At 45.1% G+C, this 144,179-nt stretch overlaps 1 protein-coding gene and 1 pseudogene across 1 annotated transcript; both read right to left on the reverse strand.

Moving 5' to 3' along the window:
- Nucleotides 1-10,856: 10,856 nt before the first annotated feature.
- LOC148773527 (A-type potassium channel modulatory protein DPP6-like) lies at nt 10,857-93,258 on the reverse strand (annotated as a pseudogene).
- Nucleotides 93,259-126,858: 33,600 nt separating this feature from the next.
- Nucleotides 126,859-128,123, reverse strand: LOC129564081 (uncharacterized). Its single transcript, XM_055437689.2, has 3 exons — nt 127,783-128,123; nt 127,331-127,456; nt 126,859-127,133 (listed from the first exon to the last, which is right to left on the reverse strand). The coding sequence occupies exons 1-3, from the start codon at nt 128,121-128,123 to the stop codon at nt 126,995-126,997; spliced, it is 606 nt and encodes a 201-aa protein (XP_055293664.1). The 3' UTR covers nt 126,859-126,994.
- Nucleotides 128,124-144,179: the final 16,056 nt, after the last annotated feature.

A 144,179-nucleotide genomic window follows, 5' to 3' on the forward strand; every position in this document is an offset into this window, starting at 1 on the left:
AAGATGGGGTTCCAAGCAGACCTACACCAAGACAGAGGGTCATAAAAATGTCAAAAGTGAAAGAGGTATCTAAAGGAAACAAGAGGAACACAAAGGATTCATTACAAGAGAACCCCCACAAGGCTGCCAGCGAATTCCTCTCCAGAAATATTGCAAGTTAGAAGGGAGTGGCAAGATAAATTTAAAGTCCTTAAAGGGAAAACCCTGCAGCCTAGGATACTCTACTCAGGAGGACTATCATCTAGAAGAAAAAGAGGGGAAATTTCTCAGACATGATGCCACCAGGTGAGAACTCAAGGTCAGAAAGGTGTCTGATATGCCACTGGGGAAGAATAGAGGGCAATTACTAATATCTCCAGAAAAATGAAGACTGGGCCAAAGCAGAAATGACGCTCTGTTGATGATGTGTCTGGTGGTGAAAATAAAGTCTGATGCTGTAGGAACAATACTGCATAGGATTCTGGAATGTTAGATCCATGAATCAAGGAAAATTGGAAGTGGTCAAGCAGGAGATGGCAACATTGAACATTGACATCTTAGGAATCAATGAACTAAATTGGACTGGAATGGGTGAAATTTAATTCAGATGACCATTATATCTACTACTGTGGGCAAGAATTCCTTAGCAGAAATGGAGTAGCCCTCAAAGTCAACAAAAGAGTCTGAAGTGCAGTATTTAGATGCAATCTCAAAAACAACAGAGTGATCTCTGTTTGTTTCCAAGGAAAACCACTCAGTATCACAGTAATCCAAGTCTACACCCTGACCACTAATCCCAAATAAGCTGAAGTTGAATGATTCTGTGAAGACCTACAAGACCTTCTAAAACTAACACCCTAAAAAGATGTCATTTTCATCTTAGGGGACTGGAATGCAAAAGTAGGAAGTTAAGAGATACATGGAGTAACAGGCAAGTTTGGCCTTGGAGTACAGAATGAAGCAGTGTTAGAGCTAACAGAGTTTTGCCATGAGAACACACTAGTCATAGCAAATATGCTCTTCGCACAACACAAGAGACGCCTTTACATGGACATCACCAGATGGTCAATATCAAAATAAGATTGATAATATTCTTTACAGCTGAAAATGGAGAAGCTCCATACAGTCAGCAAAAACAACAGTGGCTCATTTCATGAATACCTTATTGCCAAATTCAGACTTCAGTTGAAGAAAGTAGGGGAAAACGACTAGACCATTCTGGTATGACCTGCATCAAATCCCTTATGATTATACAGTGGAACTGACACATGATTCAGGTGATTAGATCTGATAGAGAGAGTGCCTGAAGAACTATGGATGGAGGTTTGTGTTGTACAGAAGGTGGTGATCAAAGTGATCCCCAAGGAAAAGGAACATGAAAAGGTAAAATGGTTGTCTGGAGAAGCCTTACAAATAGCTGAGAAAAGAGAAGCAAAAGGCAAAGGAGAAAAGGAAAGATATACCCATCCGAATGCTGAGAAAAGAGAAGCAAAAGGCAAAGGAGAAAAGGAAAGATATACCCGTCCGAATGCAGAGTTCCAAAGAATAGCAAAGAGAGATAAGAAAGCCTTCCTCAGTGATCAATGCAAAGAAATAGAGGAAAACAACAGAATGGAGAAGACTAGAGATCTCTTCAAGAAAATTAGAGATACCAAGGGAATATTTCATGCAAAGACGGGCACAGTAAAGGAAAGAAACAGTATGGACCTAAGAGAAGCAGAAGATATTAAGAAGTGGCAAGAATACACAGAAGAACTATACAAAAAAAGATCTTCATGGCCCACATAACCACAATGGTGTGATCACTCACCTAGAGCCAGACATCCTGGAATGGGAAGTCAAGTGGACCTTAGGAAGTATTAGTATGAACAAAGCTAGTGGAGGTGATGGAATTGCAGCTGAGCTATTTGCAATCCTCAGAGATGTTGTTGTGAAAGTGCTGCACTCAATATGCCAATAATTTTGGAAAACTCAGCAGTGGCCAGAGGACTGGAAAAGGTCAGTTTTCATTCCAACACCAAAGAAAGGCAATACCAAAGAATACTTAAACTACCACAGAATTGCACTCACCTCACACGCTATTTAAGTAATGCTCAAAATTCTCCAAGCCAGGCTTCAACAATACGTGAACCATGAACTTCCAGATGTTCAGTCTGGATTTAGAAAAGGTAGAGGAACCCAAGATTAAATTGCCAACATCTACTGGATCATAGAAAAAGCAAGAGAGTTCCAGAAAAACATCTGCTGCTGCTGCTTTATTAACTATGCCAAAGCCTTTGACTGTGTGGATTACAACAAACTGTGGAAAATTCTTAAAGAGATGGGCATAGCATACCACCTTACCTTCCTCCTGAGAAATCTGTATGCAGGTCAAGAATCAGTAGTTAGAACCAAACATGGAACAGTGGACTGGTTCCAAATTGGGAAAGGAGTACACCAAGGCTGTATATCATCATCCTGTTTATTTAAAGTATATACAGTGTACATCAAGCGAAATGCTGAGCTGGATGAAGCACAAGCTAGAATCAAGATTACTGGGAGAAATATCAATAACTTCAGATATCCAGATGACACCACCTTTATGGCAGAAAGTGCAAGGGAACTTAAGAGCCTCTCTCTTGGAGAAAGTGAAAGAGAAGAGTGAAAAAGCTGTCTTAAAACTCAGCCTTTAAAAAACTAAGATCACAGCATCTAGTCCCATCACTTCATGGCAAATAAATGGGGAAAAGATGGAGACAATGAGAGACTTTATTTATTTATTTTTTCACTTGTGAAACATTTATTTTTTATTTTTTTAAATTTTTAAATTTTAATTGGAGGGTAATTACTTTACAATATTGTATTGATTTTGCCATACATTGACATGAAGACTTTATTTTTTTAGGCTCCAAAATCACTGCAGTGGTGACTGCAGCCATGAAATTAAAAGACGCTTGCTCCTTGGAAGAAAAGCTATGAGCAACCTAGACAGCATATTGAAATGCAGACGTTACTTTGCCGACAATTGTCTGTCTAGTCAAAGCTATGGTTTTTCCAGTAGTCATGTATGGATGTGAGAGTTGGAGTATAAAGAAAGATGAGCACTGAAGTATTGATGCTTTTGAACTGTGGTGTTGGAGAAGACTCTTGAGAGTCCCTTGGACTGCAAGGAGATCCAACCAATCCATCCTAAAGGAAATCAGTCCTGAATATTCATTTTAAGTCCTGAGGCTGAAGCTCTAACACTTAGGCCACCTGATGCGAAGAAGTGACTCATTGGAAAAGACCCTGATTCTGGGAAAGATAAAAGGCAGGAAGAGAAGTGGATGACAGATAACGAAATGGTTGGGTTGCATCACCAACTTGATGGACATGGGTTTGACCATGCTCTGGGAGTAGGTGGTGGACAAGGAAGCCTGATGTGCTGCAGTCCATGGGGTTTCAAACAGTTGGACACGACTGAGTGACTGAACTGATCTGACAAGTGAAGTGTGTATGTGTGTTCATTTGCTCAGTCGTGTCCAACTCTCTAAGACCCCATGGACTACAACCCACCATGCTCCTCTGTTCATGGGAATTCCCAGGCAAGAATACTGGAGTGAGGTGCCATTTCCTACTCCAGGGCATCTTTCTGATCCAGGAGTCATACCCAAGTCTCTTGTCCCTCTTGCATTGACAGGCGGATTCTTTACCACTGAACCACCTGAGAAGCCACCATCATCCTGATACCAAAATCAAAGACACTACAAAGAAAATTATAGGCCAATATCTTTGATGAATATGTTTCTGTTGTTTGATTCATCTTTGACGAATATAGATGCAAAAATTCTCAACAAATTAACAAACCAAATCCAACAAGTCATAAACAGGATCATACAGAAAGACCAAGTCAGATAAATCCCAGGATTGCATGGATGGTTCAACATATGCAAAGCGAATGTCATATAACACATCAACAAAAGAAAAGACAAAAATCAAGATCACATGATTCTCTCAGTAGATTCAAAAAATGCCATTGCAAAAATTCAGCATCCATTCATGATTTTTTTTTTAAAGTTACAAAAGTGAGTATAGAGGGACTGTATCTCAACATAATAAAAAACTATTTATGGCAAATCCACAACTAGTATAACACTCAACAGTGTAAAGCTGAAAGTCTTCCCCCTAAAATCTGAAACAAAGATAGAATTCTCGCCACTTCTATTCAACATATTGTTGCAAGTCCTAGCCACAATAATAAGACAATAAATAAGGGTATCTAAATTGGAGGGAAGTGCTAAAACTGTCATGATATGCAGAGGACATGATGCTATATACAGAAAACCCTAAAGACTCCACACAAAAACTACTAGAACAGAGAAATGAATTCAGTAAGGTAGTAGGATACAAGATTAACATACAGAAATTGGTTGCATTACTTACACTATAAATGAAATATCATAAAGGGAATGTTTAAGAAAAAGCAACTCCATTTTAAAATTGCATCCATCACCCAAAATAAAATACTTAGGAATAAACCTGACAAAGGAAGTGAAAGAATTATACACTGAGAACTATAAAATATTAATAAAGTATCCCTTTGTTGTTCACCTCAAACTATTACCAACATTGTTAATTGGCTATATCCCAATACAAAATAAAAGGACTAAAAAATATTGATAAAGGAAACTGAAAATGGCTGAAAGAAAGTGGAAAGATATCCCATGCTCTTGGATTGAAAGAACGAATGTTAAAATGGCCATACTACTCAAAGCAAGCTATAGGTTTAATGCAATCTGTAGCAAATTATACATGTCATTTTTCACAGCCGGAATAATCCAAAAATATATAGAGAAATACAAAGACCCAGAACTGCCAAAACAACCTTGAAGAAAAAGAACAAAGCTGGAGACCAAACCCTCCCAGACTTCAGATAATACTACAAAGCTACAGTATTCAAAACAGCTTGGTATTGGCACAAAAACAGACATATGAATCAATGGAACAGAACAAAGACCCCAGAAATAAACCCACACACCTACAATCTACAAAAAATTAAAATGAGAAGAAAACACTTTCTTTAGCAAGTGGTATTGGGAAAGCTGGACAGCTTCATGTAAATCAATGAAGTTAAAACAAACCCTCTCACTGAACACAAAGTCAGTCCCAAAATGCCTTAAAGACTTAAAACACATGACACCATAAAACTCTTGGAAGAGAACACTGGCAAAACAGTCTCTGACGTCAATCATACCAATGTTTTCAGGTCAGTCTCCCAAGACAGTAGAATAAAAACAAAAATAAATGGGACCTGTTCAAATTTGTGCACTGTTGGTAGAAATGTAAGGGAGGTTCAAGAGGGAGGGAATATGTGTATACCTGTGGCTGATTTCATGTTAATGTGTGGCAGAAACCAACACAATATTGTAAAGTAATTATCCTCCAATTTAAAAAATAAAATAAAAAATGGCACAACCACTGTAGAAAACATTATAATACTTCCTCAAAAATGTTTTAACTAGAATTACCATATGATCCAGCAATTCTACTGGATATATACCCCAAAGACCTGGAAGCAAGGTCTCCGTGAGACATGTATGCATCCTTGTCTGTAGAGGCATTATTCACAATAAATAAAAATTGGAAGCAAAGCAAGTGTACACCCACTGATAGACAAACAAAAGTGGTCCATAGATATACTAGAATATGAATCAGCCTTAAAAAGGAAGGAAATTCTGACACCTGCTGCACTGTGAGCGAACCTCCAGAATGTAAGGCTAGGTGAAATGCTCTGGTCACAGGAGGGCAAATGCTGTAAGACCCTGCTCATGTGAGGGGCCTGGAGTGGTCAGTTCGACAGAGGCAGAAACTTTACGGTGAGGCCAGAGGCTGGGAAGGACGAAGGGAAACCAGTGTTTAATGGGGGCAGAGTTTGGGACTATAGAAAGTTCTGGAGATGGGTGGTGGAGACCACCCGACAGCCTGAAAGGACCTAATGCCATGTAAGCATACACTTAAAAGTAGTTAATGTGGGAAGCTGTATGTGTGTTTCATGACTTTAAAAAAAAGAGATAAAGGAGACAGTGTTAGTTAAGCCAGCAAGCAGGGAAGAGCAGTTTTGGAAGAAAGATTCTATAATGAGTTCCTTCTTCCTCAAGATGGTCACTGAATGCTCTTAAACCAAGTTTTCAAAACCTCAGATTCACACACAGAATTAAATTATAACCAAGTCCGTCTAGTCAAAGTTGTGGGTTTTCCAGTAGTCATGTATGGATGTGAGAGTTGGACCATAAAGAAAACTGAGCACTGAAGAATGGATGCTTTTGAGCTGTGTTGTTGGAGAAGACTCTTGAGAGTCCCTTGGACTGCAAGGAAATCCAACCAGTCCATCCTAAAAGAGATCAGTCCTGGGTGTTCATTAGAAGGACTGATGCTGAAGCTGAAACTCCAATACTTTGGCCACTTGATGGGAAGAGCTGACTCATTTGAAAAGATCCTGATGCTGGGAAAGATTGAAGGCAGGAGGAGAAGGGGATGACAGAGGATGAGATGGTTAAATGGCATCACCGACTCAATGGACATGAGTTTAAGTAAACTCTGGGAGTTGGTGAAGGACAGGGAAACTTGGCATGGTGTGGTTCATGGATGAACAAACACAATCATGGCACACCTCACTCCCTCTTGCCAGATACTGTGGCCAGAGCCAGCCTCCCCTTTCAGACTGAGCTGGCCGTGCAGTCGGTCAAGCCCACTGACAAGACAAAAAGCATTGCCATGCAGCACTTGGAGCGGTCCTGAGGGTGGCATCTTTACCCTTTTCCCAGATGGTGATGCATCATCTGAAAAAAATCATGCGTGATGGATAGAACCAAGTGCAGTAGAACCAAGTGCAACTGACAGTCAAAGCTTGTGGACATGAAACTCAAACCCCCAAACACCAAAGAGTGACATGGACCTGTCTTCTCTGCAGACGAGGATGTCAGGGATCCCCACTCCCCAATGGGAGCAAGACTGGGAGACATTGGAACTGACGTTCAGGCTGTCAACAAGCTCCAGAGGTGATGACGGTCTTTGGTGCATTTCTAACTAGCAGACAGCAGTTTGGACAGGCTTCGGGCATGCAGGTGAAATATGATGAGTACTTGGTGGAGGGCAGGGGGCAGTGGTGAGATGACTGGTCACAGTCCTGTCTTTATATACAATGAAGTGAAATGCACACGGGTGCTGGCTGTGCATCTGACCAGAGGACGCCTCACAAGGATGGGCTGGAACGTCAAAGAGGCTGCTTGTGTGCAGGGGGTGAGGGGGGGACATGGCCACTCCCCTGGGGGAGGGGGGAGCAATGCTGGCGAGGGCCCCCGCTTTCCTCCAGGGTTCTTATCACTTGAGCACACGTGACAGACCTGGAGGTGGAGTCAACACTTTGTCTTTTCATGTTTTTTAACCAAATGTCATCTGAAAAGACAACCTATCCAGGAGGAAAAAGATGGACTTCAGGACATGTGGAAATGGACAGTGAGAATCTGAGCCAGATCTTACGCACTTGGTGGGAGATCGGTTTTATTTACAGCCTTTCAGTGAACAGTGCCCGATGTCATTTGCAGTATTTTGAAATGTCCCCACAAAATCTAGAGACAACCTTGAGGAGAGAGCCATTACTTCTGATATGTTTTTTTCTTTTTAAATCCAAACAATTGCAAAGCCTACATACTGACTGAACAAAACAAAGCCAAACACACACACACACACACACACACACACACACACACACACACAGAGCAAAACTACCCCATGACCAGAGACAGTGTCAGGTAAAAACCATAGAGAAATACAAATTAATTCCATAAAGTTAACCATTAGCATTAGCTACAGTGACACTTTGTACAGCCCCTTAAAATGCGGAATCTCCTAATTACAGAAAGAGGCATGCCAATCTAGGGACAGGTACTGAGAAAATAATTGTGTTCTGGTTGGTCCATGGGGTGGTGACATCACACGGGGGTGATGCTCCTGAGTGGGTGCCTGACTCAGTGGGAGACCGGGTCTCATGCTGCTGCTTGCCAGCTCCAGTTCCAGGGCCAGCTTCTGCACTGCCATCCAGGCTCCACTTTGTTCCTTGGGGAGAGTTGTGGGGAGGCCCCGGTCATGCTGGGGTGGGGAGGAGGCAGTGGTTCCAGGCTCCGAGGAAGCCCTTCATGAACAGTGGCACACCTCCATCTGACAAGGACATTGTTTCTGGAGCAGAAATGTCTTCAGACTTGAGACACACATGTGATGAAAGTGGTGCCCCCGCCCCCACCTCAGCCTCTGCGGGAGAGGACACGGGGTGCCTGGGGCATCATGCCTTGTCCTAGGAGGAGCCAGGTGGTGCGTCGTTGAGCTTGTGGCTCAGTCCTCCTCCTCCTCTTTCACTGTGACTGCGGGGAGCTTGTCCTGGATCCTGAAGCATTCCACGAAGAAGCCGGGGATGGAATGGTACAGGCGCTGCTGGAGGGCAGCACTGCTGAAGTAGTGGCTCTCATGTGGGTAGATCTGCAAGGGGGTCATAAGGACTTAGCCACGTGGCCGCTGCTCCCTGTGTGGATGGGTGCCCGTGAGACGCGGAGCCCCCCCCCTCCCCGACCTGTGTGGCCACACTCTTAGCTCCGATGGCATTGGGCACCCTTAGAGCATCAGGGAAGAAATCAAACAACACTTTGTTTAGTAGATTGTGAATATGGCTCTGCTTGTTTGAATTCACAACACCAATCCAGCCTTGGGGACCACAGAGGCAGCAGCCAGGCCTGCATGGGTCACGACTCCCAGGGAACTGTGAGGAACCACATCTCTGCAACCCCCATGAGTGCAGAAAGCTCCTGGCTCACAGTGTGCCAAGTGCAGAGGCTTTCCCAGACCTCAGTATCCAGAGGTGTCAAATGGATATGATCATCATTGTCAAATCTAACTCATTAAGCTTAGGATTTAAACGACATAGTATAATTCCTCTGAAAGGCCCAGAACAAGGCCTGGGACACAAAACACTGTGTTCAGTCATGTCCAACGCTTTGTGACACCATGGACCATAGCCCATCAGGCTCCTCCATCCATGGGATTTCCCAGACAAGAATACTGGAGTGGGTTTCCATTTGCTTCCCCAGAGGACCTTCCTGACCCAGGGATGTGACCGGGGTCTCCGACATGGCAGGCAGATTCTTTACCACTGCACCATCAAGGAAGCCCTGGGACACCAGGGGAGTGAAAAGATGGCAGCTGATCATCCTGTCCCCAAGTATGATGACTCTGGGTACCCCAGGCACCACTTTACTTCCACACGAAGGGCCTGGCCCCAGAAGAGATTCAAAGCCAAGTCTCACTGGCCCCAAAGCCTGCAGTCTTGCCAGGATACCAAGCTGCCTTTTGCATATGAACCCTGTCCTTCTCTTGTGTCTTTGGAGGGTGACACCCACCTTTGTCTCAGTATTTAGGAAGGTGGTCCCTGAGCGAGTACCTGTACCTTAAACCTCAAACAGCTCAGAGGGGTACAGAGTGGAAAGCATGTCTCCCCCTTGCCAGGTCCTGAGCCCTGGAGACCACAACTGGCCTTGTCACTATTACAGGCTTGAGCATCTCAGCCGCTCTGTGCCTGTAGCAGTATCCAGGGAGCCTGGCTGGGCCCCACCTGTATCTGGGATCTGGTCCACACGGCACTCAGATCTGCCACTGGACCTATTGGGGCTGTGATGTGTCATACGATGCACTTGGCCTTGTACTGTGACCTGAACACTCTCAATGGAGCTCAGATGACATGTGAACTAGGCAGGACTCTGTCCTGAAGGGAAGTGCTCCCTTGGGAGGCAGAGCAGGGTGGGGGCAGTGGTGTTCTGAAGGGGCTTGAATGTAGCCCCAGAGCAGAATCAAGCTGCCATTTGTTGTTTTTGTTCAGTTGCTCAGTCGTATCTGGCTCTGCGACCCCATGGACTGCAGGATGCTGGGTTTCCCTGCCCTTCACTATCTTCAGAGTTTGCTCAAACTATCACCCACTGAATCAGTGATACCATCCAATTGTCTCATCCTCTGTCACCCCCTTAAGCCCTGCTCATCCCAGCCGATGTGGCCCTGACCGCCTCTGAGGACCGGGTCCAGCAGCATGTCCCTGAAGAGTGGGAGGACCAGGCACTGTGGCTTTCCTCCGTGGGGAGGGGTGTCTCCAGGCACCAGCACTGTACCTGTAAGCTGTAATTAGCCTTTCCCTTAATGAGCTGTGTGATGAGTTCTGCCGTGTGCTGGAAATGGATTTTTTTCTGTTAAAAAGAAAGAGGACAGTGTCTGTCAGAGCCTATGACAGCATGGAGGGCAAGCTTTCCCCGTGACCCCCATGGTCAGGTGCTCACCGACCATGGTCACGTGGATGACCAGGAACTGTTGCCCTTCCAGCGCAGACACCCAGTGTGCCACCTTGGCCATCTGCACATGGGGACACCAGAAGCCTCAAGCCCGGAGCAGTGACCACAGAGCCAGGTCTGTGCAGGCGTGGAGGAGGGAGGAGTGGACTCTCGGGACCCTCAGCCTCAAACACCCCCAGGCTGACAGAGACACCACATGGGGCCCCCGCCAGCTAACCCTGGGATGCAAGAAGAAGGGTGGCGCTGGGGATGGCATGGAGGGAGCCCCCTTCCCTCTGCTTCCATGATTCCCACGCTGTAAGCAGAATCGCTAGTCAGAGTTCAGCTCCTGGTCTCATGTCGGGGAGGGTGGTTCAGGGACAGGGGTGGGTCGACCCCTTTCAGAATAAGCAGCTTGGAAATCCCACCCCCACCCCCGACTCCCGACCCAAGCTCTGTCTGCCAGGTGTCACTGGTGGCCACACCTCCCTGAGGGGTATCAGACTGAGCGACAGGTGAAGGGGCCCTTGGTGGGGTGGGGGGAAGGCATGTGTCCGCCTAGTCAGGACCCTCACCATAGAGCTTGAAATCTCTGATGGAGGAGAGTGCAGAGCTGCAGCTGAAGACTGGAGCCTGGCTATTGCCCTTGGCTGGGAGGATGTAGGTGCTCAGGTACCCGCCATAGTCCTGGGAGAGGGTGGAGACAGACAGAGGGGCTCGGGCAAGGGTCAGCGACTGAGCCTGGAAGACAGCAAGGATTCAGCAGCACTGCCATATGGATCTTTCTTTAAAAAGATTAACATTAAACATCTTCAAGGGACATAAAAAGATGGAAAGCAAACACCTCTCCAACTAAACGTGTTGTGAGGCAAGTACCCATCTGGGGCCTCGTGTTCACGTGACATGAAGGCGGAATATGATGGTCACCATGGAGTGTGACTGTGGACTAGAGAACCCTGTGTGAGTGTGGGCGACTGTCAAGTCTTTTCAGTCCAGCATCTCCAATGCAGCATTGCTTGCTGCCTTCCCTGTCTACAGACAGAGTCATCTCATTTTCTCTGATTTTTTCTTTTTTGGTTCTACCAGGTCTTAACTGTGACATGCAGGATCTAGTGCCCTGACAAAGGATCAAACCCAGGCCCCCTGCATTGGGAGTGCAGAGTCTTAGCCACTGGGCCACCAGGGAAATCCCTGTTTCCTGCAATTTTGAGGGAGGACCCATGAGGAATCAACATCAAGGGACTTGGGCACTGGTTGCCACGATGGTCTGTTCAGGGGCCTACATGGGACAGATGTCCACATATGTCCTGTATGTGGTCAGTCCTTCATTTCCTGTGTTGCCCTCCCTCTGGGGTTGAGATGAAATACCACAATGTGAGCCTCCTGGAGAGAGTAAGCATGACACTGGACCTGCTGTGGGTGCTGTTTGGCCCAGATATCTTTCTGTTTCTCAAAAGACCCAGAGGGAAGGGGGAACAGATGGGATGTTTTGATGAGCAAAGGTGGGCAGATGTTAAAGGTGTGGATGTGTGTGCAGGGGTTGTGTGTTCTGGGGCGGGAGGGTGGTGTGGTATCTGTGCCAAACTCACTGTAGAATTAATGGTTTTTGATCAGTAAGTTTAAGTGTGTTATAACAATGCTCCTTCAGTAAAACAGGACTATCTTTCTGTTAATGACATAAGAGTCTTTCTGGTTTCTTGAAAATAATATTCATGGTCAATGACATCACCAAATCTTACAGGTTATTCTGAAGATTTTTTTTTTAATTTTGACTGATAACATCAGATGCTGGTGAGCACGTGTAGCGCTGGAACTCTGGAGGGAACCTACTTGCTGCTGGTGGGAATGCCAAGTGTTAAAAACACTGTGGAAGACAGCTTGGTGGTTTCTTTCAAAACAGCATTCCCTTATCATATGGTCATACATTCTTTGGTATTTAACAAGCTGAACACTTAGATGTCCACAAAAACCTGCACATGGATGATTACAGCCATCTTATTCATCACTGTCACAGCAACTTGGAATCCATCAAGATGCCCTTCAGTAGGTGAGTGGATAAAGCATGGTGCATTCAGACAGTGATTCTTTGGTACTAGAAAGAAATGAGTTATGAAGCTACAAAGAGACATGGAGGAACATTGAATGTGTATTACCAAGTGAGAGAAGCCAATCTGACAATGGCCCACACTGTATGGTTCCAGTGCTATGACGTGCTAGAGAAAGCGAGCTGCTGTCTAGTCAACTCAGTTGTGTCTGACTGTTTGTGACCCCCATGGGCTGCAGCACACCAGGCTTCCCTCTCCTTCCCAGAGCTTGCTCAAACTCATGTCCATTGAGTCTGTGATGCCATCCAAACATCTCATCCTCTGTCATCTCCTTCTTCTGCCTCAATCTTTCCCAATATCAGGGTCTTTTCCAATGAGTCAGCTCTTCCCATCAGGTGGCCAAAGTACTGGAGTTTCAGCTTCAACATTAGTCCTTCCAATGAATACTCAGGACTGATTTTCTTTAGGATGGACTGGTTGGATCTCCTTGCAGTCCAAGGGACTCTCAAGAGTCTTCTCCAACACCACAGTTCAAAAGCATCAGTTCTTCAGCACTCAATCTTCTTTATGGTCCAACTCTCACATCCATTCAATAACAACTAGAAAAGCCGTAGCTTTGACTATACAGACCTTTGTTGGCAAAATGATGTCTCTGATTTTTAATACACTGCAGAAGGAAATGGCAACCCACTCCAGTATTCTTGCCTGGGAAATCCCATGGACAGAGAAGCCTGGTGGGCTGCAGTCCATGGGGCCGCAAAGCACTGGACACGACTGTGTTACTGAGTGAAATACAGAGTACAGCTTTATCACAGTTTCTCTTCCAAGGAGCAGGTGTTGGGGAAGGGAGAGACATGAGCAGATGGAGCACAGAGACACTTAGGGTAGTGAGGCTGCCATGTGCGGCCCTATAGTCATGGGCACATGTCATCGTATGTGTGTCTGAACCTATAGAAGGTGCAACCAAGGGAGTGAACCTTGATGTGAACTACAGGTTCTGGGTGATAATGGTCCATCAGTGCAGTTTCACCAAGTGTAAAATGAAAGGTACCAAATGGTGGTGGTGATGATGGTGATGGTGATGGTGGAGGAGGCTGTACAGCTTGGGAGGAAACCTCTCAAATTTGCTGTGGACCTAAAACTGTTTTACACAAAGTCTTTTGAAAAAAAATGTGGAACACATTTTTCCTAGAGAACCTCAGGCCTTCTAGGATCTCAGAAAGAGTGTTCTAGTCCCCAGCACCATGCTGTCCTTGGGGCTACTTCTTGGGTCATCACCTCTGAGCCCAGTGCTGCCCGGGAACCACACACAACTGAGACTCAACACCAACCTGTGGAGGGTCCCAGAATGCTTACTGTGTGTCCCACCCCCACCTCCACCAGGAGGTGGACTTTAGTTGCTCCAAGACATGTGATATCTTAGTCACCCTGAGCTCGTCTGCAGGGCCTGTTCTCTAGGAGGGAAGGCGGTTCTATGTCTGTCCGTCTGTGCTCCTGCCATGAGACCAAGAGCCCATAGTCCAGGCAGCCTAACAAGGGCAGGAAAGGGGCCATGGCGATAGGAGGTGGTCCTCCATGGACCCAAGGCCCAGTCACAGGCCCCACACTGAACTCCAGCCCATGGACTTGGGCCACCCGTAGAAACTTCTTACTGCCTTTCCTTCCAGATAGTGTGAGAAGCTCACTAGGTTGTTCAGATGAAGGCCCCCTCCTGGGCTGAACATCCAAACTCTTTTTAAAGAAGAACCACTCACACGTGGCAGGACCAGAGACGCTCCTTGCACATCAGGGTTCAGCTGGGTGATGGGGGGGACGGAGGCCCGAGCAGGGGGTGCGAACATGAGCCGGCAGCTTACCTTCCCAAACATGGCCACGCACGTCTTGTCAATGTACAACTCCTTCAGCATCGCCCTACAAGGCCAGGCAGAGAGGGAGGAGTCAGTGCAACCTCAGCTGGGCCGTGTAACCTGGGAGCTGGAGCTGGGCTTTCCTGCCCATTTCAAAGATGAAAGCCCCCACTTAGAGGAAATACTGAGACTCTACTCTGTTCGCTGCGTTTACACAGTGCATCAGATGCCCATGTGAAGAACTCGAAGCTCCCTTGTGTCATCATGGGGTGGCCAGGTGTGCAGAGCTCGCAGGTTGAGAACAAGGAAATCACAGCAGCACAGGCCATGCTGGAGACTCGTGGGCCCGGCTGGGTCCCGTCTCTACTACGGTCACCCCTTGCTTGGACCACATGAGCCTCAGACTCAGGGACGGAGCTCTGAGTTCCACAGGGGAAAGGCGCTCTGGGGTGGCTCGGCTTTGAGTCAGGGCACTGGGGCCTCCACCTGAGTGCCCTCTGTCCCCAGTTCCTGGGAGGGTCCCTATCATGGGCCTGTCGGGGGCAGCATAGCTTTGCCTTGAGCCTCCCGGCAGGGCTCTGCCTTGGACCTGCCCAGCTCGGCTCCCGGGGGTTGCTGCCTGGGTCTTGCCTCGTCCCTACCCATATCTCACTGTTGTCCCCCAGGGCCCCTCATTCCCCACGAAGTGGCTGGAATCGTTCTGGTTTCTGGACCCTCATTCAGCAGCAGGAGTCCTGCCAGGGGTCTATCTGTTGCTTCTGTCCATTTGCCGCCACTGCGAATCCTCTCTCCCCTGGTTCCCATCACGCCTTTCCGGGTATCACCAGGTGGTTATTTTCTTGTGTCTGCAGGTTGGAGCTGCTCTGTCACTTCTGACTGCCCTTCTCAATCTGGGGGACTGTAAAACTCCTAAGCCTGAGCCCCAAGAGTGCATGGTCCTTCTCCAGTCAGCTCTCCAAGGATCCAAAGCCCCGGACCCGGCCAGCCCTTCATGGTTAGAGCAGCATTTCTACAGTGATGTTGGAAGTCCATGGACCCCCTGGTTCCTAGGGGTGGGCGGGAGAGTCCAAAGTGGAGCAGCAGCTGCTCTGACTTCTTGCCATGATACAAATTCAGGTGACTTCTGTGCCCTTGGTACAGTCAGCCCTATGCATTCATGGGTTTCACATGCACAGATTCAACCGAATATTTATTGAAAATAAATCAGTTCTTCGGCGATCAGCTTTCTTCACAGCATCCATGTATGGATGCTCTCACATCCATACATGACCACGGGAAAAACCATAGCCTTGCCTAGACGGACCTTGGTTGGCAAAGTAATGTCTCTGCTTTTTAATATGCTATCTAGGCTGGTCATAACTTTCCTTCCAAGGAGTAAGCGTCTTTTAATTTCATGGCTGCAATCAGCATCTGCAGTGATTTTGGAGCCCAAAAAAATAAAGTCTGACACTCTTTCCCCATCTATTTCCCATGAAGTGATGGGACCAGATGTCATGATCTTCGTTTTCTGAATGTTGAGCTTCAAGCCAACCTTTTCACTCTCCTCTTTCACTTTCATCAAGAGGCCTTTGTGTTCCTCTTCACTTTCTGCCATAAGGGTGGTGTCACCTGCATATCTGAGGTTATTGATATTTCTCCCGGCAATCTTTATTCCAGCTTGTGATTCTTCCAGCCCAGCGTTCCTCATGATGTACTCTGCATATAAGTTAAATAAGCAGGGTAACAATATACAACCTTGACGTACTCCTTTTCCTATTTGGAACCAGTCTGCTGTTCCATGTCCAGTTCTGACTGTTGCTTCCTGACCTGCATACAGGTTTCTCAAGAGGCAGGTCAGGTGGTCTGGGATTCCCATCTCTTTCAGAATGTTCCACAGTTTATTGTGATCCACACAGTCAAAGGCTTTGGCATAGTCAATAAATCAGAAATAGATGTTTTTCTGGAACTCTCTTGCTTTTTCCATGATCCAGTGGATGTTGGCAATTTGATCTCTGGCTCCTCTGTCTTTTCTAAAATCTGCTTGAACATCTGGAAGTTCACGATTCACATATTGCTGAGGCCTAGCTTGGAGAATTTTGAGCATGACTTTACTAGTGTGTGAGATGATTGCAATTGTGCGGTAGTTTGAGCATTCTTTGGCATTCCCTTTCTTTGGGATTGGAATGAAGACTGACCTTTTCCAGTCTTGTGGCCATTGCTGAGATTTCCAAATTTGCTGGCATATTGAGTGCAGCACTTTCACAGCATCATCTTTCAGGATTCGAAATAGCTCAATTGGAATTCCATCACCTCCACTAGCTTTGTTCGTCGTGATGCTCTCTAAGGCCCACTTGACTTCACATTCCAAGATGTCTGGTTCCAGGTGAGTGATCACACCATCGTGAATAACTTCGTCGTGAAGATCTTTTTTGTACAGTTCTTCTGTGTATTCTTGCCACCTCGTCTTTATATCTTCTGCTTCTGTTAGGTCCATACCATTTCTGTCCTTTATCGAGCCCATCTTTGCATGCAATTTTCTTGAAAAGATCTCTTATTTTTCCTATTCTGTTGTTTTCCTCTATTTCTCTGCATGATCAATGAGGAAGGCTTTCTTATCTCTCCTTGCTATTCTTTGGAACTCTGCATTCAGATGCTTATATCTTTCCTTTTCTCCTTTGCTTTTCGCTTCTCTTCTTTTCACAGCTATTTGTAAGGCCTCTTCAGACAGCCATTTTGCTTTCTTGCATTTCTTTTCCATGGGGATGGTCTTGGTCCCTGTCTCCTGTACAATGTAACGAACCTCCATCCAGAGTTCATCAGGCACTCTATCTATCAGATCTAGAGAAAGGCTCAAAAATAGGAGATAAAAGGATGTTAAGAATAAACCCAGAAGCAACAAAATCAGCACAATAAAAGCTCCAGAAAGAAACAACAGAGAAAGGAGAAATCAGTGAAAATTTTCCAAGAATGAAGAATAATTAGTCACCGGGCTGAAAAGTCCCACACCAAGAGCTGATGTCTCAGCATGCCAAGAGAGAAGAGGTCCTTCTCCTGGAAGGGAGTAATAGGGGTCTCTGAGGATCAGCAAACAGGAAGATCAGCAAACATTTCTCCCTAGCAGCACCTAATGGTGGATGATCCCAGGGCCTTCTTAGTAGAGATTATGTAGATTTGACATCTAGATAAACAATGAACTCAAATATGGGAATGGAATAAAGACATTTTGTGATGTTTTCTAGATTCACAAAGGGCAAATTAAATAAAAATGGGGATATATATCTGTCATTCTTTGGCACGAAATCCAGGGTGGGGGCTTTGCACCCACATAGGGAAGTTGTGACAGGGCAACAAGGGTGACCCTACAGACACCTGGTCCAGGTGGAGCAGGAGAAAGGGGACTGCAGCTTGAGGGAAGAACGCTGGAATCGACAGGTTATTAGCAGGTGTGATGAATTGATGCTTTCAGCTGTTGTGCTGGAGAAGACCCTAGAGGTTGCCTTGGACTTCAAGGAGATCCAACCAGTCCATACTAAAGGAAATCAACCCTGAATATTCACTGGAAGGACGGATGCTGAAGCTCCAACACTTTGGTCACCTGATGCAAAGGCCTGACTCATTGGAAAAGACCCTGATGTTGGGAAAGATTGAAGGCAGGAGGAGAAGGGGATGACAGAGAATGAGATGGTTGGATGGCATCACTTACTCGATGGACATGAGTTTGAGCCATCTCCAGGAGATGGTGAAAGTATCCAAGTGAAAGACAAAGCTATACTCCAGGAAAATTAAATGATGTAGCAGAAAGTAGGGCACGAGACCCCACAGGGGTCTGCAGTCAGCACCATTTACACAGTGATCCTGCACCTCTGATGGCTGATCTAACCAGGCAGCTGATGTAACACTATTGGGAGAACGATGGTCCTCACCTGTGACAACCGGAAGTCAAGTGATAAGAAATCGTGACGTGATGACAGCCGTGTTCAGAAAGGTGGAAGCAAATGCCTGATGAAGGCGGTGAGTGGGTAGAGGGTGGCTGCCTCTGCAAAGCAGGGCTGGTGGGAGGGTCGGGTGAAGGGCAAGGGAACTGGTATGGTTGATTTATGCATTTTTATGGGTTGAATTCTGCAAAATATGTTGGATTTCTAACCTCCTAAGCCTCAGTGTGGGACCACACCTGTCAATAGGGCACACTACATATGTAATGAGTAAGTTATAATGAGGTCACACTAGAGTGACTGGTGTCCTTGTAAGAGGAGAGAGACACGGAGACCTGGGGAGGACACAGCCCGTGAAGACACAGGATCGCGGGGATGTACCTACAAACTGAAGATTGCCAGCATCCAGGGGAACAGGAAGAGCAGGCAGGACCCTCCCCACCAGGTGTTAGAGGGAATGCAGCCCTGCCCACACCTGATCCTGGTTTCTAGCCCTAGGAGACACAACAATTAACACCTCTGCTTGTTTAAAACATGGTGCAGGTGCCATAGGACAGCGTGGCAGACTTCAGGTCTCACACACACACACACACAGCCTAAGTCGACCTTCAAAGCACAGTGGCCACACCCACACAATGGAACCACTGAAGACATCTCTCCAAGTTTCTGAATTCTCTCCTCATGACTCAAATCCCTGATATGCTGACGGGGCTTGAGGAACATCTGGTGAAAGGGCCCACCTGGTCCTAGCAGGGTTCTGCTGCACAGCTGGATGTCCAGATCACAGGTGCTGGGACCATGTCTGCAGAGACCATGGTGTCCACCCCAAGGGGCCTTGGTGCTGGAGTCTTGGCTCCATTTCAGTTCATAAACTATCTCGGATTTTTGTTTGCAGCCCTGTGTGCACATCCACAGGCAGCCTCTGATCTCTGGAAACCCTGCAGCGACTTTACCTAGAGGGTTACTTCCTGAGCTGAAACCATGTGTCATGGTCATGATCCTTACCTGTAAAGTGCTTGGGAGTCTTCTGATGAAAACAGTGTTTTCCAGTCTCAAATATTTTTATGATTTTTGTTGCTACGTGTACTCAGTTGCTCAGTTGTGTCCAACTCTTTGTGACCCCATGGACTGTAGCCTGCCAGGCTCCTCTGACCATGGGATTCTCCAGGCAAGAATACTGGAGTGGGCTGTCATTTCCTTCTCCAGCAGATGTTCCCCACCCAGGAATCGAACCTGTGTCTCTTGCTTCTTCTGCATTGGCAGGTGGAGACTTTATCACTGCACCACGACTACATCCACTAATTACCAGGCAGTTCCATGTGTTGGCCATTTCGGGGGGGAGCAGTGGAGCTTCCAGATGGAGGAGCGTGGTTTGGGCTGCAGGAGCATGTTTCATCTCCGGGATGCTCTCAGGTGCAGCACAGGGCAGGGAGTCCTTCTCAAAGGAGCAGGTGCAGCACTCAGCTCCACCCCAAGGTCTGCAGAGGCCCCGTGTGAGGAGGGAGAGACTCCGGCCTCCAGAGGCACGTCTCAGGGTGGTGGGCTGACACCCTGGAGTGGCAGTCCTCACGCCTTCCAGACTTCCCTGTGTCCACACCATCTCAGGCTGTCCCCACCAGTGGCTGGGGTGAGGCCCCCACTGGATCCTATCAGCCAGGAAGAGACGCTTGGAGCCCAGATGCCCCTGGAAGCCAAGTCCTCCCTCCGTTTGTCCTTCCCCATGTCAGACCCCCATGGCTGGAGGGCTGCCCCACTGTGCTCCAGCCAACATCCTGCACAAACATGCCTTCTGCACGTCTGAGCATGCCCAGGCACTGCTTCCTGGGGACCCATGCTGACGCAGGTGTCATGGGCCACAGAGCTGCTCCCAGCACTTTTGGAGCTGGGGAATCTCACAGCTAGAGACTTGACAAGGCAAGAACAAGGGATTGGTGGGAGAGATTTGTCGCTGTTTGTCCTGCCCTGCGTGTGTGTGGGGGTGTCAGTAGAACATCGTGAGGGATGCAGGATGCATGGCCCAGCCCACATTCCTGATGTGTCCATGTCTGCCTCCCTGTCCCTCACCATCTCCCAGAGTTTGCTCAAGTTCATGTCCATTGAATCGGTGATACTATCTAATCATCTCATCCTTTGTCACCACCTTCTCCTTTTGCCCTCAATATTTCCCAGCATCAGGGTCTTTTCCAATGAGTCGGCTTTTTGCATCACGTAGCCAGAGTATTGTAGCTTCAGCTTCAGAATCAGTCCTTCCAATGAATATTCAGGACTGACCTCCTTTAGGATGGACTGGTTGGATCTCCTTGCAGTCCAAGGGACTCTCAAGAGACTTCTCCAACACCATAGTTCCAAAGCATCAATTTTTCAGCCCTCAGTCTTCTTTATAGTCTAAGTCTCACATCTGTACACGACTACTGGAAAGACCATTTGACTTTTCTCAGCAAAATGATGTCTTTGCTTTTTCATATGCCGTCTGGGTTTGTCATAGCTTTCGATTATTCCTCTCTCCTTAAAGCTCCCTGTTTGAATGTTTCCTGCCATGACTCTCACCTGTAAAACTCGCTACACTGCTACCAGGATCTTGGTTCTGAAGATAAAGGTGACTTTGCCATCTCCTGGGTGAAAACCCTCTGTGGGGATGCTGCTGCTTGGAGAGCAGGCGGCAGCTCGGAAGACAGAAGGTGCCCAGTCCAGCCCGCCCACCTCTCCCTGCATCCCTGGCCTACACGCCCCGTGGTGCTTATGGTGGGGTAGGGGCCTGAACTGGCCACACCCCTGCATCACCTTGACCCTCGCTCACAGTATTTTCTGTGTGGAACATGTACCTCTCATTTCCTGCAGACACGTCCTTATTCATCCTTTGTGGTGAGGTCCTGGCCAGAGGCCATCTCCTTGCAGGAGCCCCTCCAGGCAAGGCTTTGCTCCCCCCTAGTGCCCGGAGCACCTGTTCACATGCCCAGCTCCTCCTCCAGGGAAGGCAAGACCGCTGGGAACCAGGACAGATGAGGGGGTGGAGGAGGTTGGGAGAGCCCCCAGGGGTGGGGGACCCTTGGGAGTGAGTGTGGGGAGCTGGCCTCATGGTTCCTTAAACTGAAAAACTGGGCTATCTCTTTCTAATGAGAATACAGACCCAGATCCTAAGAGAGCTGAGAAAGTCTCCCACAGCTCCAGGCACGTGGGGAGCAGCTTCCCGAGGTCCACCTGGTTTGTGTGGCTTGAACTCCTGACCCCCGAAGCCTCGGTGGCTTAAGAGTTGGCCATTTTTCCTATTTTACTACTATTTTCCTGGAACCGGTTCTGCTCTGTTTTTGAACGGATGGCCGATCAATCCCTTATTTCTGGAAACACTGTGGGTGTGAAACAGCCATCCTTCCTCTGTCTCTGCTTGGGGGGGGGCAGGCTAGCCATGCCAGCCAGCGGGGTTCCTTAAGGATATTGCGTCCTCTGCTAGGGCCTCTGGGATTTGGAGGGGGTGTCAGACCAGGGAAGGTGAAAACAGGAGGCAGTGGCAGGTGGGGAAGGACAGGAAGAAGGGGACTCAGAGGAGGGAGGCTCTGCTATCACCCTGTCACCCTCCCTCCCCCCGAACCCAGCCTGGGCCCTCACACTTCTCCCCAGGAGGCACTGAAGCACTGGTGCTGACCGGGCACCACCTGCTCCTCCTCTCCCCTGTTGGCCAAGCTGTCACTTGCCCTTCCTTCCTCTGCCCAGCTCTTTGGGTCTCGGGAGTCGGGGGGGGGGGGGCTGCTGCCCCACTGCTCTCATGGGTGATGGTTCTGGACTCCTGGGGAGGCTCCTCCCTTCCCTTCTGAAAGCTTCTGTAAGTGGATCAATGTACTGAAGGCAGGTCCTCGGGCAGCCATCCTGTGAGCATGAGGAGCAGAGGCTCAGCAGTGCTCAGTGCTTGGCAGAGATGAGAGCTGGAGGGAGCCAGGCCTCAGGCAGACGTCTCTTCACAACTGGGTCTCCAACCAACGGGCCTGATGCCTGAAAACCGTCTGGACTCCAGAGTCAATACACTGCTGTGTCCGTAGAGCATGTTTGACATTATGTGTGTTTGTGTGTGCTGTTGACTTTCAGGCAAAAGCGTGATGAAGTATGGGCTTTCCCAGACTCTCGGGTCCTCAGCTGTCTCTCCTGCCCCTATTTTCTGCCTGTAGCACATGTAGGTCCAGCTGCGTGGCCTGTCTCTCTCTATTCACCAGCTCACAACTCCCTTGAAGAGAGGGTGCCATTCACTCACTCACTCACTCATGGTTTCATCCACTTAATACTTACTGACTACACATCACATATATGTATACATCACATGTATGCACACATCACGTGCCATCAATATTTCTGAAAACAAGAGAGAAAATGTTTTTAAAAGTTAGAAAAGTGAAATCTTTTAAACTTCCAGAGCACAGTCGTGATGACACATGGGCTGAGGTGTCACGCTGTCTTACGGCTCTTCAGTCAGCAAACATTGATCCACCTGGGCACTATATCACACCCTCCCAATGCCCAGGGTCCAGCACCATGCACCCTGATCACAAGGAAGGTGACAGCCGTGCCCACGCCCTTCCTGTCCCTGCAGCACCTGAGTCCATGAGCCTCACGCCTCTCCCAGGTGAAGTCTGCCGCTTGTTCAGTAAACTAGGAAGACCTCCTCAGCCGATGCACCTGCAGGCCAGTGAGAGGCACAGGTCCCTGACTGCTCTCATTCTGGGATGATGATAACATCCAATCAACACCTTTGAGCCTCGGCCCCTTCCGGGCCCAGAGGCTCTACCTGTCCTGCTGCCTCCATGAACAGGATGTGGCAGAGCTACAAAACATGCGGAGGGGCTTCTGACCTGCCTGCTGCACTCAGTGAGGTCCTTTCTCAGGAAGAAGGTGACCGGCTATGTGGGTCACTTTCTCCCCCCCCCCTCACCCCCTCCTGGCCCTCCCCTATGACCAGCGGCCAAGGTCCATGACCACAGCACTGGGAAACCACAAAGACCCACAGCACAGTCTAGGCACCTTGTTGCAATTGACAAAGCAGACAGGCCACCAGCCGTGTGATGACTAGGACCCTGGCATTTGGGAGCATATTGCTAGCAGGAATTCACTGTGGAATCAGCAGCCTTCTGGGGGTACCAGCAGAGCGCAGGCAGAACGTGTGCACTGACAGGAAACAGGATCACGATGCAGCTGGCTAGAGATGCGACCTCCCCACCCCATTCCAATGCACCACTGGGGTTCCTCACCGCACGGCCTCTATCTGGTCCTCCTCCAGGGAGCCCAGCCTCAGTCTCACCTTGTGCAGCAGCTTGGTGCCCTGGAAGCTGTTGCCGCAGCTGTCTCACTTGATCACCACAGCCCCATGGCTGCTCACCATTACTGTCTCCCAGGTCACCTCAAACTGCTTGGCCACGCTCTGGCTCCCGAGGGTGTCATTCCTGGAAAAGACAGGCCAGGCCTTACCACACGGCCAGGGGGCAAGGGGTGGGAGTGTGGCGACTGGTCCAGCAGACACGGGAGCCTGGGGATGCTCTCCTGGGGTGGGGCCTGCCCCCATGCCTGGCTCCACATGTCCACACTCCCCAGTCGACCCCCAGCATGAAGGCGCTGAAGGGCCTGTTCTTGGGGAGAGACACTGAACATCCGCCCCCTTCCCCTCTTGCTTGGCTTCCCACTACAGCCCACCTCTCCAGTCCTTCCTGGGTGGGTTCCCAGGCTGCCCCCTTGGTCCCCATCACGTGGGTGACCTCGCTGTGGTGCTTCTTCCAGTGGCCCCTGGTTTGAGGGAATTAGGGGACTTCCTGGGTGGCTCTGACAGTAAAGAATCTGCCTGCAATGCAGGAGACTTCGATTCGATCCCTGGGTTGAGAAGATCCCCTGGAGAAGGAAATGGCAACCCACTCCAGTATTCTTGCCTGGGAAATCCCAGGGATGGAGGAGCCTGGAGTGCTGCAGTCCATGGGTTCGCAAAGAGTCGGATATGACTGAGCGACAAACACTTCCACTTCCTCCTTTCTGGTTGTGGCTCACCTGGGTGGCCCTTCTGTTTGCATCTCTGTGAAAGCGAGGCAGCCTAGCCGCCCACTGCCTCCCAAGGGAGTGTGACCTGAGTTCTTGGCTGGGTGGGGGCGGGTTCTGTTGCTCTCGTGTCATCCCTGTTTCCTGTCTGGGGACACCATTGTACGAGTTCAACTCAGTGATGGCAGTGTTCTCACTGAGGACTTGGCCAGTGCTGCTGACGGCCTTGCACACAGGGATGCGCTGGGGAGGATTCGCTAGCACTCCAGGCTGTGGGGAGTCTGCTAAGTCATGTTCCTTTTGGGAGGGACAGGACAAGTGAGAGAGACAGCCAGTGCCAGGCCCAATGCCCTCAAGTGCAACAGACATAAGGTCCTTTCTGAGGCTAGAAGGTTGTGAGTTGGTCCTACCCCAAAGAGCAGACAGCTACCAGGCCACTGCCATCCTGGCCTTCTTCCAGAACAGGAGTGCACGTGAGGGGTGTGTGTGTGTTTGTGTGTGTGTGTAAGTGGTATGTCTGTGTGTGCATGTGATCTGTATGTATGTGCTATGTGTCCTGATGTGTGTATGTGAACATGTGGGTGTGTATGTGCTACTGTGTGTTATGTCTATTTGTGCCGTGTGTTTGTGTGTCTGTGTATTTGTGTATGTCCATATATATGTGTCGGAGAATGCAATGGCAAGCCACTCCAGTACTCTTGCCTGGAAAATCCCATGGATGGAGGAGCCTGGTAGGTTGTAGTCTGTGGGGCCGCTAAGGGTCAGACACAACTGAGCGACTTCACTTTCACTTTTCACTTTCACGCATTGGAGAAGGAAATGGCAACCCACTCCAGTGTTCTTGCCTGGGGAATCGCAGGGACGGCGGAGCCTGGTTGGCTGCCGTCTATGGGGTTGCACAGAGTCAGACACGACTGAAGCGACTTAGCAGCAGCAGCAGCAGCATATATATGTGTGTGTGTCTGTGTATATGTTTATGTGTGTGTCTGTGTATATGTGTGTGTGTGTCTGTATTTATGTATATGTGTGTCTGGTTGCTGGTGAAGTGTCCAGTGAGGAGAGTGTGTTAGTGACAAGCTGGGCAGTACCATGTGTCTAGCTGGGCGTTTTCAGGGTGCAGTCTTGTCACTGAGGGCCTGGCTGGGTGCCAGGGGTGATTCACAGAGCTGGTCAGGCTCTGGGAGCCTTACTGGGTGGTGACTTCACTGGGGACCCTGGGGCAGCCCCAGTGCAGGCCCTCCCCTGGCCCTTTCTTCCCAGAGTCTCCCTCGCCCCATGGCGATTTGCACACCGGGGCAGGAGCCTGAGTCAGGATGCAACACCATCAGAGGTGCTTGCAGGTTCTGAAAAGGGATTCTCAAAATCTGAACCAGAGGCTTGCCAATTAGCAGGAGGCAGATCTGAAATCGTCCTGTGGGTGAACACTTGGTGTTCAAGGCTGCCTAGTGGTGCATGAGGGGCTATTGGCCCCTGCGAGCCCCCTGCCAGGCCAACTTCTTTTTCTGGGGTCCCTGGGCCCTGCCCAGTGAAGTCAAACTCCCAGTCAGCTTTCCCACTGTCCTTGGGCCAATGAGTGGCCATGGTAGCTGGACCCATCGGTTGTGACTCAGCATGTGCATTCAGTGTTGTGAGTCCGCTGAGGTTGACCAGGCCCTGCTTTCCTTTAACATCTTGGGCTCACCAGTAGTTACAGACAGGGGGCTAAAATTGCTTTCTGATTTTAGTTTGCTATAGACTTGGGCTCCATTTCCCACCTTCTTGAGAGTTTGGTCCTTTCCCCTGGGATACTTATACAATCAGGAACAAGGGGTAGTGGATGGTGTTGGTGAAGGTTGCTGGCTTGAGGATCTGAATGGGCAGGTCTAGGCAGAAACAGAACACAGGGCTGCATGTTGGGGGCCAGGAAGTGTGGCCAGGAAGGAAGGGGCAGGATGGGCCCCCAAGGGTCTGGGAGACAGGCCCTTGGAGGGGCAAGGCCAGTCCTCCACAGAGAGGGTGACTCCAGCCCCCTCTGGACTCAAACAAAGCACCCAGTCAGTCTCCTTGAGGCTGAGTTTCTTCAACTGAGGGCTTCCCTCTAGCTCAGATGGTAAAAAAAAAAAAAAAAAACTGCTTGCAATGCAGGAGATCTGGGTTTCATCCCTTGGTGGGGAAGACTCCCTGGAGAAGAGAATGGATAGCCACTCCAGTCTTCTTGTCTGGAGAATCCCATGGACAGAGGAGCCTGGTGGGCTATAATCTGTGGGGTCGCAAAGAGTCAGACACAACAGAGCTACAAACACTTTTCTCCATCTGAGGCTTAAATGAAATCTTGTGCAGAGGAACATGTGGACAGACAGAAATGCCTGGACCACTGTGAACTAAGCGCTTGCTAACAGCAGAATTCCAGGCAGGGGGAAATAAGCCCCAGGGGGAGTGTGCTGCTCCCTGTCACGAGGCACTGCTGCAACATACAGGTAAGCGGGGACGGATACTGGGGAGTTGTGGGGATGCAGAAAGGCAGACACTCTGCAGAGAGGCAGGGGCAGGGCCCAGAGGGAGAGGCCAGAGTTGGGTGGCCCTGGGTGCCCATGGAGCCAGCGGGAGGGAGCTGGTGCGGCCACTGTCCCTGCAGCCAAGGTCCTCTGGACGTGGTCCCTAGTCATCAGGATGCTGTCGGGGAGAGAGAGGGGCATGTCCCTCACCACTGTCTCTGTTTTTCCCCCAAATGAACCTTCCTGCCCCAGTTAGAAATTGTTCATTGACGTTAACTACAGCCCAGATCACAGTTAAACTGGAATGAGTGTCTTTCCCTGCACAGTCATGATACCAAGAGATGCACCTTAGGCTGGAGGGTTGGCTCAGCAGCAGGCTCTGACCGGGGTCTCATTACTGATTCTGACTGAATGTTAATGGATTGCAAATTAGATCAATTGCCCAGGGACCCAGGGACTTTATCACTGAAATATCCATAAAACGTGGTCTGGGCTGCTTTCTGCCACTGATAAGCCCACGGGCAGGCTTTGGCCACCAGTGGCCAAATACATTTGGAAAGCGTTCCTGGAGGTGGGCAGCTTCCCTGAGGACAGCCTTACCTTCCAGTAGTATTCAATGACAAACAAAAACAGGCAGGCAGGGTTACATTGCTCAAGTTTGCTTGCACCCCCAAGTGGTGATGTGTGGACACAGGCCTGCACATACTGTACCCTCTCTCCTCTTATCTTCATCCCTAAACATCTGCAAGTAGAAACCTCACCCTGGAAGAAACCTCGTGTGGCCAGTGGAGGGGGCGGGGAGTCAGCTCTTCGTTTCTCAAGCCCCTTCTCTGTATTTTTGGAGGAGGGGATGGCATGCACCACTCAGGGCACTGGGGTGTGGGAAACGTTCCTGCGAGATCCCACAAGTCCGCATGAGTGGAGGAGGAGAAGGAGGGCCTGGGCTAGGAGTTGAGGAGGGATCTTGACAAGGAGTGAGATCTGGCCTTCAGGTTACAGACTTAGAGAAAACTTGCTGAGAGGAGGGATGGGCCAGAGCAGGAGGCTGGCCGGCCTCAGAGGGCATGACCTGTGAACTCCTGTGGGCCTCTGAAAGGGCCCCAGTTGGACTGGAAGCTCTGCCATCATAATAAGCATTCTGTTCTCATTCTGCTTGGGCCCTACGCATGACAAGACGGGGCCTGCCTGAGGTCTGCATGGAGAGATAAAGGCAGCGGTGTGGGGCAGAACTGTGGAGGTCACCTGCCTGCTTATTCATCCACCCTTCTACCCACCTTGTCTGAATCTCTCCATCCCTCCATCCATCCATCAATCTAAAGTTGTCTTGTTTGCTTGCCTTGGTTCTTCCTTACAAAAGGAAGGCAGGAAAATGAATACCCAGTTAATGAGAGTACTCTTGTGAACTTAGGCCTGTCTTGAGTGACAGGTGCTACATGACAGTTTGGACCGGTCATGGACGCCCTTTCTGGGGGCAGCCTAGACTTCCCCCGCTTCCTAGAGCTATGGAGGCTCCACTATGAGCTGTCACTTTCTTTTTTTATTTTTATTTTCATTGGAGGCTAATTATTTTACAATATTATATTGGTTGGTTTTGCCACACATTGACATGAATCCGCCACGGGTGTACATGAGTTCCCCCTCCTGAACCCCCCTCCCACCTCCCTCCTCCTCTTATCCTCCATCTGGGTCATCCGGGCATAACAGCCCCGAGCATCCTGTAACATGCAACAACCCTGAACTGGGGATTCGTTTCACATATGATAATATACATGTTTCAATGCCATTCTCCCAAACCATCCCACCCTCACCCTCTGCCACAGAGTCCCAAAGACTGTTCTATACATCTGTGTCTCTTTTGCTGTCTCGTATACAGGGTTAACATTTGCATCTTTCTAAATTCCATATATATGCATATGTATATGGTATTGGTGTTTTTCTTTCTGGCTTCACTCTGTATAATAGGCTCTATTTTCATCCACCTCATTAGAACTGGTTCAAATGCATTCTTTTTAGTGGCTGAGTAATACTCCATTGTGTATATGTACCAAGGCTTTCTTATCCATTCATCTGCAGATGGACATCTAGGTTGCTTCCATGTCCTGGCTATTATAAACGGTGCTTCAATGAACATTGGAGTACATCTGTCTCTTTCAATTCCGGTTTCCTCGGTGTGTATGCCCAAGAGTGCGATTGCTGGATCATATGGCAGTTCTATTTCCAGATTTTTGAGGAATCTCCACACTGTTCTCCATAGTGGCTGTACTAGTTTGCATTCCCACCAACAGTGTAAGAGGGTTCCCTTCTCGCCACACCCTCTCCAGCATTTATTGCTTCTAGACTTTTGGATAGCAGCCATTCTGACTGGTGTGAAATGGTATCTCATTGTGGTTTTGATTTGCATTTCTCTGATTATGAGGGATGTTGAGCATTTTTTCATGTGTCTGTTAGCCATCTGTATGTCTTCTTTGGAGAAATGTCTGTTTAGTTCTTTGGCCCATTTTTGGATTGGGTCGTTTATTTTTCTGGAATTGAGCTGTAGGAGCTGCTTGTATATTTTGGAGATTAATCCTTTATCAGTTGCTTCATTTGCTATTATTTTCTCCCATTCTGAAGGCTGTCTTTTCACCTTGCATATAGTTTCCTTTGCTGTGCAGAAGCTTTTGATTTTAATTAGGTCCCATTTGTTTATTTTTGCTTTTATTTCCAATATTCTGGGAGGTGGGTCTTGGAGGATCCTGCTGTGATTTATGTGAGAGTGTTTTGCCTACGTTCTCCTCTAGGAGTTTTATAGTTTCTGGTCTTACATTTAGCTCTCTAATCCATTTTGAGTTTATTTTGGTGTATGGTGTTAGGAAGTGTTCTAGTTTCATTCTTTTGCAAGTGGCTAACCAGTTTTCCCAGCATCACTTATTAAAGAGACTGTATTTTCTCCATTTTATATTCTTGCCTCCTTTGTCAAAGATAAGGTGTCCATAGGTGCATGGATTTATCTCTGGGCTTTCTAATTTGTTCCATTGATCTATATTTCTGTCTTTATGCTGGTACCATACTGTCTTGATGACTGTGGCTTTGTAGTAGAGCCTGAAGTCCGGCAGGTTAATTCCCCCAGTTCCATTCTTCTTCCTCAAGATTGCTTTGGCTCTTCGAGGTTTTTTGTATTTCCATACAAATTGTGAGATTATTTGTTCTAGTTCTGTGAAAAATATTATTGGTAGCTTGATAGGGATTGCATTGACGGAATAAATTACTTTGGGCAGTATACTCATTTTTACAATATTTATTCTTCCAATCCATGAACATGGTATATTTCTCCATCTATTAGTGTCCTCTTTGATTACTTTCACTGGTATTTTATAGTTTTCTATGTACAAGTCTTTTGTTTCCTTAAGTAGATATATTCCTAAGTATTTAATTCTTTTCGTTGCAACAGTGAATGGAATAGTTTCCTTAATTTCTCTTTCTATTTTCTCATTATTAGTGCATAGGAATGCAAGGGATCTCTGTGTGTTGATTTTATATCCTGAAACTTTATTGTATTCATTGATTAACTCTAGTAGTTCTCTGGTAGAGTCTTTAGGGTTTTCTGTGTAGAGAATCATGACATCAGCGAATGGTGAATGTATTACTTCTTTTCCAATTTGTATTTTTTTATGTCTTTTTCTACTCTGATTGCTGTGGCCAAAACTTCCAGAACTATGTTGAATAGTAGTGGTGAGAGTGGGCACCCTTGTCTTGTTCCTGACTTTAGGGGAAATGCTTTCAGTTTTTCACCATTGAGGATAATGTTTGCTGTGGGTTTGTCATACATAGCTTTTATTATGTTGAGATATGTCCCTTCTATTCCCACTTTCTGGAGGGTTTTTATCATAAATGGATGTTGAATTTTGTCGAAGGCTTTCTCTGCATCTATTGAGATAATCATATGATTTTTATTTTTCAGTTTGTTAATGTGCTGTGGCTCAGATCATGAACTCCTTATTGCCAAACTCAGACTTAAATTGAAGAAAGTAGGGAAAACCACTAGACCATTCAGATATGACCTAAATCAAATTCCTTATGATTATACAGTGGAAGTTAGAAATAGATTTAAGGGACTAGATCTGTTACATAGAGTGCCTGATGAACTCTGGACGGAGGTTCATGACATTGTACAGGAGACAGGGACCAAGACCATCCCCATGGGAAAGAAATGCAAGAAAGCAAAATGGCTGTCTGAGGAGGCCTTACAAATAGCTGTGAAAAGAAGAGAAGCAAAAAGCAAAGGAGAAAAGGAAAGATGTAAGCATCTGAATGCAGAGTTCCAAAGAATAGCAAGGAGAGATAAGAAAGCCTTCCTCAGTGATCATGCAAAGAAATAGAGGAAAACAACAGAATAGGAAAAACAAGAGATCTCTTCAAGAAAATTAGAGATTCCCAGGGAACATTGCATGCAAAATGGGCTCGATAAAGGACAGAAATGGTATGGACCTAACAGAAGCAGAAGATATTAAGAAGAGGTGGCAAAATACACAGAAGAACTGTACAAAAAAGATCTTCAAGACCAGGATAGTCATGATAATGTGATCACTGACCTAGAGCCAGACATCTTGGAATGTGAAGTCAAGTGGGCCTTAGAAATCATCACTATGAACAAAGCTAGTGGAGGAGATGGAATTCCAGTTGAGCTATTTCAAATCTTGAAAGATGATGCTGTGAAAGTGCTGCCCTCAATATGCCAGCAAATTTGGAAAACTCAGCAGTGGCCACAGGACTGGAAGAGGTCAGTCTTCATTCCAACCCCAAAGAAAGGCAATGACAAAGAATGCTCAAACTACCGCACAATTGCACTCATCTCCCACGCTAGTAAAGTCATGCTCAAAATTCTCCAAGCCAGGCTTCAGCAATATGTGAACTGTGAACTCCCAGATGTTCAAGCAGGTTTTAGACAAGGCAGAGGCACCAGAGATCAAATTGCCAACATCCACTGGATCATGGAAAAAGCAAGAGAGTTTCAGAAAAACATCTATTTCTGCTTCATTGACTATGCCAAAGCCTTTGACTGTGTGGATCACAATAAACTGTGGAAAATCCTGAAAGAGATGGGAATCCCAGACCACCTGACCTGCCTCTTGAGAAACCTGTATGCAGGTCAGGAAGCAACAGTCAGAACTGGACATGGAACAACAGGCTGGTTCCAAATAGGAAAAGGAGTAAATCAAGGCTGTATATTGTCACCTTGCTTATTTAAATTATATGCAGAGTACATCATGAGGAACGCTGGGCTGGAAGAAGCACAAGCTGGAATCAAGATTGCTGGGAGAAATATCAATAACCTCAGATATGCAGATGACACTACCCTTATGGCAGAAAGTGAAGAGGAACTCAAAAGTCTCTTGATGAAAGTGAAAGAGGAGAGTGAAAAGGTTGGCTTGAAGCTCAACATTCAGAAAACAAAGATCATGGCATCTGGTCCCATCACTTCATGGGAAATAGATGGAAAAACAGTGGAAACAGTGTCAGACTTTATTTTTTTGGGCTCCAAAATCACTGCAGATGCTGATTGCAGCCATGAAATTAAAAGACGCTTACTCCTTGTAAGGAAAGTTATGACCAACCTTGATAGTATATTAAAGAGCAGAGACGTTACTTTGCCAACCAAGGTCCGTCTAGTCAAGGCAATGGTTTTTCCCGTGGTCATGTATGGATGTGAGAGTTGGACTGTGAAGAAGGCTGATCGCCAAAGAATTGATGCTTTTGAACTGTGGTGCTGGAGAAGACTCTTGAGAGTCCCTTGGACTGCAAGGAGATCCAACCAGTCCATTCTAAAGGAGATCAATCCTTGGTGTTCATTGAAGGACTGATGCTAAAGCTAAAACTGAAATACTTTGGCCACCTCATGCGACGAGTTGACTCACTGGAAAAGACTCTGATGCTGGGAAAGTTTGGGGGTGGGAGGAGAAGGGGACGACCGAGAATGAGATGGCTGGATGGCATCACTGATTCTGTGGACATGAGTTTGAGTGTACTCCGGGAGTTGATGATGGACAGGGAGGCCTCGCATGCTGTGATTCATGGGGTCGCGGAGAGTCGGACACGATTGAGTGACTGAACTGAACGGAATGTGGTGTATTACGTTGATTGATTTGCGGATATTGAAGAATCCTTGCATTCCTGGGATAAAGCCCACTTGGTCATGATGTATGATCTTCTTAATGTGTTGTTGGATTCTGATTGCTAGAATTTTGTTCAGGATTTTTGCATCTATGTTCATCAGTGCTATTGGCCTGTAGTTTTCTTTTTTTGTGGGATCTTTACCAGGTTTTGGGGTTAGGGTGATGGTGGCCTCATGGAATGAGTTTGGAAGTTTCCCTTCCTCAGCAATTTTCTGGAAAAGGTTGAGTAGAATAGGTGTTAGCTCTTCTCTAAATTTTTGGTAGAATTCAGCTGTGAAACCATCTGGACCTGGGCTTTTGTTTGCTGGAAGATTTCTGATTACAGCCTCTAGTACCGGCCTTGTGATGGGTATGTTCAGATTTTCTATTTCTTCCTGGTTCAGTTTTGGAAAGTTGTACTTTTCTAGGAATTTGTCCATTTCTTCCAGGTTATTCATTTTATTTCCTTATATTTGCTGATAGTATTCTCTAATAAGCCTTTTTATTTCTGTGTTGTCGGTTTTGATCTCTCCATTTTCATTTTTAATTTTACTGATTTGGTTTTTCTCCCTTTGTTTCTTGATGAGTCTGGCTAGTGGTTTGTCAATTTTATTTACCTTCTCAAAGAACCAGATTTTGGCTTTGTTGATTTTTGCTATGGTCTCTTTTGTTTCTTTTGCATTTATCTCTGCCCTCATTTTTACGATTTCTTTCCTTCTACTAACCTTGGGGTTCTTCATTTCTTCCTTTTCTCGTTTCTTTAGATGTGGAGTTAGGTTATTTAGTTGACTTTTTTCTTGTTTCTTGAGGTGTGCCTGTATTGCTATGAACTTCCCCCTTAGCACTGGTTTTACAGTGTCCCAGAGGTTTTGGGTTGTTGTGCTTTCATTTTCGTTCATTTATATGCATATTTGATTTCTTCTATGATTTGTTCATTATTCAGCAGCGTGTTGTTCACCTTCCATATGTTGGCATTTTTAATGGTTTTTCTCCCATAATTGAGATCTAATCTTACTGCATTGTGGTCAGAAAAGATGCTTGGAATGATTTCAATTTTTTTGAATTTACCAAGGCTAGATTTATGGCCCAGGATGTGATCTATTCTGGAAAATGTTCCGTGTGTGCTTGAGGAAAAGGTGAAATTCATTGTTTTGTGGTGAAATGTTCTATAGAGATCTATTAGGTATAACTGGTCTATTGTATCATTTAAAGTTTTGTTTCCTTGTTAATTTTCTCTGTAGTTGATCTATCCATAGTTGTAAGTGGCGTATTAAAATCTCCCACTATTATTGCATTGTTGTTAATTTCTCATTTCATAATTGTTAGTAATTGTCTTACATATTGCGGTGTTCCTATGTTGGGTGCATAAATATTTAGAATTGTTATATCTTCTTCTTGGATGATCCTTTGATTATTATGTTGTTTCCCTCTGTCTCTTTTCACAGCCTTTGTTTTAAAATCTATTTTATCTGATATGAGTGTTGCTATTCCTGCTTTCTTTTGGTCTCTATTTGCATGGAATATCTTTTTCCACCCTTTACTTTCAGTCTGTATGTGTCCCTCGTTTTGAGGTGGGTCTCTTGTAGACAACATATATGGCGTTCTTGTTTTTGTATCCATTCAGCCAGCCTTTGTCTTTTGGTTGGGGCATTCAACCCATTTACGTTTAAGGTAATTATTGATAAGTATGAAATTAAAAGATGCTTACTCCTTGGAAGGAAATTTATTACCAACCTAGATAGCATATTAAAAAGCAGAGAGATTACTTTGCCAACCACGTTCCGCCTAGTCAAGGCTATGGTTTTTCCCGTGGTCATGTATGGATGTGAATGTTGGACTGTGAAGAAAGATGATCGCCAAAGAATTGATGCTTTTGAACCATGGTGCTGGAGAAGACTCTTGAGAGTCCCTTGGAGTGCAAGGAGATCCAACCAGTCCATTCTAAAGGAGATCAATCCTGGGTGTTCATTGGAAGGACTGATGCTAAAGCTGAAACTCCAATACTTTGACCACCTCATGCGATGAGTTGACTCACTGGAAAAAACTCTGATGCTTGGAGGGATTGCGGGCAGGAGGAGAAGCGGACGACAGAGAATGAATTGGCTGGATGGCATCACCAACTCGATGGACATGAGTTTGAGTGAACTCCGGGAGTTGATGATGGACAGGGAGGCCTGGCGTGCTGTGATTCTTTGGGTCGCAAAAAGTCAGACACCACTGAGGGACTGAACTGAACTGATGATCCCGTTGCCATTTCTTTATTGCTCTGGGTTCGAGTTTATACACCCTTTCTGTGTTTCCTGTCTAGAGAAGATCCTTTAGCATTTGTTGGAGAGCTGATTTGGTGATGCTGAATTCTCTCAGCTTTTGCTTGTCTGTAAAGCTTTGGATTTCTCCTTCATATTTGAATGAGATCCTTGCTGGGTACAGTAATCTGGGCTGTAGGTTATTTTCTTTCATCACTTTAAGTATGCCCTGCCATTCCCTCCTGGACTGAAGAGTTTCTGTTGAAAGATCAGCTGTTATCCTTATGGGGATCCCCTTGTGTTTTATTTGCTGCTTTTCCCTTGCTGCTTTTAAGATTTGTTCTTTGTGTTTGATCTTTGTTAATTTGATTAATATGTGTCTTGGGGTATTTCGCCTTGGGTTTATCCTGTTGGGGACTCTCTGTGTTTCTTGGACTTGGGTGATTATTTCTTTCCCCATTTTAGGGAAGTTTTCAACTATTATCTCCTCAAGTATTCTCTCATGGTCTTTCTTTTTGTCTTCTTCTTCTGGGACTCCTATGATACGAATGTTGGAGCGTTTAACATTGTCCCAGAGGTCTCTAATATTGTTCTCATTTCTTTTAATCTGTTTTTCTTTTTTCCTCTCTGTTTCATTTATTTCTACAATTCTATCTTCTAGCTCGCTTATCCTGTCTTCTGCCTCTGTTATTCTACTGCTTGTTCTCTCCAGAGTATTTCTGATTTCATCTATTGCATTATTCATTGTATATTGCCTCGTTTTTATTTCGTCTAAGTCCTTATTAAACCTTTCTTCCATCTTCTCAATCCTTTTCTCCAGGTTATTTATCTGTAACTCCATTTTGTCTTCCAGATTTTGAATCATTTTCACCATCAAAATTCGAAATTCTTCATCAGGTAGATTCCCTATATCTTCCTCTTTTGTTTGTGTTGGTGGGCATTTATCTTTTTCCTTTACTTGCTGGGTATTTCTCTGCCTCTTCATCTTGCTTAAATTGCTTTGCTTGGGGTGGCCTTTCCCTCTTCTGGTCATTTGTGGAGTTCTCTTTATTATGTAGTTTCCTCACTGTGTGTGGGGTTGGACGGATGACTTGTCAAGGTTCCCTGGTTAGAGAAGCTTGTGTCGGTGTTCTGGTGGGTGGAGCTGGATTTCTTTTCTCTGGAGTGCAATGAAGTGTCCAGTATTGAGTTATGAGATGTCAGTGGGTTTGGAGTGACTTTGGGCAGCCTGTATATTGTAGCTCAGGGCTATTTTCCTGTTTTGTGGAGAATTTTCGTGGTATGTCTTGCTCTGGATCTTGTTGACCCTTGGGTGGTGCTTGGTTTTATTGTAGGTATGGAGGCATCTAATGAGCTCCTATCGATTAATGTTCCCTGGAGTCAGGAGTTCTCTGGTGTTCTCAGGACTCGAGCTTAAGCCTCTTGCCTCTGGTTTGTGCTCTTATTCTTGGAGTAGTCTCTAGACTTCTCTGTCATTTCCAAGGTGGTTCCCTCTGTTTTAGCTTCTGTTTGCTGGTCTCTTCAGTGTCTAATTTCCCCCCTGATACTAGGGGGCGGGTGGACACTTTTTAAGGGTCAGTTGTTCAGTCCTGTTCTGGGAATGGAGGAACGCTGCAGACAAATATCTCTGGTGTCTGTGAGGAGTGCTCGCAGCGTCTCAGCCACACTGGGTTTGCCCCCGCTCACAGCGCGTGTGTTGTCCCAGTCTACACTGCACAGGCTCTAGGTTGCTCTGCTGGGAACTGTCTGAGGCCGGCGCTGGGTTGTATGCACTTCCTAGGTCTGAGCAGCTCATGTTTAGTTTCTCGGGTACTCCACAAAGGTGCAGACTTTGTTGGGCCTGCGTTTTGTGCCTTCGCTGGTCCGAGCAGCTCAGTTGACCAGGTGTTTGGCGAGTGCAGTTGCTGCAACTTATCGCCTCCCCAGTCCCTGCCACTCGGTTTTCTGGGTGTACAACCAGCGCACCTTCTCAGGCAGATATCGACCGGCCTGAGCCCAAGAAGTCTTGATTAGCAACAAGCCTGCCTACAGTTTGTTTCAGATGCCTTTCTGGGGCCGTGGTTGCCCCCTCCTGCTCTGGCTGACCTCCCTACCTGTCTTGGAGGGGAATGGGGGATGGGCCAACAACAACCGGCTCACTCTGCTCAGCCCTTTCTTCTGTGAGCGGGGCTGGCAGAGTCTTAGGTTAGAGCTTTCCGCCTTTTTGTGGGGAAGCTATCCCAGTCTGCTTTGCTATCCCCTGCTGGTTCTCTCAGATTGTTCTCGCGGCATTCAAGCCCAGTCCTCTCTCTAAGCAGTTCAGCTGGCTCCTCTCTGCCCAGCCCCCGCTTGCTAATGGTGTATGCAAGTGTCTGTGCTGCTTCTCCGCTGGGAGTTACCGTTTGGCGGGTAATCTGTGGGTTTTCTGTGGTTTTTAATTATTTCGTTCTTTTTCCTCCCGGTTATGTGGCCCTCTGTGGTTCCAAGGCCCATCACAGCCTCGTCAGTGAGAGTGTTTCCTGGTGTTTGGAATCTTCTCTCTTTTTAAAGCCTCCCTTCCAAGGACGGAGCTCCGTCCTTACCTCTTTTGCCTCTCTTTTTATCTTTTATGTTTTTTCCTACCTCCTTTCGAAGACAATGGGCTGATTTTCTGGTTGCCTGATGTCCTATGCCAGCATTCAGAAGTTGTCTTGTGGAGTTTACTCCGCATTCAAATGTTCTTTTGATGGATTTGTGGGGGAAAGAGTGGTCTCGCCATCCTATTCCTCCGCCATCTTGTTCCTCCCCTCTGTCACTTTCTTTTTGGAAAACAGCTCAGCAGGGCGGGGGTGGGACCTGAGGCAGACAGGACCTGCATACAGCCTTCAGGGAAGTGGGGGCAGGTTTCAGGTCCATCCCATGTGGCTGCCCGCATCTCTTCCCCTCCTCCTTTTAGAGCCTCGACTCCTGGGGTCTCAGGAGCCTCACATTTGGCCTGGACTCCCTCCCTTCTTGCTGCTTGCTTTCTGTTCTGTGGTTCCTCACGCCCTGACGACAGCATCTGTGGGTGACCCTGCTCCCCCGTCCCCTCTTTCTGACTGATGGCCCCTCTCCTGCTCAGGACTGGACATGCCTCCTGGACACGCAAAGCTGCCTGTGCTTCCAGGGCTGAGTGCATCCTGCCGGGATCCGCAAGCATTTCAGTGACGTCAAGGGAAATCTAGACCTGGAGTGGGGTGGCCCTAGCCCCGTGCGCAGAGATGTGCCTGCCAGGTGTGACCACAGCCTCCACTCACACTCCTCCTGGGTTGGTTTCTTTTCCATCAGACTCCAGCAGAGTGAGCACCCATGGGGCCAGAGCAAGAACCTGTGCCCACTGTCCTGGGGAGAGGTCACTGCTGCAGCTCACTCTCTCCTCCCTGGTACTCTCCCCCTCGCATTTCTCCCCTCCACACCTCTCTATCCCACACCTCTCCCCCCTGAACCTCTACCCCCTGTATCTCTCCCCCCCGTATCTCCCCCTCCCTGCACCTCTCCCCGCCTGTACCTCTCCCTCCCTATACCTCTCCCTCCCTGTATCTCTCTCTCCCTGTACCTCTCCACTCTGGCAACTCTAGCAAAAATTAGGAAGCTTCCAGTACTGTGCAACTTGGTGTGCCCAATGACAGGACACAGGTGAAGGAGATGGAGAGTGAAGGCCCCCATGTGGGGACAACCCTGAGGCTGGAACCACCCATCAGCCTCCTCACTCCACCATGAACCCTCCATGGATGGATGCCTGCTTCTTTTCTGCCCACCGAAAGCGACTCCAGGAGCCCCTTCAAAGTGTGTCTTCCTGGGAACCTCCACGGGAACCCAGTCCCCTTTCTTGCTTCCCCTGAAGCCCGTGGGCCGTGCCTTCCTGCTCTGAAGGACTTGGCTTCATGGGATGTGCAATCTGGGACAGGGGCTGGATTTGGATCCATGGGCACAGCTTTTGTTCCTGCCCTCAGACTCTCAGGCCGGAAGGTAGCCAGGTCCCATCAGACAGGGATGTTTAATGAGACTCCAGGGCTCACGGGCCCCAGTGATGAGCCGCTGCCCCATTGAAGGGAAACGGAAGATGATGAAGAGCTCCCAGACACCATCTGGGAAGACAAGCTCTGGCAACCCTCCCTCTGCCACCCCAGGGTCTGCATTCAGGCATCACTCTTTCCCATCCATCCCTGGCGACCTTCTGAGATGAAGTCTGTTCACTGACCTTAGAGATAGGCAGATGGTACCTGGATGGGTGAGTCAAAGATGACTTCGAAGTTTGCAGTCTAAATGACCTGAAACCAGTCCACACACTAAGGGTGTCATCCCCAACGGCAGGACAGTGTGGAGGTACACAGTGCTGGGGGGACTAGAGGTTCCCCAGGGCAGACTCCCAGTGGGCGGTGGGGCCCCGGTCTAGGTGAACAGGGGACCGTGTGCAGAGGTATGAAGCTGCCATGATCTTGCTTCCCACCTGGAGCTCGAGTCCCATCCAGTCAGTGCCCAGGGGCTCTCAGGGGTGCTTGCCTCAGAATAAGCACTCATGGAAGCTCATTGAAGGACTGAACAGACAGTTCAGAGGGAGATACGCATAGGCAAAGAAAGGGCTCTGATGGTCTTAGGCTTCCCTGATCACCAACCCATTGCTGTGGGTCTCCAGCTGCAAGAACGCCCCTCAGCCCATGAATGACATGGAGAGGTGAGATGATGAAGTAGTAAGGGCATCGATGGCACAGAAAGGGAACGTCCAGGGGGAGGTTCTGCCCTGGATGGTGTCAAGGCCCTGCCTCCCACCAAGGAGAGAATTTCCATCTGGGATCATGTCTCAACTGTCTGCTTCCGGGGGACAGAAGTTACTATTCCTGTTTATTTCTGTCTGGCACAAAGCGAGTGTCTTGCCTGTGAATACAGTTGACTTCCTCTTGGTCCCTCTGGCTGGTGAGGGGGCAGTTGGGGTCCACTTTGGGGGTGACTGGCCCCTCCCTGCCCCACAGCCAGCACAGCAATTGCGGTAGATCAGACCCTGGTTTCCCCAAAGCACCCACTGCAGTTATCAGTCTCGATTTTCCTGTACTCCACTTTAGGCATGTTTGTGTAGCTTACGGCTTTCTGTACATGCTCGTTTGTCTCTAGATAAAACATTTCTGAAAGACAGAGAATGACGCATTCAGATTCTGTCACCACTCACAGATGCCCTGAGGTTTCACGTGCCTCCTGACTCCTATGTCAGAGGACAGGATCACACTTCCACAGCGGGAGCCAAGAGCCACAGACATTAGATCCCAAGCTCAGGTCACAGGACAGGGGTGAGTCTAGGTCAGACCAGAGGATCTGGGCAGGCAGCGGATTACTCTATGGTACCTGGCACCCCTGCCCCCAACACTCACTCTCCACAGCATTTCTCACACAGGAATCGTTTCGGGGGTGTGACTGGTCTCAAGGCTGCTCGTTTCTGAGGAATTGACATCATGTCTGTCAAAGCAAGTGGTTTAAAAACAGAATGGCTACAATAACACACTGGAACATAGGACAGGAGCTGGAGGTGACCTTTGCCACTTTGTTCAAGAAAGGTGGATGGGCTTGGCTTTCTTGCCTTAGCCATAGGTGGCCTGGCCTTGGAGACTTCATTCTAGGTGGCTGTGTGGCCATGTGAGTCCAAGTGCAGGGGGATGGCCTGTCTCCCTCCAGGTCAGAGAGATGGCCGCACCCTTACCTGCACCTCAGGGGCTGGCTCTGAGATCCGTATGTTGTGCCAGCTCACAAAGGCCTTGGCAGTGACCCTGTGCCCGCAAAATCCCCCTTCTTCCATCTCCTACAGAACTGGCCCTCCCCCCGACTTCTCCAACTGACACATGACTTCTTTCCTCCTCTCTCCCCCCAACCCTACCTGGGGACAACTCATGGTTCATTCAAAAGGAAGTTTTATCTCCAAGGGGCTCGACCTTTGGGTAGATAAGTCACTTGGAAATGGGTGTGAACATTTTAAAGAAGAACCTAATCTCACAAGCGTGCTTTCTGATAACTGCTTTTAAGAAAAACGGGCCCTGCAGGGGTGTCTGCTCCACACAGGGCAGGCAGGTGAGCCAGCACTTAGGACCCCAGCACTGAGTGTTCTATCTGTGGAGCCACAGGGACCACCCTGAGTAGGACCCCCACACTTCCTCAAGGGCAGAGGTGCCCAAAAGTTCCCAGGGTTGGTGACAAGCCAGGAAACAAGACAGAAGGTGCTTCATGAGTTTGCTGAGCACATATTAAGATACTGAGCTTTGCTGACAAGGTGAGGGGAGAAATGGTGAAATGAACTCTCAAATACATAGAGCTTTAAAAATTATGGAGTTGGACCCCACCACCTGGCAGGCAAGAATTTGAGAAAGGAAAGATGTGTCCTCAAGGTCTGTGTTGACACATGGAGGTCCAAACAGTGTGTGTGTGCATGCTTATTCCTTCAGTCATATCCGACTCTTTGTGACCCCATGGGTTATAGCCCGCCAGGTTTCTGTGTCCATGGGATTCTCCAGGCAAGAATACTGGAGAGGGTTGCCATTTCCTCCTCCAGAGGGTCTTCTGGACTCAGGCATCAAACCCACATCTCTTATGTCTCCTTCACTGGCGGGTGGGTTCTTTACAACTAGCACCACCTGTGAAGCCTGGAGGTCATGGCAGACCTGACCTCAGCTCGGAGACCTGGAGACCAAGCCTGGAGGTGGCATCCTCTCCACCTTGCAGTCTTGCAGGCACGTGAGGGAGGGGAACCCCGACCTCAGTGTGACAAGATCGCCCCACAGTCCTAACAAAGCAGAGAGCAGTCGTTTTCCCTGAGTCCAACCCAACCAAGCCTGGGTTTTGGCCTAAGTCTTTCTTCCTTCTCACATGTGGAAAGGACCGAGTGGTCACCCTGGGGGTTTCCAAAGCCCAGTGGGGCTCTGAGGGTCCTGGTGTTCAGACCTCTTGGTAAGAGTCGAAGCAATCAAGGCCTATTAAACCCTGTTTCTCATACCAAGCTAAGAAAAACAAAACAAAAGCATATTTTAATCCAACTGATTTAAAAGTTGACAGTGCTTGAAGGGCTAATGAACACCCAAGTTCCTATTTAGTTAAATTTGGAAATTGAGGAAATTCACAGCTGTTTTTGGTCAGTCGCTCATTTGTGTCTGACTCTTTGCAACCCCATGGATTATAGCATGTCAGGCTTCTCTGTCCTCCCAGAGTATGTTCAAACTCATGTCCATTGAGTCGGTGATGCCATCCAACCATCTCATCCTCTGCCTCCCCCTTTCCCTCCTGTCCTCAGGTTTTCCCCAGCATCAGGGTGTTTTCCAATGGATCAGCTCTTTGCATTAGGTGGCCTAAATATTACAGCTTCAGCATCAGTCCTTCAAATGAATATTCAGGACTGATTTCCTTTAGGATGGACTGGTTGGACCTCCTTGCTGTCCAAGGGACTCTCAAGAGTCTTCTCCAACACCACAGTTCAAAAACACCAATACTTCAGCGCTCATCTTTCTGTATGATCTAACTCTCACATCCATACATGACTAGTGGAAAAACCATAGCTTTGACTGTATGAACCTTTGTTGGCAAAGCGATGTCTCTGATTTTTAATATGCTTTCTAGGTTTGTCACAGTTTTTCTTGCAAGGAACAATCATCTGATTTCACTGATGCCACCCAAACCCAAGTTTATGGTAGGAGCCAGAACATGGACCTCACAGGGTCTTCTAGAAGCCTCAGCCTTCAAGCCGGTGATCTGGACCTCTGGGTCTGCTTAAGAGAAGCCTGGGAGGAGGTAGCTAAGGGGCTCGGGGGTGGGAGTGTGGGTCAGACCGGAGGGATGGAGATGAATGAAGACAGGAGATTAGCGGGAACACAGAAGGTGTGTCCTTGGGGACAAGAGAATGGATGGACCCTTCACTGTCAGAGAATCAGGTCCGAGTTCCCACTTTTGGGGGCTGGATGGAGCTCCCGGGCCGGGGGGTGCAACCTGAATGAGCAGACATCACCAGGCAGGAGACGTGGAGCAGCCGCTCAAGTCTAGTTGTCACCTTCTCTCGACACATCTGCATGGGGATTTGATACTGCAGACACTGGTTTGGTTTCCTTGCAGTCCAAGGGACTCTCAAGAGTCTTCTCCAACACCACAGTTCAAAAGCATCAGTTCTTCAGCACCCAGCTTTCTTTATAGTCTAACTCTCACATCCACACATGACTACTGGAAAAGCCATAGTCTTGACTAGATGGACCTTTGCTGGCAAAGTAATGTCTCTGCTTTTCAATATGCTGTCTAGGTTGGTCATAACTTTCCTTCCAAGGAGTAAGTGTCTTTTAATTTCATAGCTGCAGTCACCATCTGCAGTGACTTTGGAGCTCCCAAATATAAAGTCAGCCACTGTTTCCACTGTTTCCCCATCTATTTGCCATGAAGTGATGGGACCGGATGCCATGATCTTAGTTTTCTGAATGTTGAGCTTTAAGGCAACTCTTTCACTTTCATCAAGAGGCTCTTTAGTTCTTCTTCACTTTCTGCCATAAGGATGGTGTCATCTGCATATCTGAGATTACTGATATTTCTCCTGGCAATCTTGATTCTAGCTTGTGCTTCTTCCAGCTCAGCATATAAGTTAAATAAGCAGGGTGAGAATATACAGCCTTGACATACTCCCCTTCCTCTTTGGAATCAGTCTTAAATTTAGTTAAATATTAGATTTCTCATTTAATGATTGTCCACACAACTGGATTTATCAGGAGAGGGCTGGCTGTCCCACTGGGGAGTTTAGTTAAGCCATTTTATTTGTGCCTATAATTGCATTCAAATAGGGCCGGGGCTCAGAGGAGGAAATAAGAAAAGATGGGCTTGTTCCCTGAGGAGTCTCTTTTGTCACGGGGGCTGTGGGGACCTACAGTCAGAAGCAGACAAATGGCCATTCCTTAATTAAATGTGAGCCCCTCTAATATTTGAGGGAATTAGCTATTATCAGATATGAACATGGTGAGCCTGAAGGGAGCCAGGTGACTCATGATGGTTGCCTACCAGCTGGGTCCCTGTGTGCAGGCGTTGTGTGGCCATGGCTGTTCCGGGACCCAGTTGGGTCAGGTCATTGGTGGAATCACCACTTGGCTTCATTTGGAGGCTTGAGGGACCAGCATCAAATGATAGCCAGTGAGCCTCTGGCCTGGAGAAGAGAAGAGCTGCCCACCCCATCTCAGGTTTCTGCTGGCAGCAGGAGGGCAAGGCAGGCACAGAGGTCACTTGGTCAGAGCAGTGCTCCCCCACTGCTGGGGTCTGGCCACCTGCCTGGATTTCCAGGCCTCTTGTAGTCCGGTCCTTTCCTGGCATATTTCAGGCAGCTGCCCCCATAGCGTCAGTGACCGAGGCATCCCAGAGGTGGCTCTCCCACCCAGGGATGTGTGGATCAAGCCCAATGAGGCACAGATGCAATCCTAAAGGTGGTCACACGGTTTGGGGGTCATTGTTCTGTTTGCTGTGTCTCTTTATCTCCAGTCGGATTATAAACAACTTGGAGGCAGAGTGATGGAGTGTGTTTACAGTATTGGCATCACGCAGGCAGGCGGCAGGGTTCAGTGAGGGGTCATGTGTGGCCCCACCCAGTCAACTCCATTCTCACTCAAGAAGCAGAAGCGGTGGGCACAGAGCCTCAGATCAGCCACCCTCCAGAGTCCTGGGGACAACTTTGGGCTCAATGGGGCCAAGCGCATTTGTGCCGATTCCTCCAGACATCTCCCTGTTGGTCGTCCGGGCTTCGCACATGCCTGACAGCACAGCTGATGCCCCTGTGTGGTCACTCGGAGGAAGATGGGGAGAGTGGGGTGGCCACCAGGCAGAGGACTGCGTGAGCAAGTTGGCTGGAACCAGAAAATTCTGGCTGGGACAGTCTCAAACAAGAGCTGCTGTGACCCCAGCAGCCATGCGAGCTGGTTTTGCTTCTTTGTAAAAACCCAACTGAAGGGAGCAGGAGGGAGAGACATTGTCCAGGAGTTCTGGGGGAAGAGTCACGCCTGCAGCCCAGTAACTCAGGTCCAGGAGCAGCGGTCAAGACGCTGTAGGTGCCATCAGGTGCAGACCACGCTGTACCTGCCTGCAGGTTCTCGGGAACTGGGCTGGGCAGTGTTGGGGGGACAGGGCAGCTGGCTGTCCTCTGCACCTAGATCACACCCTCTTCCCGAGCTCACACCCCTCACACTCAATTTAAAGCATCTATTTACATAGCTGTGTCGGCTCCGCTGCCCCAGTGCCTGTGTGGCCTGAACACCCAGCAACTGACAAGTGCACTCTGACCCCAATCACAATTATGCTCTTCAAGAAACAGCTTCTAAATAATTCAGAGTCACATCTGTGACACTGAACGCTCTGTTTGAAAAGAAGATTTTGGAGAGGGAGGAAGACGGCAGAGGAATAGGACGGGGAGACCATTTTCTCCCCCACAAATTCATCAAAAGAACATTTGAACGCTGAGTAAATTTCAAAAAACAACTTCTGAATGCTGGCAGAGGATATCAGGCACCCAGAAAAGCAGCCCATTGTCTTTGAAAAGAGGTAGGAAATAATATAAAAGATAAAAAGAGAGGCAAAAGAGGTAGGGACAGAGATCTGTCCTGGGAAGGGAGGTTTAAAAAAGAGAGAAGCTTCTAAACACCAGGAAACACCCTCACTGGCTAGTCTGTGGCAAGCCTTGGAACCTCAGAGGGCAACATAACTGGGAGGAAAAACAAATAAATAGTTAAAACACACAGATTATGTGCCCAAAGGTAACTCCCAGCAGAGAAGCAATGCCGACTCCCGTATCCCCCACTAGCAAGCAGAGGCTGGTCAGGGAGCCCCGGGCTGCATTGCTTAGAGGAAGGACCAGGCCTGAATGCCCCGAGAGCAATCTGAGGGAACTAACTTGAGATAACAAAGCAGACTGTGGGATAGCTACCCTGCAAAAAGGCGAAAAGCCCTAACCTAATAAACCGCCAGACCCACTCACCAAACAAAAGGCTAATGAGAGCTAGCTGACTACGGATGGCCCATTCACGATCCCCCACTGGAGACAGGCAGGGGAGGGCTGCCAGAGCCGGGTGGGGGCAATCGCAGCCCCAGAGAGGCATCCGATACCAAACTGCAAGTAGGCTTCATTGCTAACCAAGATTTCTTGGGTTTCTGGCCAATCGACATCCACCTGAGAAGGTGCACCGGTTGTACACCCAGAAAACCGAGAGGCAGGGATTGGGGAGGCAATAAGTTGCAGCGACAATTGCCAAACACCTGTTCACCTGAGCTGCTCGGACTGGGGAAGGGCACAAAACGCAGGCCCAACCAAGTCTTCGCCTTTGTGGAGTACCCTAGTACCTGAACCTGAGCAGCTTAGACCTAGGATGTGCACACAACTCATTGCCAGCCTCAGACAGTTCCTGGCAGAGCAACCTAGAACCTAAGCAGTATAAACAGGGAAAACATACACGCTGTGAGTGGGGGAAAACCCAGTGTGCCCGAGACAGTGTGAGCACTCCTCACAGACGCCAGTGTTATTTGTTTGCAGCGTTCCTCCCTCCCCACAGAACTACTGAACAAGTGAGCCTAAAAAAGTTTCCACCACCGCCCTCTTGTGTCAGGGCAGAAATTAGACACTGAAGAGACCAGCAAACTGAAGAAGCTAAAACAGAGGGAACCGCCTTGGAAGTGACAGATGGAGAAGTCTTGAGGCTACTGCAAGAATAAGACTGAAAACCAGAGGCAGAGGCTTAAGTCCAAATCCTGAGAACACCAGAAAACTCCTGACTCCAGAGAACATTAATCGATAGGAGCTCATCAAATGCCTCCATGCATACACTGAAAGCAAGCAACACCCAAGGGTCAACAAGTTCCAGAGCAAGACATGCCACGAAAATTATCCAACAACACAGGAACATAGCCCTGAGCTTCAATATATAGGCTGCCCAAAGTCACTCCAAACCCATTGACATCTCATAACTCATTACTGGACACTTCATTGCACTCCAGAGAGAAGAAATGCAGCTCCACCCACCAGAACATTGACACAAGCTTCCCTAACCAGAAAACCTTGACAAGCCACCCGTCCAGACCCACACACACCAAGGAAATTCCACAATAAAGATAACTCCACAAACTGCCAGAAGACGGAAAGGCCACCCCAAACACAGCAGTATAAGAAAGATGAAGAGGCAGAGAAATACCCAGCAAGTAAAGGAATAGGATAAATGCCCACCAACCCAAACAAAAGAGGAAGAGACAGGGAACCTACCTGATAAAGAATTCCAAATAATGATAGTGAAAATGATCCAAAATCTTGAAAACAAATTGGAGTTACAGATAAATAACCTGGAGACAAGGATCGAGAAGATGCAAGAAAGGTTTAACAAGGATCTAGAATAAATAAAAGAGTCAATATACAATGAATAATGCAATAGATGAGATCAAAATCACTCTGGAGGGAACCAACAGTATAATAACGGAGGCAGAAGATAGAATAAGTGAGCTAGAAGATAGAATGGTAGAAATAAATGAAACAGAAAGGAAAAAAGAAAAACGAATTAAAAGAAACGAGGAAATTTTCAGAGACCTCTGTGACAATGTTAAACGCCCCAACAATCGAATCATAGGAGTCCCAGAAGAAGAAGACAAAAAGAAAGACCATGAGAAAATACTTGAGGAGATAAAAGTTGAAAAATTCCCTAAAATGGGGTAGGAAATAATGACCCAAATCCAAGAAACACAGAGAGTCCCAAACAAGATAAACCCAAGGCAAAAAAAAAAAAAAAAAAACCAAGACACATATTAATCAAATTAACAAAGATCAAACACAAAGAACAGATATTAAAAGCAGCAAGCGAAAAACAACAAATAACACACAAGGAGATTCACATTAGGATAACAGCTGGTTTATCAATAGAATCTCTTCAGGCCAGGAGGGAATAGCAGGGCATACTTAAAGTGATGAAAGAAAATAACCTATAGCCCAGATTACTATACCCAGCCAGGACCTCATTCAAATATGAAGGAGAAATCAGAAGCTTTACAGACAAGCAAAAGCTGAGAGAATTCAGCATCATCGAACCTGCTCTCCAACAAATGCTAAAGCATCTTCTCTAGACAGGAAACACAGAAAGGATGTATAAACTCGAACCCAAAACAATAAAGAAAATGGCAATGGGATCATACTTATCAATAATTACCTTAAATGAATATGGGTTGAATTCCCAAACCAAAAGACAAACTGAATAAATGAATACAAAAACAAGACCCCTATACATGTTGTCTACAAAGGACCCACCTCAAAACGAGGGACACATACAGACTGAAAGTGAAGGGTTGGAAAAAGATATTCCATGCAAATAGAGACCAAAAGAAAGAAGGAATAGCAATACTCATATCAGAAAAAATAGACATTAAAACAAAGGCTGTGAAAAGAAACAAAGAAGGACACTGCATAATGATCAAAAGGATCAATCCAAGAAGAAGATATAACAATTCTAAATACTTATGCACCCAACATCGGAGCACCACACTATGTAAGACAAATGCTAACAAGTGTGAAAGGGGAAATTAACAACAACACAAGAATAGTGGGAGACTTTATATTTTTTTTTGGTAATTATTTTTTATTGGAGGCAAATTATTTTACAATATTATATTGGTTGGTTTTGCCACACATTGACATGAATTCGCCCCGGGTTTACGTAAGTTCCCCCTCCTGAACCCCCCTCCCACCTCCCTCCTCCCTTTATCCTCCCTCTGGGTCATCCCCGCATGCCAGCCCCGAGCATCCTATAACATGCATTGACCCTGAACTAGTGATTCATTTCACATATGACAACATATGTGTTTCAATGCCATTCTCCCAAATCATCCCACCCTCACCCTCTCCCATAGAGTCCCAAAGACTGTTCTATACATCTGTGTCTCTTTTGCTGTCTCGTATACAGGGTTATCATTTGCATCTTTCTAAATTCCATATATATGCGTTAGTATACTGTATTGGTGTTTTTCTTTCTGGCTTACTTCACTCTGTATAATAGGCTCCAGTTTCATCCACCTCATTAGAACTGATTCAAATGTATTATTTTTAATGGCTGAATAATACTCCATTGTGTATATGTACCAAAGCTTTCTTATCCATTCGTCTGCAGATGGACATCTAGGTTGCTTCCATGTCCTGGCTATTATAAACAGTGCTGCAATGAACATTGGAGTACATGTGTATCTTTCAATTCTGGTTTCCTCGGTGTGTATGCCCAGGAGTGCGATTGCGGGATCATATGGCAGTTCTATTTCCAGTTTTTTGAGGAATCTCCACACTGTTCTCCATAGTGGCTGTACTAGTTTGCATTCCCACCAACAGTGTAAGAGGGTTCCTTTCTCTCCACATCCTCTCCAGCATTTATTGCATGTAGACTTTTGGATAGCAGCCATTCTGACTGGTGTGAAATGGTATCTCATTGTGGTTTTGATTTGCATCTCTCTGATTATGAGGGATGTTGAGCATTTTTTCATGTGTTTGTTAGCCATCTTTATATCTTCTTTGAAGAAATGTCTGTTTAGTTCTTTGGCCCATTTTTTGATTGGGTCATTTATTTTTCTGGAATTGAGCTGCAGGAGCTGCTTGTATATTTTGGAGATTAATCCTTTATCCGTTGCTTCATTTGCTATTATTTTCTCCCATTCTGAAGGCTGTCTTTTCACCTTACTTATAGTTTCCTTTGCTGTGCAGAAGCTTTTGATTTTAATTAGGTCCCATTCGTTTATTTTTGCTTTTATTTCCAATATTCTGGGAGGTGGGTCACGGAGGATCCTGCTGTGATTTATGTCAGAGAGTGTTTTGCCTACGTTCTCCTCTAGGAGTTTTATAGTTTCTGTTCTTACATTTAGCTCTCTAATCCATTTTGAGTTTAATTTTGTGTATGGTGTTAGGAAGTGTTCTAGTTTCATTCTTTTACAGGTGGCTGACCAGTTTTCCCAGCACCACTTGTTAAAGAGACTGTCTTTTCTCCATTTTATATTCTTGCCTCCTTTGTCAAAGATGAGGTGTCCATAGTTGCGTGGATTTATCTCTGGGCTTTCTATTTTGTTCCATTGATCTATATTTCTGTCTTTATGCCAGTACCATACTGTCTTGATGAATGTGGCTTTGTAGTAGAGCCTGAAGTCCGGCAGGTTAATTCCCCCAGTTCCATTTTTCTTCCTCAAGATTGCTTTGGCTATTCGAGGTTTTTTGTATTTCCATATAAATTGTGAGATTATTTGTTCTAGTTCTGTGAAGAATATCGTTGGTAGCTTGATAGGGATTGCATTGAATGTATAAATTACTTTGGGTAGTATACTCATTTTTACAATATTTATTCTTCCAATCCATGAACATGGTATATTTCTCCATCTATTAGTGTCCTTTTTGATTGCTTTCAGTAGTGTTTTATAGTTTTCTATGTACAAGTCTTTTGTTTCCTTAGGTAGATATATTCCTAAGTATTTAATTCTTTTCGTTGCAACAGTGAATGGAATAGTTTCCTTAATTTCTATTTCTGTTTTCTCATTATTAGTGTATAGGAATGCAAGGGATCTCTGTGTGTTGATTTTATATCCTGCAACATTACTGTAATCATTGATTAGCTCTAGTAGTTTTCTGATAGAGTCTCTAGGGTTTTCTGTGTAGAGGATCATGTCATCCGCAAACAGTGAAAGTTTTACTTCTTCTTTTCCAATTTGTATTCCTTTTATGTCTTTTTCAGCTCTGATTGCTGTGGCCAAAACTTCCAGAACTATGTTGAATAGTAGTGGTGAGAGTGGGCACCCTTGTCTTGTTCCTGACTTTAGGGGAAATGCTTTCAGTTTTTCACCATTGAGGATAATGTTTGCTGTGGGTTTGTCATATATAGCTTTTATTATGTTGAGGTATGTCCCTTCTATTCCCACTTTCTGGAGGGCTTTTATCATAAATGGATGTTGAATTTTGTCGAAGGCTTTCTCTGCATCTATTGAGATAATCATATGATTTTTATTTTTCAGTTTGTTAATGTGGTGTATTATGTTGATTGATTTGCGGATATTGAAGAATCCTTGCATTCCTGGGATAAAGCCCACTTGGTCATGATGTATGATCTTCTTAATATGTTGTTGGATTCTAATTGCTAGAATTTTGTTAAGGATTTTTGCATCTATGTTCATCAGTGATATTGGCCTATAGTTTTCTTTTTTTGTGGGTTCTTTACCAGGTTTTGGGATTAGGGTGATGGTGGCCTCATAGAATGAGTTTGGAAGTTTCCCTTCCTCAGCAATTTTCTGGAAGAGTTTGAGTAGAATAGGTGTTAGCTCTTCTCTAAATTTTTGGTAGAATTCGGCTGTGAAGCCGTCTGGACCTGGGCTTTTGTTTGCTGGAAGATTCTTGATTATAGCCTCTAGTTCCGTGCTTGTGATGGGTCTGTTCAGATTTTCTATTTCTTCCTGGTTCAGTTTTGGAAAGTTGTACTTTTCTAGGAATTTGTCCATTTCTTCCAGGTTATTCATTTTATTGCCATATAATTGCTGGTAGTATTCTCTAATAATCCTTTGTATTTCTGTGTTGTCAGTTGTGATCTCTCCATTTTCATTTCTAATTTTATTGATTTGGTTCTTCTCCCTTTGTTTCTTGATAAGTCTGGCTAGTGGTTTGTCAATTTTATTTACCTTCTCAAAGAACCAGCTTTTGGCTTTGTTGATTTTTGCTATGGTCTCTTTTGTTTCTTTTGCATTTATCTCTGCCCTAATTTTTACGATTTCTTTCCTTCTACTGACCCTGGGGTTCTTCATTTCTTCCTTTTCTAGTTGCTTTAGATGTAGAGTTAGGTTATTTAGTTGACTTTTTTCTTGTTTCTTGATGTGTGCCTGTATTGCTATGAACTTCCCCCTTAGTACTGCTTTTACAGTGTCCCAGAGGTTTTGGGTTGTTGTGTTTTCATTTTCACTCATTTCTATGCATATTTTGATTTCTCTTTTGATTTCTTCTATGATTTGTTCATTATTCAGCAGCGTGTTGTTCAGCCTCCATATGTTGGCATTTTTTAATAGTTTTTCTCCCGTAATTGATATCTAATCTTACTGCATTGTGGTCAGAAAAGATGCACGGAATGATTTCAACTTTTTTGAATTTACCAAGGCTAGATTTATGGCCCAGGATGTGATCTATCCTGGAAAAGCTTCCGTGTGTGCTTGAGAAAAAGGTGAAATTCATTGTTTTGTGGTGAAATGTCCTGTAGATATCTATTAGGTCTAACTGGTCTATTGTATCATTTAAAGTTTGTGTTTCCTTGTTAATTTTCTGTTTAGTTGATCTATCCATAGATGTAAGTGGGGTATTAAAATCTCCCACTATTATAGCATTATTGTTAATTTCCCCTTTCATACTTGTTAGTAATTGTCTTACATATTGCGGTGCTCCTATGTTGGGTGCATAAATATTTATAATTGTTATATCTTCATCTTGGATTGATCCTTTGATCATTATGTAGTTTCCTTCTTTGTCTCTTTTCACAGCCTTTGTTTTAAAGTCTATTTTACCTGATATGAGTATTGCTACTCCTTCTTTCTTTTGGTCTCTTTTTGCATGGAATATCTTTTTCCAGCCCTTCACTTTCAGTCTGTATGTGTCCCTCGTTTTGAGGTGGGTCTCTTGTAGACAACATATATGGGGTTCTTGTTTTTGTATCCATTCAGCCAGCCTTTGTCTTTTGGTGGGGGCATTCAACCCATTTACGTTTAAGGTAGTTATTGATAAGTACGATCCCGTAGCCATTTTCTTTATTGCTTTGGGTTCGAGTTTATACACCCTTTCTGTGTTTCCTGTCTAGAAAAGATCCTTTAGCATTTGTTAGAGAGCTGGTTTGGTGATGCTGAATTCTCTCAGCTTTTGCTTGTCTGTAAAGCTTTGGATTTCTCCTTCATATTTGAATGAGATCCTTGATGGGTACAGTAGTCTGGGCTGTAGGTTATTTTCTTTCATCACTTTAAGTATGTCTTGCCATTCCCTCCTGGCTTGAAGAGTTTCTGTTGAAAGATCGGCTGTTATCCTTATGGGAATCCCCTTGTGTGTTATTTGGTGTTTTTCCCTTGCTGCTTTTAAGATTTGTTCTTTGTGTTTGATCTTTGTTAATTTGATTAATATGTGTCTTGGAGTATTTTGCCTTGGGTTTATCCTGTTGGGGACTCTCTGGGTTTCTTGGACTTGGGTGATTATTTCTTTCCTTATTTTAGGGAAGTTTTCAACTATTATCTCCTCAAGTATTCTCTCATGGTCTTTCTTTTTGTCTTCTTCTTCTGGGACTCCTATGATTCGAATGTTGGAGCGTTTAACATTTTCCCAGAGGTCTCTAATATTGTCCTCATTTCTTTTAATTCATTTTTCTTTTTCCGTCTCTGTTTCATTTATTTCTACAATTCTATCTTCTAGCTCGCTTATCCTGTCTTCTGCCTCTGTTATTCTACTGTTTGTTCCCTCCAGAGTATTTCTGATCTCATCTATTGCATTATTCATTGTATATTGACTCTTTTTTATTTCCTCTAAGTCCTTCTTAAACCTTTCTTCCATCTTCTCAATCCTTTTCTCCAGGTTATTTATCTGTAACTCCATTTTGCTTTCAAGATTTTGAATCATTTTCACCACCAAAATTCGAAATTCTTTATCAGGTAGATTCCCTATATCTTCCTCTTTTGTTTGTGTTGGTGGGCATTTATCTTGTTCCTTTACTTGCTGGGTATTTCTCTGCCTCTTCATCTTGCTTATAATGCTTTGCTTGGGGTGGCCTTTCCGTCTTCTGGCCGTTTGTGGAGATCTCTTTATTATGTAGTTTCCTCTCTGTGTGTGGGGTTGGACAGGTGACTTGTCAAGGTTCCCTGCTTATGGAAGCTTGTGTCGGTGTTCTGGTGGGTGGAGCTGGATTTCTTCTCTCTGGAGTGCAATGAAGTGTCCAGTAATGAGTTATGAGATGTCACTGGGTTTGGAGTGACTTTGGGCAGCCTATATATTGAAGCTCAGGGCTAGTTTCCTGTGTTACTGGAGAATTTTCGTGGTATGTCTTGCTCTGAAACTTGTTGACCGTTGGGTGGTGCTTGGTTTTAGTGTAGGTATGGAGATGTTTGATGAGCTCCTATCGATTAATGTTCCCTGGAGTCAGGAGTTTTCTGGTGTTCTCGGGATTCGGCCTTAAGCCTCTTGCCTCTGGTTTTTGGTCTTATTCTTGGAGTAGCCTCTAGACGTCTCTATCTGTCATTTCCAAGGTGGTTCCCTCTGTTTAGCTTCTGTTTTCTGGTCTCTTCAGTGTCTAATTTCCACCCTGATACTAGGGGGTGGGTGGACACTTTTTAAGGCTCAGTTGTTCAGTCCTGTTCTGGGAAGGGAGGAACGCTGCAGTCGAATATCTCTGGCGTCTGTGGGGAGTGCTCACAGCGTCTCGGCCACACTGGGTTTGCCCCCACTCACAGCACGTATGTTGTCCCAGTCTATACTGCAAGGTTGCTCTGCTGGGAACTGTCTGAGGCCGGCGCCGGGTTGTATGCACTTCCCAGGTCTGAGCGGCTCAAGTTCAGGTTCTCAGGTACTCCACAAAGGCACAGACTTGGTTGGGCCTGCGTTTTGTGCCTTCCCTGGTCCGAGCAGCTCAGGGGACCAGGTGTTTGGCGAGCGCGGTCTCTGTGACTTATCGCCTCCCCAGTCCCCGCCACTCAGTTTTCTGGGTGTACAACCGGCACACCTTCTCAGGGGGAGATCGACCAGCCCGAGCCCAAGAAGTCCTGAATAGCAACAAGCCTGTCTGCAGTTTGTATCAGATGCCTTTCTGGGGCCGCAGTTGCCCGCTCCGGCTCTGGCTGCGCTCCCTGCCTGTCTCGGCGGGGGATGGGGCATGGGCCAGCCACAGCCAGCTCACTCTGCTCAGTCCTTTATTCTGTGAGCGGGGCTGGCCGAGTCGTAGGTTAGAGCTTTCCGCCTTTTCATGGGGAAGCTATCCCACAGTCTGCTTTGCTCTCCCCAGTTCTCTCAAATTGTTCTCTTGGCATTCAAGCCCAGTCCTCTCTCTAAGCAGTTCAGCCGGCTCCTCCCTGCCCAGCCGCCACTTGCTAATGGCGTCTGCAGGCGTCTGTGCTGCTTCTCTGCTGGGAGTTACCGTTTGGCGGGTAATCTGTGGGTTTTTAAAAAATCTTTAAAAAAAAAGAGGGTTATGTGGCCCTCTGAGCTTCTAAGGCTCGCCACAGATTCGCCAGTGAGAGTGTTTCTTGGTGTTTGGAAAGTTCTCTCTTTTTAAAGCCTCCCTTCCCGGGACGGAGCTCCGTCCTTACTTCTTTTGTCTCGCTTTTTATCTTTTATGTTTTTTCCTACCTCCTTTCGAAGACAATGGGCTGTTTTTCTGGGTGCCTGACGTCCTCTGCCAGCATTCAGAGGTTGTTTTGTGGACTTTACTCCGCGTTCAAATGTTCTTTTGATGAATTTGTTGGGGAGAGAGTGGTCTCGCCATCCTATTCCTCCGCCATCTTGTTCCTTCCGGTAGTGGGAGACTTTAATACCCCACTAAGACCTATGCATAGATCAACTAAACAGAAAATTAACAAGGAAACACAAACGTTAAATGATACGATAGACCAGTTAGACCTAATAGATATCTATAGGACATTTCACCCCAAAACAATGAAATTCACCTTCTTCTCAAACGCAAATGGAAACTTCTCCAGGATAGATCACATCCTGGGCCATAAATCTAGCCTTGGTAAATTTAAAAAAAAAAATTGAAATCATTCCAAGCATCTTTTCTGACCACAGTGCAGTCAGATTAGATCTCAATTACAGGAGAAAAACTATTAAAAATTTCAACATATGGAGGCTGAACAACACGCTGCTGAATAATGAACAAATCATAGAATAAATAAAAAAAAGAAGTCAAAATATGCATAGAAACGAATGAGAATGAAAACACAACAACCCAAAACCTCTGAGACACTGTAAAAGCAGTGCTAAGGGGAAGGTTCATAGCAATACAGGCAAACCTCAAGAAACAAGAAAATAATCAACTAAATAACATAACTCAACACCAAAAGCAACTAGAAATGGAAGAAATGAAGAACCCCAGGGTTAGTAGTAGGAAAGAAATCTTAAAAATTAGGGCAGAAATAAATGCAAAAGAAACAAAAGAGACCATAGCAAAAATCAACAAAGCAAAAAGCTTGTTCTTGGAGAGGGTAAATAAAATTGACAAACCACTAGCCAGACTCATCAAGAAACAAAGGGAGAAAAACCAAATCAGTAAAAACAGAAATGAAAATGGAGAGATCACAACAGACAACACAGAAATACAAAGGATCATAAGACACTACTATCAGCAATTATGTGCCAATTAATGGACAACTTGGAATAAATGGACAAATTCTTGGAAAAGTACAACTCTCCAAAAGTGAAGCAGGAAGAAATAGTAAACCTTAACAGACCCATCACAAGCACGGAAATTGAAACTGTAATCAGAAATCTTCCAGCAACCAAAGCCCAGGTCCAGACGGCTTCACAGCTGAATTCTACCAAAAATATAGAGAAGAGCTAACACCTAGCCTACTCAAACTCTTCCAGAAAATTGAAGCGGAAGGTAAACTTCTGAACACACTCTATGAGGCCACCATCACCCTAATACCAAAACCTGACAAAGATGCCATACAAAAAAAGAGAACTACAGGCCAATAACACTGATGAACATAGATGCAAAAATCCTTAACAAAATTCCAGAAATCAGAATCCAACAACACATTAAAAAAATCATATATCGTGACCAAATGGGCTTTATCCCAGGAATGCAAGAATTCTTCAATATCCTCAAATCAATCAATATAATACACCACATTAACAAACTGAAAAATAAAGACAATATGATTACCTCAATAGATGCAGAGAAAGCCTTTGACAAAATTCAAAATCAATTTATGATTTTAAAAAACCCTCCAGAATGCGGGAAGAGAAGGAACATTCCTCAACATAATAAAAGCTATATATGACAAACCCACAGCAAATATTATCTTCATTGGTGAAAATTTGAAAGCATTTCCCCTAAAGCCAGGAACAAGACAAGGGTGCCCACTCTCACCATTACTATTCAACATAGTTCTGGAAGTTTTGGCCACAGCAATCAGAGCAGAAAAAGACATAAAAGGAATCCAAGTTGGTAAAGAAGAAGTAAAACTCTCACTGTTTGCAGATGACTTGATCCTCTACACAGAAAACCCTAAAGACTCTACCAGAAAATTACTAGAGCTAATCAATGAATATAGTAAAGTTGCAGGATATAAAATCAACACCCAGAAATCCCTTGCATTCCTATACATTAATAATGAGAAAATAGAAAGAGAAATTAAGGAAACAATTCCATATTCCGTTGCAACAAAAAGAATAAAATACTTCGGAATATATCTAAGTAAAGAAACAAAAGACCTCTATATAGAAAACTATAAAACACTGGTGAAAGAAATAAAAGAGGACACTAATAGATGGAGAAATATACCATGTTCATGGATTGGAAGAGTCAATATTTTGAAAATGAGTATGCTACCGTACATAATCTATAGATTCAATGCAATCCTTATCAAGCTACCAATGGTATTTTTCACAGAGCTAGAACAAATAATTTCACAATTTGTATGGAAATAAAAAAAACTTTGAGTAGCCCAAGCAATCTTGAGAAAGAAGAATGGAACTGGGGGAATCAACCTTCCGGACTTCAGGCTATACTACAAAGCCACAGTCATCAAGACAGTATGGTACTGGCATAAAGACAGAAATATAGATCAATGGAACAAAATAGAAAGCCCAGAGGTAAATCCACGCACCTATGGACACCTTATCTTTGACAAAGGAGGCAAGAATATTCAATGGAGAAAAGACAATCTCTTTAACAAGTGGTGCTGGGAAAAATGCTCAGCCACTTGTAAAAGAATGAAACTAGAACACTCCCTAACACCATACACAAAAATACACTCAAAATGGATTAACGATCTAAATGTAAGACCAGAAACTATAAAACTCCTAGAGGAGAACATAGGCAAAACACTCTCCCACATAAATCACAGTAGGATCCTCCATGGCCCACCTCCCCGAATATTGGAAATAAAAGCAAAAATAAACAAATGGGACCTAATTAAAATTAAAAGCTTCTGCACAGCAAAGGAAACTATAAGCAAGGTGAAAAGACATTCTCCATTCTTCAGAATGGGAGAAAATTATAGCAAATGAAGCAACTGACAAAGAATTAATCTCAAAAATATACAAGCAACTCCTGCAGTTCAATTCCAGAAAAAAAAAAAAAAGGCCAAATCAAAAAATGGGCCAAAGAACAAAGCAGACATTTCTCCGAAGAAGACATACAGATGGCTAACCAACACATAAAAAGATGCTCAACATCACTCATAATCAGAGAAATGCAAATCGAATCCACAATGATGTATCATTTCATGCCAGTCAAAATTGTTGCTTCGGGTCTGTCATGAATCCTCTGTTCCTTATTAATTCCTGAATATTCAGGAGTTAAGAGGAATTGGCAAGCCACTCCTTGGGCTGAGGAATGCATGCATTTCCTTGGTTAGTTTTCCCATACAGTGATAAGTAACTAACTACGACCCTCTTCTTTTTTATGAACCATCTGGTAAAAGTGATTATTTACAATCCTCTCATTTTGATATGGATTGCCTTATGATAATTTTTAAGTCTAGAATTTTGATTTTAATCTTCGCTGAAAATAGCTACCTTGTAAGACAGTATATATACCCACACTATGTTTAATAAAATACCTTTGCTCCATCAGAGCTTGGGTCCCCGTGTCTTTCTTTCTTTCCTTCTTTCTCTCTCTCTCTGGCTAATTCTCTGGAGCCCAGAAACCCATCTTGCTCATTCTCCTGCCCGGACTTCTAAGACCCTCTTGAGAAAGTGTACTGTGTCTTCACCCCCTCGAGAGGGCGCCAGGTGCCTTCATGAGCGCCGCAAGCCCTGTATCAAGGACTTTATTGGTTTTCTGCGTAAACCAAGGAATATCAGCCTCTTTCTCTCTCTCTTTTACTTTCTTATCATTGACTCCGGACCACCAGGTTCCAGTCCATTAAAGGACTTCAGCAGTCCAGGAAGCTTCAGGCAGGACAGCCCTTGATATTAGGTGGTCACTCGATTATGTAAAAAATGGTTAGCATGGTGCCAAAGGGGATTAAGCATTCAGGGTGCAGTTTAAGGGCTCAGTCCTGCTGACTGCAGAACCGTCCCCCAGAATCTCCCCCTTCTCAGAACTCCTTGCCTCTCACCCCGCAGATGCACACCAAGGCTGAGCGGGGTTCACTGCAGGGCAAAAATCTCTGGAACAGGGACAGGACGAGGCTGTGTTGCCAGCTGGCTTTGAGGCCAGGGTGTGTGGGGTTGGGGGGGGCAGCCTGCCTGCCCTGATCTGTCTTGGGGTGGATGCAGGAGAGAGCTGCTGGGCCTGAGTAGCACCCAGCCACACTGGCTGCAAGGCTGAGTTGGTCAGTGCTGTGCTCTGAGTTGGGGGCCGGGTTGTGCCCTCGCTACCTGCTTGAGGTGGGACCAGCACTCTCCGGCTGGGCATATGTCAGGTGTACTCCTCTGCCTTGGGTTTCTTCACCAACTCTGGGGTAATGGGAGCACCTGCTTCCTGGCGGCTGGGGGGAGAAGATGAGATAAAACACGTAGAGATTCTGCAGAAGTGGCTCCGGCTCGCTGCTGGCTCTGTGATGCTGGCCCAGGTCACTGTCATCATCACCTCTACTCTGGGCCCCAGACCTGCCCTGGTTCTGGAAGATGTTCACAGTGCAGCCTTGGGCAGGGCAGGCATACTGTGTGGGCTTTGACAGAAGAGCCTGGAGGCTTTGATGGGCTGGCCCTCCAAGCCCCTCGCTTCTTGGACAGGGAGATCCCCACCGCAGCCTGGGGGCAGCCCACCCAATTCAACAGACGACCCAAACCTGGGGGCACTGTGTTCTGTGCTGACTCAGCGGGGGATATGTCAGGATGGGAGGTTCCTGGGCTGACCTGAGACCCGTCAGGAGTTAGTTCAGTTCAGTCGCTTACTTGTGTCTGACTTTGTGACCCCATGGACTGCAGCACGCCAGGCCTCCCTGTCCATCACCAACTCCCAGAGTTTACTCAAACTCATGTCCATTGCGACGGTGATGCCATCCAACCATCTCATCCTCTGTTATCCCCTTCTCCCGCCCTCAATCCTTTCCAGCATCAGGGTCTTTTCAAATGAGTCAGGACTTAAACACCCAGGAACCTTCCCCCCACTATCCACAAACATTTTATCACAGTGCCTGGAGGCTGACTCCACGCTCCGGCTCTGATACCTTTTGAGACCTCCGGTCTTACTTTCCAGGCGCCCCCCCCGCCCCAGCTCTTCCTGTGGTGTCAGTGTCTGACATGGAGCACACTAACGAATATGTGTTAGGAATAGACTCTGTATCATCCACTCTCACATCTATTTTCTGGCTTTCTTTTTTCTTTGCACTTAAATAACTTAATTACTTACTTTTGATTTCATTGTTTAGTTCAGTTCAGTCACTCAGTCGTGTCCAACTCTTTTCAACCCCATGGACTGCAGCTTATCAGGCCTTCTGGTCCTCCACCAACTCCAAGAGTACACCCAAACTCATGTCCATTGAGTCAGTGATGCCATCCAAACATCTCATCCTCTGTTGTCCCCTTCTTCTCGCGCCTTCAATCTTTCCCAGCACCGGGGTCTTTTCAAATGAGTCAGCTCTTTGCATCTGGTGGCCAAAGTATTGGAGTTTCGGCTTCAACATCAGTCCTTCTAATTAGGGTTGTTGCTGCTGCTACTGCTGCTAATCACTTCAGTCGTGTCCGACTCTATGCCACCCCACAGATGTCAGCCCACCAGGCTCCATCGTCCCTGGGATTCTCAAGGGAAGAACATTGGAGTGGGTTGCCATTTCCTTCTCCAATGCATGAAAGTGAAAAGTAAAAGTGAAGTAGTTCAGTCGTGTCTGACTCTTTGCGACTCGATTGGCTGCAGCCTACCATGATCCTCCATCCATTTGATTTTCCAGGCAAGAGTACTGGAGTGGGTTGCCATTGCCCTCTCTTCCAATTAAGGTTCAGTTCAGTCGCTCAGTCATGTCTGACCCTTTGCGACCCCATGAATCACAGCACGCCAGGCCTCCCTGTCCATCACCAACTCCTGGAGTTCACTCAAAATCATATCCATCGAGTCGGTGATGCCATTCAGCCATCTCATTCTCTGTTGTCCCCTTCTCCTCCTGCCCCCAATCCCTCCAAACATCAGAGGCTTTTCCAATCAGTCAACTCTTTTCCAATGAGTCAACTTTGGCATAAGGTGGCCAAAGTATTAGAGTTTCAGCTTTAGAATCAGTCCTTCCAATGAACACCCAGGACTGATCTCCTTTAGAATGAACTGGCTGGACTTCCTTGTAGTCCAAGGGACTCTCAAGAGTCTTCTACAACACCACAGTTCAAAAGCATCAATTCTTCAGCGCTCAGCTTTCTTCACAGTCCAACTCTCACATCCATACATGACTACTGGAAAAACCATAGCCTTGACTAGACGGACCTTGGTTGGCAAAGTAATGTCTCTGCTTTTTAATATGCTCTCTAGGTTGGTCATAACTTTCCTTCCAAGGAGTAAGCGTCTTTTAATTTAATGGCTGCAATCACCATCTGCAGTGATTTTGGAGTCCCAAAAAAAAATAAAATAAAAGTCTGACACTATTCCCACTGTTTCCTCATCTATTTTCCATGAAATGATGGGATCAGATACCATGATCTTAGTTTTCTTATTTATTTATTTTAATTGGCGGCTAATTACTTTACATTATTGGATTGGTTTTGCCATACATTGACATGAATCTGCCCCAGGTGTATGTGTTCCCCATCTGTAACCCCCCTCCCACCTCCTTCCCCATGCCATCCCTCTGGTTCATCCCAGTACACCTGAATGTTGAGTTTTAAGCCAACTTTTTCACTCTCCTCTTTCACTTTCATCAAGAGACTCTTTAGTTCCTCTTCACTTTCTGCCATAAGGGTGGTGTCATCTGCATATCTGAGGTTATTTATATTTCTCCCAGCAATCTTGATTCCAGCTTGTGCTTCTTCCAGCCCAGCGTTCCTCATGATGTACTCTGCATATAAGTTAAATAAGCAGGGTGGCAATATACAGCCTTGACGTACTCCTTTTCCTATTTGAAACCAGTGTGGTGTTCCATGTCCAGTTCTAACTCTTGCTTCCTGACCTGCATATAGGTTTCTCAAGAGGCAGGTCAAGTGGTTTGGTATTCCCATCTGTTTCAGAATTTCTCACAGTTTATTGTGATTCACACAGTCAAAGACTTTGGCATAGTCAATAAAGCAGAAATAGATGCTTTTCTGGAACTCTCTTGCTTTTTCCATGATCCAGTGGATGTTGGCAATTTGATCTCTGGTGCCTCTGCCTTTGCTAAAACCAGCTTGAACATCTGGAAGTTCACGGTTCACGTATTGCTAAAGCCTGGCTTGGAGAATTTTGAGCATTACTTTACTAGTGTGTGAGATGAGTGCAATTGTGCGGTAGTTTGAGCATTCTTTGGCATTGCCTTTCTTTGGGATTGGAATGAAAACTGGCCTTTTCCAGTCCTGTGCCCATTGCTGAATTTTCCAAATTTGCTGACAAATTGAGAGCAGCACTTTCACAGCATCATCTTTCAGGATTTGAAATAGCTCAACTGGAATTCCATCAACTCCACTACCTTTGTTCATAGTGATGCTTTCTAAGGCCCACTTGACTTCACATTCCAAGATGTCTGGCTCTAGGTGAGTGATCACACCATCGTGATTATCTTGGTCGTGAAGATCTTTTTTGTATAGTTCTTCTGTGTATTCTTGCCACCTCTTCTTAATATCTTCTGCTTCTGTTAGGTCTATACCATTCCTGTCCTTTATCGAGTCCATCGTTGCATGAAATGTTCCCTTGGTATCTCTAATTTTCTTGAAGAGATCTTTAGTTTTTCCTATTCTGTTGTTTTCCCCAATTAGGGTTCAGTTCAGTTCAGTTCAGTCGCTCAGTCGTGTCTGACTCTTTGTGACCCCATGAATCACAGCACGCCAGGCCTCCCTGTCCATCACCAACTCCCGGAGTTCACTCAAACTCATGTCCATCGAGTCGGTCATACCATCCGGCCATCTCATTCTCTGTCATCCCTTTCTCCTCCTGCCCCCAATCCATCCCAGCATCAGAGTCTTTTCCAGTGAGTCAATAACTGATCTTTAATTTTGGATTTCTGCCTAAATAAGCTGCTGGCAATCTCCTTTTCAAAACTTTCCCCCAACCAGCTCTCCCTGGTGCCTGAAACCCTGCCACCAAGACAGCAGCAGTCCCTTGCTGAAAGAATTAAAGGACCTGCCATGATGTGGGGCTATATCAGGGAGGGTGCTGAGCAGGATCCTGCCAGGGCTGGTGAAACTGTGGTGCTGGCGCCCAGGAAGCTGGGCAGAGTGGGGAATGGAGGCTCAGACTTCCGGGAGATTAGAGCAGAGGAGGGACAAGACAGGGAGAGACCAAGACATTGAGGACTCCTTACTTCTGAGCTCTCACTCTTGTCTGCCTGTACCCACCATTTCCACCTTTTTGTGTGAACATACATGTGAACATGTCACCGCAAGGTGTGTGGGTCCTTGAGAGTCTCTGGAAAGCTCCACCCCTGCAGTGGCCTGGACGTGAAGACCCCTGCAACACGGAGGTGTCCCCAGACACACAGAAGCAGATGGCCTGGTGGTGTCCATGGAGCCTCGGTCTGGGGTGGGGGTCTTTCAGAGCCGGGAGGGCTTGGCAGGCCCAGCTGGAGAGCCCAGTGCTGGCTGTGCATGTCTGTGCGGCCCAGGGCACTGCTTCGGGCTGGGGTCTGCCTAGGATGTTGCAGACGAGGTTGGCTCACCCCAGGCAACCTCCGGGCCTTGGCACCTGCAGGCCTGTGGGCCCTCACTAGCTGGGATATCTTCATGTTCATCACATCTAACCAGTACTGGGGACGCGGGTCCATCCAGAGCTGCTAGGGCACGACCACCTCAGTCTCCAAACAGAAACTTCTCCTGGATCATCTCTTAAAGCCTTTCCACTTCCCCCTCCCACATCACAGGGAGATAAAAGGCAAGACCAAAGAGAGAGCAACTTACTTTTCTTATTGGTTGTGTTGTGCACAGTCGCTGTGGGGACCCCAGACCTGCAGTGGGTAGAGAAACAAGTAGGGATCATCAGTGTGGACAGTAGAGGCCAGGTCCCTGGGAGTTAAGGGCACGTTTTCTTAACTTTGCATCTGTGTCAGTTTCACGGAACCCAAGTAAAAGTGCATAATTTCAGGTGGTCTTAACGACATAAAACATTGACGCCCTTATAACCTCACTGTGACCCTCCAGGCAGTCCTACAGGGTCTTCACTGAGTTCCAGTCAATCTTCTGCCTCAGTCCTGAGTCACCCATCGAGGCTGCCTTGCTGACTCCTCCCAGGGGAAGCCATCCCTTCCTTGTCTCATGTAATGCCTGGTTAACACTTCTAGGGTAACATGATTACTGTGCAAGTGTTCAGACGTGTTTCCTGATGCAGCTGCCAGCTCTTAGGTTGTCCCGAAGCTGCAGGCCTGGAGTGAGAAGGGGGCCTGGCCAGCTGTGGTTTGAGTCTGTAGGTCAACTTCGTTACCCTCTTTAGCAAAAAAAGAGTCTGGCAAGAGAAAATAGCTTCCAAACTTCTTTTTCAGATATTCTGAAGACATATTGAGAGGCAGGCGTGAATTTTTCCAGCTTCATCTCTGCACCTTATCTGCACTCCTGTTCCACTGAGGGGGGTTAGTGTGTTCGTGGGGAGCCTTCCTGTGGGATGTGAAGGACGCCAGGCTTGTTCCCCACCCCCACTCCAGGCTACTGTCCTCTCTGCCTGAAATCTCTGTTCCCAGACACTGGCTTTGTCTTCATTCTCTGCTCACACACCTCCTCCAACTGCCCCCTCCCCTGCCCCTAATGCAAAAGAAGATACAACCCCTCTGCCTGGCCACCCTCCCTCTCTTCTTTACAGAGTGCTACCTCCTGCCATGACATCAGGACCCCAGAGTATGGATTTTCAGCATATGTGTCCACTGTTCATTTCAATTGCACTAGAACAGAAGCTCTAGAATTTATATGAACATGTTCTGAAACTTGGTCTTATTTATTGCCATTATCTCCAGCATCTAGAATAGTGTTTGGAACATAGTTGGGGCTTGATCACATATCTGGGGATTGAACGCTGAGTGAAGGATCCCAGACCACACAGGAAGAAGCCTGGGAGGCTGCCGCTTGGCCCTGGTGGTCTGGGCAGATGGCAGGGAGGGAGAGGGTGAAGGTTGGTGGAAGGCAGTGGGCAAGGAGAGTGGATGTGTCCTGGGGACTCATGGGCGGGAGCTGCTTTTCTTCTGCCTCAGGCAGGAGACTTGGGGGTGCTCTGGGCTCACGGGGCAGCTGTATCTAAGCTGGGGATTCATATTATTTGGGCAGCTTCCCCAGGATCACCATCAGAACTCCTTGCCCACTTCCAAGGGGCCCAGTGATAAGGGGCTGAGTTGCAAGCTGGGGGTCTGCATGGGTCCCACCACCGCGAGGCTCAGAGCCCTGACCACACTCAAAGACTGCAGAGTGGAATCCTAGTCTAGGGCCTAGAGAGGATGTGGCAGAGAAGCCATGGAGTCCAAGGTACCTTGAAACGCACAAGGGGCTGTTCCAGCCAGGGGAGCACCCCCAGACAAGCAGGGATAAGAGACAGACAGCAGTTGCAGCAGCTGTGGACTGCCTGTCCCCTGCCAGGGACTGGACCCAGACACCATCCAAAGCCCAGGAGGTCCGTTGCCTCCTTTGGCCCACTAGGTGCCACTTCTCCACTTCCCCATAGGTAGGACTGCCCAGATAAAAATGCAGGCTATCCAGTTATATTTGAATTCCAGATAAACAATATGTGTTTTCAGTATAAATATGTCCCAGGCAGTATTGGGATTTACGACTAAAAATGTATTTGTTGTTTACCTGAAATCAAGTGGTACTGGGTGGCCTGCCTTTTTATTTGCTGAAACAGGCACATTCGACCTGGGGATGGGGAGGGAGCAGCAGTGTCGAGAGACTCTGCATTTAGCCTAAAGGAACAGCACACACTGAAGGGGGTCTAAGCACTGGTGGTGGGTTTAAATTATTGAGTCAAACTAAGATTTTTGGCTGGAAGATCCATTTCCCCATGGGGCGTTCGTGTGGAAGAACAGAGCAGTTACTGAGAGACAAGCTGAGTGTCTTTCCTCCGCCCATTTTGGGGCAAGTAAATTTGCAAACAGAGCACATCCTCCATTCTTATAAATAATGTAAACAGTGATTATTTAGTGCCCACTATGTCAAAGGCACTCTACTAGGTGTTTATATGAAGAATCCCTAGTCCTCCCAGAGGCTCTACAAAGCAGGTGCTTCCAACCATATTCTGCAGATGAGAAAAAACAGGCTTTGAGAGTTTTAAGTCTTCTGTCCCAGCATACAGTGGGAAAGTTGCTGAGCCTGGATGGGGCCCTTCTTATTTTCAAATGCATGAACTTGATGTGTGTGTGTGCGCTAAGTTCCTTCAGGTATGCCTGATTCTTTGGGACCCCGTGGACTGTAGCCCGCCAGACTTCTCTGTCCATGGGGTTGTCCAGGCAAGAATACTGGAGTGGGTTGCCATGCCCTCCTCCAGGGAATCTTTCCAACACAGGGATCAAACCCGTGTCTCTTATGTCTCCTGCACTGGCAGATGGATTCTTTACCATGAGCCCCCTGGGAAGCCCAATGAACTTGGTACTTGTTTCTAAAAAATTCAAACACCACAGAAAGGAATAAAGTGACCTGTAAAAGGTCCTTCTCACCCCACATTCCAGAAGTAACCTAAATGATTCTAAAATGTCCTAAAATGTCTCTCTGCACATTGGGCTTCCCTAGTGGCTTAGCTGGTGAAGAATCTGCCTGCAATGTGGGAGACCTGGGTTTGATCCCTGGGTTGGGAAAATCCCCTGAGAAGGGAATGGTTACCCACTCAAGTAATCTCTGTGTGTAGGTGGTCAAATTTACAAAGAAGCAATTATTTCAAACATAAAGACACTTAAAAAAAAAAAACCTTCATGTAAATATGCAGCTATATGAAATCTTTAAGTTATACCACGTTGCATCACTTTTTAAAGATAAAACTTAAAACAGAGATTTGAGGTCACCTATGTTCCCTACTGAGCGACTTCATTTTCACTTTCACCTTCCTATGTCCCCTAATCTCAGGCTGCTCCCTTCCCAGCGGTTGACTTACCTTGGAGTTAGTATTTATCATTTCCATGCATATTTAAAATATATTATTGCCACATGACAGGTGTTAATAAAACAATTATGTGGCAAAATTATGGTTTTTCAAGTAGACATGTATGGATGTGAGTGTTGAATCATAAGGAAAGTTGAGCGCCAAAAACTGATGATCTTGAACTGTGGTGCTGGAGAAGATAAAATCAACCCTGAATATTCATTGGAAGGACTGATGCTGAAGCTGAAACTCCAATACTTTGGCCACTTAATTCGAAGAACTGACTCACTGGAAAAGACCCTGATGTTGGGAAAGAGTGAAGGCAAAAGGAGAAGGGCACGACAGAGTAAGAGATGGGTGGATGGCATCACTGACTCGATGGACATGAGTTTGAGTAAGCTCTGGGAGATGGTGATGGACAGGGAAGCCTGGTGTGCTGCAGTCCATGGCATCTCAAAGAGTCAGACAGGATCCAGCAACTGAATAACAACATAAATTTGTTAATAATAATACATACGCCACATACGGTTTAACACAGCACACCTCAGTGGTTTGAACTGCCTTGATATCTAGTCTGACAACAGCAGGACGACGAAGTCAAATGTCCAGCATATGAGTGGGCATAGCCACCTGGGAGGACAACTCAGCCACAGTTGTGAAACTGGACAATGCCTGACCCACGACCAGAGGGTCCCATTGCTGTGCCCCATCTCAGAGAGGGCCATGTGCACGGACACATGGAGGCATGCAGACTGATCTTAATCACCACTGCATCTGAGCAACAGCTACCGGGCTAGCCGTGGGCAGGGGAGGGACGCCGTGAACGCAGTCTGTCCACCCAGTGGAAGACCACAGAGTGCATGAGATGAGTACATGACACCGGTGCACACGGGCAAGTAGGGAAAATGAACGAGTTACACTCCGAGAGCACGTCATAAGTCCAGTTTGTTTCTCAGTCCAACAATGTTAGCTGACACAATTGGCTACATAATACTGTGGTTTAATAGGTTTATAATTCTTTTCACACAAATAATACATAAAAAGCACACAAAAAATAAAGAAAATATGTTTAATCTCGCAGGACTGTACTTTGAAGAGTACAGTAGTCCAGCCCAACAGCTGTCACACAGGGGCTGGCATCCGTAAACAGGCAAGAATGACTGACTGGAGGAGGGAGGGGGAGTGGGAGATGGTGGAGCTGAAGGATGGTGAGCAATGGGAGACAGAGGGCAAGCTGCAGGGTCACTCACGCCTGACGCTGATGGAACATACTTGTGCATCTTTGAAAGTTTGCAACTTGTAGGTTCATATGTAGGGGACTTACTGTACCAGGTTACATGAAAACATCAAGCTGCAGAATGGTAGATGCTGCAATCCCACGATGATGGAAATAATTTCCACAAATGGTAAACCTTCATTTTAAATAGATGTATAGTATTCTGTTATGTGGATACATCATATGTCTTTGGTCCACTCTCTACTGATGGATATTCACACTGTTTCCTTCTGGTTTTGTTGTTGTTATTGCTAAAAACACTGTCACAGAAATCCTCTAACACGTATCTTCCCACACAGGTAAGACTGAGCTGGTTAAGCTCATTAATGGCATTGCAATTGCTGTGTTAAAATGGCTGTACAGTCAGTTTTTACTAATAAGCTTGTGGTTTCAAACACAAAACCCCAAATCTTGGTGCTTTAATACAACAGGAGTTCATCCCTTGCGGCTGTTACATCCTGGGGGATTGGTTGGCTATAGCCATGCTGGTCATTCTCTGGGACCCAGGCTGAGAGCGGAGCCTTCATCTGGAAGGTACACACTCATGGCCATGGGAATCCAGAAGGGCACTGAATAAAAAGGACCAGGGCCATAGTTCACACACACTCTGGTGCCCTCGACAACGGACCTGGAAAACCTCTCCAGAGAAGCAGCCGTGAATCACATGTGATGGGAGGGTGGTCCGTGGGGGGCAGACACTGGGACCAGGGCGTTACCACACTGAGTGGAGACCGGGATGCCAGTGTACATAGTCTCATCAGCCTACGACTAAAGGTGGACGGAGGTCTAAGCTATAACTTAAGAAAGATACGTGTGGGGGTTTTTTGTTTGTTTTTGTTTGCTTTTACCATCCTTACAGGCATGTATTCATCTTGATGTTGCTTTCATCTACCTTCTTCAAATCTTGAGTGGATTGATGTTGGACAACTGCCTGTGCAATTCATGTGTGTGGACTGCAAACTGCCTGTCTCATGCATGGTCCACTTCAATTGCATTGTTGCTTGGGGTCACATTATTTAGTAATTAGCTCTATTTTATAGGAGTATTTGTAGCAGCTTTATTTGCTACAGATAGACACTATAAACAATACACACATATACCAACAAGGTGAATAAAGGGGTAAGAAGTTACAGAGCAATGACACACAGATGCAAACAAGGTAGCTCCCTCTTCACTGAGGGTTGCAGATTCTCCTCCTGGGTCCTTTCTGATTTGTGCCTCAAAAGGTGCCCTTGGTACCAACAGCAGCAACTGTCATGATGAATTCCACTTTCAAAAAACTTATCTGCTTCTACCAAGTTTCCACTACTATACACACACATGTACAACATCATTTCTCCTACCAAGTTTCCACTACTCCCCAGACACACACACACACGTAAATCTTCCGGCCAGGGATCTGAGTCATCCCAGAGCCTGTTCTGAATCTGAGAGTCAATGTCATAAACAAAATATTTGCTAAGTGGATTAGCAGCTTGTGAAGGAGAACTTCCTAAGCATATACTTGGCCATCGTGTATCAAGGCAGCAAATTTAAACTCAGCTAAAGAAGGATCCCCTAAGACAACCCTCTAAGTCCTGTGTTTTATTTAGGTCATTGTTTCCTTCCTGATACTCAGCAACCCCTCTGGCCCCAACCCTTTTCTCTAAGCACCAAGGATAGCTATCTTTACTTACAGGATCTGAATTGTATTCTCTTTTTTCTGAGAACCATATTACAACCATGTCATCTTTCCTGTCATTTTAATATAGAATTTTTTGCAATGGGTTTCCCAGGTAGCACAGTAGTAAAGAATCTGCCTGCCAATTCAGGAAATGCAAGAGACCTGGGTTTAACCCCTGGAATGGTAGATCCCCTAGAGCAAGAAATGGCAACCCCCTCCAGTATTCTTACCTGGAAAATCCCATGGCATCCCTTACCTGCTACAGTCCATGGCATCACAAAGAGTTGGACATGACTGAGTACATGTCAGGTCACATTCTTTAGAATAGCCAAACAGAAACAATACAAATACAAGTTACATCTAAGCTGAAAGTCGCTCAGTCATGTCCGACTCTTTGAGACCACCTGGAACTATATAGTCCATGAAATTCTCCAGGTCAGAATACTGAAGTGGGTAGCTTTCCTTTCTCCAGTTTATCTTCCCAACCCAGGGATCGAACTCAGGTCTCCAGCATTGCAGGCAGATTCCTTACCAATTGAGCTACAAGAGAAGCCCAAGAATACTGAGTGGGTAGCCTATCGCTTCTCCAGCGGATCTTCCTGATCGAGGAATCAAACTGGGGTCTTCTGCACTGTCGGTGGACACCAAAGTTAAAAGGCAGCCTATACGTGTAATTTAAATGGATTGATTATAGCCTAATCCTATCCATCTACCCAGACGTCCTCTGGGAAGCTCTGCTTCCCAGGTCCAAGGTGTCATGGTTGAAGTGCTGTGTCCTCCACCTCTCATGCCATCATGCACGCTTCTCTGGCCCAGGTGGCCTCAACCCACTGCTCTGTGTGAATTTTAAGATCACCCATTGTTTAGAGATTTCTATGATGCTTGGGCTCCTGAAAATTGGCAAATAATTTAGGAAAACACCTAACTCAAAACAAAGTCACAAGAAATGGAGAAAAAGCAGGAGATTCCCAATTTGGAGTAAGATATTTGGGCTTTGTGATCCTTTGACCAGACCTGGGTTAGTGTTGCCAAGGATTTCTGTAAGAAAAGAAGAAACACCCTAAACCCAGGAGGCCCACACACATGACTTCAGGGAGCTTGCAACACTTAAAGGGGAGCCTGCTAAACTTGTTTCAAACAATTAAGGACACTTTTACTAAAGAGCCTTTGGAGGGGCTTCACCACTGAAGCTTTAAGCTGGTTTTCCTTACTTTTCTTCCTCTTCTTCCAAATGATCTCACTTGCATCCAGCCAAGAGCTACCTGATTAAATGCATTGTTTTGAACAGTAGGAAGTTTTGGCGTGTCCTCACTGCTGCCTGCAATCCCTCCCTTCCGCCTGTCTCTGCACAGACTACTGTGGCCCAAATCTTTCTAGATGGTCAGAATCCGACAGCACTCTGTTTAACTGTTATCCTCCCAACAGCTCCTATTTGCAGTTTCTTCTTACTTTGCATGTGATTCAAACCAACAAACATATATTGAGACTCTACCATGTTCAGGGAGCAGGGCCAGGTCCCAGGGATAAGGGCAGAAGACAGGAGTATTTGCCACCAGGGAGCTCAGAGGCTAGTGGAGGAAGGCACCCAGGCACAGGAACAGTCCCCGGAAGAAGGTGCACTGTTCCGAGGTCTGCACATGGACCCAGGAATCAGGATATGGTCCCCAGTCCTGTCTGGGTCAGCTCAGCCACCAGCTACTTGTGGTTCCAGCCAAGGGGTGTTTCTTACCTGGGTCCCAACTGTGGAATACAGGGTGGCTAAGGTCTATTCTTAATAAGAGGAACAGCAAAAATGATGACACCACCACTCTGGGTGCCTGTCAGGTGTAGAGTTTTGTGCTGCAGAGACACTGCCTCACCTCACTGGCTCCGGGAGGCCAAGGTAGCCTGTCTGCACAGACGTTAGGATGCTGTGATCCACTGAAGCCTCCCCGTGAGAGACAAACACGGACCCTGGGGAGGGAAGATGCTCTACACCTGTGCCCAGAAGGAGGAGCTGTTTTCAGCCTGACGTGGAAGGCGGAGAGGGGCCGGAAGGGGACGATGGAGAAGCAGGACCACCTGTCTGCTTCCTCTTAGCATCCCTTCCCTGTCATTCCTTTTGGGCTAGTCCTAGAACACAGGACATATTCAACTGTAAATAACTCTGTCAATCAGGTCATTCATTAAACACTTGATTCTCCATGTGTTCACCTATGGACACATTCATGCACACAAGCCTAGACTCTAGTGACCAGCTGCTTGTGAACACACACGTGCAGTCACAAAACTATTTATTAATATTATGAGTCTCTTTGCCCCTTCCTGAGATTTCTTACATCCTTGGTATGTTAAGTGGGTCTCAGCTGTTGCACCTTTGCTAATTGCACAAAAACAGTTCTGTTCGCTCAGGCTTTGTTCACAAAGACACAACTGCCATTAAAACATTTAGTCTTTTAAAAACTTCGTGTATTACTTCAATACATACAGAGTGAAGTAAGCCAGAAAGAAAAACACCAATACAATATACTAACGCATATATATGGAATTTAGAAAGATGGAAATGATAACCCTGTATACGAGACAGCATAAGAGACACAGATGTATAGAACAGTCCTTGGGACTCCGTGGGAGAGGGTGAGGGTGGGATGGTTTGGGAGAATGGCATTGAAACATGTATATTATCATATGTGAAACAAATCACCAGTTCAGGGTCGATGCATGTTACAGGATGCTCGGGGCTGGTATGCGGGGATGACCCAGAGGGAGGATAAGGGGAGGAGGGAGGTGGGAGGGGGGTTCAGGAGGGGGAACTCATGTACACCCAGGGCAGATTCATGTCAATGTACGACAAAACCAACCAATATAATATTGTAAAATAATTAGCCTCCAATTAAAATAAAAATTAAAAAAATAAATAAATAAAAAATAAAAACTCCGTGTAGCTGACAGAGACTAGTTTGGCTCAAGTGAAAAAAAAAAAAATCTGAGTTCCAGGTTTATATTGTTTCTGAACGGAAAAATAACCACACTGAAGCAAGCAAATTCACAACCAACCCATAAGGTAGTTCTGGTCAATAAAGATCCTGCTGCCAGATGGGGAGAAATTCAAATTATAAATGGAAAAAGTACATCACAGACTTGCAAACAGAAAATATTTATTTCTTTCTGTCTCTGGTTTCCAGTCCCATTCTTTCAGAACGTGAGTTTAAACCTGCTCGACTGGATGGAGAGATGTGGCCATTACAGATGAGAATAAAGTGATGAAAAATGACACAGACTAGAAAAGAAAAAAGTCATCAGACTGAAAGGAAACCATAGAGACAATGATTGTCCTCTTTGTTCTCATCTGTGTCCTCAGAGGAATTTGTGTGACAGATAATTCCCACCAGAAGCTAAACTCATGGTATATAAACAACAGAGACTCAGGCAGTCTGGCTATCACTGCCCAGATATGTCTTGAGCATGGATGAATGGTTCAAAGGCCATCGGCCAGCTAGTGAGGGGAGGAAGGCTCTGGCCAGTGCAGAAGATGGGCCATGACCCTGATGGCGCAGCAGCCAGATCTCTTTATTTCCCAGTTCATGAATTATGTATGCTTGATGCACAAGGTTCATATGTTGAGGTGATATTAAGCAGGGTGTTAGCCAAGCTTCAAAGAACTACTGTAGAGAATGAAGATATTTGTTTCCAAAGATGTGACTTCCTAGTCAACACTGCAGATGGATATTGTTGTATTTGACTTTGAAACCTTGTTATAGCTGACATTGAGTGTGGAATTTGGGGATTTCCCTGCCATGCCTCGCAGCACTGAGTTTTGCTTCAGTCCAGATTCATGGGGCCACTTGAAAGTGACCAAATGTCCCATGCAGCTGGGTAAGGATCATGACTAAGAGGGCTTCACAGAAATCAGGTGTGGTTTCACCTGCTCACAAATGGTGGTGAAAAGTGTCACATTAACCTTTCACAGTCACATGTAACCTCTTGCTTGAGAAATTACATGTTACATTTCAGGCACATGACAGACATGTTTAGTAGGAGAAACCATCCCAAAAATAAAATGGGAGGGGCCTCTGTATGCTCCCCAAAGTCAGCTAGTATCCTTGGGAAATTGATCCATAGAAATGTTAGGTTTTAGGAACTATCTGCCTTTTGGTGCTGTTCAGTTGCTCAGTCATACCCAACTCTTTGCAACCACATGGACTGCAGCACACCAGGGCTCTCTGGCCTTCACCAACTCCTGGAGCTTACTCAAATTCATGTCCATTGAGTTGGTGATGCCATCCAACCATCTCACCCTCTGTCGACCCCTTCTCCTCCTGCCTTCTATCTATCCCAGCATCAGTGTCTTTTCCAATGAGTCGGCTCTTCACATCAGGTGGCCAAACTTTTGATGCTTCAGCACTGGTCCTTCCAATGAATATTCAGGACAGATTTTATTTAGGGTGGACTGGTTTGACCTCCATGAAGTCCAAGGGTCTCTCAAGAGTCATCTCCAACACCACAGTTCAAAAGCATCAATTCTTTGGCGTGTAGCCTTCTTTATGGTCCAACATTCACATCCAAATATGACTACTGGAAAAACCATCGCTATGGCTATATGCACCTTTGTTGGGAAAGTAATGTCTCTGCTTTTAAATACGCTGTCTATGTTGGTCATGGCTTTTCTTCCAAGGAGCAAGCGTCTTTTAATTTCATGTCTGCAGTCACCATCCACAGTGATTTTGAAGCCCCCCAAAATAAAATCTGTCACTGCTTCCACTGTTTCCCTATCTATTTGCCATGAAGTGATGGGACTAGATGCCATGATCTTCGTTTTCTGAATGTTGAGTTTTAAGCCAGCTTTTTCTCTCTCCTCTTTCACTGTCATCTGGAGACTCTTTAGATTCTCTTCGATTTCTGCCAAAAGGGTGGTGCCATCTGCATATCTGAAGTTATTGGTATTTCTCCCAGCAATCTTGATTCCAGCTTGTGCTTGATCCAGCCTAACATTTCTCATGATGTATTCTGCATATAAGTTAACTAAATAGGGTGACAATATACAGCCTTGACGTATTCTTTTCCCAATTTGGAACCAGTCCATTGCTCCATGTTCTGTTCTAACTGTTGGTTTTTGACCTGCATACAGATTTCTCAGGAGGTAGGTAAGGTGGTCTGGTATTCCCATCTCTTGAAGTATTTTCTACAGTTTGTTGCGATCCACACAGTCAAAAGATTGGGCATAGTCACTCAAGCAGAAGTAGATGCTTTTCTGGAATTCTCTTGCAATTTCAATGATGCAACGGATGTTAGCAATACAATCTCTGATTCCTCTGACTTTTCTGAATCCAGCTTGAATATCTGGATGTTCTCAGTTCCAGTACTGTTAAAGCCTAGCTTGGAGGATTTTGAGCATGACCTTGCTAGCATGTGAAATGCGTGCAATTGTGCAGTAGTCTGAACATTCTTTAGCATTGCCGTGTGATTCGAATGAAAACTGACCTTTTCCAGTCCTGTGGCCACTGCAGAGTTTTTCAAATTTGCTGGCACATGGAGTGAAGCACTTTTACAGCATCATCTTTTTTTTTTTAATTTATTTTATTGGAGGCAAATTAACTTACATTAATATATTGGTTGGTTTTGCCATACATTGACATGAATCCTCCCCGGGTGTACATGTGTTCTCTTTCTTGAACCCGCCTCCCACCTCCCTCTTCCCCATATCCTCGCTCCATGTCATCCCCGTGCACCAGCCCCAAGCATCCTGTATCATGCGTCGAACCTGGACTGGTCACTTATGATAATATACATGCTACATTGCCGTTCTCCCCAATCATCCCACCTTCACCCCCTCCCACAGAGTCCGAAAGACTGTTCTATATGCCTATTTCTCTTTTGCAGTCTCGTATACAGGGTTCAGTTCACCATCTTTCTAAATTCCATATATATGCTTTAGTATACTGTATTGATGTTTTTCTTTCTGATTTACTTCACTCTGTATAATTGGCTCCAATTTCATCCATCTCATTAAAACTGATTCAAATGCATTCTTTTTGATGGCTGAAAAATACTCCATTGTGTATATGTACCAAAGCTTTCTTATCCATTCGTCTGCGGATGGACATCTAGGTTGCTTCCATGTCCTGGCTATTATAAACAGTGCTGCAATGAACATTGGAGTATATGTGTCTCTTTCAATTCTGGTTTCCTTGGTGTGTATGCCCAGGAGTGCGATTGCTGGATCATATGGCAGTTCTATTTCCAGTTTTTTGAGGAATCTCCACACTGTTCTAGATAGTGGCTGTACTAGTTTGCATTCCCACCAACGGTGTAAGAGGGTTCCCTTCTCTCCACACCCTCTCCAGCATTTCTTGCATGTAGACTTTTGGATAGCAGCCATTCTGACTGGTGTGAAGTGGTATCTCATTGCGGTTTTGATTTGCATTTCTCTGATTATGAGGGAAGTTGAGCATTTTTTCATGTGTTTGTTAGCCACCTTTATGTCTTCTTTGGAGAAATGTCTGTTTAGTTCTTTGGCCCATTTTTTGATTGGGTCATTTATTTTTCTGGAATTGAGCTGCAGGAGCTGCTTGTATATTTTAGAGATTAATCCTTTATCAGTTGCTTCATTTGCTATTATTTTCTCCCATTCTGAAGGCTGTCTTTTCACCTTGCTTAGAGTTTCCTTTGCTGTGCAGAAGCTTTTGATTTTAATTAGGTCCCATTTCTTTATTTTTGCTTTTATTTCCAATATTCTGGGAGGTGGGTCTTGAGGATCCTGCTGTGATTTATGTCAGAGAGTGTTTTGCCTACATTCTCCTCTAGGAGTTTTATAGTATCTGGTCTTACATTTAGCTCTCTAATCCATTTTGAGTTTCTTTTGGTGTATGGTGTTAGGAAGTGTTCTAGTTTCATTCTTTTACAAGTGGCTGACCAGTTTTCCCAGCACCACTTGTTAAAGAGAATGTCTTTTGTCCATTTTATATTCTTGCCTCCTTTCTCGAAGATAAGGTGTCCATAGGTGCGTGGATTTATCTCTGGGCTTTCTATTTTGTTCCATTGATCTCTATTTCTGTCTTTATGCCAGTACCATACTGTCTTGATGACTGTGGCTTTGTAGTAGAGCCTGAAGTCTGGCAGGTTAATTCCTCCAGTTCCATTTTTCTTCTTCAAGATTACTTTGGCTATTCGAGGTTTTTTGTATTTCCATAGAAATTGTTAGATTATTTGTTCTAGTTCTGTGAAAAATATCGTTGGTAGCTTGATAGGGATTGCATTGAATGTATAAATTACTTTGGGTAGTATACTCATTTTCACAATATTTATTCTTCCAATCCACGAACACGGTATATTTCTCCATCTATTAGTGTCCTCTTTGATTACTTTCACTAATGTTTTATAGTTTTCTATGTACAAGTCTTTTGTTTCCTTAGGTAGATATATTCCTAAGTATTTAATTCTTTTCGTTGCAACAGTGAATGGAATAGTTTCCTTAATTTCTATTTCTATTTTCCCATTATTAGTGTATAGGAATGCAAGGGATTTCTGTGTGTTGATTTTATATCCTGCAACATTACTGTATTCATCGATTAGCTCTAGTAGTTTTCTGGTAGAGTCTTTAGGGTTTTCTGTGTAGAGGATCATGTCATCCGCAAACAGTGAAAATTTTACTTCTTCTTTTCCAATTTGTATTCCTTTTATGTCTTTTTCTTCTCTGATTGCTGTAGCCAAAATTTCCAGAACTATGTTGAATAGTAGTGGTGAGAGTGGGCACCCTTGTCGGAGACTTTAATACCCCACTTACATCTATGGATAGATCAACTAAACAGAAAATTAACAAGGAAACACAAACTTTAAATGATACAATAGACCAGTTAGACCTAATAGATATCTACAGGACATTTCACCCCAAAACAATGAATTTCACCTTTTTCTCAAGCACACACGGAACCTTTTCCAGGATAGATCACATCCTGGGCCATAAATCTAGCCTTGGTAAATTCAAAAAAAATTGAAATCATTCCATGCATCTTTTCTGACCACAATGCAGTAAGATTAGATCTCAATTACGGGAGAAAAACTATTAAAAATGCCAACATATGGAGGCTGAAAAACACACTGCTGAATAATGAACAAATCATAGAAAAGATCAAAAGAGAAATCAAAATATGCATAGAAATGAATGAAAATGAAAACACAACAACCCAAAACCTCTGGGACACTGTAAAATCAGTGCTAAGGGGGAAGTTCAGAGCAATACAGGCACACCTTAATAAACAAGAAAAAAGTCAACTAAATAAACTAACTCTACATCTAAAGAAAATAGAAAAGGAAGAGATGAAGAACCCCAGGGTTAGCAGAAGGAACGAAATCGTAAAAATGAGGGCAGAGATAAATGCAAAAGAAACAAAAGAGACCATAGCAAAAATCAACAAAGCCAAAAGCTGGTTCTTTGAGAAGGTAAATAAAATTGACAAACCACTATCCAGACTCATCAAGAAACAAAGGGAGAAGAACCAAATCAATAAAATTAGAAATGAAAATGGAGAGATCACAGCTGACAACACAGAAATACAAAGGATTATTAGAGAATACTACCAGCAATTATATGGCAATAAAATGAATAACCTGGAAGAAATGGACAAATTCCTAGAAAAGTACACCTTGCCAAAACTGAACCAGGAAGAAACAGAAAATCTGAACAGACCCATCACAAGCACGGAAATAAAGGAAGTAATCGGAAAGCTTCCAGCAAACAAAAGCCCAGGTCCAGACAGCTTCACAGCTGAATTCTACCAAAAATTTAGTGAAGAGCTAACACCTATTCTACTCAAACTCTTCCAGAAAGTTGCTGAGGAAGGAAAACTTCCAAACTCATTCTATGAGGCCACCATCACCCTAATCCCAAAACCTGGTAAAGACCCCACAAAAAAGAAAACTACAGGCCAATATCACTGATGAACAGAGATGCAAAAATCCTTAACAAAATTCTAGCAATCAGAATCCAACAACATATTAAGAAGATCATACATCATGACCAAGTGGGCTTTATCCCAGGAATGCAAGGATTCTTCAGTATCCGCAAATCAATCAACGTAATACACCACATTAACAAACTGAAAAATAAAAATCATATGATTATCTCAGTAGATGCAGAGAAAGCCTTTGACAAAATACAACATCCATTTATGATAAAAACTCTCCAGAAAGTGGGAATAGAAGGGACATATCTCAACATAATAAAATTTATATACGACAAACCCACAGAAAACATTATCCTCAATGGTGAAAAACTGACAGCATCATCTTTTAAGATTGGAAATAGCTCAGCTGGAATTCCATCACCTCCACTAGCTTTGTTCATAGTGATGCTTCCTAAGGCCCACTGGACTTCACATTCCAGGATGTCTGGCTCTAGGTGAGCACCCATCGTGGTTATCTGGGTCATGAAAATCATTTTTGTATAGTTCTTCTGTGTATTCTTGCCACCTCCTTAATATCTTCTGCTTCTTTTATGTCCATACCATTTCTGTCCTTTAGTGTGGCTATATTTGCATGAAATTTTCCCTTGGTATCTCTAATTTTCTTGAAGAGATCTGTAGTCTTTCCCATTCTATTGTCTCCCTCTGTTTCTTTCCATTGTTCTCCTAGGAAGATTTTCTTGTCTCTCCTTGCTATTCTTTGGAACTCTACACTTAGATGTGTATATCTTTCCTTTTCTCCTTTGCCTTTTGCTTCTCTTCTGCCTTTGAGCTATAGCAAAACTTTTTCACCCCATATGCAACACCCTGGGTGAGGTTTTTATATGTTTAGCATAATCACAGAATACAAAGTATGAATGTGAAGGAAGGAGCTTAGTTTTATCATTTCTGTGAGGTTAGGCAAACTACAAGAGAAATAGTGATACATATACTGGCTGTTGCATTCATCACTGTGTGTGTTCAAGCTGGATCTGGACCAGGTTGCGGTCAAGGCCCTTATGAGTACATTTCCCATGGTTCCTGCATTGTACTGTCTCTCACACTTGTGATAATACTTCTTTTTATCTGTTGGTATTGTGAGCTGGTAGTTCTGTGATGAATTTTAACCAATGTGATTAAGTTCTGATTGGAGTTCTAATGATACTCTTTTCAACTACATGTGGATCTTAGGAACCCATTTTATACAACTCTGTATCCCACAAAGGAAAAATGTACAGTGTCTTATTCACAATAAGTGGTCAGTGAAAATTTGCTGAATAAATGAAGGACAAAGTAGTCATGGACAGGATATATGCCTTGGGAAATTGTGAGGTTCAGAGGCTGTTGCCTGTTCTCTTCAATAACCTCAAAGTTGTCAATTATCTTTTTTAGATGTTCACTCTGCTTTTTAAAAAGTTCAAAAGATCACTTAGAGCTAAATTTTGTAATAAAGGTATTTTAAGTTTGATGATTACAATAACTGTCAACAATCAAGTCTATTATTATGGGAAGAACTACCGATTCCTTGGGAGCCTGGTTCAAGAAGGTCATACTGCAAGGAATATCCTAAATTCTTCTGAGCAATGTCCTCCCATCAGATCAAGCTGTGCAGCTTCCTAAGAAAGATGATATTTATTTGGATGTACACCTTACAAAATGCAAAGAAATGAGACTTTTATTATAATCCCAATGAGGACAGGCTACACTTTAAGTCTTCTGTTTTTTTGAACTTGATCAAATCTTGACTCAGACTGGAGGACTCTGGCCGGTGGGACTCTAACATGCCCCTTGGTCTGCCTGCTTCTGCCCTCCTTCTGACCACCAATCTGTGTCACTTCCCCTCACCCCTCATAGTCAGTCCACTGAATGTAAGCAGGAGTGACTCACCAAGTGTTGGGTGTGGATCCCGAGGGCAGAGGCCTCAGTTCTTGGTGCAGGATCTGTGACGTGGGGGTGCCACCTGACTGTGGGCTATCGGGGTGACCAGGAGCTGATCCCCTACGGCTCCTGACACTTGGTGGATACAGAGCTTCCTGCTTTTTCCTTTTGGACTCAAGGATGTAGAACAAGCAGAGCGCTTCTTTTAAAGGGAAGTAATTTCACACTCAACTCCCTCAGACTGCCATATCTGATTCCTCAGCAGGTCTCTTCAAGAGCACCTGCTGAAGCATCTCCTGCCAACTCCCATTGCCATGTTAACACTTTCAGCACTGCCCTCCTCACCTCCACCCAAGGATTCCCATACAGTTTTGATCTTGGCCCTCTTCTGATTAATACCCTCAAGTCGCTCTCTGTTCCCCACATGACAAAATTGAAACCCTGGGCACAAAATCAAACACCTGTTCAGACGATCTCTTATCACCCAACACACACCTCACAAACGCCTTGTTCTTTAGAAGAGAAACTGTATTGTTTCACAAATTTGGGCCTGCTTACCCCTCTTCCCCCTCGATGCCCTGCCCACCTAGTCTCCTCTAAACCTCTGCATTTCCTGCAAGGCTCCATTCCAGCGTCTTCTCTGTGATGCTTTTCTGACTAGTCCCTATTTGGCAGTACCAGTGTGATAATAAGAATAGCAACAATGTCATAATTACACCACGATCACCACGTCAGTCATTGTTCTAAGTGTTTTATATGTAGTGGCTCCTTTAGTCTTTAAAATAACACTGTGAAGAAGGTACTATATCCCCAATTCACAGATGAGTGAGTGAGGTACAGAATTGCCTAAGGTATTGCCAGGACTGACAGCAGGCACAGTCCATCCATGTGGCTGCTCAAATACATATATTTCTTAGTTATAAAGGGCAGTGAACCTCAGCGTTCATCTTAGCAGCAACACTGGCTAGCTGAGTGGAGTTCTTCACTTATTAGCTGGTCGTTGGCATCTTCCTCTGAAAGAGCTGTTCTGGAACCAAATGGTAATACAAACAAAAAGCCTAGAATATGCCATGTGCCACATACATAGAGGCTTCCCAGGTGGTGCTAGTGGTAAAGAATCCACCTGCAATGCAGGAGACTTAAGAAACATGGCTTCGATGCCTGGGTTGGGAAGATGCCCTGAAGGATGGCATGTCTACTCACTCCAGTATTCTTGCCTGGAGAATTCCATGGACAGAGGAGCCTGGTGGGCTACAGTCCATAGGGTTGCAAAGAGTCGGACATGACTGAGCAACTGACACTTGACTTCATCCAAGAAGGTTCCTTTCTCCAATTAACAGATTAGATTTTACCTCTTAGCCCTGGACATCACAATCCCATGTTCATAGAATAGACAAGTTAGTTAAGAGCGTAGACTCAAGTCTTGTCAGAGTTCTCCCACCTACAGACAGGCGAACCTGGCTTCTGAAGGTCCAGACCGCAGTCCAGATCATCCACACCCACTTTGTCCAGTCCTGAAGGCAACCTGGACTGTTACTGCACCCATAAAGTAAAGAAAAGTCTTTTTTCCACAGATATGTTCAGTGATAACCATTGGTCATTTGAGCCTAATTTTTGCTCAGCTTGGATACTTAATAGCCATCATTAACTGACTACCATGTACACTGATGTTGCCAGTCATCAGAAGCAAGAGTTCAGGCAGCCCACCTCCAGCAGAGGTGCTTGACAAGTCAGTTCCCCTCCATGCTCCTCTGCCCCCTTGGCCAGCTGGTAATTTGGAAGACACTGGGCTACTTGAGGGCAGCCTTTGCCTTGCCCACGTCTGCATGCCCAGCATTCAACCCAAGTCTGACACTTAGCAGGCATCACAGAAAGACTTCCTGCCTGCAGTGGATGGGTCAGTCTCCGGGGCCCACTGGGTGGTTTGACATATTCAGACGAGGCAGTTCCGACACTGGTTTCAGAGGAGACACCAGGCTGTGCCTGGTGAATCACCAGAAACCTGACCTTGCAACAGTACTAAGAAGAGGAGCTAAAGCGCAGGTCTCCAGTGCCCTGTGTCTGGGGATTCGCCAGGGCTCAGTTCACTCAGATCTGCAGAGGAGATTTTTGTGGGAAGCGATCAGCAATGAGATCAGTTTTCCCCAGCACACGAGAGGTGAGAAACGCACTGTCACGGGCACCCGGACTTTGCAGACATGGAGGAAAAACAGACTCTGCTCCTGGTTCTGCCCTATGGGCCTTACTCCTGTGGGTGAAGGACACTCACACGCCTGGGTGTCCTCACCTGTCACATGGGCGGTGGCTTTGCTGGTGGTAAGGGAGAGGGTGACCAACTGACTTTTATAGCAGCATCTGGGTTCTGAATTCATGCATTTTGGTCAGGGGGAGGCTCCAGAGTCTGTAGTTTCCCCGAAGTCAGGGGCAGCATCTCATTCCAGCATTGGTTCCACTGATGTCCCAGGTACAGAGTTGGGGAATCCCTCCAGTTTCTCCCGGCCCTTTGCACAGAGTGGTACAACTCTGACTCCAGGAGGGACCTTTCCATTCAAAGTGTCTTCCCACAGACACGAGCCCTTCAGGCAGGAACCCTCTCGTACTCTTAGTGTTCCTCATAGCTGCTCTTAACTGAGCTATGTGGACCCATGAAGGGAAGGTCAGAACGCATCTGGGGGAGCTGGGTGTGAGGAGTGAGGGTGTCGTGACTCTCCTGGGAGGTAGACCAGCCAGGTTTGGCTTTTCCAGTCAGATGAAGGACAGAAATGGTATGAACCTAACAGAAGCAGAAGATATTAAGAAGAGGTGGCAAGAACACACAGAAGGACTGTACGAAAAAGATCTTCACGATCCAGATAATCATGATGGTGTGATCACTCACTTAGAATGGGAAGTCAAGTGGGCCTTAGAGAGCATCACTACGAACAAAGTTATTGAAAGTGATGCAATTCCAGTTAGGCTATTTCACATCCTAAAAGATGATGCTGTGAAAGTGCTGCACTCAACATACCAGCAAATTTGGAAAACTCAGCAGAGGCCACAGGACTAGAAAAGTCAGTTTTCATTTCAATCCTAAAGATAGGCAATGCCAAACAATGCTCAAACTACCTCAAATTGCACTGCCTCACATGCTAATAAAGTAATGCTCAAAATTCTCCAAGTCAGGTTTCAGCAATACGTGAATTGTGAACTTCCAGATGTTCAAGCTGGTTTTAGAAAAAGCAGAGGAACCAGAGATCAAATTGCCAACATCTGCTGGATCATGGAAAAAGCAAGAGAGTTCCAGAAAAACATCTATTTCTGCTTTATTGACTATGCCAAAGCCTTTGACTGTGTCGATCACAATAAACTGTGGAAAATTCTGAAAGAGATGGGAATACCAGACCACTTGACCTGCCTCTTGAGAAACCTGTATGCAGGTCAGGAAGCAACAGTAAGAACTGGACATGGAACCACAGACTGGTTCCAAATAAGAAAAGGAGAAACTCAAGGCTGTATATTATCACCTTGCTTATTTAACTTATATGCAGAGCATATCATGAGAAATGCTGGTCTGGAGGAAGCACAAGCTGGAATCAAGATTGCCGGGAGAAATATCAATAACCTCAGATATGCAAATGACACCACCCTTATGGCAGAAAGTGAAGAAGAACTAAAGAGCCTCTTGGTGAAAGTGAAAGAGGAGAATGAAAAAGCTGGCTTAAACCTCAACATTCAGAAAACTAAGATCATGGCATCCAGTTCCATCACTTCATGGCAAATACATGGGGAAACAGTGGCTGACTTTATTTTTTTGGACTCCAAAATCACTACAGATGGTGATTGCAACCATGAAATTAAAAGACGCTTACTCCTTGGAAGGAAAATTATGACCAACCTAGATAGCATATTAAAAAGCAGAGACATTACTTTGTCAACAAAGGTCCATCTAGTCAAGGCTATCGTTTTTCCAGCAGTCATGTGTGAATGTGAGAGTTGGACTATAAAGAAAGCTGAGCGATGAAGAATTGATGCTTTTGAACTGTGGTGTTGTAGAAGACTCTTGAGAGTCCCTTGGACTTCAAGGAGATCCAACCAGTCCTGGGTGTTCATTGGAAGGACTGATGTTGAAGCTGAAGCTCCAATATGTTGGCCACCTGATGCGAAGAGCTGACTCATTTCAAAAGATCCTGATGCTGGAAAAGATTGAGGACAGGAGGAGAAGGGGACAACACAGGATGAGATGGTTGGATGGTATCACTGATTCCGTGTATATGAGCTTGGGTAAAGTCCCGTGGTTGGTGATGGACAGAGAAGCCTGGCGTGCTGTGGTTCATGGGGTTGCAAATAGTCGGAACTGGTTTGCATTCTACTTTGCAAGCCCTCAATTATTCCACAAGAGTTTAATTTGTGATAAAGGACAGACAAAATGTATTCTTATTTTTGGTAAAGAAATTCCAAAATCTCCTGCCAGCAGCTTATTCTGCATAGGTAATGCTCTGGAGCTGGAAGGGAAGGGTCAGCTCACTGAAGGAAGGTGCAGAGGGTTGAGGGAACCCAGCTGGGGTTTGAACCTGCAGGGAAATGAGCTGCGGCGACAGGAGGCTCCCAGTTTCTGCGAGCTTTCTTGTCGTGAAAAGGAAAACTGATAAAATGCGCCCACTTGCACAAAGTGGGAAAGTCTCAACTGAATCTGTGAGAAGCCTCATTTCAAGAGACTGTTTAGAAAGGGACATGTTTTGCAACTTTCTAAGCAACCACGACCTGCTGAAATGAGGACAGAAATTCAGCAGAGATTAGCACCAAAATTCAGAGATGACATTCAGATTCAGTTCAATTCAGTTCAGTCGCTCAGTCGTGTCCGACTCTTTGCGACCCCATGAATTACAGCACGCCAGGCCTCCCTGTCCATCACCAACTCCCGGAGTTCACTCAAACTCATGTCCATCGAGTCGGTGATGCCATCCAGCCATCTCATTCTCTGTCATCCCCGTCTACTCCCACCCCCAATTCTTCCTAGCATCAGACTCTTTTCCAGTGAGTCAACTCGATGCATGAGGTGGCCAAAGTATTGGAGTTTCAGCTTCAGCATCAGTCCTTCCAATGAACACCCAGGATTGATCTCCTTTAGAATGGACTGGTTGGATCTCCTTGCAGTCCAAGGGACTCTCAAGAGTCTTTCCCAGCACCACAGTTCAAAAGCATCAATTCTTCGGTGATCAACTTTCTTCACAGTCCAACTCTCACATCCATACATGACCACTGGAAAAACCATAGCCTTGACTAGAAGGACCTTGGTTGACAAAGTAATGTCTCTGCTTTTTAAGATGCTATCTAGGTTGGTCATAACTTTCCTTCCAAGGAGCAAGTGTCTTTTAATTTCATGGCTGCAATCAGCATCTGCAGTGATTTTGGAGCCCCAAAAAATAAAGTCTGATACTGTGTCCAATGTTTCCCCATCTATTTCCCATGAAGTGATGGGACCAGATGCCATGATCTTAGTTTTCTGAATGTTGAGCTTCAAGCCAACCTTTTCACTCTCCTCTTTCACTTTCACCAAGAGGCTTTTGAGTTCCTCTTCACTTTCTGCCATAAGGGTGGTGTCATCTGCATATCTGAGGTGATTGATATTTCTCCCAGCAATCTTGATTCCAGCTTGTGCTTCTTCCAGCCCAGCGTTCCTCATGATGTACTCTGCATATAAGTTAAATAAGCAGGGTGACATTATACCACCTTGACGTACTCCTTTTCCTATTTGGAACCAGTCTGTTGTTCCATGTCCAGTTCTAACTGTTGCTTCCTGACCTGCATACAGGTTTCTCAAGAGACAGGTCAGATGGTCTGGTGTTCCCATCTCTTTCAGAATTGTCCACAGTTAATTGTGATCCACACAGTCAAAGGCTTTGGCATAGTCAATGAAGCAGAAATAGATGTTTCTCTGGAAGTCTCTTGCTTTCTCCATGATCCAGCGGATGTTGGCAATTTGATCTCTGGTGCCTCTGCCTTTTCTAAAACCTGCTTGAATATCTGGAAGTTCACCATTCACATACCGCTGAAGCCTGGCTTGGAGAATTTTGAGCATGACTTTACTAGCTTGTGAAATAAGTTCAATTGTATGGTAGTTTGAGCATCCTTTGGCATTGCCTTTCTTTGGGATTGGAATGAAGACTGACCTTTTCCAGTCCTGTGGCCACTGCTGAGTTTACCAAATTTGCTGGCATATTGAGGGCAGCACTTTCACAGCACTTTCAGGATTTGAAATAGCTCAACTGGAATTCCATCACCTCCACTAGCTTTGTTCGTAGTGATGCTCTCTAAGGCCCACTTGACTTCACATTCCAAGATGTCTGGCTCCAGGTGAGTGATCACACCATCATGATTATCTTCGTCATGAAGATCTTTTTTGTACAGTTCTTCTGTGTATTCTTGCCACCTCTTCTTAATATCTTCTGCTTCTGTTAGGTCCATACCATTTCTGTCCTTTATCAAGCCCATCTTTGCATGGAATGTTCCCTTGGAATCTCTAATTTTCTTGAAAAGATCTCTTGTTTTTCCTATTCTGTTGTTTTCCTCTATTTCTTTGTATTGATCGCTGAGGAAGGCTTTCTTATCTCTCCTTGTATTCTTTGGAACCCTGCATTCAGAGGCTTATATCTTTCCTTTTCTCCTTTGCTTTTCGCTTCTCTTCTTTTCACAGCTATTTGTAAGGCCTCCTCAGACAGCCATTTTGCTTTCTTGCATTTCTTTTCCATGGGGATGGTCTTGTTTCCTGTCTCCTGTACAATGTCACAAACCTCTGTCCAGAGTTCATCAGGCACTCTATCTATCAGATCTAGTCCCTTAAATTTATTTCTCACTTCCACTGTATAATCATAAGGGATTTGATTTAGGTCATATCTGAATGGTCTAGTGGTTTTCCCGACCTTTCTTAAACAGAACCAACAACCCTTCAGCAGGCTTTTCTTGTTGCTTTGTTCCTTCAAGAGAGATTTTGTTTTCTTTTACAACTCGGCTCTGCCTGTGTTCTCAGTGACTAAATCAGGGTCGTCTGGATTTCAGAGGTTTTATTCCAGACTGTCGAGGCCCGTGTGTTAACCAGTGATTGAAGAAAGCTTCAAAGTTATCCACTGAGATCACTCTGAGTCTCAGGACCCGCTCTGGGTTGTGATGTGAAGGCGTGTGATCCGAAACCTTCAGGAACATTCTCCTCAGTGGACGGCATGGCTTCCTCTCATTTTCGCCATGTCCTTTTCTTTCTGAGTGGAAAGTCCTGTGGTCCCTGCTATACAGTGAGAGCGAGGGTCCAGCAGCTTCTGAGCAGCGAGGTTGGTGCAGGAGTGCCAATGGCCGGAAGGCCACAGCAGGTCCTTGGTGGGAGCCACGGAGGAAGGTCCTCCCACCATCCACCCTCCAACAGGACTCAGAGTGAGCCCTCAGTCCCCCTCCCCAGGAGCAGTGAAGCTGCTCAGGACCTCCTGCCTGAGCGGGATTTGGGGCACTGGCCTCCTGTGTTCCCAGGGCAGTGGTGCCTTGTGGTGCACACGTGCCTCCAAAACGTGCATCCTGCAGACACACGAGGGCAGAGGCCTTGCCCAGGCACCGAGGAGAACAAACTGTGACCACGTGTGAGTGCACAACTACGTGACTGAATACTGGCAAGTGGGCGGGGAGAGGGGGCCCTCCTGCCCTGTGGGTGGGAATGGAAGTTGGTGCAGAGAACAATCTGTAGAGAACAGTAGAGAACAGTCTGGAGGTTCCTCAGAAAACCGAAAACAGAGTTACGACATGGACCCAGTATCCACACTCCTGGTGAATACCCAGAAAAACTACTTTAAAAAGACACAGTGTGTTCACAGCAGCACTATTTCCAAAGGCCAAGACATGGAAGCAACCTAAGTGTCCACCCACAGATGAATGTTTAAGATGTTATATATATACACAATGAAATATTACTCATCCATAAAGATTATGAAATAGTGCCATTTACAACAGCATGGATTGACCCAGGGATTATCTTACTAAGTGAAGTAAGTCAGAAAGATAAAAGTAAACATCATATAATATCACATATGTGGAACCTAAGATACAACCCAAATGAACCTATCTACAAAACAGAGAGACTCAGAGAACAGACTTGCAGTTGCCAAGGGGGAGAGGGTGGGGGAGGAAAGGGTTGGGAGGTCGGGATGAGCATATGCAAACTATTATATAAAGAATGGATAAACAACAAGGTCCTACTGTTATAACACAGGGAACTATATACCACATCCTGCAATAAGCCATAAAGAATATGAAAAATAATATGTATGAGTGTAACGGAATCACTGTTCATTGAAGAGCAGAAAGTAACACAACATTGTTCAGTTCTGTTCAGATCAATCGCTCAGTCATGTCTGACTCTTTGCGACCCCATGGACTGCAGCACGCCAGGCTTCCCGGTCCATCACCAACTCCCGGAGCTTGCTCAAACTCACATCCATTGAGTTGGTGGTGCCATCCAACCATCTCATCTTCTGGGGAACATCAGCAAGAACCCAAAAATGAGACCCAAACCATGACCATCTCTGCCAGGGACAACACAGAACCTGAAGCCCCCAGCTCACTGTCTACCTCGAATTTAAACCTATTTCTGGGAAACGACACTTGCCTTCTTTCCTAGACCTTTAATGAGGGAGGCTCTGTCACCTTTCCCATCCAGCCATTATTTCTGGGACTTCCTCTTTAGGTCTACTTCCATTTCCCTTCTGTATTTCATCACGACCTTCCACACTGTAAAGCCATGTCCTCCCCTAGAGGTAAGGTGTCAGATCTCTGGTCCTGCAGCTCTTGTCAGGCCCTCATCTCCCGCTCCTGGTGGGTTTGCTGACCACACTCCCCAGTCTCTGTGCTCTGTGCATCTCTGCATGTTCCCAACACGTAATTTCACAAAGGTCCTGCCCTGGGTTGACAGGTCTTGATGGGAAAAGAGGAGTCTGGTAGGATGCTTCAAGGGGATTGGGGCCTAGAGTTGCATTTCAGATCCCTTCCCCCACCAACATGCAATTTTCTCCCATCACATCATCCAAGGACAGTGTCTGGGACTGAGCTTGGGTGGTGAAGGGGCTAAGACTTCAGATGATTATGCTGATAAAGAGAGGACGAGGTCTCGAGCTACTGAGTGGCCATCAAGGCTATCACAGTCTGAAAAAGGCTCTTCATGCCTCACCTGAGACCCCGGGATCCAATTGTTCCTGGTGTTTGTCTGTTTCTGCCCTCAGTGTAGTTTCCTCCCATGAGATGATCTCAGTAGATCAAGCTCTTCCTTGAGACATATTTTGTTACAACCATATTTATTATTCTTTACCTTTCTTTGGGTTCCTGTCTTACCTTTCCAAGACATGAGGACAAGATGCAGAGATATTTCTTTGTGTCCATGATGAGACTTGGCCTGCTGTTTTGTGTATGCTAACTGGTGTGATCAAGAACTTTTTGAAGCGTGGGATAAATTATCTATGGACTGGGTTTTAGGAAAATAATTTTTCCCTGTGTTCTTTTGTATCTCAATGTTTACATATACATAATAATTTTTGAAACTGTTTTATTACCTTTACAGATGGCCTGAGTCCATCAATGTGTAAGATAAATTTTTTTTAAGGAAAATGTAGGTGAATTTTAGGATTAACTGCAATAGCATGTAGAGAACACTCTGATAAGCTGTAACCCTTTATAAGATGTAAAATATCAGGAATGCTCCAGACAGAGGTGATCCAGGAATGCTGCTCTGTGTTTTGGCGGCTCTTCCTGTCCCAGGGTCCCAGGGATCCTTGGGGGGCATACCTGCCAGGTCCCCCAAGGCTAAGAATGACATGTCCGGGTGGTGGTGGGAACTGACCTTCACACTTGAGCAGGAGGAAGTCAGCACCAGGGCTGAAGGAGGCACTGAAGAAGGTTTACCTGTCCATTAGGTTGCAGGATAGGCACTGCCTGTTGAAGCTGTCCATTGTGCTGGCACTGCGGAGGGCAGGGAGGGAGGGTGGTGGGGGTCACCTCAGGCGAGACCCTCACCTGCAGCACTGGGAGTGGCCTGCCGGCCTCTCCTACAGGGGAGTTCTGGGGGTGCTGTCCCCCTGCCTGTCTCCCTGCCGGGACCCCATGGGTGCCAGATTCAGTTGTCACAAGACACCCCTATCCCCACCATGAGCAGGGGCCACCCAGCACAGCTGCTTCTGGGGGTTACCCAGGCAGGGCGAGTCCCTGGAGAGTGTGGGGAGTGTTGTCTCCAGCGCTGTGTCCCTCTGAGTAGGCAACCAGCACTCTGGGAGCAGGATCTACACGCTGTGGAGTCTTTCACTTCCCTCGGAGTGCCTGCCACCGGGACAGGATGAGGCAGGGGCTCCCAAAACTTCAACACTTGGGCTCTAGGCTCTCCCACAGCCAGCGAGCGGACGGGAGGGGCTGCTCACTCAGTGGCCAAGAACAGGAGTGGGTGATCCGCAGCTGTCACTCTGGGCCTCGCTGATCAAGAATGAGTTCACGTCATGAAGGCTTAGCTAACAGGTGTTTTCCGAGGCTACAAGACGCCAAGGTGCCTTCCAAAAGCCTGGAAGAAATCCCGGTATGAGTTGCTGGCACAGGAAGGATCCTGACATGAAAACCTTGCACTGGACCGAAGACCTTTGGTGGGAAGGGGACAGCGTCCTGACAGGACAAGTCAGAGGCAGGGTGGGCGGCCAGCCTCCAGAACCCTTTGCTAATTTGGGGGCGGGACAGATGGGATTATCCTGGTGGACAAGCAGAGGTGACCCATTCAAGGAGAATAGTAGGTCTGTGACCACAGGGATGTGCCCAATTTTCTCTGCCTCTGAAAGGAACACCATGTGCAGCCCTTACTCTGGCAGAGAGACAGGAGGCTAGAGGGGACGGCCGTGTACCTGAAAGGGCCAGGGGGCAGGCACCAGCTCGGTCCAAGCCACAGGGGCCCTCACACAGCGGAGTCCCCTTACATGGCCCTGAGCCCGCAGCAGGAACCAGCTGCCACCTTTTTTCCATCTGGAAAGCGTGGCAGGGGTGGGTAACAGTGCCCCATGGTTGGGGGAGTGGGTGGGTGGGTGGACGGGGTTGGGGGTCAAGATGGGGCATGGGGAGTGGGGTGGGGATGCACCTGTACAGCTGGCATCGCCTCAGCAGGTCCTCTGTGCTGAAGAAGTAGCTGTGAAGACCAGCAGGGGCACAGCAGTTAGCTGGCTTCAGGGCAGGTTTGTACTTGGCAGGCCAGGCCTGAGCTCTGCAGACCCATCCCCCATCCCTGGCCCCGGGGGTCGTGCTCTGTACAGGGCCCAGAGTTGGCAACTTTCTGCCCGGGGCCAGCTCCCTGTGGGCGGGGAGGCAACCGCCACACTCCCATGGGCTGAAGGCGTCATGCCTGGGCAGACCTCCCCTGGCCCAGGTGTGCCTGCTCCACCCAGGGCTTTGCTGCGGAGTGCACAGTTGGGTCCAGATGCGGGAATTTCTTTACAGGACTAACCCTCTGGAGGGCCAGAGGTGGGAGTTCAGACACGCAGCCCAACTCCACGACTCCTCGGTCAATGCCCACCTGGGACCCCCTGGGGAACCCAGGCTCTGGTCCAGGAGTGGGAAGGATGACGGTGTCCGCCCTGGACCCCTTGACGGCCTGAGTGGAGCCCCAGCTCTTGATGTTACTGGCCCGACAGTTTGGAGGAAGTCCCATAACATCTTTCTCTCTTGGCCCATCTCTCTTAGAAGCAGGGGAAGTAATGAACCTGCACTGGGGATGCACTTGGTTCCCCAAGCCCCACTCCCAAGAGCCAGAAAAGGCTTGGGGACCCTGCATGACTGGCCCCTATGCCTGGGCCTGGCTGCAGGCCTGGCATCATCTGTCGCTAGGACCCAGTGACTCAGGATGTGGCATGGTGCGAATTAGGGCCTTGAGACACAGTCCAGGAGGGACAGGGCCGATGACAGTGTGAGCAGAGAAGGACACGGCAGTGGCTGGGATGACACTCACTCACATCTTACTACACTTCTCATCACTGGACAGGATCTTGGTCACGTCTCAGTCCCCAGAGGTGATGGACTGGATGTTGCCATTGCTGTTGTTGCAACACAGATGGGGGATGCAAGATTGGGAAAGGGGCTGGATCCCAGCCTCCCTTCTCAGTCTGGGGCCCTCAGAGGTGAGGTGGTGAGGAGGGCCTCCCTGGGGTGACCCCTCCTCCTGCCCCACCCTAGCCTCCTCTGGCCATCCCCAATTCTCTGAATGCTGCAGTGATGGGGCAGGATCCATGGCACGATGCTGATCAACAAGCGACTAGATCGCCAGCGACTCCCACAGCGAGCTCTGTGTCTTAACCACCAGTGTTTCATAGGCTGATGACAGTGTTCCTTCACAGCTTGTAAATCTAGTTAGTGGGTCATCACTATAGGGGGATGAGGAGAGAGGAAAGAGATACATGGGGAAGTGGATAAGACAGGGCAGGGAAAGAAAGAATAAAACTAGGAAGGGACGGGGAGGAAGGGAGGGAAGGGCACTTTGTCATCATCACTGTTCTTCACAAGGATGGTCTGAAGGCATTTTCCTGCGTGTTGCACATTTGCACACGTGATCTATCACCAAGTGCCACCCAGAGCAGAACGACTGTGACAGTAAACCATAACAAAAGGAGAAAGAAGTGGCCGCCCCCACAGGATCAGGGTGCAAGATGCCAAGGCATGAGCCACACGGGGGCCAGGGAGTGGGAAACAAAGGGGTGGTCTTGGGACAAGGGACAGCCAGTGGGGGCAGGGCCCATAGGGAGAAGCGGGGAGCCAGGGGACCCACAGGGCAGTGGGGGCTGAGGGCCTCAGGGGAGGAGCACTCCTCGGGGGACATGCTTCCTGCTGGGTGACTAGCAGGCACCCAGCCCTGGAGCCTGCCCCATCAAGGCTACTCCATCTGGGGCATTCTTGGAATTTTTCCTTGAAGATTACCTTTGGGATCATGCCATGAATAGGAAACTACTTTACACTCATGGGATAGTTTTAATAACTTTTTAAAAAACAATTTTATTCACATGTCCTGATCCTGAATAGCTCTGGACCTGCTTCAACAGGGACCCACCTACCGAGGCCTATGGTGGTGCAGATGGGAGGCCAGCACCGCTTGCCTTCCTCCTAAGAGCAGTCTTCCTGAAGGGAAGCACTGGGGGGCACCCCATGGGGAGAAGGCAGGCCTCCAGGTGACCCCCTGCAGGGGGCGAACTTGCTGGCTGCCTGCTCTTTCTAAACGCACCTGGGATTGGGGTCTCTCCTAGGAGGGGGCTCACCTGGGAGGGGGGTCTCACCCTTACCCTTTGGTCCACCTTCCCCACCCTCTAGGCTACTCAAGCTTTGACTACCCCCTTTCCTGCCAGGCTTCCCACTCCTGCTACCCTGGATCACTTCCGTGCTCCCTTCTGTCCCTTCCTAAGACTGCTGGCATGTTTCCTACCACCACACCACTGACCCTTCCCAGGGAGGCTCCATGAAAAGGATACAGCACCAGCACTCCACGTCTAGGCCTTACAGCCAAGAGTGCTACATCTCCACCAGGTCCTGGGGCATGTGGTGCCCGTTCACCTCAGGGACAAGCTCTTTCATCATATCATCTTTCATCATGGCTTTTCCTCTGCCAGGCCCACCCTGGCCTTCAGGGGCCCAGTGACCATCCTCACGTTCAGCGCTGCCTGAACCACTCTGGAAAGGACACATTCTGGAGCTGTGCTGGTCATCTTGGCCCTCTGCACCACCAGCACCAACACCCGACGCCTGCGGCCTGATGCATGGCAGCCGTGCATCTCCCACAGATGCCAGCACAAGGGTGGAGGGACTGAGCCCCTCATAAAGTCCCTCCCCTTCTGCACAAGGTCACCAAAAGTGTGCCTGTGCAGACTCCCCTCACAGGCCACTATGGAGACCCAGTGAGGCTGGAGGGACTTGGCTCCTGCACAATGCCACACTCCTTTCAGGTGCCCATGATACAGCTGTGCACACGGGCCCCTCCAGTCCTGGCCCATACCACGTGGGATGGAACCCACCAAGTGTCCATAAGGATGCCACCGAGACACAAATGATGGCTTTCCAGTATCAAGGCCTAAAGCTAGTTCCACAATGCAACTTTGATTTCTCCAACCTATGCTGCAGAAGGGTCTTACTAGAATAAGGTGGGAGTCGAGGGCAAGGGACCAAGCTACACAACCCACCAGCGCCCCCCCTCTGCCCACTCCACATCTATACCTGTGCTCTTTGACTGGAGTGATAGCTAGCACTATGGTCCATGAGCTGGTTCAGCTGCTTTCCATGTATTTGTCCATCATGTCAGTTTTCAGACAGTATGGTTATGTCGGTGTCCTGTCTCCCATGATGCAGGTCTCATCCAAACAAATCACACACTCCCACTCATTCACCAACACCAGCAGCTTAAGGTCTTGCACATTTTGGTTTTTGCATTTCTCAAAACTATGATGACTGCAGTGCTCCATCAGGCACTGGACTTAAGTTGGGTTTGAATGGTGAGATCTTCAAAGGATAATGATAATGACAATGATGAATAATGTGTGTGACACAGACAGTGACCGAACTATGAAGGAAAGAGAGTGTATGATAGAATGAGTTTCACAGAGAGCTTAACACTGTGACAGGTGAATGATTTTGAGTGAGTGTGACAGAGGGAATGTGTGATTGGAACAGGAATTTAAAGGGAAAGCGTGTGACAGGAAGAGATTTGGATGCAGAAGCCATGACAGAGGGAGTGTGTGGCAGAGTGTCAGAGATACATTCTAAGAGAGATAGGGTGTGAGAGAGAATATGTGTGATGGAAAAAGCATTAAAGAGTGACGCAGGAATATTATAGAATGAGTGTCTGTGACAGATAACCTGACTCAGTATGAGAAAATAAATGTAAGAGAGTGTGTGAAAGAAAATGGGTCTGTCACACATATCAGAGTGTGACAGGGAATGAACCTGACAGTGGGAGGCAGCAGCCTGGGCAAGTAAATCAGTTCGGGGAGCCCATACTTCCCCCCAGGTGGCCATGCCCAGGTCTCCATCTGGAGGAAGTCAGCAAATTGAATGCTCAGCTGCCCAAGAAGCACTGCTGTTGAAAAAGATAGTGGATGTGATGAAATTCCAATAGAACTTTGCAAATCCCTGAAGAAGGATGCCATCAAGGATTTGCATTCATTATGTCAGCAAATCTGGAAGACCACAGGACTGGAAAAGATCAATCCTCATCCCAACTGCCAAGAAGGGTAGTACCAAAGAATGTGTTAGCCATCAGACAATTGCACTCATCTCCCATGCTAGTAATGTCATGCTTAAAATCTTGCATGCTAGGCTTCAGCATTGTGTGAACCAAAAACTTCCAGATGTCCAAGCTGGGTTTAGAAAAGGAAGAGGAACTAGACATCAAGTTGCCAACATTCACTGGCTTATATAGAAATCAAGGGGGTTTCAGAAAACCATCTCACACTATTTCCTCGACTAGGATAAAGCCTTTGACTGTGTGGATCATGGCAAACTGTGGAAAGCTATTAGAGAGATGGGAATAGCAGACCATCCTACCTGTCTCCTGAGAATCCTGTGTGCGGGTCAAAAAGAAACAGAGTCCTGTATGGAAAAACTGATTGGTCAAGAATGAGAAAAGAGTATGACAGAGCTGTCTGTCACCCTATTTGCTTAATCTATATGCTGAGCACATCATGAGAAATGCCAGGCTGAATGAGTTACAAGCCACGATCAAGACAGGTGGGAGAACCATAAACCACCTGAGATACACGGATGATACCACTCTAATGGCAGAAAGCAAAGAGGAACTAAAGAGCCTCTTGGTGAGGGTGAAGGAGGAGAGTGAAAGAGCTGGCATGGACTAAATAACTAAGATCATGTTATCAAAAACTAAGATCATGTAATCTGGCCCCATCATTGCATGGTAAACAGAAGGGGGAAAGGTGGAAGTAGTGACAGATTTCCTCTTCTTGGGCTTCAAAATCACCGTGGGTGGTGACTGCAGCCATGAAATTACAAGACGATCGCTTCTTGGCAGGAAAGTGATGACAAAACTAGACAGGGTGTTGAAAACCAGAGAAATCATTCTGTGACAAAGGTTCATAGAGTCAAGGCTATGGTCTTCCCAGTGATCACATACACTTGTGAAAGCTGGACCATAAAGAAGTCAGAGCACCAAAGAATCTGTACTTTCGAACTGTGGTGCTGGAGAGGACTCCTGAAAGTCCCTTGGGCAGCAAGAAGATCAAACCAGTCAATCTTAAGGGAAGTCAACCCTGAATATTCACTTGAAGGATGGATGCTGAACCTGAAGCTTCATTATTTTGGTCATCTATGGGAACAGTTGACTCACTGGAAAAGTCCCTGATACTGGGAAAATTTGAGGGCAGAAGGAGAATAGGGCGTCAGGTGATGAGATGGCTGGACGGTATCAGGGATGCAATGAACATGAACTTGGGCAAACTCCAGGAGATGGTGAGGGACAGGGAGGCCTGATGTGCTGCAATCCATGGGGTCGCAAAGAGTCACACAGGACTGGGTGACTGAACAACAACAAAAGCTGCCCAAGCCACGTTCTTGCCATTCAGATTCATGAGTAATAAAGCTGATATTTAGGTTGAAACACATGGCAAGGGGGATGTGTCAAAGGCTGCAAAGGCTAAGCTGCACCTGTTTGAAAGGAGTGGGAAAGGACAGGCAGCAGGTGTGAGTGGGTGGTGTCAGTGAACTTGTAGAGGAAATGATTCAGGTGGTCCAATTTATAAAGCCCCACACTTTCGTTCAGGCTTTCAAAAGACAGGTGATGCTACTGGTAAAGAATCTTCCTGCCAAAGCAAGAGATACAACAGACACAGGTTCAGTCCCTGGATGGAGAAGATCCCCTGGAGAAGGGAATGGGAACCCACTTCAGTATTCTTGCCTGGGAAATGCCTAACAGAGCAGAGTCTTGTGGGCTAGAGTCCATGGGTCTCAAAGAGTCAGACATGATTAAGCCCACACATACATACTTCTGATCCAGGAGAAAACAGAGGTTAGAGAAGTGCTTACAATTCAGGACAGATCGAGAAAAAAACATGAGGGGTTCAGTGGACAGGAATCCACGTGTCAATGCAAGGGACACTGCTTCAATGCCATTCAGGGAAGATCCAACATGTCATGGAGCAACTGAGCCTATGCCCCACAACTACTGAGCCTGTGCTCCAGAGCCCGTGTTATGCAATAAGAGAAGCCACCACGATGAGAAGCCTGTGCACAGCATCTAGAGAGTAGCTTCCATTCCCTGCAACTAGAGAAAGATTGTGTGCAGCAAGGAAGACCCAACACTGGCAAAAATAAATAGAATAAACAGGAGGAGAAGAGAGTAGGCCAGCTTCTCTGACTAAAGGGCAGTGTGGAGTTGGACTAGGGATCCTGTACAAAAGCCAAGTGGGAAGTATAGCCTGGCAGGTGCTTACAGATGACTAAATGAGCTCTCTATCCCAGGTTCCTCTGTGGGAGCTGCAAAGCGGGAGCCGTGAACAGGCATTGTTAGTTTTAGTTGTTGGTTTGGCAGATATTAATAGGGTTCACCATAATCCTTGGAGAAAGCCGTGTTAGTGCAGAACAAGATTCACATGGGTATGTAGAGTAGGTCAGACATGTGGGAGGAAAGCCCAAGGAATGTACTGAGCAATGGTCTAGTGTGTTGACTTCCTCTGTCATCCATACACAAGGAGAAACTCATGAATTAACCAAATGCACATGAGGGTCTGACATTAGAACAGAAGGACAGTCAGTGGGACCTCTAGGTGGCTCTGACTCCCGCCTCCACAAGCGACACTGTGAGGACACTGTCATACACCATCACTGAGTGGACTGGTCACAGTTTCCTAGGAGCACAAATGCTGGATTTCAGGAATGTGCAGGCTTCACTGGATTCAGTTGTGCCAAGCTGCTCCCTGCTATGGCTGCACACTTCTGCATTCCTACTATATCCTGCGACCTTTGGGGGTTTCCTCTTCTATAATTAGCCTACTTGTATCCTTTGCCCATTTCTACAAATTGGAATTGCAGTTATCTACTTGATGATCAGCAGGATATGAAAACTGTCAGTATATTCTTGATATTATTCTGTTGTGGGCTTAAAACAATGTTTAGGAAGTACTCCCCCACTCCTAGTTCACAAGGATATTTTCTTATATTTTCTATAGTAGCTTTAGTTATTTCATAACTCAAGGAACATTTTTTGCTGGACACCATTCCAGATCTCCATGGAGATTACAGTCTAGCCAGGAGAGACAAGATGGGAGAACAAGATGTTGGAGGAGTGGGTGGACATGGAGCACATCTCTCTCCATGGATACATCAGGAATACACCTTCAGACACAGAAGTGCATGGAGAACACAAGTTGAGAACAGACAGAAGGATCTGACCAGCAGAAAAGTGTATAAAGAACCACGCAAAACTTGGTAGGATAAAGGAACTAGGGGGAAAAACAGGAGTGTTAGTAGGATTAGAACTGCTCTCAGCAGGTGGGGGGAACTGATACATGGGTCCGATACACACATTGGGGCAATTGTCTGAGTCACAGGAGAAACATTTAAGGCTGGGAGTGAAACAGCTGATCTGTGGCAGCCTAAATGGAATGAGAATCAGACAGTCCTTGCTGCTGCCATAGATAGCGCAAACAGGACTTCCCTGGAAGGCATAGCCTTTCTGAGCTGGAATTTAAGGAATGTGGAAAAATCCCAGGGCGAGGGCTGCTGTTGACTGCAGAGAGATGAATCAAAGTGATGTGAAGGAGGAGATTGTGGTGGGAAATACCTATGGAGGAAAGTCGAGCAGCCATGGAAGCAAGGCGATACTGCAGAGTCACAGGTATGGGGTGCAGCCATCACCATAGCTTCTCTCTCCCCACACGCCAGCATCAACAGCTGAACAATAGAGAGGCTGGCCCATCAAATGCCTGATCTGCTGAACTACAGAGTAGGACGCCACCTAGGGTACCCCTTTAAGTGCCTGATGCACTGCCTGACGTGCTGAACAACAGAGAAGGACCCCAGGCACAGGAGCCCAGTAAGTGCCTGAATGGGCAGAGCTACGGAGAGAGACTGGCCAAAGAGACCTTCTGATCACCAGCTACAAGGGGCTCGAAAGAAGACTCAGATAGAGCCATAACCAGTAATGGCATAACCATGCCCCGACCAGTAATGCTGAAGAGGCTGAAGTTGAACGGTTCTTTGAAGACCTACAAGATCTTCCAGAACTAACACCCAAATGACATGTCGTTTTCAGGATAGAGGTCTGGAATGCAAAACTAGGAAGTGAAGAGACACCTAGAGTAACAGGCAAATTTGGCCAGGAAATACAAAATTAAGCACGTCAAAGGCTAACAGAGTTTTGCCAGAGAAAGCACTGGTCATCACAGATAGCCTCTTCCGACAATATGAAAGAAGACTCTACAGAAGGACATCACCAGATGGTCAATACCGAAATCAGACTGATTATATCCTTTGCAGCCAAAGATGGAGAAGCTCTATACCGTCAGCAAAAAGAAGACCAGGAGCTGATTGTGGCTCAGACCATGAACTCCTTATTGCCAAATTCAGACTTCAATTGAAGAAAGTAGGGGAAAGACCATTCAGGTCTGAACTAAATCAAATCCTTTACAGTGGATTATACAGTGGAATTGACAAATCGATTTAAGGGATAAAATCTGATAGATGAGTGCCTGTAGAACTATGGACATTAGTGACACTGTACAATAGGCAGGGATCAAGATCATCCATCAGAAAAAGAAATGTAGAAAGGCAAAATGGTTTTCTGAGAAGGCCTTACAAATAGCTGAGAAAAGAAGAGAAGCTAAAGGCAAAGGAGAAAAGAAAGGATATACCCATTTGAATGCAGAGTTGCAAAGAATAGCAAGAGATATAAGAAAGCCTTCCTCAGTGAGCAATGCTAAGAAATAGAGGAAAAGAATAACATCATCAAGATGGCGGAGGAATAGGACGGGGAGACAACTTTCACCCCCACAAATCCATCAAAAGAACATTTGAACGCTGAGTAAATTCCACAAAATAACTTCTGAATACCAGCAGAGGACATCAGGCACCCAGAAAAGCGGCCCACTGTCTTCGAAAGGAGGCAGGAAAAAAACATAAAAGATAAAAAGAGAGTCACAAGAGGCAGGGACGGAGCTCCGTCCCGGGAATGGAGGCTGAAAAAAGAAAGAAGTTTCCAAACACCAGGAAACACTCTCACTGGCTAGTCTGTGGCAAGCCTTGGCACCTCAGAGGGCAAAATACCTGGGAGGAAAAAGAAATAAATAGTTAAAACCCACAGATTACGTGCCCAACGGTAACTCCCAGAGAAGAAGCAGCACAGAAGCCCGCATCCGCCACTAGCAAGCAGGGGCTGGGCAGGGAGGTGCAGGCTGCACTGCTTAGGCCTGAATGCTACAAGGGAAATCTGAGGGAGCCAACTGGAGACAGCAAAGCAGACTGTGGAATAGTTACCCTGCGAAAAGGTGAAAAGCCCTAACATAAGACTCAGCCAGACACATTCACAAAACAAAGGACTGAGCAGAGCTAGCCTGCTGAGGACTGGTCCATCCTCCATCCCCCGCCAGAGACAGGCAGGGGAGGGCAGCCAGAGCTGGAAGGGGTCAATCGTGGCCCCAGAGAGGCATCTGAAACCAAACTGCAAGCAGACTTCGTTGCTAACCAAGAATTCTTGGATTTCTGGCCGGTCAACATCCGCCTGAGAAGGTGTGCCATTTGTACACCCATAAAACCAAGCGGCAGGGACCAGGGAGGCGATAAGTCACAACGATCATGCTCGCCAAACACCTGGTCACCAGAGCTGCTCAGACCGGGGAAGGGCACAAAACGCAGGCCCAACCAAGTCTGAGCCTTTGTGGAGTATCCAAGTACCTGAACTTCAGTGGCTTAGACCTGGGAAGTGCATGCAACCCAGCTCTGGCCTCAGACAGTTCTTAGCAGAGAACCCAAAAGCCTGTGCAGTGTAGACTGGGACAGAACACACGCTGTGAGCAGGGGCAAATCCACTGTGGCCGAGACACTTCGAGCAATGCACACAGACGCCAGTGATATTTGTCTGCAGCGTTCCTCCCTCCCCACAACACGACTGAACATGTGAGCCTAAAAATGTGTCCACCACCGCCCCCTAGTGTCAGGGTGGAAATTAGACACTGAAGAGGCCAGCAAACAGATAAAACTAAAACAGAGGGAACCATCTTGGAAGTGACAGATGGAGAAGTTTTGAGACTACTGCAAGAATAAGACTGAAAACCAGAGGCAGGAGGCTTAAGTCCAAATCCTGAGAACACCGGAGAACTCCTGACTCCAGGGAACATTAATCAAATGGCTCCATACATACACCAAAACCAAGCAACACCCAAGGGTCAACAAGTTCCAGAGCAAGACATACCAGGCAAACTCTCCAGCAACACAGGAAAATAGCCCTGAGCATCAATATACAGGCTTCCCAAAGTCACTCCAAAACCACAGACATCTCATAACTCATTACGGGACACTTCATTGTACTCCAGAGAGAAGAAATCCAGCTCCACCCACCAGAACAACGATACAAGCTTCCCTAACATGGGAACCTTGACAGGCCACCCATCCAACCTCACCCACAGCTAGGAAACTCCACAATAAAGAGAACGCCACAAACTGCCAGAAGACAGAAAGTCCACCCCAAACACAGCAACATAAGCAAGGTGAAGAGGCCGAGAAATACCCAGCAGGTAAAGGAACAGGATAAATGCCCACTAACCCAAACAAAAGAGGAAGAGATAGGGAACCTACCTGATAAATAATTCCAAATAATGATAGTGAAAATGATCCAAAATCTTGAAAACAAATTGGAGTTACAGATAATAACCTGGAGAAAAGGATCCAGAAGATGCAAGAAAGGTTTAATAAGGATGTAGAAGAAATAAAAAAGAGTCAATATACAATGAATAATACAATCAGTTCAGTACAGTTCAGTCGCTCAGTCGTGTCTGACTCTCCGCGACCCCATGAACCACAGCACGCCAGGCCTCCCTGTCCATCACCAACTCCCAGAGTTCAGTCAAACTCATGTCCACAGAGTCGGTGATGTCATCCAGCCATCTCATTCTCTGTCGTCCCCTTCTCCTCCCACCCCCAACCTTTCCCAGCATCAGAGTCTTTTCTAGTGAGTCAACCCGTCGCATGAGGTGGCCAAAGTATTAGATGAGATAAAAAATACTCTGGAGGGAACCAATAGTAGAATAGAATAAGTGAGTTAGAAGATAGAATGGTAGAAATAAATAAAACAGAGAGGAAAAAAGAAAAACGAATTAAATGACGACAATCTCAGAGCCCTCTGGGACAATGTTAAACACCCCAACATCCGAATCATAGGAGTCCCAGAAGAAGAAGACAAGAAGAAAGACCATGAGAAAATATTTGAGGAGATAATACTTGAAAATTTCCTTAAAATGGGGAAGGAAATAATCAACCAAGTCCAAGAAACCCAGAGAGTCCCAAACAGGATAAACACGAGGTGAAATACCGCAAGACACATATTAATCAAATTAACAAAGATCAAACACAAAGAACAAATATTAAAAGCAGCAAGGGAAAAACAACAAATAACACACAAGGGGATCCCCATAAGGATAACAGCTGATATTTCAATAGAAACTCTTCAGGCCAGGAGGGAATGGCAGGGCATACGTAAAGTGATGAAAGAAAATAACCCACAGCCAGATTACTGTACCCAGCAATGATCTCACTCAAATATGAAGGAGAAATAAAAAGCTTTACAGACAAGCAAAAGCTGAGAGAATTCAGCATCACCAAACCAGCTCTCCAACAAATGTTAAAGGACCTTTTCTAGACCAGAAATAGAGAAAGAGTGTATAAACTCAAACGCAAAACAGTAAAGTAAATGGCAACGGGATCATACTTATCAATACAGTCTCTTTAACAAGTGGTGCTGGGAAAACTGGTCAGCCACTTGTAAAAGAATGAAACTAGAACACTTCCTAACACCATACACCAAAAGAAACTCAAAATGGATTAGAGAGCTAAATGTAAGACCAGATCCTATAAAACTCCTAGAGGAGAACGTAGGCAAAACACTCTCTGACATACAGGATCCTCCAAGACCCACCTCCCAGAATATTGGAAATAAAAGCAAAAATAAAGAAATGGGACCTAATTAAAATCAAAAGCTTCTGCACAGCAAAGGAAACTCTAAGCAAGGTGAAAAGACAGCCTTCAGAATGGGAGAAAATAATAGCAAATGAAGCAACTGATAAAGATTAATCTCCAAAATATACAAGCAGCTCCTGCAGCTCAATTCCAGAAAAATAAATGACCCAATCAAAAAATGGGCCAAAGAACTAAACAGACATTTCTCCAAAGAAGACATAAAGGTGGCTAACAAACACATGAAAAAATGCTCAACATCCCTCATAATCAGAGAAATGCAAATCAAAACCACAATGAGATACCATTTCACACCAGTCAGAATGGCTGCTATCCAAAAGTCTACATGCAGTAAATGCTGGAGAGGGTGTGGAGAGAAGGGAACCCTCTTACACTGCTGGTGGGAATGCAAACTAGTACAGCCACTATGGAGAACAGTGTGGAGATTCTTCAAAAAACTGGAAATAGAACTGCCATATGATCCAGCAATCGCACTCCTGGGCATACACATCGAGGAAACCAGAATTGAAAGAGACACATGTACTCCAATGTTCATTGCAGCACTGTTTATAATAGCCAGGACATGGAAGCAACCTAGATGTCCATCTGCAGACGAATGGATAAGAAAGCTTTGGTACATATACACAATGGAGTATTATTCAGCCATTAAAAATAATACATTTGAATCAGTTCTAATGAGGTGGATGAAACTGGAGCCTATTATACAGAGTGAAGTAAGCCAGAAAGAAAAACACCAATACAGTATACTAATGCATATATATGGAATTTAGAAAGATGCAAATGATAACCCTGTATACGAGACAGCAAAAGAGACACAGATGTATAGAACAGTCTTTGGGACTCTGTGGGAGAGGGTGAGGGTGGGATGATTTGGGAGAATGGCATTGAAACATGTATATTATCATATGTGAAACGAATCACCCGTTCAGGGTCGATGCATGTTACAGGATGCTCGGGGCTGGCGTGTGGGGATGACCCAGAGGGAGGATAAAGGGAGGAGGGAGGTGGGAGGGGGGTTCAGGAGGGGGAACTCATGTACACCTGGGGCGGATTCATGTCAATGTATGGCAAAACCAACCAATATAATATTGTAAAATAATTTGCCTCCAATTAAAAAAATAATAATAATCACCTTAAATGTAAGTGGGTTGAATGTCCCAACCAAAAGACAAAGACTGGCTGATTGGATACAAAAACAAGACCCCTATATATGTTGTCTATAAGAGACCCACCTGAAAACGAGGGACACATACAGATTGAAAGTGAAGGGCTGGAAAAAGATATCCCATGCAAATAGAGACCAAAAGAAAGCAGGAGTAGCAATACTCATATCAGATAAAATAGACTTTAAAACAAAGGCTGTGAAAAGAGGCAAAGAAGGACACTACGTGATTATCAAAGGATCAATCCAAGAAGAAGATATAACAATTATAATTATATATGCACCCAACATAGGAGCACCGCAATATGTAAGACAAATGCTGCTGCTGCTGCTGCTAAGTCACTTCAGTCGTGTCTGACTCTGTGTGACCCCATAGACGGAAGCCCACCAGGCTGCCCTGTCCCTGGGATTCTCCAGGCAAGAACACTGGAGTGGATTACCTTTTCCTTCTCCAGTAGTCTTCAAAATTCACTTTTATGAAATATAATTCAAATAATTTTAATTAATTAAAAGTACATAACCTAAAAATATTTGTAATAGTGGTAAATGCATGGTTGATAGTAAAAGTCAAACCATGACATATTAAGGATATAGCTAGTATGTTGCATACAAGTCACTTCAGTGTGTCTGACTCTTTGTGACCACATGAACTGGGGCCTGCCAGACTCCTTTGTCCATCGAATTCTCCAGGCAACAATACTGAAGTGGTCTGCCATGCCATCCTCCGGGGATCTTCAGACTCAGGGATTGAACCCGGGTCTTTTATGTCTCCTGCACTTACTGGCAGGTTCTTTACCACTAGATAATATACCTGTCCCTTTTCTTACTGTTAATCCCCCATGAAGAGGTATCAATCCCTTAAAGCCTTTCTGAAACAAGGTAGAGCATATATGAAAAAATGAATGAAAAGCACTAGGTATGACTATGGAAAATATAATATGCTCTCCCAATAAATATCCTTTGATGCTACTCAAAGACACATCATTGACAAATAACCCCTTTCACTGACTCAGAAGTGTTCCTTTTGTTATTTTGTCTATTCCCTTTGGATCTTATGTATGGAGGTCTGAATCATCCACCTTCTGAGAGAGTTCAACTGTATAAATCACTTATGCTTCAAATCATTTATCTGTCTCAATATTTTAGATTTTAGTGAATAAGTACACATTTATTGCAACTTAACACCTTTTATAAATTCTTCTCTTCCTGCATCGCTCCCAGAGTAAATCCTCCTTTCCTGTCTAAAGATTTTTAACTATTTTCAGAATGTTTTCATTGGAAAATAGTTCCAGTTCTTTGATAAATGCAATTTTCCATTTAAATTCTTCTTACAGGATTCATTATTTGTGTGCTGACAGCTAAAACTCCAGAAAGGATTAGAGAAGCAATTTAAATTACTACAGTCTGCTAGGGGAATGCTTTCTGATTCCTAGCATTTTTCCCCCCTGAACTCTATTATTCTTTAAAAAAAATCTTTTTTTCTTTATTTGGCTGCACTGGGTTTTAGCTGTGGCATGAGCACTCTTAATTGTGACTTGTGGGATCTAGCTCCCTGACCAGGGATCGAATCTGGGTCCGCTACGTTGGGAGTACAGAGTTTTAGCCACTGGCCCACCAGGGAAGACCCTGTTATTCTCGATAATATTCTACAAAAACACTCTGTACTGATATATGTATTAAGGGAGCTACTGAATGACAGCTTAAAGCCTATCATAAATACAGCTGGGAAATCTCCCCCTAAATTCCTGCTTCTTTAAGTATTAATAATTAAACTAGTTTCCTTAGATCATTTCAGTTTTTCTTTACGCATTTCACTTTAAGAGCTTTTAATAAATCATAATTATTCTAAGTCAAATTGTGCATGTCTACTATGCTCCTTGGAAGGAAAGTTACGACCAACCTTGATAGTATATTAAAAAGCAGAGACATTACTTTGCCAACCAAGGTCCGTCTAGTCAAGGCAATGGTTTTTCCTGTGGTCATGTATGGATGTGAGAGTTGGACTGTGAAGAAGGCTGATCGCCGAAGAATCGATGCTTTTGAACTGTGGTGTTGGAGAAGACTCTTGAGAGTCCCTTATACTGCAAGGAGATCCAACCAGTCCATTCTAAAGGAGATCAACCCTGGATGTTCATTGGAGGGACTGATGCTAAAGCTGAAACTGCAATACTTTGGCCACCTCATGCGACGAGTTGACTCACTGGAAAAGACTGTGATGCTGGGAAAGGTTGGGGGCGGGAGGAGAAGGGGACGACGGAGAATGAGATGGCTGGATGGCATCACCGACTCTGTGGACATGAATTTGAGTGTACTCCGGGGGTTGGTGATGGACAGGGAGGCCTGGCGTGCTGTGATTCATGGGGTCGCGGAGAGTCGGACACGACTGAGCGACTGAACTGAACTGAACTGAACTACTTCAGGTAACAAAACTTTAAGGGGAAAAGAGGAGCTGCTCCTATAAAGTCTGAAATCAAACTTTTTTCTCTGCAATGATGTAAAAATGGGCACAAGCACAAAACCAAAATGCCAAACCCAGGGCTCATTCACCATTAGAGGTATGAAACTTCTATTATACAATTCAAGGAAACAGAATAAAATCAGTCTCAGTCCTGGCTGCATATCTGAATTATCTGGGAAGCTTTAAGCACACACACTCACACATACCCACAATAATAATTAGGTCTCACAAAATGGCATAAAAGGTATTTTAAAAAATAAGCTGCTTCTGTTTAAGATGAAAAAGTTCGGGAAATGGACAGTGGCGATGGCTACATAGCACTGTCAATGTACTCATTGCTATGAATTGTACACTTAAAAATTATTAAAATTCTGAATTTTATGTCACATATACTGTACCACAATGTTTTAAATGCAAAAAAAGAAAAGTAAAAAAAAAAAAAAACAACAACAAAACCCAGTTGCATGACAGGAGATTTAGAAATATAAAAGATCACATTAAGAAATGATTCTTCAAAAAACTATGAGATAAAGCCCAGTTTTCTATGTTTGATAGTACATTTAAAGTAAACAAAATAAATATTTCAAAAAGAGGGAACAAACACCAGCTTAACTAAGGGTGACTACATATTTGAAAACAGAATTGTGAAGAACACCTTAGTTTACTTACCTGCAACATGCTGACTATTTCAACTTTGCTGAAGAAAATAAAAGACGTAAGAGTAGAAAGAAAATTCTCTTCAAAAACTGATGGTGTGGGCAAAATGATGTCCTGAATGTACTGTACCCTGTAAGTCTGATGTATTTTTTGCCTTAGTTCAGAGTCTGTTATTGGTATAATTTCCTTAAACTTTGCAGTTTTGGTCAAGAGTTCTCGGCGCCTTTTTGGCTGAGCCAAAACAGGGTCATATTCAAGACATCCCACGACATCCATGATACACTCATCAGAAAACATAACCTCAAACATAGGAGCACCACACTATGTAAGACAAATGCTAACAAGTATGAAAGGGGAAATTAAGAACAACACAAGAATAGTGGGAGACTTTAATACCCCACTCACACCTATGAATAGATCAACTAAACAGAAAATTAACAAGGAAACACAAACATTAAATGATACAATAGACCGATTAGACCTAATAGATATCTATAGGACATTTCACCCCAAAACAATGAATTTCACCTTCTTCTCAAGCTCACATGGAACCTTCTTCAGGATAGATCACATCCTGGGACATAAATCTGTTCAGTTCAGTTCAGTTCAGTTCAGTCGCTCAGTCGTGTCTGACTCTCTTCGACCCCATGAATCACAGCACGCCAGGCCTTCCTGTCCATCACCAACTCCCGGAGTTCACTCAAACTCATGTCCACAGAGTCGGTGATACCATCCAGCCATCTCATTCTCTGTCGTCCCCTTCTCCTCCCGCCCCCAACCTTTCCCACAGTGAGTCAACTCGTCGCATGAAGTGGCCAAAGTATTGCAGTTTCAGCTTTAGCATCAGTCCTTCCAAAGAACACCCAGGACTGATCTACTTTAGAATGGACTGGCTGGATCTCCTTGCAGTCCAATGGACTCTCAAGAGTCTTCTCCAGCACCACAGTTCAAAAGCATCAATTCTTCGGCGATCAGCTTTCTTCACAGTCCAACTCTCACATCCATACATGACCATGGGGAAAACGATAGCCTTGACTAGACGGACCTTGGTTGGCAAAGTAATGTCTCTGCTTTTTAAGATGCTATCTAGGTTGGTCATAACTTTCCTTCCAAGGAGTAAGCGTCTTTTAATTTCATGGATGCAATCAGAATCTGCAGTGATTTTAGAGCCCCCAAAAATAAAGCCTGACACTGTTTCCACTGTTTGTCCATCTATTTCCCATGAAGTGGTGGGACCAGATGCCATGATCTTTGTTTTCTGAATGTTGAGCTTCAAGCCAACCTTTTCACTCTCCTCTTTCACTTTCATCAAGAGGCTTTTGAGTTCCTCTTCACTTTCTGCCATAAGGGTGGTGTCATCTGCATATCTGAGGTTATTGATATTTCTCTCGGCAATCTTGATTCCAGCTTGTGCTTCTTCCAGCCCAGCGTTCCAATCTAACCTTGGTAAATTCAAAAATACTGAAATCATTCCAAGCATATTTTCTGACCACAATGCAGTAAGACTAGATCTCAATTACAGGAGAAAAACTTAAAAATTCCAACATATGGAGGATGAACAACACGCTGCTGAATAACCAACAAATCATAAAAGAAATCAAAAAAGAAATAAAAATATGTCTATAAACGAATGAAAATGAAAACACAACAACCCAAAACCTGTGGTACGCCGTAAAAGCAGAGCTAAGGGGAAGGTGCATAGCAATAGAGGCATACCTCAAGAAACAAGAAAAAAGTCACCTAAATAACCTAACTCTACACCTAAAGCAACTAGAAAAGGAAGAAATGAAGAACCCTAGGGTGAGTAGAAGGAAAGAAATCGTAAAAATTAGGCTAGAAATAAATGCAAAAGAAACAAAGCAGACCATAGCAAAAATCATCAAAGCCAAAAGCTGGTTCTTGGGCAGGGTAAATAAAATCGACAAACCACTAGTCAGATTCATCAAGAAACAAAGGGAGAAAATCCAAATCAATAAAATTAGAAATGAAAATGGAGAGATCACAACTGACAACACAGAAATACAAAGGATCATAAGAGACTACTACCAGCAATTGTATGCCAATAAAATGGACAACTTGGAAGAAATGGACAAATTCTTAGAAAAGTACAACTTTCCAAAACTGAACCAGGAAGAAATAGAAAATGTTAGCAGACCCATCACAAGCACGGAAATTGAAACTGTAATCAGAAATCTTCGAGCAAACAGAAGCCCAGGTCCAGATGGCTTCACAGCTGAATTCGACCAAAAAGTTGGAGAAAAGCCAACACCTATCCTACTCAACCTCTTCCAGAAAATTGCACAGGAAGGTAAACTGCCAATCTCACTCTATGCGGCCACCATCACCCTAATACCAAGACCTGACAAAGAAGGCACACAAAAAGAGAACTATAAGTAAATATCACTGATGAACATAGATGCAAAAATCCTTAACAAAATTCTAGCAATCAGAATCCAAAAACACGTTAAAAAGATCATATATCAATCAGTGTAATATATCACATTAACAAAATGAAAAATAAAAACCATATGATTATCACAATAGATGCAGAGAAAGCCTTTGACAAAATTCAACATCCATTTATGACAAAAACCCTCCAGAAGGCGGGAATAGAAGGAAAATTCCTCAACATAATAAAAGCTATATATGACAAACGCACAGCAAACATTATCCTCAATGGTGAAAAATTGAAAGCGTTTCCCCTAACGTCAGGAACAAGACAAGGGTAAGGGTGCCCACTCTCACCAGTACTATTCAACATAGTTTTGAAGTTTTTGCCACAGCAATCAGAGCAGAAAATACATAAAAGTAATCCGAATTGGAAAAGAAGAAGTAAAACTCTCACTTTTTGCAGATGACATGATTCTCTAAACAGAAAACCCTAAAGACTCTACCAGAAAATTACTAGAGCTAATAAATGAATACAGTAAAGTTGCAGGATATAAAATCAATGCACAGAAATCCCTTGCATTCCTATACACTAATAATGAGAAAATAGAATGAAAAATTAAGGAAACATTTCCATTCACCGTTGCAATGAAAAGAATAAAATACTTAGGAATATATCTAACTAAAGAAACAAAAACAATAAAACACTGGTGAAAGAAATCAGAGAGGTTACTAATAGATGGTGAAATATACCGTGTTCATGGATTGGAAGAATAAATATTGTGAAAATGAATATATTACCCAAAGCAATCTATAGTTTCACTGCAATCCCTATCAAGCTACCAATGGTATTTTTCACAGAGCTAGAAGAAATAATTTCACAATTTGTATGGAAACACAAAAAACCTCGAATAGCCAAAGCAATCTTGAGAAAGAAGAATAGAACGGCAGGAATCAACCTGCCAGACTTCAGGCTCTACTACAAAGCCACAGTCATCAAGACAGTATGGTACTGGCATAAAGACAGAAATAGAGATCAATGGAACAAAATAGAAAGCCCAGAGATAAATCCACCCACCTATGGACACCTTATCTTTGACAAAGGAGGCAAGAATATTCAATGGAGAAAAAACAATGTCTTTAACAAGTGGTGGTGGGAAAACTGGTCAGCCACTTGTAAAAGAATAAAACTAGAACACTCCCTAACACCATACACAAAAATAAACTCAAAATGGATTAAAGATCTAAATGTAAGACCAGATTCTATAAAACTCCTAGAGGAGAACATAGGCAAAACACTCTCTGACATAAGTCACAGCAGGATCCTCCATGACTCACCTCCCAGAATATTGGAAATAAAAGCAAAAATAAAGAAATGGGACCTAATTAAAATCAAAAGCTTCTGCACAGCAAAGGAAACTACAAGCAAGGTGAAAAGGCAACCTTCAGAATGGGAAAAAATAATAACAAATGAAGCAACTGACAAAGAATTAATCTCAAAAATATAGAAGCAACTCCTGCAGTTCCATTCCAGAAAAGTAAATGACCCAATCCAAAAAATGGGCCAAAGAACTAAACAGACATTTCTCCAAAGAAGACATACAGATGGCTAACAAACACATGAAAAGATGCTCAACATCCCTCATAATCAGAGAAATGCAAATCAAAACCACAATGAGATGCCATTTCATACCAGTCAGAATGGCTGCTATCCAAAAGTCTACATGCAACAAATGCTGGAGAGGGTGTGGAGAGAAGGGAACCCTCTTTCACTGTGGGTGGGAATGCAAACTAGTACAACCACTATGGAGAACAGTGGGGAGATTCCTTAAAATACTGGAAATAGAACTGCCATACGACCCGGAAATCACACTCCTGGACATACACACCGAGGAAACGAGAATTGAAAGAAACACATGCACTCCAATGTTCATCGCAGCACTGTTTATAATAGCCAGGGCATGGAAGCAACCTAGATGTCCATCTGTAGACAAATGGATAAGAAATCTCTGGTACATATACACAATGGAGTATTACTCAGCCATTAAAAAGAATACATTTGAATCAGTGCTAATGAGTTGGATGAAACTGGAGCCTATTATACAGAGTGAGGTAAGCCAGAAAGATACACACCAATACAGTATACTAACGCATATATATGAAATTTAGAAAGAAGGTAACAGTAACCCTGTATACGAGACATCAAAAGAGACACAGTTGTATAGAACCGTCTTTTTGACTCTATGGGAGAGCGTGAGGTTGGAATGATTTGGGAAAATGGCATTGACACATGTATATTATCATATGTGAAACGAATCGCCAGTCCAGGTTCGATGCATGATACAGGATGCTCGGGGTTGGTGTACTGGGATGAACCATAGGGATGAGGTGGGGAGGGAGGAGGGAGGGGTTTCAACATGGGGAACACATGTACACCCGGGGCAGACTCATGTCAATGTATGGCAAAACCAATACAATAATGTAAAGTAATTAGCCTCCAATTAAATAGATTTTAAAAATTAAAAAAAATTACAACAACAACAACAAAAAATAGAGGAAAAGAATAGAATGGGAAAGACTAGATATGTCTTCAAGAAAATGAAAGATACCAAGGGACCATTATATGCAAAGACGGGCACAATAAAGGACAGAAATTGTATGGACCTAACAGAAGTCAAAGATATATAAGAGGTGGCAAGAATACTCCGAAGAAATATACAAAAAACATCTTATGATCCAGAGAATCACTGTGGTGTGATCACTCACCTAGGGCCAGACATCCTTGAATGTGAAGTGAAGTGGCCCTTAGGAAGCATCACCATGAACAAAACTAGTGGAGATCATGGAATTCCAGCTGAGCTATTTCCAAAACTAAAAGATGATGCTGTGAAAATGCTGCATGCAATATGCCAGCAAATTTGGAAAAGTTAAGTGTGGCCACAGGCCTGGAAAAGTTTAGTTTTCATTCCAATCCCAATGAAAGACAATGTTAAAGAATGTTCAAACTACTACACAATTGCACACATCTCACAGGTTAGCAAAGCGATGCTCAAAATTCTACAAGCCAGGCTTCAACAGTACATGAATCATGAACTTCCAGATGTTGAAGGTGGATTTAGAAAGCAGAGGAACCAGAGATCAAATTGCCCACATCCGTTGGATCATTGAAAAAGCAAGAGAGTTCCAGAGAAACATCTACTTCTGCTTTTTTCACTATGCCAAAACCTTTGAAGGTGTGCATCACAACAAACTGTGGAAAATTCTTCAAGAGATGGGAATATCAGACCACCTGATCTTCCTCCTGAGATATCTGTATGCAGGTTAAGAAGCAACCATTAGAATTGAACATGGAACAATGGAATGGTTCCACATTGGGAAAGGAGTATGTCAAGTTGTACTTTGTCACCCTGCTTGTTTAACTTATATGCAGAGTACATCATGTGAAATGGCATGCTGGAGCAATCCCAAGCTGGAATCAAGACTGCCGGCAGAAATATCAATAACTTCAGATATGCAGGTGACACCAACCTTATGGCAGAAAGTGAAGAAGAACTAAAGAACCTCTTGAAGAAAATGAAAGAGGAGAGTGAAAAAGATTGGCTTAAAACTCAATATTCAGAAAACTAAAATCATGGCATCGGGTACCATTACTTCATGGCAAATAGATGGGGAAACAACGGAAACATTGACAGACTTCTTCAGTGGGTGTGCTCCAAAATCACTGCAAATGGTGATTGCAGCTATGAAATTAAAAGACACTTGCTCCTTGGAAGAAAAGCTATGACCAACCTAGACAGCATATTACAAAGTGGAGACATTAGTTTGCCAAAAAAAGCCCAACTAGTCAAAGCTTTAGTTTTTCCCGTAGTCATGTATGGATGTGAGAGTTTTATCTTTTCACTTTTTCTGTGGATTCTTAAGGATCCTCTTTTTTTTTTCTTTCTTTTGTCCTCCCTCTTTGTTTTAGTTGTCAATTTTATTGGCACTATGGAATCTAATTAAGATTTTGAATTGTTTATCTTCCTCAGTCACATTTTTATTGTTGTTATAAACCTCTGTCTCTACGTTAAGATTTTACAGTTCTGTTGAGTTTTCATTTTTTTTTATTTCTTTTTTTTTAGTTTTAATTTTAATTTTTTAAGCCTATTACTATTTTTCAAAATTTATTCCTTTGCTTTTTCTACTGTTCTTTTCCCCTTGTAGTTAAACTTCAATGTATATAAATGTTCTTTATCTAACTCTATTTAACTTTGCCTATCTATTTTTTCATTCTTTTCTTTCTTTCCTTTCCTCTCAACAAATCTGTTAGTTTTACTTTCATTTCATTGCTTTATTCCCCAATTGGCACCTTGATTTAATTTTGTTTTCCAGTTTGTGCTTTAATTAGTTTTGTTCTTAACTGGTAGATATAATTTTTGGTTTCCTTTGTTCATTGGGTCAATCTATTGTAACTTATTTTTGTTGGGCTCCTTTGATTTTCTTTATGAATGCATATGTATATGTGTATACTAAGTCACACATTTTATTGTTGTTATAAATCTCTGCATCTATGTTGGGCTTTTGCAGTTCTGTGGAGTTTGCCTTTATTTTCTTTTCTCTTTTTTTAATTTTAATTTTTTAAACCTGTTTTTTGTACACTTACTCCTTTATTTTCTTTTTTTACTGTTCTTTCCCCTTTGCTGTTAAAATTTAATGTATATAAATCTTCTTTGTATACTTCTATTTTACTTGGCATAACTATTCTTTCTTTCTTTCCTTTCCTCTCAACATATTTGTTAGTTTCCTTTTCATTGCTTTATTCACCACTTGGCACCTTGCTTTAGTTTTGTTTCCCAGTTTGTGCTTTAGTTAATTTTGTTATTAACTGGTAGATATTTAGATTTCCTCTGTTCACCAGGTCAATCTACTGTACTTTATTTTTGGTGGACTCTTTTGACTTTGCTTATGGGTGTATATATATGTGTGTGTGTATATTCCATCATTTAATTTTTTTTAGTTTATTTATTTTAATTGGAGGCTAATTACTTTACAATATTGTATTGGCTTTGCCATACGTTGACATGAATCCATCCCGGGTGTACATGTGTTCCCCATCTTGAACTCCCCTCCCTCCTTCCTCTCCATACCATCCCTCTGGTTCATCCCAGTGCACCAGCCACGAGCATCTTGCCTGATTTTGTAACTGACATTTATCTGGGGTTCATCTCTGGCTTCTCCTTTTGGGGTATTTGTTTTAATCTCATTTAATGCAATAACAAACCAAGTGTGAATCTTCATTCCTGACCTGAGATCAAGCCCGGGGCCTTTGGAGTGGGAGCACTGACACCAAGACCCTAGACTACCAGAGAACTAACCCTAGTAGGTATCAAATAGCAAGAACTCACAGAAAGGAAACCACTTCAATACAAGACCTGGCATCACCCAACCACCAGTAGCACCCTGGAAACAACAAACAAGACAAAAATACAAACTCAGTCATCAGCAGAAAGGATTACCACCTCACTCAGTCTTGCCCATCAGACGAAAAACAAAAATCTCAGCAGAAATCGCACCCTATATGAAGCTTACAGAAACCACTGGACCAAACGTAGGAGGGCAGAAACCAAAACAAAGAAAAAATTCAACCTTGAAGCCTGGGAAAAGAAGACCTCAAACACAATAAGTTAAAAATATAAGGACAAAGCAGAGAAATACCACACAAATGAAGAAACAAATTAGAAACACAGAAGTTCAAATAAATGAAGAGGAAATAGGCAAACTACCTGAAAAAGCATTCAGAATAATTATAGTAAAGATGATCAAAAACCTTGAAAACAAAATGGAGAGAATGCAAGAATCAATTAACAAAGACCTAGAAGAATTATAGAATTAACATACAGAGACAAACAACGCAATTACTGAAATTAAAAATACTCTGGAAGGAATCAATAGCAGAATATCTAAAGCAGAAGAATGATTCATTGAGCTGGAAGATAAAATGGTGGATATAACTTACAAAAAGCAGAATAAATTAAAAAGGATGAAAAGAACTGAGGACAGTCTCAGAGACTTCTGGGATAATATCAAAGGCACCAACATTCGAATTAGAGGGGTCCTACTCTGATGCTGGGAAGGATTGGGGGCGGGAGGAGAAGGGGATGACAGAGAGTGAGATGGCTGGATGGCATCACCGACTCGATGGACATGAGTTTGAGTGAACTCCGGGAGTTGGTGATGGACAGCTAGGCCTGGCGTGCTGCGATTCATGGGGTCGCAAAGAGTCGGACACGACTGAGCGACTGAACTGAACTGAACTAGAAGAAGAAGGGAAAGAGAAAGGGTATGAGAGAATTTTTGAAAAGATTATAGTTGAAAATTTCCCCAACATGGAAAAGGAAATTGTCAATCAAGTCCAAGAGATGCAAAGAGTCCCATACAGGGTCTCTTGGGTAAACCCAAGCAGAACCACGCCAAGACACATGTTAATCAAACTAAGAAAGATTAAACACAAAGAAAGAATATTAAAAGCAGCAAGGGAAAAGCAGCAAGTAACATACAAGGGGAACACCATATGTTTAACAGTTGATCTTTCAGCAGAAACTCTGCAGGCCAGAAGGGAATGACAGGATATATTTAGAGTACTGAAAGGGAAAAACTGACAACCAAATTTACTGTATCCAGGAAGGATCTAATTCAAAATTGATGGAGAAATCAAAAGTTTTTCAGATCAGCAATAGTGAACAGAATTCAGAACCACCAAACCAGATTGACAACAAAAGCTAAAGGGACTTGTATAGTCAAGAAATACAAGGGAAGGAAAAATATCTAAAAAATGCCCCCAAATCAATTAAGAAAATGGCAAAAGGAACATATATATCAAAAAGTACTTAATATATAAATGGATTAAATGCTCCAACCAAAAGACACAGCCTGGCTGAATGGATAAAAAAACAAGATTCATATATATATACTGTCTACAAGAAACCCACTTCAGACCTAAAGGCACATATAGACTGAAAGTGAGAGAATGAAATAATACATTCCATGCAAATGGGAAGCAAAAGAAAGCTGGAGTAGCAATCCTCACATCAGACAAAATAGACCTTAAAATAAAGAAGATTGCAGGAGATAAGGAAGGACACTACATAATGACCAAGGGATCAATCCAAGAGGAAGACATAAGAATTGTAAATACCTATGCACCCCACATAGGAGCACCACAATACATAAGACAAACACTAACAGACATAAAAGAAGAAACTGACAGTAACACAATAATAGTCGGATACTTTAACACCCCACTCACACCGATGCACAGATCATCAAAAGAGAAAATTAATAAGGAAACACAAATCATAAATCATAGATTACATGAGATGGATCTCATTGATATTTCTGGGACATTCCATCCAAATGCAGAAGAATAAATCTTTTTCCAAAGTGCACATGGAATATTCTCCAGGATAGACCACATCTTGGGGCACAAATCAAACCTCAGTAAATTTAAGAAAATTGAAATTCTATCAAGCCTCTTCTCTGACCACAATGCTATGAGACTAGTTACCAACTATAAGAAAAAAAACTGTAAGAAACACACACATGGAGATTAAACTATATGTTTCTAAATAAGCAACAGGTTACTGAAGTAATCAAAAGGGAAATTTAAAAATTCACGAAACAAATCATAATGAAAACATGACAACTCAAGACTTATGAGATGGAGCAAAAGCAGTTCAAAGAGGGATGTTTACAGCAATACAATCCTACCTGAGAAACAAGAAAAACAACAAATAGACAAACTAATTTTACACCTATAACAACTGGAGAAATAAGGAGAAAAAAATAAAATTAGTAGAAGGAAAGAAATCATAAAGATCCGAGCAGAAATAAATTAAAAAGACATGAAAGAAACAGTAGTAAAAAAGTAATAAAACTAAAAGTTAGTTCTTAGAGAAGATACACAAAATTGACAAACCTTTGGCCAGACTCATCAAGAAAAAAAGAGAGAAGAATCAAATCAACAAAATTAGAAATGAAAAAGGTGAGGTTACAACAGACAGTGGAGAAATACAAAGGATTATAAGCGAATATTATGAACAACTGTATGGCAATAAGGCTTCCCTGGTGGCTCAGATGGTAAAGCATCTGCCTGCAATGTGAGAGACCTGGGTTTGACCCCTGGGTTGGGAAGACCCCTGGAGAAGGAAATGGCAACCCACTTCAGTACTCTTGCCCAGAAATTTCCATGGATGGGGGAGCCTGGCAGGCTACAGTCCATGGGATTGCAAAGAGTCAGGATAACCTGGAAGAAATGGGCAGATTCATAGAAAAGTTCAGTCTTTCAAGACTGAACCAGGAAGAAATAAAAATTATGAACAACCCATTACAAGCACTGAAAGTGAAGCTGTGATTAAAACTCTCGCAAAAAACAAAATCCCAGGACCAGATGGCTTCACAGGAGGATTCTGTCAAATGTTTAGAGAAGAGCTCATGCCTACCTTCTAAAACTCTTTCAAAAAATTGCCAAGGAAGGAACACTTCCAAACTCATTCTACGAGGCCACAATCACCCTGAAACCAAAACCAGAGAAAGACAACACAAAAAAAGAAAACTGCAGGCCAATATTACCAATAAACGTAGATGCAAAAGCCCTCAACAAACTTTTAGCAAATAGAATTCAGCAACACATCAAAAAGCTCATACACCATGATCAAGTTGGGTTTATGCCAGGGATGCAAAGAATCTTCAGCACACACAAATCAATCAATGTGACACACCACATTAACAATTCAAAAGACAAAAACCATATGATGATCTCAATAGATTCACAATAAAAGCCTTTGACAAAGTCCAGCACCCATTTATGATTAAAACTCTTCAAAAAATGGGCATAGAAGGAACCTACGTCAGCACAGTAAAGGGTATATATAATAAGCTTACAGCAAACATTATTCTCACTGGTGAAAAACTGAAAGCATTCCCCCTAAGATCAGGAACAAGACAAGGGTGTCCACTTTCATCACTGTTATTCAACATCGTTCTGGAAGTCCGAGATACAGCAATCAGAGAAGAAAAAGAAATGGAAGGAATCCAGATTGGAAAAGAAGAAGTAAAGCTCCCACTGCTTGCTGATGACATGATGCTTTACATAGAAAACCCTAAAGATGGTATTAGAGCTAATCAGTGAATTGTTGTAAATATACACAGTGAAATATTACTCAGCCATTAAAAGGAATGCCCTTGAGTCAGTTCTAATTTGGTGGATGAACCTAGAACCTATGATACAGAGTGAAGTAAGTCAGAATGAGAAATAAATATCATATTCTAATGTATATATATGGAATCTAGAAAAATGGTATTGAAGAGTTTATTTACAGGGCAGCAGTGGAGAAACAGACATAGCGAATAGAGTTGTGGACATGGGGAGAGGGGAGGAGAGGGTTAGGTTTATGGAAAGAGTAACACGGAAACTTACATTACCTTATGTAAAATAGATAGCCAATGGGAATTTGCTCTATGACTCAGGAAACTCAAACAGGGGCTCTGTATCAAACTAGAGGGGTGGCATGGGGAGGGAGATGGGAGGGAAGTTCCAAAGAGAGGAGATATATGTATACCTATGGCTGATTCATGTTGAGGTTCAATAGAAAATAACAAAATTCTATAAAGCAATTATCCTTCAAGAAAAAACATAAAATTTTTTAAAAATGTGAAAACAAAACAAACCAAAAAACGACTACACTATGTAACCTATGGGAAGTTGGTGAGAAGTCTGGCTGGAAGTGCAGCAAGGAAAAGGAGAGGGGGTGCTTGGAGGAGTGGTTTTATATTTGAACCGGGTGGTCTGTGTCGGTTTTGTTGTGAAGCAGAGACAGAGTGAAGACTTGAGGAAGGATTGGGAGCATGAGGAGACCAGTGTGGCTGGAGCAGAGTGGGTGAAGAGGAGAGCAACAGGACAAGGGGCCGAGAGCTGACAGGGACTGGATGTGTAGGCTTCAGGGGACATGCCGAGGGCTTGTGCTCAGAGTGAAGTGGGGGGTGGTGGAGGGTGGCTGTGGCTTGGATTGTGTCCCCCAGAAAAAGATGTTGAAGTCCCAACCCCTGGAACCTGGGGGTGAGACTTGATTTGGAATTAGGGTTTAGCAGATGTAATTAGTTAAGATGAAGACTCACTGCTTTAGGACTCACTGCCCTAAGTTATGACCAACCTAGATAGCATATTAAAAAGCAGAGACATTACTTTGCCAACCAAGGTCCGTCTAGTCAAGGCTATGGTTTTTCCAGTGGTCATGCATGGATGTGAGAGCTGGACTGTGAAGAAAGCTGAGTGCCGAAGAATTGATGCTTTTGAACTGTGGTGTTGGAAAGACTCTTGAGAGTCCCTTGGACTGCAAGGAGGGCCAACCAGTTCATCCTAAAGGAGATCGGTCCTGGGTGTTCATTGGAAGGACTGATGCTGAAGCTGAAACTCCAATACTTTGGCCACCTCATGCGAAGAGTTGACTCATTGAAAAAGACCCTGATGCTAGGAGGGATTGAGGGCAGGAGGAGAAGGGGATGATAAAGGATGAGATGGCTGGATGGCATCACCAACTCGATTGACATGAGTTGGGGTGAGCTCCGGGAGTTGGTGATGGACAGGGAGGCCTGGCGTGCTGTGATTCATGAGTTCGCAAAGAGTCAGGCATGACTGAGCGATCAAAATGAACTGAATCCAATGACTTGTATGTTTATAAGAAATCCATGTGAACACACACAGAGAGAGGCCATGTGAAGACAGAGGAAGAGTTGGAGTGAAGTGTCTACAAGGCAGAGAAGGCCAGGTGCTGTAGGCCACCACCAGAATCTATGAGAGAGGCCTGGAACTGACTCTCCCTCTGCACCATCAGAGGGAATCAGCCCTGCCAACATCACAGTTTCATTCTCCTGGCCTCCTGAACTGTGAAAAAAAAATTTCTCTTGTCTGAAGGCATCCCCTTTGTGATAATTTTTGATGGAAGCCCTAGGAAACTCATACAATTTTCAACAGAGTAGTGATATAATCTGACTGATATTTTTGATTGGTGAAGTCTGGGCTCATATTGTTCTTTTTGTTTTTCATGCTTATTGATATTGACTTCATACGTGAAAGACTTGCTTACTGAAACGTTACACAGTTCTCATCTGAGTCCTTAATTTTTATCCCTTTAGCTTTTGCCTGTAGAACTCTGAGCGTTTGAACATAAACGTCTCTATGAATGATGGAAGGTAAGTACACAAGGGAATGGAGGTCTATTTTTCCCCATATGGCTATTCCACAACCACCTGTTCAAAAAAGACTATCCTCCCTCCATTGAATTATCTAAACTCCTCTACTGAATATCCATTGACCACACACATATGTCTGGAAATGCTTCTGGATTGTCAGTCCTGTCGCATGGATCCACAGCTCCAGCACTGGGCATGCAGAGTAAGCTAAGAAATTAGGCTGTGTTAGTCCCTTATTTTTGCATAGTTACAATTCTTCAGGCTACCATCAGGGTTGTGTTCTCACATAAATTTCAGTATCAGCTCATCAGGGACTTCTCTGGTTGTGCAGTGGTTGATATTCTACATGCCAATGTAGGGAACACAGGTTTGATCCCTGCTCCAGGAAGATCCCACAAGCTGAAAGGCCACTAAGCCAGAGCACCACAACCGCTGAGCCTGTGCTTTAGAGCCCGCCAGCTGCAACTACTGAAGCTGGAGCACCTAGAGCCTGTGCTCCACAACAAGAAAAGTCATCACAATGAGAAGCTTATCTGCTGCAACTAGAGCATAGCCCCCACTCACCACAACTAAAAAGACCCCATGTGTGCAGCAGCAAAGACCCACCCAAGCCAAAATTACATAAACGAACAAACAAATGAATCTTTTAAAAATGAACCTGCCTCACAATCCAGGGGACATCGCTTTGATCTCTGGTCAGGGAACTAAGATCCTACATGCAGTGGAGCAACTACTGAGACTGGACTTTGTGTCTGGAGTGTCTGTGCACTGCAACAAAAGATCCCACATGACACAATGAAGTTTCCACATTCCTCAAATAAGACCCAATGTAGCAAAAAAAAAAAAAAAAGTAAGATTTTGTTTAAGAAATCAGCTCATTAATTTCTCCAAAAATATTTGATGCCATTTTGATGGACTCTATAGATGTGTTTGGGGGAAACTGAGCCCTGAACTATATCTTCTCATCAGACATGATTGAAGAATATGCATGTGATATATCTCTATATTTTTAGGTTTCCTTCAATATCTCCCATGGTTTTCACACACAAATTTTTGTGTGACAAGTTTTATTAAATGCACACTAATGGTTCATAAAGGGCAAAGATCCCTGTGTGTCTGGATCCAACTAGGCAAAGGGGTACTGGAAAGGGAAGTTATGAAACCAGAAAAGATGCAGGCTGAACCACACAGGTCTTTACAGTCCACTGAAAGGTTGTGGCTTCAACTCGGACTGAGAGCGAGCCCATTGGAGAGTTTGGAACTGAATAATTACAGGACCTGACAGGATTTAAAGCAACCTAGCAGCTTCTGCAGTCCACGGATGGGGTCAAAGTAGCTGAATGATTCCAAGTTTGCTGGCTGAGGAAGGGAGAATCAGATGAGAGTCCCATCCCCTGGTAAACTGACTTCACCATTCCGGGGCAGTTTGGGGAGCACTGTCTAGTATGAGAAGTCCCCAGTGCCCCTTCTCCAGCTTTTGCCCTTTCCTCCAGCTGCCTGCTGTAAACCCTCCCCTCCCTTTCTGGCGATTTACCCACAAAAACTCTCATTTGTCTCCTTTTTTATCATATGGTTGGTGATTTCTCAGCTAAGAGCCAATCCCTTAGCAAGAAAATTAAGTAATAAATAAAACTGTGCTACCCCAATTCAATAATAGTGAAGACTTTGCTATTGCAAGTGAAAAAAGGAACAAATCCATACAAAATAATCACCTTGGTTTAAGTCACAGGGAGAATTTCTGGGTTTGTGTAACTACAAGGTATAGAGGTAGTTTCTTTCTTCAGGCAAGGCTGGATCCAGCATTTGGTTCCCTGAGATCTGCCTTCTCATTCCAGCTCCCCCTCTGTCCCTTGCCAGCCTGCTTCCCCGACAGCTCCCTAAGTGTCACTGGTTGGATGGGATCACCACAACTGAAGGAAATAAGTGCTCTGATAGTTCAGGCCTGAGCCACCTGCCCACTCCTGCAATCAGAGGTGAAGTGAACTCTATCATAATCATAATGGGTGAGAGAAAAGGAAAGGGGTGATTTCCCAGGGTGACAGGAGGATACCAGGACCAAGAGAAGGACAATGGACTCCGGGTGACAAAACCCATAGATGTCCTTGATGGTGGTATAGACTTCTCATCAAATTCAAAGTCAATTTCTAATTTTTTAAAAGCGAGATACCAACGATTCTTCTTTAATGCGAGCATCGGCCCTGCTTCTGACCCTCCTGTCAGCTTCCATCCCCTGATGCTGGGGGTCCACATCCACTTCTTGGGGGTGTCCTCTTCCCAATGCATCCTCACAGACCTTTGCTGGATCAAAGTTTCTAAGTGCTTTTTTTTTCAATGGGAAAATGGAGCAAACCACGTTGCTCCAAAGCAACACCATTTCAAAATCATGATTCTTTATGAAGATAGTTAAACAGCATGGAAATCTAAATACTGAAATGATTTTCCCTAATGTCCAGTGATGACATTGGAGGGGGAGGCACTTATTCTGGGTGGTTATACTCAGCATTGTCCCACGTTTATATGTTCAGAAGGTCCTGAAAGACAGGAATATGCCAGACCCAGAATTCTACAGTTTGCTTTCATCTCGTTCCATATTAGTTCCCAGCGCTCTGGTTTGCTCTCTGATTGCCAAATGTTATTCCAGCAAGATGGAATTACCATGATTTGCTCAGTGTTTCCTCCTGGATTTACATTCTACCAATTTTTCACAATGACAAACAATGCAGTAATTAATACTGTGGTCGATTCTGCCTTGCTCACATATACAAGAATTTTCCTATGATAGACCCCGAAAGTGGGTCAAAGGATATGAGCATCTTAAAATGTAATAGAAAGTGCCAATCAAATGTCCAGATAGATTTTACTATCACTCTGGTACTGTATAGGACTCCTTATTTTGGCTTCCCTGGTGGTTCAGTGGTTAACAATGTGCCTGACAATGCAGGGCACATGGGATCAATCCCTGGGCCAGGTAGACCCCACATACCTGGCTCAACTAAGCCCGTGTGCCACATCTACTGAGCTCACAATGAGATAGAGTCCATGCTCCAACACAGGAGAAGCATGAGCACAGTGATTAGAGAGTAGCCCCCGCTGGCTGCAAGCACAGAAAACCTGCACATAGTTAAGAAGAGGTGGGAAAGCCAAACATAAACAAATAACTTTCATAAATAAAATTTTTAAAAGGAGTCTTTGTTTACAACTATAGCCTTCTCAGACATTGACAATTTCAGTTAATTAAGTTCATCCTATACTAAGATCTGCTCTGCTCCTACAGAGCCAATCTTAAAAAGTAAGACCCAAAGGGATCAAACCGCTTCCAAGCAACTTAACAGGATTTCAGAATAAAGCTAAAGAATACTTTTAGGAATAGAAAAATATCAGGCATGCACAGGAAATTTGACAATGCTTAGCATCAAATGTCAAATTACCAGGAGGCAAAGAAACAGAAAACTCCAATCCATTATAACAAAAATCAGTGTGTTGTTGTTCAGTTGCTTAATTGAGTCTAACTCTTTAGGACCCCATGGACTGCTTCTCACTAGGCTTCCCTGTCTTTCACCATCTCCCAGAACTTCCTCAAACTCATGTCCATGGAGCCATGATGCCATCATCTTCTGTCATTCCCTTCTCCTGCCTTCAGTCTCTCCCAGCATCAGGGGCTTTGGCAATGAGTCGGCTCTTCACGTCAGGTGGCCAAAGTGTTGGAGATTTCATTTTAACAGAAATCAGTTGAAATGCGTCAATTGGAAAAGAAGAAGTAAATGTGTATTTACTTATAGGCAAAATGATTGTCTATGTAGGAAGCTCAATGGGATCTACAAAAGAGCTATTACAATTAATTAATGAGTTTAGCATGGTTTCAGGATACAAGGATACTCTTGAGAGTGCCTTGGATGGCAAGATCAAACCAGTCAGTCCTAAAGGAAATCAGTCCTGAATTTGCATTGGAAAGACTTGATGCTGAAGCTGAAGCTTCAATACTTTGGCCAGCAGATGCGAAAAACTGACTCACTGGAAAGACCCTGATGTTGCGAGAGATTGAAGGCCAAAGGAGAATGGGAGGACAGAGGATAACATGGTTTGACAGCATAACACACTCAATGGGCATGAACTTGGGCAAACTCCAAGATACAGCGGGGACACAGAGCTTGGTTTGTTACAGTCCATGGGGTTACAAAGAGTTGGACACTAGTTAGAGACTGAACAACAGCAACAACTTTTTGGTATTATATCTTAATATATAAATGTAACTATGCTGCTGCTGCTGCTGCTGCTGCTGTGTCACTTCAGTCGTGTCCGACTCTGTGTGACCCCATAGACAGAAGCCCACCAGGGTCCCCCGTCCCCGGGATTCTCCAGGCAAGAACACTGGAGTGGGTTGCCATTTCCTTCTCCAATGTGTGAAAGTGAAAAGTGAAAGTGAAGTCGCTCAATCGTGTCCGACCCTTAGCGACCCCACGGACTGCAGCCTACCAGGCTCCTCCATCCATGGGATTTTCTAGGCAAGAGTACTGGAGTGGCTTGCCATTGCCTTCTCCGAAATGTAACTATAAAACTGACAAAATATTCCAAAATCAATACTGTATGGCAGTACACAACATTCTTATTCTTCCATTTCTTCCATTGTCTTCACTTATGTTGTACTCCTTGAATATTTGGATCTCAGAACCTCCCCTCCAACCTGAAGATGAACATGGTATTCAGAAGTGAACAAACTAAAACTAATGTCAGAGACAGCACAGTAGCTCAGTTTTATTTTCTGCAGTTAACAATCGCCAAACAAACTATGTAGACCCTGAGCCCCCAAACAGCAACACAGGCACAAGGTGAAGCCCCATTAAACTACTACAGAAAGCAGTGCCCCTGGGAAGGACACTTGAGGCTAGGGCACATAGGCTAGGTTTAAGGCCCTCTTCTGTGCTGAGACTGATCAAAAAAGAGGGGCACAGAGTGCTCCAAGGTCTGCATCACCAAGGAAAGCTGCACCTGAAAGAAGGCGACGGCCGTCTGGAGCAGGCCAGGGTCTTCAGCAGTCAATCGGCTAAAAGGGAGGGAAAATGAAATTCAAATTCCGCCGAGAAGGAAGAGCAGTATGTCCCCCCTCTGTTCCCGCACACCAACAATCCCAGAGCACCACACTTCTCCTCTAGGCTTAACCCTCCATTGTGGCTTTTCCTGGGCGGAGAATGGTCACCACCCATCACCCCCTCCCTCGCCACAGCCCCCTTTAGTACTGACAGAACCAATGTGCGGCCATTAACGTAGAGCTCCCTCCGAACCGGCCATCGCAGTTGAGTACGTCGAGTCAGGAGGTGGCGGGCATTGTCTGCCTCCGCATGTGATGAGAAAGGCATGGCAAGGCTGCTAGTGAAGATATGGTTAAGGCACCATCCACACTAGTCATTTTGCCTGTAAGTCAGGCTCCCTACTCACAGAGACCCGCCTTCTCCCACAAGGCCACCGCTGGACAACCTGGATATCACTGCCTGACCCTCTGGATCCCTTCAGGTTGCTTTCCCTCACCACCATGCCCTGGCAGTCAGACCACCCCTGACCCATACCCTCCAGCCCCCCAGAGTACCCTCCTCCTATAATTTAGGCCCCACTGCCTGCATCCCCCCAAACCACCCCTAGACCACACCCCGACCCTTGAACCCGCATGGCCCACTGGGACTCCTGGAATAGGATACAACTGGAAGACTCGGTTCCTCAGAACTCCAGCTCTGGGTGCAGCATCTCCACCAGGCCCTGGTGCATGGGGTACCCCTGGGATCTGTGGAATGGCACGGGCTGTGCCACCTGACTCTCCTGCAGCGCTGAGGCCTCTCGGATCAGCCAGGTTGCTGGAGCCACCAGTGACTTCTTGACTGATGGCGTCACCAGGGCCAGCTGGGTCGCCAGAGCCATTGGGGCCACCAGCACCACCCGGCACGCCTTGGCCACCACTTGCTGTGCCCTCTGGAGAGGCCACGGCACCTGCGTCTTCATCGGTTGGCCTCGTGGCTCCTCCACCGTGTGCCTCGGACTCCATCTTGAACCCCTCTCCCCCTCCCTTAGCAGTGGGAAAGACTGAAGCGTCTCTACAAATCCCAGCTCTGTAGTGCGACCGGATCAGCAGAGCGCCTGCGCACACACACCCTGGTCCTGCCTCACGATTGGTTCCCACCGAGCATTGGTTCCCACTGAGCATTGGTTCCGGGATGAATGCAGGCGCTCAGGCAATGGGCGCCCCCTGCTGAAGTTTCACGCGTTCCTGCGCCACGTTGCCCAAATTGCGCAGACACACACCCACGTGGTCTGGGCCTTCTAAGTCAGCTCTGCCTCAGGCCAGAAACCTGGTAAATGGCTCAACTGTGAGGCCTCTGGGTGGCGCTCCACTCTTTAGTGTGGGGGGCAGCTCCTCAGTGTGCATGCACAAAAAGACCCCGCCCCAGTCCTCAGGACACGTGACTGTTTCCAGTCCAAGCAGGGAGCCTGGACACATCTCTCCTTCAGGGGCCCACTGTCAGGTTGGGGGGACATTTGTAAGAACAGTCATGCTGTAGAAAGGGGCTCACTAGACATACGATGGACTAGAGGGCCAGGGACTAAGCCAAATGACCCACCAGCGTCCTCCCTCTGCCCACTCCATATCTGTACGTGTGCTCTTCATCTGTACTGATAGCTGATACTTGCTACAGCCCATACGCTGAACTTCCAGATGTTCAAGCTGGTTTTAGAAAAGGCAAAGGAACCAGAAATCAAATTGCCAACATACTCTGGATAATCAAAAAAGCAAGAGAGTTTCAGAAAAACATCTATTTCTGCTTTATTGGCTATGACAAAGCAGTCTCTGGGATGACGGAGGTGTCCAGGAGCTACATTTGAGAGTGTAGTTAAGGCAGGGAGAACAGACTATACAAAAGCACTAATTCATCAGAAAACCTGGAATGTTGAGGGTGCAGCCAAGAGAGAGCATATCAGAGGAGGTAGAGAGGCAATGACGTTCCACAGATGAGAATCTGGGACCTTTCTGGTCATCATGAGGACCTCTGGCTTATATTGAGTGATAATAAAGCCAGTGAAAGGACCTGAATAGGGGAGACATATCTGGCTTATATTTGAAAGGAAGAATCACTGTAGCCAGTAGAGCTGCTGGGTGCTGGTGGCTGAGATACTCCATCACCATAAACCCCAGGACCATTGCCACTATCCCTGGCAGCAGCACCTGCTTCCCTCCAGTGCACGGGATCAGAGCTCTCCAGGTTCTGTCGTGGAAGACTCTGTTTATGCATATGGAGGAACAGAAACAGCTCTGCCCTGCCACTGGCTTCAAAGATCCCCTTTAAAACAGCCAAAATATATGAAGCTCAGGCTGTGAAAAAAACTGGGCATCAGGTCAGGGAGGATCAGCAGTGATCTCTGGGAGCTGAGGCATGGAAGAGACGAAGTGTGCAGCTGACCCAGCTTGCTGTCTATACAGACTGTGCAGGCCATGTCCTGCCAACCCCTTGGGTGTCGAGGGGAGATCGCAGAGCAGAGGCTGTTGGAGCTGGCAGGCAGTGGACTAGAGAGGAGAGGGTGACAGAGGGAGGACAGAACCCTGCTTGTGGGCACATAGTCCACTGGAGCCATAGCAGAAACTCTTCATACAGGTGACATCATATACAGTACTCAGAGGGATCTTGTCTCAAACTCCCACTGATCAACCCTTAAGGCAAGACTCAATGGGATCAAAGTGTTTCTAAGTAAGTACGTCAAGGTTGTATATTGTCACCCTGCTTATTTAACTTATATGCAGAGTACACCATGAGGGATGCTGGGCAGGAAGAAGCACAAGCTGGAATCAAGATTGCTGGGAGAAATATAGATAACCTCAGATATGCAGATGACACCACCCTTATGGCAGAAAGTGAAGAAGAACTCAAAAGCCTCTTGATGAAAGTGAAAGAGGAGAGTGAAAAGGTTGGCTTGAGGCTCAACATTCAGAAAACAAAGATCATGGCATCTGGCCCCATCACTTCGTGTGAAATAGATGGGGAAACAGTGGAAACAGTGTCAGACTTTACTTTTTTGGGCTCCAAAATCACGACGGATGCTGATTGCAGCCATGAAATTAAAAGACGCTTGTTCCGTGGAAGGAAAGTTATGACCAACCTAGACAGTATATTAAAAAGCAGAGACATTACTTTGCCAACAACGGCCCGTCTAGTCAAGGCTATGGTTTTTCCCGTGGTCATGTATGGATGTGAGAGTTGGACTGTGAAGAAAGCTGATCGCCGAAGGATTGATGCTTTTGAACTGTGGTGCTGGAGAGGACTCTTGAGAGTCCCTTGGACTGCAGGCAGATCCAACCAGTCCATTCTAAAGGAGATCAATCCTGGGTGTTCATTGGAAGGACTGATGCTAAAGCTGAAACTCCAATATTTTGGCCACCTCATGCGACGAGTTGACTCGGTGGAAAAGACTCTGATGATGGGAAGGATTGGGGGCGGGAGGAGAAGGGGACAACAGAGAATGAGATGGCTGGATGGCATCACCGACTCGATGGAGATGAGTTTGAGTGAACTCTGGGAGTTGGTGATGGACAGGGAAGCCTGGCGTGCTGTGATTCATGGGGTCGCAAAGAGTCAGACACGACTGAGCGACTGAACTGAACTGAAGTAGGTAAACGACATCACATTTTTAAAAGTTGTGGAATATACTTAGGGAAAAATATGCCCAGCACCCAAGGAAAAGAGTATGCCAAGAATCAGAAATATCCAAACCGTCATGAGGAGAGAAACCAATTGATAAAATGCATCTCGATTGGAAAGGAAAAAGTAAAACTATCTGCAGACAACATGATCGTCTATGCATAAAATCAAAAGGAATCTACAAAATATTGACAGGAACTAATCAGTGAATTGAGCAAGGTTGTAGGATAAAAGATACATTAAGAGAGAGCTAACTCTCCATGCCCAATCACGCAACTAATTGTCCCAGCACTTTTCTTCACTGACTTAAAACTAGTCCAGTCACCCACAAAATTCTTATTTTAGTGTGCCTTGGTTTTTCCTCTCCTCATGCAAACTAAGCTTTTTATTTTAGTACAAAACCAAGCCAATTCTGGCAAGGATTTTGGGAAACCAGCAATCTGGAATCAGGTGTATTTTCTGAAGAGAAATTGTGATCAAGAGTCTTTTATTTTTTTAAGATAATCTGTTTCCTCTCTCTCTCTCCCTTTTTTTTTTGTTTTGTTTTGCTGCATCTTATGGCTTGAAGGATCTTAGTTCCCTGATATGGGACAAAAGCCATGTCTCCTGGAATGGAAGCCTGGAGTCTTGACCACTGGACCGCCAGGGAATTTCTTGTGTTCCAGAGTCTTAAAAAAGAAATAGAGAAATGAACATTTAGGTCAATATTTCTAACTTTTGGAATATATTAATACTTTAAGAAAATAACCATTAATGGAAAGAATTATATATATACATGGATTCCACTGAAACATTATCCAAAGTAATGAAAATAACTATTAGCAACTGGAAGAGTCCCTGGTGCTGGGAAAGTTTGAGGGCAGAAGGAGAAGAGGATGTCAGAGGGTGAGATGGATGGACGGCATCAGGGATGCAGTGAACATGAACTTCGGCAAACTCTGAAGGATGGTGAGCAACAGAGAGGCCTGGTGAGCTGCTGTCCATGGGGTTGCAAAGTGTCAGACATGACTGGGTGACTGAACAACAACAACAATAGCTGCCCAAGCCATGTTCTTCCCAATCAGTTTCATCAGTAATAAAGCTGGTGTTTAGGTTGAAACACATGCAAGGGGGATGTGTCAAAGGCTGCAGATGCTAAGCTGGACCTGTTTGAAAGGAGTGGGAAGGGACACTCAGCAAGTGTGAGTGGGTGGTGTCAGTGCACTCCTTGTAGGGGAAATGATACAGGTGGTCCAATTTGTAAACACACGCACTTTCTTTCAGGCTTTCAAAAGAAAGGTGGTGCTAGTGGTAAAGAACCCTTCTGCCAATGCAAGAGACACAACAGACACACGTTCAATCCCTGGGTGGGGAAGATCTCCTGGGGAAGAAAATGGGAACTCACTCCAATATTCTCACTTTGAAAATCCCATGGACAGGGAGCCTGGCGGCCTCCAATCCATCGGTCACAAAGAGTCAGACACAATTGAACCCACACGCACATATACACATATACTTTTTATACAGAAGAAGGCAGAGGTTAGAGCAATTGTTACAGTCCAGGACAGAGCAAGATAAAACATGAGGAGGACTTCCCTGGGGGGTTCAGTGGACGGGAATCCACCAGCCAATGCAAGGGACACTGCCCGATGCTTGGTCCAGAAGATCCAACATGTCATGGAGCAACTGGGTTCATGCCCCACACCTACTGAGCCTGTGCTCTAGAGCCCATGTTCTGCAATAAGAGAAGTGACCGCAATGAGAAGCCTGTGCACAGCAGCTAGATTGTAGCCCCCACTCCCTACAACTAGAGAAAGCCTGTGCGCAGCAAGGAAGACCCAACACATGCAAAAATAAATAAATAAAATCAACAGAAGGGGAGGAGAACAGGCCAGCGTCTCTGAGTAAAAGGCAGTGCGGAGCTGTGATAGTGATCCTGTACGAAAACCAAGTGGGAAGTAAAGCCTCACAGTTGCTTCAGTTCAGTTCAGTTCAGTCGCTCAGTCGTGTCCGACTCTCCGCGACCCCATGAATCACAGCATGCCAGGCCTCCCTGTCCATCACCAACTCCCGGAATTCACTCAAACTCACGTCCACAGAGCTGGTGATGCCATCCAGCCATCTCATTCTCTGTCGTCCCCTTCTCCTCCCGCCTCCAACCTTTCCTAGCATCAGAGTCTTTTCCAGTGAGTCAACTCGTCACACGAGGTGGCCAAAGTATTGGAGTTTCAGCTTTAGCATCAGTCCTTCCAATGAACACCCAGGATTGAGCTCCTTTAGAATGGACTGGTTGGATCTCCTTGCAGTCCAAGGGACTCTCAAGAGTCTTCTCCAACACCGTAGTTCAAAAGCATCAATCCTTCGGCGATCAGCTTTCTTCACAGTCCAACTCTCACATCCATACATGACCACGGGAAAAACTTGACTAGACGGACCGTTGTTGGCAAAGTAATGTCTCTGCTTTTTAATATACTATCAAGGTTGGTCATAACTTTCCGCTTACAGATGACCAAATGAGCTCTCTCTCCCAGTCTTCCTGCGGGTGCTGCAAATGGAGAGCTTTGAGCAGACGTTGTTACAGTTTTAGCTGTAAGTTTAGCAGACTTCTGGCCTGAAGTGCAGGTTTCCGCCATCATTCCTGGAGAGAAATCGCGTCAGGGCAGATCCAAATTCACAAGGGTACGTAGAGTAAGTGTGGACACTCTGGTCAGACATATGGGAAGAAAGCCCAAAGAGGATACTAAGCAAGGATCTAGCGTGTTGACTTCTGCTGTTGTCCATCCCACAACTGGAAACTCATGAATTAACCAGACCCACCTAAAGGTCTGACATCAGGGCAGAAGGAGAGTCAGTGGGACGTCTAAGTGGCTCTGAATCCTGCCTCCACAGATGACACCGTGAGGACACCCTCATACACCCCCCACTGAGGGGACTGGTCACAGTTTCCCTGGGCATAAATGCTGGGGTTCAGGGATGTGAAGGCTTCACTGGATTCAGTCTTGCCAGGCTGCTTCCTGGCACGCTGCACCCATCTCCACTCCTACTGTATCCTGTGACCTTTGGGGGTTTCCTCTTCTGTAACTAGCCTACTTGTATCCTTTGCCCATTTCCACAAATCAGAATTGCAGTTATATGTTTGGTGATCAGCATGATATCGAAAATATTGGTATAGTCTTGATTTAACCTGCTATGGGCTTAAACCAATGTTTAGGAAGTACTTCCCCACTCCTAGCTCACAAGGATATTTTCTTACATTTTCTATAGTAGCTTTATTTATTTGGTAACTCAAGGAACAATTTTTGCTGGACATCCTTCCAGGCCTCCTTGGAGGTTCCAGTCCAGCCGGGAGAAACTGCTAAGAAATGAAAAAACGACTACACACTAGGTAGCCAATGGGAAGATGGTGAAGACTCTGGCCTGAAGTGCAGCAGGAGAAGGAGAGAGAGCGCTTGGAGGAGTGGTTTTCCATTTTCAACTGGGTGGTCAGGGTTACCTTTGTTGTGAAGCAACAACAAAGTCCTCAAGTGAGGACGTGAGGGAGGTTTGGGAGCATGAGACCAGTGTGGCTGGAGCAGATGGGTGAAGAGGAGAGCAGCAGGACGGGGGCCAAGAGCTGACAGGGACTGGATGTGGAGGCCTCAGGGCACATGCTGAGGGCTTGTGCTCAGAGTGAAGTGGGAGGTGGTGGAGGGTGGCTCTGGTTTGGATTGTGTTCCCCCCAAAAATGTTGAAGGCCTAACCCCTGGAGCCTGTGAATGTGACAAAATCATGCCATTTTGAAAAATTCACAGTGGTTTTACTATTTCATTCCTGGCATCAATAAAAGTTATAAAGAAAAATCATGACCTAAGTGCCCTCTTATGTAAATAATGACCTCTGATAAAAACTCGGAACACACTTTGAAAGCTGAATGATGAAAAGAGACATCTCTGCTGTTTTCAAGTACAACAAACCTAACCTGACTCACATGGAATGACCCACATCCATGTTCTTCACTGCAAGTGGTTCAGCAGGTGGCTGTAACAGTAGCACTGCTTCTGGTCAGCCAAACCACGTCTTTTTTCTGGGTCAGAAACTAGCTTCAGTAGTTGACAGTAAAATCAGTGGCCCTGCCAGATACCACAGATAAGGTGACCTTCAAAACTGACATTAAAAGGCAACAGCAAGGGTCTCTTGTGGCCTCACCTCTCTTTTCCCCATGGCTGATACCCCCAGCTGCCCTGGGTGCAGGGTCAGTAGCATCTCTAGGTCATGAGGTAAGGCAGAGACAACCAGAGTAGCGAGGGCTAGGGTTTGGGGGAACCAGGCAAAAGACACAGACCCTACAGCCAAGGGGAATCCTGGTGCTGAGAGAAAGGAGGAGAAGCCACGTGAACTTCCTCACTGTGGTCAAGGACCAGGCTGATTACCATGAACATTTTTTTCTGACACTCCAGACCAAACCCCTGATCTAAAGAAGGGTATATTGCCCACAAGGTTAACCTGAGATTCAAGGGCCACGAAACCTAACCTGAAGATCTCTGAACCCAAATCCCCTTGAGCTCTGGCCCCTTTACTCCATCAGGCACCTGCCTAAGTTTCCAGGTTTCTACTTTATTTTCTTTGATCTGAAATTATATTTATTATTATTTCTTTATTTTAATTGTGCCATTTGTTTTTATAAATTTAGTTTTTTATTTTCGGAGACCGAGTGGCACTGTGCATGCTGGAGCAGGAGCCTGATGGGAGACAGAAGAGCTGAGACACAGACCCATTCCACGTGGGCAGTTCACTGATGGCAGATGGGGTGTGGGAGGGCTTCAGGGACAGAGTGGCCTTTCCAATCAAGGCTGCCAATTACTGGAACTCCACAAGGCCAACCGTGAACCTGACCCCACTCTGGCACCACACGCAGACATCGCTTCATGGGAAACCTCCGTTTGGAAGGCAGAGCAATCAATGGGACATGTCTCTTCTGCTAGGTCAAAGCCATTTGTAAATTATACTGTATTATAGAAGGTGATGAACAGTGTGGGACAAAACAGGGTGAAGAGGATTGACTGCCCACCGTCAGGAGAAAGTCAGGTGAGAAGCCGAGGCCTGGGCAGACTTGGAGAAGACCGAAGTGGCCAGGAGCTATATTTGAGAGTGTAATCAAGGCAGGGAGAACAGACTATGCAAAGGCACTAATTCATCAGAAAACCTGGAATGTTAAGGGTGCAGCCAAGAGGCCAGTGTGGTCAGCATGGACTGAACAAGAGTGAGAATATCAGAGGAGGTACAGAGGCAATGGGGTTTCACAGATGAGAATCTGGAACCTTTCTGGTCATCATAAGGACCTCTGGCTTATATTCTGAGTGATAATAAAGCCAGTGAAAGGAACTGAATAGGGGAGACATATCTGGCATACATTTTGAAAGGAAGAATCACTGTAGCCAGTAGAGCTTCTGGGTGCTGGTGGCTGAGATACTTCATCACCGTCATCCCCAGGATAATTGCCACCATCCCTGGCAGCAGCACCTGCCTCCCTCCAGTGCATGGGGTCAGAGCTCTCCGAGTTCTGTCACGGCAGTCTCTATTCATGCATATGAAGGAAGAGGAGCGGCTCTGCCCTGACACTGGCTTCAAATATCCCCTTAAAAGGGGCCAAAATTTATGAAGCTCAGGCTGTGAAGAAACTGGACATCAGGCCAGGGAGAATCAGCAGTGATCTCTGGGAGCTGAGACAAGGAAGAGACGAAGTGCTCAGCTGACCCAGCTTGCTGTCTATACAGACTGTCCAGGCCATGTCCTGCCAGCCCCCTGGGTGTCAAGGTGGAATCGCAGAGGAGAGGATATTGGAGCTGGCAGGCGGCAGACCAGAAAGGAGAGTGCAGCAGAGGGAGGACAGAATCCTGCACGTGGGCAGAGTGTCTGTTGGAGCCATAGCAGAAATTCTTCACTCAGGTGACATCATATACAGTACTGAGAGGCATCTTGTCTCAAATGCCCACTGATCAACCCTTAAGGCAAGACTCCATAGGATCAAAGTGTTTCTAAGTAAGTAAACAACATTACATTTTTAAAAACTGTGAAATATACCTAGGGAAAAATATACCCAGCACCCAAGGAAAAGAGTATGCCAAGAATCAGAAATATCCAAACCATTATGAGGAGAGAAATCAATTGATAAAAGGCATCTCAATTGGAAAGGAAAAAGTAAAAAAATCTTCAGACAACATGATAGTCTATGCAGAAAATCAAATGGAATTTGCAAATTGTTGACAAGAACTAATCAGTGAATTTAGCAAGTTTGTAGAAAAAATATTTAAGAGAATGTGAACTTCCCACACCCAATTACTCAACATATTATCCCAGCACTTTTCTTCACTGAATTGAAATAAGTCCTGTCAGCCACAAAATTCTTATTTTATTTTTTTTTAATTTTTATTTTTATTGGAGGCAAATTATTTTACAATATTATATTGGTTGGTTTTGCCATACATTGACATGAATCCGCCCCGGGTGTACATGAGTTCCCCTCCCGAACCCCCCTCCCAACTCCCTCCTCCCCTTATCTTCCCTCTGGGTCATCCCCGCATACCAGCCCCGAGCATCCTGTAACATGCATCAACCCTGAACTGGCGATTCGTTTCACATATGATAATATACATGCTTCAATGACATTCTCCGAAACCATCCCACCCTCACCCTCTCCCACAGTGTCCCAAAGACCGTTCTATACATATCTGTGTCTCTTTTGCTGTTTCGTATACAGGGTTATCATTTGCATCTTTCTAAATTCCATATATACGAGTTAGTATATTGTATTGGTGTTTTCTTTCTGGCTTACTTCACTCTGTATAATAGGTTCTAGTTTCATCCACCTCATTAGAACTGATTCAAATGCATTCTTTTTAATGGCTGAGTAATACTCCATTGTGTATATGTACCAAAGCTTTCTTATCCATGCGTCTGCAGATGGTATCTCTTTCAATTCTGGTTTCTTCGGTGTGTATGCCCAGTATGCGAATCCTGGATCATACGGAAGCTCTATTTCCAGTTTTTTGAGGAATCTCCACACTGTTCTCCATAGTGGCTGTACTAGTTTGCATTCCACCCAACAGTGTAAGAGGGTTCCCTTTTCTCCACACCCACTCCAGCATTTATTGCATGTAGAATTTGGATAGCAGCCATTCTGACTGGTGTAAAATGGTATCTCATTTTGGTTTTGATTTGCATTTCTCTAATTATGAGGGACGCTGAGCATTTTTTCATGTGTCTGTTAGCCATCTTTATGTCTTCTTTGGAGAAATGTCTGTTTAGTTCTTTGGCCCATTTTTTTTTATTGGGTCATTTATTTTTCTGGAATTGAGCTGCAGGAGCTGCTTGTATATTTTAGAGATTAATCCTTTATCAGTTGTTTCATTTGCTATTATTTTCTCCCATTCTGAAGGCTGTCTTTTCACCTTGCTTAGAGTTTCCTTTGCTGTGCAGAAGCTTTTGATTTTAATTAGGTCCCATTTGTTTATTTTTGCTTTTATTTCCAATATTCTGGGAGGTGGGTCTTGGAGGATCCTGCTGTGATTTATGTCAGAGAGTGTTTTGCCTATGTTCTCCTCCAGGAGTTTTATAGTTTCTGGTCTTACATTTAGCTCTCTAATCCATTTTGAGTTTATTTTGGTGTATGGTGTTAGGAAGTGTTCTAGTTTCATTCTTTTACAAGTGGCTGACCAGTTTTCCCAGCACCACTTGTTAAAGAGTCTGTCTTTACTCCATTTTATATTCTTGCCTCCTGTGTCGAAGATAAGGTATCCATAGGTGCGTGGATTTATTTCTGGGCTTTCAATTTTGTTCCACTGATCTCTATTTCTGTCTTTATGCCAGTACCATACTGTCTTGATGACTGTGGCTTTGTAGTAGAGCCTGAAGTCTGGCAGGTTAATTCCCGCAGTTCTATTTTCCTTCCTCAAGATTGCTTTGGCTGTTCGAGGTTTTTTGTATTTCCATACAAATTGTGAGATTATTTGTTCTAGCTCTGTGAAAAATATCTTTGGTAGCTTGATACGGATTGCATTGAATGTATAAATTACTTTGTGTAGTATACTCATTTTTACAATATTTATTCCTCCAATCCACGAACACGGTATATTTCTCCATCTATTAGTATACTCTTTGATTACTTTCACTGGTGTTTTATAGTTTTCTATGTACAAGTCTTTTGTTTCCTCAGGTAGATATATTCCTAAGTATTTAATTCTTTTCGTTGCAACAGTGAATGGAAAAGTTTCCTTAATTTCTCTTTCTATTTCCTCATTATTAGTGTATAGGAATAAAAGTGATTTCTGAGTGTGGATTTTATATCCTGCAACTTCACCTTATTCATTGATTAGCTCTAGTAGTTTTCTGGTAGAGTCTTTAGGGTTTTCTGTGTAGAGGATCATGTCATCAGCGAACAGTGAAAGTTTTACTCCTTCTTTTCCAATTTGTATTTCTTTTATGTCTTTTTCTGCTCTGATTGCTGTAGCCAAAACTTCCAGAACTATGTTGAATAGTAGTGGTGAGAGTGGGCACCCTTGTCTTGTTCCTGACTTTAGGGGAAATGCTTTCAGTTTTTCACCATTGAGGATAATGTTTGCTGTGGGTTTTTCATATATAGCTTTTATTATGTTGAGGTATGTCCCTTCTATTCCCACTTTCTGGATGGTTTTTATCATAAATGGATGTTGAATTTTGTCGAAGGCTTTCTCTGCATCTATTGAGATAATCATATGATTTTTATTTTTCAGTTTGTTAATGTGGTGTATTATGTTGATTGATTTGTGAATATTGAAGAATCCTTGCATGCCTGAGATAAAGCCCAGTTGGTTATAATGTATGATCTTCTTAATGTGTTGTTGGATTCTGATTGCTAGAATTTTGTTAAGGATTTTTGCATCTATGTTCATTAGTGATATTGGCCTGTAGTTTTCTTTTTTTGTGGGATCTTTACCAGGTTTTTGGGATTAGGGTGATGGTGGCCTCTTAGACTGTGTTTGGAAGTTTCCCTTCCTCAGCAATTTTCTGGAAGAGTTTGAGTAGAATAGGTGTTAGTTCTTCTCTAAATTTTTTGTAGAATTCGGCTGTGAAGCCATCTGGACCTGGGCTTTTGTTTTCTGGAAGATTTCTGATTACACCCTCTAGTACCGGGCTTGTGATGGGTCTATTCAGACTTTCTATTTCTTCCTGGTTCAGTTTTGGAAAATTGTACTTTTCTAGGAATTTGTCCATTTCTTCCAGGTTATTCAGTTTATTGCCATATAATTGCTGATAGTATTCCCTAACAATCCTTTGTATTTCTGTGTTGTTGGTTGTGATCTCTCCATTTTCGTTTCTAATTTTATTGATTTGGTTCTTCTCCCTTTGTTTCTTAATGAGTCTGGCTAGTGGTTTGTCAATTTTATTTACCTTCTCAAAGAACCAGCTTTTGGCTTTGTTGATTTTTGCTATGGTCTCTTTTGTTTCTTTTGCATTTATCTCTGCCCTAATTTTTATGATTTCTTTCCTTCTGCTAACCCTGGGGTTCTTCATCTCTTCCTTTTCTATTTTCTTTAGATGTAGAGTTAGGTTATTTAGTTGACTTTTTTCTTGTTTCTTGAGGTGTGCCTGTATTGCTCTGAACTTCCCCCTTAGCACTGCTTTTACAGTGTCGCAGAGGTTTTGGGTTGTTGTGTTTTCATTTTCATTCATTTCTATGCATATTTTTATTTCTCTTTTGATCTTTTCTATGATTTGTTCATTATTCAGCAGCGTGTTGTTCAGCCTCCATATGTTGGCATTTTTAATAGTTTTTCTCCTGTAATTGAGATCTAATCTTACTGCATTGTGGTCAGAAAAGATGCTTGGAATGATTTCAATTTTTTTGAATTTACCAAGGCTAGATTTATGGCGCAGGATGTGATCTATCCTGGAAAAGGTTCCGTGTGCGCTTGAGAAAAAGGTGAAATTCATTGTTTTGGGGTGAAATGTCCTGTAGATATCTATTAGGTCTAACTGGTCTATTGTATCATTTAAAGTTTGTGTTTCCTTGTTAATTTTCTGTTTAGTTGATCTATCCATAGATGTAAGTGTGGTATTAAAGTCTCCTACTATTATTATGTTATTGTTAATTTCCCCTTTCATACTTGTTAGTAATTGTCTTACATATTGCGGTGCTCCTATGTTGGGTGCATAAATATTTATAAGTGTTATATCTTCTTCTTGGATTGATCCTTTGATCATTATGTAGTTTCCTTCTTTGTCTCTTTTCACAGTCTGTGTTTTAAAATCTATTTTATCTGATATGAGTGTTGCTACTCCTGCTTTCTTTTGATCTCTTTTTGCGTGGAATCACTTTTTCCAGCCCTTCGATTTCATTCTGCATGTGTCCCTCATTTTGAGGTGGGTCTCTTGTAGACAACATATATGGGGGTCTTGTTTTTTTATCCATTCAGCCAGCCTTTGTCTTTTGGTTGGGGCATTCAATCCATTTACGTTTAAGGTGATTATTGATAAGTATGATCCCGTTGCCATTTTCTTTATTGTTTTGGGTTCGAGTTTATATACCCTTTCTGTGTTTCCAGTCTAGCAAAGATCCTTTAGTATTTGTTGGAGAGCTGGTTTGGTGATGCTGAATTCTCTCAGCTTTTGCTTGTCTGTAAAGCTTTTGATTTCTCCTTCATATTTGAATGAGATCCTTGCTTGGTACAGCAATCTGGGCTGTAGGTTGTTTTCTGTCATCACTTTAAGTATGTCTTGCCATTCCCTCCTGGCCTGTAGAGTTTCTGCTGAAAGATCAGCTGTTATACTTATGGGGATCCCCTTGTGTGTTATTTGTTGTTTTTCCCTTGCTGCTTTTAATATTTGTTCTTTGTGTTTGATCTTTGTTAATTTGATTACTATGTGTCTTGGGGAATTTCACCTTGGGTTTATCCTGTTAGGGACTCTCTGTGTTTCTTGGACTTTGGGTGATTATTTCCTTCCCCATTTTAGGGACATTTTCAACTATTATCTCCTCAAGTATTCTCTCATGGTCTTTCTTTTTGTCTTCTTGTTCTGGGACTCCTATGATTCGAATGTTGGGGCGTTTAATATCGTCCCATATGTCTCTCATATTGTCCTCATTTTTTAAAATTCTTTTTTCTTTATCCGTCTCTGTTTCATTTATTTCTACAATTCTATCTTCTAGCTCGCTTATCCTGTCTTCTGCCTCTGTTATTCTACTGTTTGTGCCCTTGAGAGTGTTTCTGATCTCATCTATTGTATTATTCGTTATATATTGGCTCTTTTTTATTTCCTCTAATTCCTTATTGAACATTTCTTCCAACTTCTCAATCCTTTTCTCCAGTTTACTTATCTGTAACTCCATTTTGCTTTCCAGATTTTGAATCATTTTCACCACCAAAATTCGAAATTCTTTATCGGGTAGGTTCCCTATATCTTCCTCTTTTGTTTGTGTTGGTGGGCATTTATCCTGTTCCTTTACTTGTTGGGTATTTCTCTGCCTCTTCATCTTGCTTATATTGCTGTGTTCGGGGTGGCCTTTCCGTCTTCTGACAGTTTGTGGAGTTCTCTTTATTATGTAGTTACCTCGCTGTGTGTGGGGTTGGATGGGTGACTTGTCAAGGTTCCCTGGTTAGGGAAGCTTGAGTCGATGTTCTAGTGGGTGGCGCTGGATTTCTTCTCTCTGGAGTGCAATGAAGTGTCCAGTAATGAGTTTGAGATGTCAGTGGGTTTGGGGTGGCTTTGGGCAGCCTGTATATTGAAGCTTGGTGCTATTCTCCTGTGTTGCTGGATAGCTTGCGTAGTATGTCTTTCACTGAAACTTGTTGACCCTTGGGTGGTGCCTGGTTTCAGTGTATGTATGGAGGCATTCGATGAGTACCTATCAATTAATGTTCTCTGGAATAGGAGATCTCTGGTGTTCTCAGGGTTTGGCCTTAAGCCCCTGCCTCTGGTTTTGTCTTATTCTCGCAGAAGGCTCAAGGCTTCTCCCTCTGTTACTTCCAAGGCAGTTCCTTCTGTTGAAAAAGCTCTTCTGTTTTCTGGTCTCCTCAGTGTCTAATTCCTGTTCTGACACCAGGATGCGGTGGTGGACACTTTTTTTTCCCCCCGGCTCTCCTATTCAGTCCTGCTATGGGGAGGGAAGAACAGCTAACAAATATCCCTGGCGTCTGTGGGGAGTGCTCGCGGTGTCTCAGCTACACTGGGAATGCTCCCGCTCGAGGTGTGTGTGCTTTCCCCATTTATGCTGCTTAGGCTTTAGTTTGCTCTGCTGCGAGCTGTCCACGGCTGGCGCTAGGTTGCATGCACTTCCCAGGTCTGAGCGGCTCAGGTTCAGGTCCTCGGGTACTCGACAAAGGCGCAGACTTGGCTGGGCCTGCGTTTTGTGCCTTCCCCGGTCCTAGCAGCTCAGGTGACCAGGCTTTGTCGAGCGTGGTCGCTGAGACTTATCGCGTTCCTGTTCCCTGCCACTCGGTTTTCTGGGAGTACAACCGGCACACTTTCTCAGGTGGATATCGACCAGCCCTAACCCAAGAAGTCCTGGCCAGCAAGGAAGCCTGCCTGCAACTTGGCACAGGAAGCCTCTCTGGGGCCACGGCTGCCCCCGCCCAGGCGTGGGCTGCCCTCCCCGCCCAGGCGTCAGCGCGGGCTGGGGATGGGCCGCCACTGCCGGCACGCTCCACTCAGCGCCAGGTTCTGTGGGCGAGGCTGGCTTGGGGCTTTTCACAGGCTTTTTTCTAGTCCTCTAGCCCTTCAGCTGCAACCTCTGCTCTGGTATCTTAAGTTCCAGCCCTCAGTTTGCCATGGGGCGTTCAAGCCCGGTGCGCCGCTGCCGGTTCTCCCTCTAAGCGCCCCTGCCAGTTCTCCCTCTAAGCGCCGCCACCAGTTCTCCCTCTAAGCGCCGCTGCCAGTGCCTCCCTCCCCAGCCCCCGCCTGCTAGTGAGGGGCGTGGGCATGTGCGCCGCTTCTCCGCTGAGTTTCCTCTGGGCACTTAGTCTGTGAGTTTTAATTATTTATGTCTTTTGTCTCCCAGTTATGCGGCCCTCTGAGGTTCCACTCTCCAGTGTTTCCAGGTGTTTGGAAACTTCTCTCTCTCTCTTTTTTTTTTAAGCCTCCCTTCCTGGGACAGAGCTCCGTCCCTCCCTCTTTTGTCTCCCTTTTTATCTATTTCCTACCTCCTTTCGTCGACTATGGGCTGCTTTTCTGAGTGCCTGATGTCCTCTGCCAGTATTCAGAAGTTTTTTTGTGGGATTTACTCAGCATTCAAATGTTCTTTTCTTAATTTTGTGGGGGAGAAAGTGGCCGCCCCATCCTATTCCTCCGCCATCTTCCCGTGCTCCCTAAAGAAGGCTTTCTTATCTCTCCTTGCTATTCTTTGGAAGTCTGCATTCAAATGGGTATATATTTCTTTTTCTCCTTTTCTTTTTTTAAATTTATTTATTTTAATTAGAGGC

The sequence above is a fragment of the Moschus berezovskii genome, chromosome X (assembly GCF_049115385.1).
Source record: "Moschus berezovskii isolate FMDL1 chromosome X, NW_MosBer_1.0, whole genome shotgun sequence".
NCBI lineage: Eukaryota > Metazoa > Chordata > Mammalia > Artiodactyla > Moschidae > Moschus > Moschus berezovskii.

Coding starts and splice junctions, on each gene's coding strand:
- LOC129564081 (XM_055437689.2), bottom strand. CDS start 128,123: ATGGAGTCCGAGGCACACGGTGGAGGAGCCACGAGGCCAACCGATGAA. Junction 127,457..127,782: donor AGGAACCGAGTCTTCCAGTT/GTATCCTATTCC, acceptor TATCTTCACTAG/CAGCCTTGCCATGCCTTTCT. Junction 127,134..127,330: donor AATGGCCGCACATTGGTTCT/GTCAGTACTAAA, acceptor CCTCCCTTTTAG/CCGATTGACTGCTGAAGACC.